The following is a 144,179-nucleotide window of genomic DNA, read 5'->3' as shown; positions in this document are numbered from 1 at the left end:
TGTGGACATCTACTTTAAGTCTTAGCTCTGTTACTGATCATGTCTATGTGTGTATTCAGATTTGCATTTCATAGCGAGCTCATGTTCTCCTTGTTTGTTGTTCTGTTGACACGAGTGAAGCAGGAGGATTGCAGTCCCACTTTTTTTCTGCACAGTACGGAGTGTGTCACCCTGGCACAGTATCTCATTAGCAAATGCTAATTAACTCCCTTCTGTGACTCTGCTGGAGCAAGTGAGAGGTTGAAGCCAGGGCAGGGGTACTGCTGGACTGCTGGGATCTCTCTCTCTCTCTCTCTCTCTCTCTCTCTCTCTCTCTCTCTCTCTCTCTCTCTCTCTCTCTGTCTCTCTCTCTCTCTTACCCTTTCTCAAGTTGATGCAGTACAGCAGAATCTAATTTACTATGCCACATTGACACACCTCACCATCACTAACTACTGTGCCAGGCCAAAGGCAGAACTCGATAGCAAGACTCATCCCCTGGAGAGAAGAAAAGAAAAAGGAGAGAGAGAGAGAGGAAATATTCTGGACTCATGCTAATCCTTTTACACTTTTCTCACATGGATCTCTTACTTTCTAAACGATTTTGGTTAAAATATCCAACTGACAACATGGTAGATGTGTGTCACATATTGGGTTTATTTTTAATGGGTTTATTCTCCATTTCTCTCCCCCCCCCGATGAGATCCTGGAGCATGTACCGCCTTCAGGTTACGTCCAACATGCCTTGAAAAATCCATGTCTAAATTTTAGTAGCTTAAACTATATTATGATTGTTATTGGTTTATTCAGCTTTTAGGTTTTATTATATATAACAATAAACAATTTTTGTTTTATAAAAATGTTTTATAACCCTGACTTCATTAAGGTGTAAAACCTTAATTTCTTCTCAGCCAGTACAAGCAAATCACCTCTCAGACAAGTTAATCCGGGCACTTCGACAATGGTGTATTCTTGATAGTGTAGTTACACCACATTGTAATGATGATAGAGTTGTTTTTACAGTCATGGATGTGATCGTTCATGGGAGTTTTTGTTCTAAAATGTTGAGTGGAATCCACATCCGGATTTTCCCTCCCATCCTATCCCATCTACCCCCCTCTCTTTATTGTCCAAGATTGTATGTGACACTTGAAGTCGTTGATTATTCAGCTCCACCTGGCCTGTGAGTGTGATGGGGGAATTCTCACCTCACAGTGTCCTTTTGTTAGCTCTTTACTAAAGTCAAATAGGTTATCAGTTTATTTGCAAATCTTTAGGTTAAAATTACACTTTTTTTAGAGAAGAGAAACATTGCAACGTGCACCCCAAGAGCAGGACGGGAATGTTGTGTAGATTCTGTTTCTCACCAACAGCCGCTGCATTGTCTTTTGTCTTTTATACCAGGTAATGTTTGTAGATATGGCCTACTAATTGGCAGTTAAGAGAATAATTGAATAAGTAAATGGCCCAGGAAGGAGCTCTTTAATTCTCCATTGCTTGATGTTTCTCACAAGTGTTTAACATACAAAGATAACCTTAAAAGTGTCAGAAAGCACGTCTCCCTGGTCTGACAGGCCACTTTTGCTGCCCAAATTAGCATTGTGATATTCAGTGCACTGTAGGAGGTTCTTCATATTAACAAGGCAGACCTTTAATTCTGGTTAATTAAACTCTAATGAACCCTAACTAATTTGATTTAATTTGTTTTAACCCAAATAGTCCTGTTAAAAGTGAAGTCATCTTGAAGAAAGGTGAGGAATTTTACATGCAGTGTAGTCTAGACAGCATCATGTGGTCTCCTTGCTCTAAACACCTCAGACACATCACTAGGCTGGAGCGTAATGTGTCTGGTAAGGCAAAGGCATTCAATATGCGATTGGTGAAATATTTCAGTCAGTCAAGCAGATGAAAGCCTGGATTTTAATAAATGATCATACATGATGAATGAATGATAACAAACGGCTTAAAATATATGAAAGATTTAGAAATTAGCCAGGAATTGAACTCATTAGTATTCTCAGTAGTCCAGGATTACTTTAGCTTTAGAGTGGTTTAGTTTATTGTCACGTCAAAACTGTTAAATAGTATCTCACAAAATGTAATGCATAAACTTTACCAAGCATTACTAGACCTGTATTTGGTATTGTGTGATGTGGTCAGATGATCCAAGATAAAACCTTCACATCAGCATGTTTAGTGACAAAAAAAAGAGACTACAAGAAAAACAAGAAAAAAGATTGTGTAAAATGGTGCTGGATGACTGATGCTTTGCAGTAGGCCTGTTTGTATCTGGGGATTTAGGAGCTCTTGTGAAGATAAATGGCAGTATGAATTCTCCTAAGAACCAAGATATAAGATGCTCAACACTGCTGCTCCAGGAGGTATAGATGTGCCCAAATGTACAGCATTCAGCAAGACAACGAGCCAGACATACTTACAAAAATATCAATAATTATTAAATAAACACAAGTTTCATATGTTCTGTCTGTATCCACGTGGGTTTCTTCCAGGTTCTCCAGAAAACTCCTGGATCGGTGACACAAAATTCCCCAAAAGTGTGTCTCGTGATGTCTCGACCTGGATTGGTGTCCCATCTAGTGTGTATTTCCACCTCATGCCCAGTGATGTTATCCACATCAGGACCTGCATCACCAAATGTTTATTTTATTATAATTCCAAAACCACTGTCTTGTCATGTAGAAAAAATATCACCGCCTGTAAAAACTTTTCCTAAATATACCACAATATTGTTCGTGCTACCCTTTTATACGTGTTATATGTTTATAAAGGGTAGCAATAATATTAGAGGGAACTATACCACTGTAATATATGTCAAAATATTAGACATAGCATAACTAACTACACTAAACAGTGTCGCCTTCTGCATGTGTACTACCTTCACATACTATCTAGTTGCACTAGTATGCGGTTTGGGACGTGGCCTCACTGTTACCGTGGTAACCGACGTGTTAAATTAACCTGTGCTTAAAAGTGAACCTCGTCACGTCAAAAACGGTCGAAATAAATAATAAGTAGTTTCTAAGTTTAAAATAACGTGCTGATGTTTGATAAAAGAGTCGTATTTTAATCGTTTTAGCGCCCTATTAAGCACGATATTGTGTTTCGGATGTCGCCACAGATTTTGGGGAACTGGAGCAAAGGCGAGACGCTTGAGCAGAAAATGGAGCAATCTCATTGGCTGTCGTTGCCAGTGCAGCATGCTGATTGGCAACGACAGCCAACGGGATTTACTAGAGCAGAAAATAAAGCGATAGCATTGGCTGTCGTTGAGAGTGCAGCATGCTGATTGGCTGTCGTGATTCCATATAAAAAACTCTGCAGCCGATCAATCAGTCGCATCAAACTGTGGAGCGGATCAGAGACGCGCAGCTCGGGTTCGAATCTCCCTGCAGACGTTTTCGTTCTTCTTTCTTTTTCTTTTAACAAACTCCATAAGCAGTAAAAATGAAGGAAAGGAGAAACACACAGCCGCTTGTGATTAGATGTAAACTCGTTCTGGTTGGTGACGTGCAATGCGGGAAAACAGCTATGCTGCAGGTCCTGGCAAAGGATTGCTATCCAGAGGTTAGTGATGTTGTGTGTCTGGTTGTCTTTAGTTTAATTAATGTAACATGTTATGAGCAATCACAGAGTTGTGACGCACAGACTGATTAATATCTAATTAATGATTTCAAGAATTAGTGTGCAAAAAAAAAAAAAAAAGACCAGCAGGAATGGGAAGGGTGTACTTATTTTTGCTCCTTTGGCGAAAAGTAGTATATTGTACATGCATGTGCAATATGAGCAATGGGCAGCACGTGCATGCACGTGCATGCACATGTATGTATGTCCATGCATGTGATGCCCATTCCTCAACCTGAAGCCTTTTTTGTTTGCATCATGATACAAGATGTAGCTTTAATCCAGTGGTATGTAAATGCATTGATTTCATCTTATTGTATGATGTTTTTATTTATTTTTTTCCTATTCAGTATTATCAGGTTGATAATAGACAGGGTTGTGTGAATTGTGTCCACAGACTTATGTTCCCACCGTGTTTGAGAACTACACAGCATGCCTGGAGCTTGAAGATCAGCGTGTGGAGTTGAGTTTGTGGGACACGTCGGGTAAGAGCTCACATATAGCCTGGTGTTTTTTTCTTTTCTTTTTTTTTTGGACAATAGGGAAATCAACAGTGGTGTTATGCTTTATCAGCTGATTATGCATGCAGGGGTGCATTACAGTGAAGCTGCATGATTGTCTTGCATGTGGTGGATGATCATTAACTCAGTGGTATCTGATCACAGCATGTGCATAGTCAATGGCTGGGGATGGACTGAATAAAATATCAGCATTATCACCCTGCTGAAATGTTAAGATCTACATGAAACTATTGTATTTTGTGAGGAAAGTAATACACACGTAAGACAGAGACATTCAGTGGATATTAATTATAAATCTCTGGCTTATATATATATATATATATATATATATATATATATATATATATATATATATATATATATATATATAAATCAGTGTTTATAAATCATAATTTATTTTTGAGACGTTGAGATCACAATATTTTAACAGACAATTTGATCGATTTACTCCTGTTTTGATTTTTTTTTATTGTAAAAGTCAGATTTTTTTAAAGATTTGCATATTTGTTTTGAAGATTTGTTTTCTTCAAACAAGCTTTTTCAAATGGAAAAAAAATATATTTTTCAAGTTTAATTTTTAAATGCAGCACTGCACATTGTATGTTGTTGAACTATCTTTATAAAAAATTATAAATAGTTGTGTTGTCACGTTGCACATCCGAAATACAATATAGTCCTTTTACCATAAAGGTCATGAAGTGACAAATGACTATTAGCCATAGGTCTAAGTTACGCGGTGTTGTGCCGAGTCAGTCGTATTTTAAGCGTCAGCTCACATAACAGTTAAAATGAGCAAGCATGTCATAACATTTTAACACATTTTACATAATATAAACAGTGACTCAGGCATGCTTTGCCATTCTTATTACTTATAAACATCTTTCGTTTTGTAGCACAGGTTTGACTATCAATCCTAACACTGTTATATATGCTAATCTTCGTTAGTGCCTGCTGGTGAGTGTTGGTTATACATGCAAGAGATGCCTTATTTTCCAATATATAATATTAGAAAAATCTATTTTGAAGGTTTTAAATTACATGGCATCAGATTCCATATTGTGACATATTTAATACAATACTTAGTTGATAATACTTACCAAAATCAAATAGACCCAAAATCATAGGAATAAATGCTGTGACGTATGCAGTCATGAAGCAAAATCACATGGCTTTTGAGTCAGTTCCCAAAGGTTTCCTGTCATAGCTTGTTGACCTGATTTACACCAGATTTAAGTGACTCAGTTGTGGGTTTTAACAGGTCATGTATCTGAACACTGTGTAGAACTGTATCCTTAGCACTGAGTGTTGTCTGCCAGCCTGCAGGCTGTGAAAAAGGTTTGAGAAACTTGTGTGTGAGTGTTTGTTTCTTTCTAATTTGGTGTTCATCTGCCAATATTGGAACGGCTGAAGGAAATTTGGCCCGTGGGGATCGTCCTCTATTTTATAATGGCAGGCGCTCTTTGATCTGTTGGGTGCGTTGGGAGACGTGCCAGCAGCGGGACAGAGTGTGCTTTAAGGGATGCACACGGGGTTGAGAGGACGCAGCAGGGATTCAGAAAACTCTTCCAGTCATTCATCCGGTCTATAGGGACAGAAATGGAGCAGGTTTCCTCGCTGGAGTTTTGTAATTCATCCAAAAGTTTTAGAACCTATAGCTTTTTAGAAGAGTTATATTTTCTATTTATTTTTTATGTCTGTGAAGGAATGGAGCAACAGGAACTGTCTGTGTTTTGACTGGATTTTTGGTTTTTGGTAAACATATGACTCTGACACAATAGTTCTCAAAGTGGCTTCCTTGAAGCATAGCCAGGGGACCATGCTGTTTTAATATACTCGCAGTGGTTAATATTGCAGCACAACTTTAACAAAATTAGATCTTTATCTAGCGTCGATTGGGTTTAATCTCATACTTAATAGCTCAAAAACAAGTACGACAATTAAAATTTACTAATGTGGACTTAATGTCAGTTAAAAGTTCAGGAAGCTGTGTGGGTCTAATGCATAAACAAAACTGATAACCACTAACTATTTAGAAACCTGAAGTATGAGTACATCAGATTTGCCAAATTGGCATTGAACTAATTGTCTTGGTCAAACATGATTTGGCTGCAGAATATTGTTTTAAGGTTAATCATAATGGATGTCTTGTATAATACTAGAATTCTCATGCAATTTGTGTTTCAAAAGCTGTGTAAACAGAAATTTACTTTTAGTGTAGCAGAATTTTAGGCATCCCAACACCAGAAATGTAGAATTTCCCAACACCGGAAATTTGCCATCTCCTGAAACAAAAAAGCTGGCAAGTTATTAATCACTGGCTCAATCCTTGCACACTGATATAAATTACTACCTTTCTGAATAGCAGATGTGGGGCAGGGGTAGGTAGGGCTGTGGTTTAGCGTTTGTAAGGTTGGGAATCTGAACTACAGTAGCACAAAGCTACTAATAGTGGGTTTTTACACAAGGTCTTTAACCTTCAGTTGTACCTTGCAAGCTTGCACTGTGTTCTGCATACTAGTGCTGGATTAAAACTCTGGCAAATTAAGGATAAATGTAAGAAGTCTATAACTATTTTATTATTCCAGCACAGTACTTACGGACTTAGCTACAGTGGGAAGACTGTGATCATGCTGTGTATCTGCTGGAGTTTCCCAGCACACTAATTATATCTACCCAGCAGCTTTGCTCTCCCATGTCTGCTGGGATTGTAAGAGCGGTGTTTCTTATTAAGCTTCTTCCCATTGATTGGACTGACCTCATCATCAGGCTTCCAAACAGCTCTCTCGGGTGCTCAGCTCGGAGTTACAAGCAAAAATCAATTCTCTCAATCATGGTGGCCAACAGACTCGCCACAGAAACATGGCAGAGGAAAGCGTAGTTCGCCGTACATCACTTGCAATGAGGTTTTGGCAGCAGGCAGGTGCCTAATATGTTAAGCGTAACACATCGCTGTGGAGCAAATCTTGGCAGATGCGGTAGACAATTATGTATGATGACCTGGCAGAGGTATAGCAGACTGTTAGCACGTTAGAGTGGCGAATAGATTAATGAGTGCTTTCCTAATGGATGTGTGGATGGGATGAGAGGTGGGAACTTAAGAGCAGCTCCCTGATGACCCCTGTGAATGGGGAAGGTCCAAAAGGTCATGGATAGCTGCTTCTCAGCAAGTGAGGCCATTCTTTGTTTAATTCCCAATGGGGACCCTGAGGGAATCTTGACCACGCTGTGCCTTGTTGAGGATGAGGAGTGTATGAGGGGGGGTGGGGAAGTTTTGTGGGGGAATGCGTCAGGACTCGTTCCCATCTATCTTTTTAACGGGAATGTGGGGGTGTGTGGGATATGCTTACCATTTTGTTCTTTTTTTGCCCCTGTACCAAGCTCCTTTGTAATCCTTGACCTTCCCAGCCCTCTCATCCTTACTTTGAGATCTGGAGTGCTGAATAATTCACAGATTTCAGTCTTTAAAGATATTTAGGTTTGGTTCTACATGTATACTCTTGACTCTTGGCAGAGTTTTGTTTTGTGAACAGTGTTAGTCGGCAGCCAAGGTTCTGGGATAATGATCAGAAGACTTTGTGAGTTAAAACCCTAGGATTACCAGATATCTGCTGTCCTGTAGATCAACTTTAAGTTAAACCCTCTTAACCCTCAACTTTTTTTTTTGCCTGTATATTTGTATTGGATCCTGTCTGATCCTATTATTATTTTTTTAAGTTTGTTTGTTAGAAGCCAGCAATGTTCGACATTCTGATCGTTCTCAACAGTGATGCTACGTTAAAATTTTGTGTATTGTTGGCCTTATAGTGTGGCAATGTGAACAAATCCAGAATCAGTAGTTTGGCATTTTTTTGTTTGCCTTACAATGCGTGCAATTTTGGTGTATTTTATTTCGATTGCATACTGCTCCATATTCAATCACAGAGCAAACATGTTCTTTAAATTAAATCACCAGTGTAGGAGTTTTGCTGTTCGAGATTAAAATGGAAATTGTCAGCAACACTACTGTTTGTTTTTTTTTTTTTTTTATATGTGCCACGTAACACCTGCGTACACATAAGGAAATGTATTTAATGTGTCTGAGCATCTTTGAAATTGAAAATTTCAACGCAGATGGTACAGGCATCACCTCCAGCAGTGTACAGTGCCAAACTCCCCATACCCCAGAACATCAATTTATGGCATAAGATATGGACCCAATTCAAATCTGATGATTGCTACTTGGGCCGTTGTATGAAATTCCATGCAGGCAACATTTTGCCAAAGATGTGCAAAGACAAAAGGAACAACAATGTGAAGGGCAAAATGAGTGCAAAAATACGACTGACTGAATTTTTTTCCCAAACGGAAACATGATACAAACTGACCCCTGGCCCAGAAAACGATCACCGAAGCAAACCGTGAAAGATCCCTAGCATAATGTTGACGTAACAAAGCAACCCGCTAGTAACTTACAGAACATTTAGTACTAAAGTTGCTTGAAGCTTGACATGGACTTTTTTTTACCAAATCTGACATCATTAGCTTGAAGAATGGCTGTGCTGAATGAAAGCGATGAGCAGATGGAGTGCACTATGATAAGCCTTGGTGTGTAGCACACAAAAGCAGAAAGCCTACTCCATCTCCATCTGTTCCTCACAAGGTTCTTTCTTTGATCTTGTCAAAAGATTCTGAATATAATCTTATTCTGTAAAAATAATAATATAATCCACTTCTTTAAAATCTCAAGGCCTGTTGTTCCTACCTGCTTTATTTTCCTGGCTGTGGTTTCTGATGGCTCACAAACCTTTTTATGGATGCCATAAAAGTACTGTCTTGTTTAGCTGAGAAACATAGCAGCAGGGTGGCAGTGGAGATGTCATTTGCCCTCCGTGTTCCAATGCTTACGGGTATGAGATAGCACCTCGTAGTCCGCAAACTGCAGGAGCAGGCGATTACTACCAATAGACCAATTCCTTCCTCAGTCGAACTATAATTTGCACTTCTTTCAGAATTCTATAGCAATTAAAGAGCCTATACTTTATTATCGTTGGCTTTGTAGGGTTCATATAATTGTTTTTGCAGCACAAGCAGGTCAGACATGTTCTCGGACCATCTCCAGCAACTTGGCTGTGTAATTTGTTAACTTTTAATTGAAAAACATCTCCTCCGCATCCCTGGTGTGCATGCTTATCGATTGCTGTATTAAGACCCGAGGCAATTGAATGCGTGCTCACACTCGGATGTGAACGTCCGTGACTTATCAGAGAGAAAGAGCAGGAGAGAGACGGTCAGTGGCGTGGTTTTCAGACACGCATTGTCTACATGGACCGTCTGAATCTGAAATGCCAGCAGATTGAGTGATTTTTTTTGAGCAGGTTCTCATTGATTTGCTACTGCAGTCTCAGGGGCAAGCTGCTGTGTAGTTTGGTTTGTCTATTTAAAATGAGAAAGAAAGATACGATTGAGAGTCTTTCCAACAAAGAATTTTGGGTCCATAATACAGGAAAGCATTACGGCATGTATGATAAATTCTATTTCTACAATACGAGATCTGTATGGTGATATCTAGGTTTGTTCACAAACTGCCAGCAGTTCAGGAGTTTTGCATTTAAAAAAAGTTTGACGGCACTTTATAAAATATCTACAAATGGATAAAAGTATAATAAAAAAAACTCTTTCTATTTAATTTTAACATGTATTTATTTAATTCTACATTTATTTTTAAATGTAACATTAACATATTTATTTGTTTGTTTGTTTGTTTATTTATTTATATTATACTAAATTTATTGTATTATAAAACATATGACAAAAAAAGCATACTGTAAAATAATATCACTATAATATTATTTCATCATATCACCCAACCCCAGTCTGTCGATATTAAAAAAAACAAAACAAAAAAACAATACTTTATGCTTCTAGTCATAAAGGCACCAGAATCTGTTCACCTGCATCACAAGACAACGCACTCACATGATGTACATTCTTAAGCTCCAATTGAAAACCTCATCAAACCAAAGCCGCCTTTCTAGTCGGGGCAACACGGATTTATAGAAAATCCATCGAGATATTCGGACCAGTAGCTCTTTGCCGAGTCGAGTGTAATCAGTATGATTGAACGAGTGTACTCAAAGATGACCCCTCACAGCCTCAACATTTTTTACCAAAGTCAAAGTAATTCCTAGATGACTTTGCTTTTCTCTTTTACGCCATATATATATACACATACACGTATATACATATACACAATTTTCCTAGATAAAAGGCTTGTGCGCAGCGAGGTACGTACACCGTGCAACCCAGGCATTTTATTCAGATAACTGGTGGGTGGGTGCGGCTCTGTGTCTAATGATTGGCAGTTGAGGGAAGCCTTTATGGAGGAGTGGGTGTAAGACGTTCTGCAGATGGTAGATTCCGAGGCTGTTGCTGTGGAAACAGGGGGAGCAGAGGTATTGCGTGTGTGATGCACACACACACAAATGGTGGTGGGTGGCTTACTTAAGGATTCTGAGAGAGAGTGGGAGCGCCTGCCTGGCCCCAAACTCGCTGTTCCTGTTGCATAATCTGTAGGGCAAAGAAAAAAGCTTGATGGATCGATTAAGCTTTAGGGCTTAATTGTCATTTTTATGTCCTTTAAAACGGTAGCGTGCTCGCTTTAGTGAGATGAGCCGAGCTACGTGTGGGCAGTGAGGACTAGCAGGGATAACCTCGCCTTCATGCTCGCCTCCAGTTCTCACTCTGTGTTCGTTAACGTCTTCTTGTTTTCGCACGTCTCCTTTCAGGTTCTCCTTACTATGACAACGTGAGGCCACTTTGTTACAGCGACTCTGATGCGGTGCTCCTTTGCTTCGATATCAGCCGTCCCGATACGGTCGAGAGCGGACTCAAGAAGGTAATGAGTTAACGCTCTGAAATTCCCATCGTCATGTGACTGTCCTCTAGCTTTCAGTTTCTTTATGATATCGAATAAAAGTGATTCCTTTCAAAAAAACACTTGTACTTGTAAGGTCTTAAATACACCTAAGTCTTCATCGTCAGGTGGGAGTACACACTCACAGGGCATAACACACACAAACACTCATTCACACACAGGTAATATGTAGCATAATAGGCACCTCCACCTACCATGAGGAAACTGGAAAATTAAGAGGAAGACTTTTGCTATCAGAAAATAGCAAGTATAATGACCTTTACTTATTAATGCTAGGTCAGTTCTGCTGGAGTAAACTTGTGTATTTCTGTTTGTCTTTCCGTAGTGGAAGGCCGAGATCATGGACTTCTGCCCCAACACACGGATTCTGCTTGTCGGCTGCAAAATTGACCTTCGCACGGATGTGTGTACACTGATGGAACTTTCCAATCAGAAGCAAACGCCAATTACCCAAGAGCAGGTGTGGTGTTTATTACAAGATTTGAGTGATTGTACTTACTAGATTTTATATAAGCTAAACTATGATAACTAGTTGATGCCAAAATGACGAGACAAAGATGTTTCATTAAAGATCGAAACGTTCTGGTGTAGCTGCAGGTCTTTGTTTCAGCCAAATAAGAGAATAAAGCTAATAGATGTTTTAAGATGCGGAGCTGATAAAACGAGACTGGTGCTTTCAACTCTGCTGCCACCCTCAAAATTCACCTACTTAAAGGTAGGGTCTCCGTTGTTTGAAAGCCAATGTTGACATTTGAAATCACCAAAACATACACGCGCCTAACCCAAATGGGTCCCACCCCTGTATTGATGGCTCCGCCCCACACATACATACGCAACCCAGGCAACTAATGGAAAGAAATGTGTCTTTATCATAGCTGAAGGGAAGAACAATACGATTGCAGAAGCAAAAATGACACACAAGCATAATCATGCAAAGGACGGCATATATTAGTTCTGTGAAACAAAGTAAAACCAACGTTACTCACCTATCGAGAAGGAAAAAAGCACCTTGGCGTCTTAAGTAAAGTTGGCCGCATATTCACAGATCGGAGTTTCCGAGTCAATAACTCCTGAGCTAAACGCTGTTGTAGCTGCCTCTCTACATTACTACGATAGAAAAGAGGTGTTATTTGTGTAGTAACAGCGTTTAGCCAAGGAGTTATTGACTCGGGAAACTCCAATCTGTGAATATGCGGCCAACTTCCCGCTCCTTCAGTTCTCTCCAGCGCTGGAAAGCTGATCCTATATTAACACGTCCTACTTCTTGCCTTATCGTAAGCATTTCTTCGCTTTCTTTCTTTGTTTTTATCCTCCATGTCAATGTTAAAACCGCTTTCTGCTAATGTCACACATGCGCACTGAACACACTCTCCGCCCATATTGACAAGACACGCCCCTTTCTGCTCATTGGCTACACGTTAGTTTTGTATTTTAGTTTTCGGGCCGACTCAGTTTTCTGAAGCATTTCTCAAACAACGGAGACCCCACCTTTAAGTTCAAGAACTGATCAAAAATACATAGCAACATATCTCTCCTCTGCTTCGTCCCAGGGTTCAGCCATGGCCAAGCAGCTGGGGGCTGAGGCGTACCTGGAGTGCTCAGCCTTCACATCAGAGAAGAGCATCCACAGTGTTTTCCGCACCGCGGCTCTGGCCTGCGTCAACAAGCTTCAACCCCTGGCCAAGTCCAGCCCCAACCGCCGCCTCTCCAAACGCCTCCTCCATCTGCCCAGCCGCTCCGAGTTGCTCTCGTCCACCTTCAAGAAGGAGAAGGCCAAGAGCTGCTCAGTCATGTGAGCAGTGGGTTAGCCCTCCTCACACCGCGAGCTTCTCCATCCCCGTGCTTTAGTCCGGGGAAGGGGGGTGGGTTAAACGATGTCCTCATCGCTGAAGGCTTCATCCGGGAATCCTTCCTCACCCCCCGACAACATGCATTTCAGAACAAGTGGACACTTTGCTGTCCGCTTTGTCCTGATCTCTACACCAGTGCATACCTGTCTTACACAGTACAGTATCTTGCTTTTCTCGATCGAGGTTTGATCATCAGCTGTCATCCCTTCATTCTTTGCCGTGTTAAGAGAATTTGTGGTCCAACTTAGAAATAAGGAACCAGTGTTAAGCATATGAGCTTCAGTAAAATGACATAAATGTGACAGTGACAATTGGCTATTGAGTGTCAAATACAATCTTTTAAAAAAATAATTTAAACATATAGAATATGTACAAAAGTGTGTCCGGTTAAGGAAGCTGTGTAAGGATCAGGTTATTATAGAGGTGTTAGAGAAAGAGGTTGTTGGCCACGAAGGCTTTATCTGGCATTATAATGCTGACTGAATTGGCTGCTGTGCAGACTGGATACTGTAATTCTGTTGGAATCTGACTAATGTTGGGCTTTCTTGTACAGCCGAACATTAAAATATGGTCGAACGTTGTATTTGATGAAGTAACGGAGGGGTCATGGGCTAACAAATTTGCAGCCAGCGATTTTCCGAAAGCAACCAAAGACAAGCTTACTATCCCCTCTGAGTAAATACCACATGATATAAATGTCTCTCCATTTGAAGAGACAATAAATAATTGCCCAAGTGAACAAGAGAAAAAGAGAGAGGTGTAACTGCTGGCCCATGGGTACATGAGTCTCCTACATCGTGATGATGGAGAGCCATGTATCTGTGAGCCTTGAGGGAACTCCAAATCATCCAATATCAAGCTGAATTGGGCTTCAGAAACAATTTAGTTTCTCAAGGATGATTTTATTTTCCCAGGCAGCCGTTGTAGCACCGTGTTGAAATGTACTCAGTTCAACAAGGCTTCGAAAATCAACCCGCAACGTATGCAGACGAGATTGTCTTTTGATCAGCTTTTTAGTAAATCTACATCTTCACATGTCATTTCTAATGGGTTTTATACACATTTCCTAAGATCCTTGATGTAGCACTCCATCTTCTCCTTCCTGTGTACAGGTTTTCCTTTGCCTTGTTGACCGACCTGGTCCTCAGAAGTCTGAAGACAGACTTTCGCTCCAGCTCGGTACATATCTAAATATGGCTCCTTCTAAATAAATTCTTAAGCTTGGACCGTTTTTGTGCAGTGCTGCTCTCGAAAAATCTGCTTTTAACCACAAAGCAATAACGATTGACGTGCTTGTGACGCAAAGTATTTAGAGTGGCAATAAGAAAAAACCCGCTTTGTGATTATAAACGTCATGCAACAGCTTTGTGGACGTGCGTGGCTGTGCCTCCATTACCGCTGTAAAAACAAGCCAGTCTTATCGTAATTCTGTTGTAGCAAGGGTTGTTTTGTGGAGTAAACCTGTGTCACAAAGTAATGTCGGATTTATGAACAACCCAATCATTCAAGTACAACACGTTAATGTAACATTTCTGGGCAGGAAGGTATATGGGCTTGGGATAGGTGACCGCTCTACGGATGTTGACAAGCAGTCGAGATGAGCATGAAGGGGCTTTCTTGGGTCTCTGAATTCAGGCAGTTTTAACGTATGAGAAAATCGGTAGCACTGTCTAGGAAGCCTGCTTTCATAAATGATGATAAATGTGCTTAGAATTCGATGTAATGATTCCTTGTAAGCATTTTTGTCAACTCTAATAAAATATTGTATAATCAGAGTGTTTATTATAAGAAACCATGTGGCATGCAACTGTCAATACTGTGATTAAAAAATTAATTGTATCTAGTAATGTCTGGTAATATATAGTAATAACACTTCCAATTTTGTCCTAGAATTGAAGACCAACATGAAGCACCTAGCTATTAACCTCTTTTCTACTGCTTTATCCCAGATAAATAATATAGCTAGCTAATGCAAGTAGCCAACATTAAAAGCATAAATGCATGAACATTGGCATACCCGATCTGAAAAAAAAAATGGTATTGAGTCATCCATATTTAGTGCTTGTTACGACAGGTATAGAGCATTAGACCAGAGTTATAGCTTTAGAGTGAAATTTATTCTAAAATGAGCTTCAGGCGCTGACCAGACGGAGCTAATAAACAAAAATCAAACTAAACCCTTCTACTTAACGAAAGTAAAAAAAAAAGAAATTTCTTATTTAAAGAAAATGCCAATTACATTCTCTATACATTTCACAGACAAAGGAAATTTCAACAAAGAAAACAAGTAAAATAGTCTCAGAACTATGCTAACACAAATAGTTATGTACGTAAAGTACATTAATCTAATATAACACACACTTACACACAAAATAGACATAGACAGCAGACCAACTGGGGTTGTAAAGTGCTTCATATGTATTTCCTTGACTTTTTTGTGCTCATTTTCTAGGTGAAATTAGAACCTGGACGATACGTAAAACACAATACAGTATGACGTTTTCAAAGCTCCGTGGCTTCGTTACAAGTGTTCATGAAAACTGGTTATTTTTCTTAGACGCTACAGGTCCTTGTAGATCCTGAGGGGCGGAGACTTGTAAAAATGGGCGGGATCACTCAAATGTTAAACCCAATATTATGAAGAAGAAAAGAAAAGATTTTACTTACCGGTTGCACCACTAAGTTTTATATATATATATATATATATATATATATATATATATATATATATATATATATATATATATATATATATATATATATATGTATATATATATTACGTTACAGAAAGAAAGTTAACAGTTACAACATATTTTCGAGGACTTTATAAATATGTTCTGGGACATTAGGGTGTATAAACTGCTTACAAGGAATGATTACAGAGCTTGACCTACAAAATACTGATAAACACAGTTAGAAAAAATTATGAATATGGGTTTCTGAGAAAGTCCTGCCTACTGATGATGGCTTAAAAGGATGAAAATGAAAGATTTGGGGGTTTTGGGATGAAATTTAACAGGCTGGTCCTGTTTAACAAGAAGATTGGTGAAATTATGAAGTAAATCTTTCTTTCTATGTCCATTATTTTGGTCACCCAGCATCAGTAAATCCTACATGGTCCCTCAGCGGTCATGTGTGCTTTCAGGAGGTGATTGTGTGAGCTATTATTCTTTGGTCACACACTGAATTATTCTGCATTGCCTAGCAACAATTCAAGTAAAGAAAGCGCAAATGCCTCTTTGAGTGACTTCACATGACTCGCCACACACACACACACACACACGATTTTATTGAATTTCCTGACGCGACACTCAAAAGGTTTTTTCATGATCAAATCTGTTTTTTTTTTCAGCTTTGGGTTGTTAAGAGATGCGCTCATCTAAAACCGTATCGTTTCCTGTTGTTCCACCGTGACGCTGACGTTGTGTACTAGTGGGCACAAATATATTTAAAGCATGTCTTCTAACAATGACCAGTTGTACATATCTTCTTTTATAATCTTTGTAAGACATCGAAAACAATGTCATGATCTAAATATTTGTTCTTGTTGTTGGTTGACAAATATGTGTTGTGATTGATGTAAAATAATTCAGTCCTATTTATTTGAATACGATATCGATTTTCTTTTGGGTTTTACATGTAACTTTTTTCTTCAGAGAGTTATTTTTGACATTATTTTTGTTCCTCATTTCTTACTCGTCTTTCCAGTAATAAAGCTTGCCTTGTATGGCATTCATGAAACATGTCTTTGCTGTCATCTTTACTGATTAGTTGAATTTTTTTTTTGGAGAATTTTGACGTGCACATTTATCACAGCTGGCATTCTTAATGACTACAAACAACATGTGTCCGTGAGGTGCATATGAAGCAGCTGCAATTAATGACCAGGCATATTTACCTGAGAGAGAGAGAGCGAGAGAGAGAGAGAGAGAGAGAGAGAGAGAGAGAGAGATCAATATAATGGACACTGAAAGAATTTGGAAGGAAATTTAGCTGTGCATGGAGGCACGTCCTTATCACGAAAATCTCCAACATGACCCTAAACAAAGCAGGACTTAAAGCAGGTGAAACCAAATGGAATGATGACACGACACATCCCAGAACATGAAGGAAGGATTTTTCTTTGCATAAATGAACCAAAATGACAATGAAAGGGCTCATTTGTTAATCAGATAAAGAAAGCCACACTCAGCTTGCACTTGACTATAGAGCACAATATGCCATCATCATCATCATCATCATTTATTTATTTATGAGTGTAATTCAGAGAAAAATGGAGAGAAAATTAAAGGGATAATTAGATGAGGGGCACGCTTTGAAACATCTCTAAAAACAACCGATAGACTGGACACGCTGGGAATCGACTATACTTAATTACATTTAAAATGGAAATGTATGACCTGTTTGGCTCTAAATTAAATTTCACTTGCTGATCAACTCATCCGTGGAAACGACATCCATTCAAAATCCATCGACCACACACACACACGTACACACACACACACGCACACGCACACATTACATTACTGTATTAGATTTTAGATCAAATGAACTTCATCACTTCCAAAAAATGAAAGCCTTCCAATGGGCCTATAATTTGCGAGTCATGATTTTAATTAAACCATCAGCAATTTTAAACTGCTCTTATCTTGATCTTAATTTTTGGCGTGCGTTCACTTGGAAAAAAGAAAGGGGAGAAATAGCAGGGGATGCATGTGATTGATTAAATCCCATGCTGTGTTTTAATGAAGATTTGTTCCATGGTCTAATACATTCCCAGTTCAGCACATTGTAAGGTATTTGCACTTTTTTCTGTTGTTGATGGTCACACATGAGCGTATAGTGATACGTCACCTAATACACTAAAAATGTACACTTCCCCAAAGTCTTATTTATTCAAATCTTCAGATTTGTTCAGATCAACGCTGCTTTTGACTAGTGCCATGGACTCTGAACACATACAATATGTTTAGAATTTAATGCACATGGAATAAACACATACTTCTCAGTCTATTCCTTTTTAAACACGCTATTTTCAACTAAATTTTGGTCCGTTCAAAATAAAAGAGTAAATAAAATGCTAAATCTGTGAAAACGTACTGCATCTCTAACCCAGTTGCTTCAGTAGTCTCTGGTCTGATGAGCTGCTTTCTGAGAAATAACTGACATAAATGCATATCTATAGATAAATCACTACAAAGGGTCAAACCAGAGTTAATGAAGTGCGGGAAATTTTTTAAATTCGCTGATTTGTTCGAGTATTTTTGCAGACACTCGGTTAGATTTATCATTTCATGATCCCTGGTCTATATAGTAAATAGTGAACGAATGAATGTAGTGATTTCAGATCCATTTGCACTCAGACCCACACACACTGTATACTGGTCTGTAGCATTTAATGTTACTGTCTTGTCGTGCATTGTATTGTTTGTTTGCACCGTCTATTGTCTTGCACTGTCTTTTATCTTGCACCATGTGGACTTGCTGTGAATAGGTCAATTTAAGCCCTTAGTTCCGTGTTGTCTTACGCAGCTCTGTGTCTTTATGAAGCACGAGGGTCGTGGAGAGACGATGTTTCATTTGTCTACGTACCGCATCAGATATATACGGTTGGAGCGCCAATAAAAGCTTCCTGACTTGACTCGACTTAAGCGATGCATCCATGCACTATGGATGATCACGACAGATGTGTTGGGGGATGGGAGTGGGGTGTTGTGGGGCGGGGAAAGAGCAGGGCAGGGTGACAGGCAACAGATAATATAGTAGCAGTGTTGCTGCAGGATGGTGAGCTCACAGAGACATGGTGCAGCTTCCAGAATGTCTGTGTACAACACGATGTGTGTATCCAACTGTCTTACACACATTTCTATGTCAAGATGGCAGCGAGCAGAGAAGCAACGGGCCTTTCGATGCTTTTTATGTGTTTTTGATTTTTTTTTTTGTGCGCTTATGCTATACTTATTATATCTAAAAGATGATTCATTCGCCATGTGATCACATATTATTCAAACCATGTTACAGGTTTATTTGAGGTCATAAACAATACACATCTATGTTTCACATGAAATGTAAAACGACATGTTTTTTGTCCATAAGGAAGCTATGAAGACATCCACAGAACGCCACATGAGGTCTTTCCTAGCAGTGGCCATCTATAAAACTCTATACCTCTTCTCCCATCAGTAGGGAACAGAACTGACACTATGAATACTGACAGTATCACTGGGCCATTATATGCACTATCACTATTTCACAGTCATTACATGTACATTACTATTGTACAATATCATAATATGAGCAGTATTTGTTATACGTTTGTATACGTTTTGTAAATATAGAATATTTCAGTTATATTTCATTTATATTTCATTATATTTATTCCTCTTGTAATCTGAAGCAGTCACTGGCACAAAGAATTTCCTTTTTAAGCAATTTGATTTATTACAAGACATTGAAATTAAGGTGCTAATTCAGGATATAAGCATCACATCACATATTCCCGTATTTATAAAGTTTTCAGATTGAAACGCCTGCACAGGTGGCCTTAAGATCCATGCGGTGTGTTGTTTTGGCACTCTGATCCATCCTATCAGCCAGTTGGAGTCTCAATTTCACACTCTCTCGGCCCTTTCAGACACGGTGGGACAAGAGCCACATCTGTCTGTCTCAAGACGTGGCATCTGGGGGGGTGTAGACGGCTGGAAGTGGCCAAGGCGGAAGCGCTGCCAGCAAACGTGTGTGAAAAGTGAAGACCTCATCTCTACCAGCCAGAAATGTCATGCTAAACCCACAGGGGAATTTTACAGATCAAAACTCTGTGTATGATATTCCCAGTTAAATCTGTTTCTGTGGACGTCAGGAGACTGAAATTTGGAGACTCGATTGTAAATAATCTCAGGCATATTAGTGTCTGATCCAGTGCATATCCAGTACAATAGCTTAATATACGTGATTGACAATTTGCTTTTAACATCAACATCATCAACGTCATCAGCAGCAGCATCTTTGCTGTATTAAGAGAACTGTTTGTTTGCCTCACTGTTTCTTTGCCTAATCCATTACACACCATGCTAAATGTAGCCGCCTGTCCTACACCAGTGGCGCTAGTCGGCCCTTGTCAAAATCCATTTGGCCAATTGTGCATGCTAAATTAAACTGAAGCAGAGAGAGAATTCCTGAAATAACTGTTCTGGCTAGTGAAAAAGAAACCTAAATAGGCAAAACAAGAAAATAAGGAAACACAAAAACTCAAATTTATGAAACTTTGCTTCATTTGCTCAACTATTTCATGCACAGTTAATGTCGCTAGCTCAACCTCTCTAATAAAACAATCATTTTAGCATGCTAAAAAAACACACATTTAAAGGCAGAGGCTAGCTTTCTAACAATACAATTCTAGACTGTACAAAAAAAAAATTATTTATTTGGGAAAAGAATTGCATTTTTGGAAGTGGAAATATCTTGAGCTAGTATGACCTATTTTAAGATTACAATAAACTAAATGTAAGATTTTTAACCTGGACATTATTTTTTACTAATTTCAAGCTGCAAATTGTCTTTTTTTTTCTTTTTTACAAGATCATTTCCACTGTCTAGATGTATCGCTGAATAGAACAAAACTATTTTAAGCTTGAAATAAAATCCTAAATTATCGAATATAATACAATTTTTGTATTTTTCAATATTTTACTATTTTAGTTTTTGTAAACTAGCATTTTTTGTTGTGAAATTCTTCTTCCGTCTGTGATTTTATTGTTGAGTTTTATTCAAATATTAGTATTGGAATCTTTTTTGAAGGGTTCATATGACTAGGAAAACACCCATGTGTTGGATTCTTTTTTGTTGTTGTTGATTGTTTTATTTTTTATTTAGCTTGCAAAATTCGAAGGATCGAAGGTTCTCCTCAACAAATTTGCCATAGAGAGAGTGAATGACTGTGTGCCTTTCACATTCGGCATCCTTTCATCTTCAGTGAATAGATGTTTATATAATTCACTGATAAATTTATTTGCATGTGGTTTTAGCACTACAGAAAGCAGAAAATGGTAAATAGCTAAACTGTGGATGTGGTAGATCTCTGCAAAGTGTAAGAATGCGTTCAGGTCCAAGACTTGCCAGAAGACATGTACAGATCAGTTGAACTCGAGTTTTATAATACTTAACAATATTTAACAATATTTGAAAGTGTTAACACCATGTAACGTGTTTCAGTGGACCTGCAGCTGACATGGTTGAGCTATCTAATCCTTTCTGATGCCATCCTTGAATACACACTTGCTAGAATTATTCATAAGGAAAGATTGCTTACAGAAATTTAAAACACAACATTAATTGATTGTGAAATAACTTCTGCATTGTTAGGATTGTTTTACACACTTACTTACTTTACTTTATTGTCCCCAAAGGGGAAATTCCTTTCCACAACACTGCATTTGTTCGACACACAACAGAAACATAAACAGTCATAATACACTACATGTCAAGAAACATTCAGAATAACACTCAGCGATGTCTGTTGTTAAGATACTTAATGACTGAGGGAATCAGGCTTCTTCCAGAGCGGGCCCTCCTGCACCTCAGAGGCCTGTACCTGCGCCCTGAGGACAGTGGGGCTAGATACTCATTTAGTGGATGTGTGGAATCCTGTTCTATTGAAATGGCAAAGCGTCCAATAGTTGTGTTATTGAGTTCTATAAGGTTAGGTGTTGGAAGACCTATAACTTTTGCAGCAATATTGGACACCTTTGTGAGTTCATCATATTTTTTGATGAGTTTGTCATATTTTTAACAGAAAGCATGCCGAAAAAAACAACACAGCTACAGTTACACAGCTATGGTCATGCACACACACACACACACACACACACACACACACACACACACACACACACACACACACACACACACACACACACACACACATAGACACAGGTGCTATGTGGGTCAAGGCTAGCTTAACAGTAAACATGAACAAGCTCAAGCTCACCTATTACTCACTCACAGGGTGAAGATAGAGGCAATGGAGCACATATGCCAGCAGTCACAGCAAATTAGGGCAACATCTGGATGGGCACAGGGAAAGGAAATGCTCACTCAGGCATGAGTGACACCTTCAGGGTGGGATTAAGGGGTACTAGTTGCCGCAGTCCAGTGGACAGCCAAGATAGGCTTTTGTTTATATTTTTTCTCTATAATTATTTAAAATGTTAATGTTTAATTACTTTTGGCTTACTGATATAAATTATATACCTTTATGGCGTTTGGGTCAAACTTGTTAACAGACACCAAAAGGTTCATTCTGAGTGTTTCTATCATCCACTTGTCTTTAAGTAGGTCAAGACCTTAGACTCTTTTTACACTCTACAAAAATTCAAACATGTCAAAGATGGAGCAAATATCTCGTGGTTGTTTGAAAAAGCTCAGAAAATCTATTTGAAATAAATATTCTATTTACTATTAAAATAAAAAAAGACGCAACTTGAAACGATCATATATGATTATCGAATTATTAGATAACCGCTTAACTAATAAACCTGTGTGCTAAGTCAGCTAGCTAGCTAACTTGGCTAACATTAATGGTTGACCTTAGTGTTTTGATTATACCATGAAGTTACTGAGAATGTGATCATGTTAAATAAACAATGCAAATTAGTTCACTACCAGTTAAAGAGCTGCATATATGTAAATCCTGGTGTAAAGGTAATGCTTGGTTTATTTTAGTTATTAGTTAACAATTATTATATTGTTCTACTGTACACTGGGGCAGAATGATAGCATCGCCGCCTCACAGTTGAATTCAGCTGAGTTCAGTTTATTGTCTATGTGGAGTTTTCTTCACATGGGATTCCTCCAGTTTCCTTTGAAATACACACCTGCAGTTGGATTCACTGTTAAATTGCATGTAGTTGTAAATGAATGTCGCCTGCATGGTGCTCTGTGAAAGACATTCAGTGTATTATAGCTTCACATCCAGTAGTCTCGAGATCCACCCCCTACTGGAGACGGATGATTTGAATTATTCCACACCTTCTATTTTATTGGCTCAAGATGATGTTTGCTTTAACAGACATCATTTGTGAACAAAAGGTTAGCACAGTCTAAATAGAAGTGAAGTAACATTTCTTGGCTCTAAGGACTCTACTGTGCAGACACGGTGGCATTATCGGTTCGAAAAAAGGTTCCCTGCTTCAAAGTAAACAGTCAGCATTCAACACAGCAAGTGCAGCTCTTTATGGCTTTATTGCATGAGCAGAAGAGCAGTGCACCTCAGTGTGTGCTGGATCAAAGCAGCAGGCAGCACACTCATGTCCAGATCTCTGTTCTGCTCTGAGTTTTACTTCTGTTGCTTTGTGTGTGTGAACATGTGTACATATGTGTGTGTGTGTGTGTGTGTGTACCACCTGTGGTGAAGAAGCAAGCATCGCTCTCTGATTACTGATGAGCTGTCTGCCTCTGCTGCATGCCCACAGACACACATATGCACACACACACGCACACTCTTTGTCTCACACACTCACACACATATCCACAGACACACTCTGGGTATGCCGCAGTGCAGCGCCCAGCCAGCACCTCCACAGCCATCCATTTCCCTCCAGGCCACTGTTTCTGTCTTCTTTTTTGGCATGTGATGGCAGAGCGATTTGCCTCAAATCAAATTTCACACATACACACACACACACACACACACACACACACACACACGCACATGCTCAATAGTTTGTGCAAATGTGTTTGGTGCTTTAAGATGTTAAAATGTGGTAAAACATATCTGAGGTCTTCATAAAGATTCTGTTTTTCTATTTTGTTTCACCTCAATAGTTTGATATGACATTTGTTATTGCACCCCCATTTGTGGTTGTGTGCGTGTGCTGCAGGCAGGCTAATGAGGCATATAGCGCTCTCTGCCTAACGCGTGCCCTCGTTTTACCCCGATAAATATGAATATTAATCAAATCTACAGAGCAACAATGAATCATTTCCAATAAAAAAATTTAATTCGGCACAACAATGAAGATGCTGCACCTCAGTGTAGAGCTGATAATCGCAAGGCGCATATTATTATTATTCAAGCAAGTTATTATCATAAAAAACTGAACAACAAAAATATTCTTCTTTTCTTTGAGCCTGAATCCTCATTGTGTTTCAAATCACGTCGCTGTTCTATTTACCACACAGTTGCCATCACAACACGCCGATGCCGAGCGGTAATTCACGTTATATAATTATCACACTACAGAGCTTCGGCATGTCTCTCCGGCTCTGAGTGTTGGTATTTAATTCAGCCACAAGTCTGCTGACCTTGGCCTTGATCCGCATGCTTGTGAGGGTTATTTAGTGCATTTGTTAACATTAACAAACCATGAATTTTGGCAGGAATACACAATAAATAATGTTCACAAAGTAATTAATACTGTAGTAATTGATATGCAAATGTTAACTAACTAGGCTCTCAGAATCTTATTTCATTCAGCCTCAATTATCAATTTCACTAAGAAGGCGTTAAGTAAGGAATGAAGCAGGATGAGATATGTGGTTAAAGAAAAATAATCAACATAGGTGTCATGTGACGCATGATCGTTTGCTACCCAGAATGATTATTTTCCGATAATCATGGTTCGATTAAATATATTTTAAATCCTTACACAATTTTCCCCTAACGAGCAAGACAGTGGCGATACGAGACAGAAACCATGAGAGAATCCATCATCATCTGTGTGACACCGGATAGTGTGATTATAAACAAAAAAAAACAGTAAATTCATTTTAGTCATAGCATGAAGTCTATTTTGTTGAAGTTATCAGCTGTTAACTGAAAGAGATTTGAGTGCAAACCTGAAAATCACAGAAAATGTGGAAATCACAGCCTGAAGCCATTTTCTTTGTTTCTCTTCTTTGTTTCCCTTCTTTTGTTTCCCTTAACCCTCTCTGCTTGCATCATGACTGACACTGCACTAGGACCCCAACTATCAAAGCTGTGATACAGTATGCGAAGAAAAAGACTTTTACGATGCTGTAATGTATATGTGAGAAAAACAAAACGATTTCGTTGAATATCCGCAGATCAAGTTAGTTCCTGTTTCTTGTTTTCTCTCCATTTCCAGGAGTAAATAAGAGAAAGGTTTCACCCAAAACCACAAAGCCTTCCATCCTGAAGATAAAACGTGCCATAAAACGTTACCTCTAACTGTTACAAAGTGCTGATACGGAAGACTTGCTTCAAAAAATGTTCAATAAACTGATTAATATTTTCACAGGAAGCTTATTAACCATATTAAACAGTTCACTGGCATTTCATTCTGCCGGTAGGACAGAAATCGATTTATCAGACATTTTCAATGGACATTTAACAGAATTTTAGTGGGTGAAGATTTATTTTAGATGCTGATGAACAAGCACTGCACCTCAGAAAGCAGAAATAGGTTTGATATCACCATTTACTTATATGATAAAAAAAAAAACCTAGCTTTTTTTGTTTTGTCCTGAAATGATTTATGCATATATTGTGCCTAGTATGCTAAGTAATAACTGAAATACAAAAATACTAATTATTAAAGCCCTGAGTGTGTTTTAATATGAGTCATTAACCAACACTGTGGAGTGTGACATGACAAAGACATTCTGTGCTAAATATGGACACAAATTCTGGTATATAGCCTCTGCACTTAATAATTACAGACAAATGTTTAAACTTCTGTCCAATCAGAATTGAGAATTCAATACTATGGTGTAAAATTTAAGCTGCTGACTTCATTTGTATTTTTGTTATCTTTCAATCACAAATAATACAAATGTTAATAACTATTTTAAAAATTCAGGTTGAACATCCCAGTTTGTTAATATTTGCCAATAGTGTAATTAATGCTAGCCAAGGAAACGCTAGTTAATGGAAAGTCTTACTTGTTCATTTAATGGTTCCTGGAACACAAAATCATTTCTGCGTTATGATGACACATCCAAACCTCTCGATCTGTGAGTCAAAAAACATGTTTGAATGAGTCCAACAGGTCTTTGCATTAAATCCTGACTTGGATGAGCAATTATATGACTTAAATGAATTATATAAATTAAATGACTTTTAGCACGCTAGTCATTTTCTTCTGAGTGTATTCATATGCGTAATTATGCATGTAAATCAAATTTTATTTGTCACATACACATACGTACAGAGTAAGACATGCAACGAAATGCTTTTTACGTCTGTCCGGTATTCAAGCATAAAAAGGAATGGAATTAAGGATAAAAATAAAACCAAAAGGAGGTAGATAAATAAAAAGTATAAACTATATAAAACTCAAAAATATATGTGAAAAAAATGTGTATACTTAAATGCATATGGTTTTTAGTGATTTTCCTTAAAGTGTCCATGTGCAGTATGGTGTGTATAAAGTGTCACTGTGCTGTGCAAGTCCAGAGTTAATGTGTCGTAGTGCAAAAAAAGGTTGTGCAGGAAAAAAAAATGAAGATGGAGGGAGAGGTCCAGTACTATATCCTGGGTGTTTCCTCGTTAAATGAAATTAAATGTTACAGACAATGATGACGGTATTCTTCTTTCCTGAAAATGTTGTGTAGACAACGGCATAAGCGTGAAAAAACATGTACATGTAGAAACACACACACCCACACACACACACACATTCTGACTGCACTCTCGTCATCACCAGGCAACAGGGCACACACAAAGGCAGCAGTGGTGATGGTGGTGGAGCTCAAAATGGGAGTGTGTGTGAGCAGGGCAGAGACCAGGAGAACTACAGATTCAAAACACACACGCACACGCACACACACACACACACACACACACACACACACACACACACACACACACACACACACACACACACACAGCTCTACACTCCTGGCCTCCCGCCACCACCATCTGCAGTATCAGTCAAACATCATGCAGAGAAGAGAGTTAGTGTGAGCTTAAAGGGGTTATGACAAAACATGGCCAACTTGTCCTGAGCTAGCAAGCATGTACAACACAGGCACCATTTGCTAGCTGTTTTTTTTTTATATTACTTTGAAGTCTTACAGTTACTAATCTCAAACTAGAACTTTCCATACCTAAGTTGAATGCTTTGGATTCACTTTCTGCTGCTGTCGATAGTCCAGCATATTGGATACCATAAAGATCTGCACCAGGCAAAAAGTGTTTACACCTGAGACTCACTCATTCATAATGACTGTCCTATGCTCATCCCAGGACTCACAGGAATTATTCACCATATAGTCAACCTGAACATCAGTCCAACACAGATTATAGTAGCTGTACTTTCCAGTAAACAGTTCAGTTGTAGATGAGTAATGATGTAGAATTCCGCTATCTGTTGCCACACAGATGAAGGGTTTCATCTTGAGTTTCAAGGTTTCTTTATGTCATCAGGGATCTAATTCTACATCCAGATTTCTTTTGAAAGCTGCTTTTTAACAACATTGTCTATTCTTGAAAGTGCTAACTGAATTAAAATTTTGCTGTGCATTTGAATGCATGTAAAGCAACATAGCACAAAATAACAGCTATGCTAGACCTCACACCACATACAGTAGTGTTATTGTAAATAACGTACACAGAACAGTGAACACAATCGGTAACATACAAATGACAGAACAGGGATGGATACAGGACTAAAACAGAAAAGGCAAATTGATGGGGTAAGAACAAAACAGAGAGGCAAAATATATGACAACTTTACTGTAATATAATATAATTGTTGTATAATTACATCCAGGGGTTAAAGTGAGACAGAAAGGTCCAGAACTTCACACACTCAGCAACTTGGAGAGGGATATAATGGATGTTTTCTGCTTGTACCTGTAGAGTGATGGACACCAGAAACCCAAACTGTGAGTTTCAAAATCACACTTTAACACCTGGTTACATCATTATCTTCTGTTTCACATGCAATTACAGACGCAGCCCCGGTGTTTTTGTCTGACTTGAGTGACGACTCATGCAACGATTCTGTAATGATTGCACTTGACTACCACACTGAAAATAAAACTCTTCCTTATGTCAGCTGGCCCAATGCTTTCAATTAACCATTTAAATCAATAGAAACCATTAAGAAAAGTGTAACCATTAGGCCAACTACAATTACTAATGGGCGCCTACTTACGGTAAGGCTTTTCAGTAGTCACTTGAGAAAGACAAAATGAGGAATCAGGGATTTATTATTGTATTACTGTCAACTTGTTTAAAAACCATTTGGATTTAAGTGATAGACGGATTAGATCTGTGTATCCTGTTTACGCCCTGTGTTGATCTGACTGCGATAAGACAGGACACCCTCTCTTTTTTATCTTCATCGAAACGGTGATTGATAAGTCAATACTAAGTAGTAAGCCACAGAAAAACATAACATACTGGTTGTTGGAGCTGGTTATTGACCTGATACATGCTACAGGGTAACAGCTATACCAGTCATCAGCCAGGGAGGAGGGATGAATGACAGGTGTCAAAACGCAAAAAAGACCTCTTTTGATATGTTTTTTTTTCTTTACTAATTTGGAACTTTTTATAACCAAGAATAAAAAAAACACATATGCGGTGTGAAATGGGATGTGATTCCTGCCCTGCAAGTCTAAGGATAACCTGCTGAATCTTTATTTTAGTTCTGTGTCAGCATACTTGTCTCGTAAATGGGCCAGATTTCCAGTAGCATGCTCAGCACATCTTGAAGCCAGTGATTAACCCATTTTACAAAATATAATGAGCTGGAGGGGGCACGGTGGCTTAGTGGTTAGCACGTTCGCCTCACACCTCCAGGGTCGGGGTTCGATTCCCGCCTCCACCTTGTGTGTGTGGAGTTTGCATGTTCTCCCCGTGCCTTGGGGGTTTCCTCCGGGTACTCCGGTTTCCTCCCCCGGTCCAAAGACATGCATGGTAGGTTGATTGGCATCTCTGGAAAAATTGTCCCTAGTGTGTGATTGCGTGAGTGAATGAGTGTGTGTGTGTGCCCTGCGATGGGTTGGCACTCCGTCCAGGGTGTATCCTGCCTTGATGCCCGATGACGCCTGAGATAGGCACAGGCTCCCCGTGACCCGAGGTAGTTCGGATAAGCGGTAGAAGATGAATGAATGAATAATGAGCTGGAATAGAGCAGATCTATGCTTTGCCGAGGTAGAGCAAAAGCTGCCGATTACCTGTTGTTCTGGTGTAATGCATTTTTGGAGGGAAAATAATGCTTTATTCTTAACCAGGTAGCTACTTTTTTGTAGCTAGATATAGATATAATAAGGAGAAGAAAAAAAGCATCTTGTCCTAGCAGAAAGGTAATAATAAGATGTTCCTCCATGAAGGAGGAGTCTTACAGAAAGACATTCGGCTTGTTTCTGCTTGCATGTGCTTCCAAGATTCAAGTTCATTGGGTTAAAGTTCACTGTGAACTGGCAATTTGACAGGAAGTGAATCATTACTGGAAGCCTAAACACATGCGTCTGTGGGCAGAAATGCAAGAACCGTAATTGTCTGTGCTCTCTGGGCGAGAGCGATGGCATCACTGTTTCCATCAGAGTGAAACTAGTCAATTGCAGAAGATCACAATTAGCAGTGTGCATGTCACCATTTTGCACATGTACATTTTTCTGATTCTGTTGTAAGGTTAAATCAGAGTGTGTTTAGCTGCGCTGTGATCTAGGACCTAGGATCTGTATTTCTTGGAGGAAGCCCGTACTACCGAGAGTTAGCTAGTAGGTGAGAATTAGCAGCAAAAAACATTTTAAAGTAACACTACTTCTTTAAAGCCTTCTTTCTACCAAAAGTACCAAGTAGAAAGTAATAAACAGTCATTGTTTAGCACCTTTATCATGCAAGAAAATAATACTTGTTTCTATTGATCTTGTATGGCCTTTTTTAAATATTTGACTTTTATGGATCAACTAAAGGGTATCTTGCATTGTATCACACAGTCTAGATCCTTCCATCTCATCATCAGTACACAGATTTAGAAATCTTTATATACATGTAGTTTTTGGTGCAAATTGGTTATATAGACAGAGTATACTTTACCTATGTAGTGTCTAACAAGCACTAACAACCTACACAATTAAGCTATCTAGCTATCTGACTGGCTTATGGCAGGTATTTATTGTAACATTGCTACAGCGTTTGTAAACTTTCTAGTATTTAACTTCTTCATGTAGTCCTAGTCCTGTGTCTTTGAGAAAACTTCATCTAATCTTTCATGTCCTTAGAGGAGGTACAAGATGTGAAGCATGACATGATGTTAATGTGGGTTATATAAGAAATGCACTGGAGACAGAAAATCTCTAGCAGACTAGACACTTTGTGTACAGAGGAAACATGACAGATTTCAGCAATGGTTGCTTACAGTTCAGAGCTTTCTGATGCAGCTGTGAATCAGAGTTGACTTGATGTGCAGGAAATGCATTGAGAGGAAATGTATTTGTTGTCTATCTCTCTCTCTCTTTCTCTCTCTCTTTCTCTGTATGTATATTATCTGTATGTATATTATCTCTGTATCTGTATTTATATATAATTACATTTTTCTTTGTATGTTATTCCCACATGAAGAAAAAAAAGCTGGATTCCTTTGCCTAGGAACAAATCAACTCTCCATCTTCCCTTCAGTATGCCTGTTGTCATGGGAACATGAGTGAAGGAATGATTCTTTCTCCGCATTTTTTTTTCTTTCTTCAAATGGCTTCACTGGATATAATATTAAATCACATCAGTTCAAACTGCAAATGCTTATGTATTTTGCTTTCATTGGAATTGAGGAATACTGAAAAAATAATTCATCTGATGGCAAATGAACATAGTTAAGCCTGGTATTGGCAGACTGTTGACAGTACAGAGCTCTGTAAGACCATCACATCTATATAAGCAAATCAGGTAATTTAGTAAAGCCAGCCTAATGTATCACAAATGTTCTGCTGCCTGTCTGTTGTGTCATTTTACAAAGCTCTCTGTTGCCATGCCCTGAAAACTAAAAGGAGGAGAAATGTATTACTGCCCTGTGTGCTCTTGCCCCTGCTCTTTATGAGGATGTGGTAGATTACTGGTGCAATTTGTATATTTGAAACAGCAATATGCACCAGTATTATACTCCTTAGCACTTAACATCCCTCATACCAAGTCAGATTGTCTGTCTTTCTTTACCTCTCTCATAACCTCAAACGCAAATAAATAGAAAAAATACTACTACTACTACTACTACTACTAACAACAACAACAATAATAGTAATAATAGTAATAATAATAATAATAATTCACATTTAGCATGGCCAGTCTTCCTACTAGCATCTTTTTATACAATGCCACACAAACAAATAGAGAACACTTGAAACTCCATCTCAATATCAATATTTAGCACATCCCTATTCCCAACAGACTATTTTAAGTGACTAAAGATATATACTGACCTGTTTCTTAGAATGTGATCACTACAACTCACAGGTCTAAAAAAAATCAACCTTAGAGAATGCTATGGCATTTTCATGGGACAATTTTAGGAGTCTTTTAATGATGAAATCTGATTTGCAGCCTTATGAACATAACTAATGTCTATATAGAATGACCCTCAATTTTACTAGCATTGGCTTGTAGTCCGCAACACAGTGTAAAGCATCCTTTAACTAACTGAATGGCTAGGCACACATGGTTAAGGTGTTTGACTACTGATTGGAAGGTCGTGAGTTTGAATCCCAGGGCCACCAACTGGGCTGCCACTCTTGGGCCCCTGAGCAAGGCCCTTAACCCTCAATTGCTCAGCTGTATTAAAAAGAAAAATGTAAGTCGTTCTGGATAAGAGCATCTGCCAAATAAGCATAGATCCCAATGAGATAATTTAGGTATCATCTCAATCTGAGAGATGCTCCAGTACACTCCTCCATGTATAAACTATTTGGGGAAGGGGGTTAAGCCAATGCTGAATTAGTACCCAGTTAACACCAACAAATTGAATTCACTCTTACATTGTTCATCTGTGCTAAGATGAATTAAAATTGAGAAGAACTGTAAATTTTTTTTTCTCATCCCTTTGCTTTTACAACATAATCCAACCATGGACCAACCACGATGATCTCTGATCTCACTGTAACCTTTAACAGCACTACAGTTAGATGACATTTCTGTGGCTGCTGGTCAGGACACAATGTATGGGTCATGGCATTTGAATAGCTGTTGGCTGCATTCGTGTCCCACATCCTGACCTCGTTTTTGTACACCTATCTGATCAGACTCAGCAGGTGTTGTATATCTGCATTAATTCCAGAAAGACTTACACGTCCTGAACCCTCCTGAACTGGAAAACAATGGAAGGCATTCAAAACAAGATTTGGCTCTGTAAAACGATCAAGAATTAAACATGCTTGTTTTCTAAACACAGATTACACTTAGCACTACATTAAAAAGGCTTATTCGCAGCAGAATACTCTCCGTCTACTTCAGTATTAATCCCAGTGTAAAAAACAGGCTCGTTAGGTTGCATTTTAGATTTATTTATATTTTATTTCATGCATTACAATAGATTAACAAGAGTGTTGATTGTTCACTATGGTCCAGTATACAGTGTATTTGCAGTTATCTATCTAGCTCCAAGGGTCACATCTCTCTTCCACTGCATCGCTCTTTAGTCCGAAGGCCTTTCTAATGGCAACGCGGTAATTGGAGCCATAAATAAGGTGGCCTCCGACGAGCCTCTATCACCACGGCACAAAAGGAATGCCACTGACCGATAAAAGAGACACGTTTAATCAACGGCACAGTCGGCCGGGATGATAAAACCCCTGTTACTATGCAACACCGAGATTGGGAGACAGTCATGCCTGTATGCTGAGCAGAGATTTATCACCTCGCACACTGAATCCCAATGGCAAAAGAAATGGGAGCCTGACTCATGGTTTTCTCTATTTAGCTCCTATAATTAATCCGCATACTCATACGATTAATGATTAACTATCAGTGTGATTCGATTAAGGTTTGTCTCTGTGGTATATATGTGGGAATTTGTGTGGGCACTGTATTTTGGAGCTGGACAAGAATCCTCCACAAGAGAATCCTAACAGCAGAGAGAAAAAGAAACTTATTTGAGAGTATTTTTTTTCCAGATGTGAGCAAAGCAACTGTAAAAAAACAAACAAACTGTGAGACAAGAGTGTGGCTATTGCGTCTAAGTAAATATTTTTCTGACCAACAACAAAAAAAAGTCTTTACACAACTTGGTTTTGTTTGAGGCTGTTTGAGCTGCAGTTGCAGATTTCTCTCTTCTAGAAAAATCATAAAAGCTACAGTTAATCCGTGCATGTTACCTCTGCAGAGATCCGTCTTTAGTCTGAAAGTGTCTACATTTAATATCTCCCGGACGTGTTGAGATTTTAGAGGCTAATCCCAGACACATGTGTCAGGAGACCTAACATGTCAGGTGCTCTACAAAAAACCAGGAACTTTTAAATTGTAGAAAAGTAGATCACATGTCCACAGAGAAATGCAGAGCTTAGATGATGGGAAATCTGGTCGGATTTGAAGGTGATATTCTGATCATTTTGATAGCTGCATTCTGTGTGTCAGTGTGACTGGAGATACCACCAAGCTGCCATTGCTGGGCCCCTGAGCAAGGCCCTTAACCCTTGATTGTATAAAATGTATGTCGCTATGGAAAAGAGCGTCTACCAAATGTCATAAATGTAACATGGAGTAAAAATACCATTTTGGAGAGATCTCAAACGTGCAGTTTTTGCAAGACAACCAAACAATTTACAGGAACTGGAGGCATTTTGCCAAAAAGAATGGGCATCTAGACCAACTTATAGAATTAAGGACCTAATAAACAATTATTACAAAAGTCTGCATGCCATCATTGATGCTAAAGGGGGCAATACACCATATTAAATATTAAATGTATGCAAACTTTTGAACATTTGATTCCTATAAGGAATAAAATTAATTTAATTTGCCTTCTCATTTCCACCATGCCATACCTGAGATCATGTTGTACAGTCTAATGACAAGTCTAATATGCATCTATCGATCTCAAACCCAAATTACTTCAATGTATGACAATCAGAATGTATGTAACCCAGTAGTGTTTCTCTTTCTTTCCTCCTATAATTATCTCATGTATCTATCTCACACTTCCTTTCTGGAATCAGTCATGCAGCACAGGCATCCTTGCCAGCTTGACACATGAACGGTATCCTTCCTCACTTTGAATAAAAGCATCTGTGAGATAAGTATATGTGCATGTAAATGTAAAAAAAAAAAAATCTTCTGAATGCCACCACATGCTGATATGCAAATAGAGGAAAGGAGGTAGAAGCACAAATGGTGCATCTTTGCTTGTCATCTTTTGCGAGAGGTGTTAAAAACATGGCTTTGATATAAAAAAAAATGGATTACTCATCCTCCTCCCATGTTTGCTTATGAAACAATGTTATTATTTACACTTGTATAACCACTTGCAGCTAATTAGACCCCTTGACAATAAGATGTATTAGATTTATTTGTCTTTGGCAGATTTCTGTCTTAAAAACATTAACAGTATCTTTTGGGGCAAATTGGAATCTCTTTTGCTGATGTAATGTTTTTTTTATTAACATCACTTCAGTCTATTTATTAAAGGATATTCCTGAGTTGTTTCCAATTAAAGTATGAAACGAATTCTTCCATTTAATTTAAGGTACAGTCAAGGCCAGGGTAAAAAAAGGTGTGTAGATGTGTAGTGAGCGCTGTTGTTGTTACTTGTGTTGTTGTATACGTGGTGGTTTTTTTGTTTCAGTAGGAAAGAGAGGTAGTTGTATACGTTAAGTTGTATACGTTATAGCTTAAACACATTAAAATAATGCACTAATCAGAATATCAAAATAAGCTCAATCATTTGTTATGCATTCTTAGTAAGTGATCCTACGTTAAACAATATTTTAAGCTGAAGAATCTGTATATGAATGGTTCTTGTAGAAAAACTCTCCATCTTGCGTACCTGTAGTTCAAAGCAAGTGTAAGCGAACCTTTAGCTAGCTGGACATCTTTAGGAAGACTGATTGCATTCACAGCAGTGTTTATTAAACACTCTTTATCCATTGTGTTCTTAGCAAACAGATGCCATTTTCATCATTTTAGGGTGTTTCGATTAGAGTTATATCTAATGGTTTTTCCTAACTGGGGCAGTAAAAAAGTATGAGGGCAGTAGCATGGCTCAGACACTAAAATATCACTTAGTTCTCTCTGAAATGACAATAAACTCTAACCCAATTTCCTCTGGGTACTCAGGTGTGTTGTGGGCCACATGTGTTGTAGGCTGTTTGGCATCTCTAAATTGTTTGTACTGTGTGAATGGGTGAGTGGGTTTGTACTGTGTGAGTGGGTGAGTGAGTTCATACTGTGTATATGGGTGAGTGGGTTTGTACTGCATAAATGGGTGAGCGGGTGAGTAGGTTTGTACTGTGTGAATGGGTGAGTGAGTTCGTACTGTGTATATGGGTGAGTGGGTTTGTACTGTGTGAATGGGTGAGTGAGTTCGTACTGTGTATATGGGTGAGTGGGTTTGTACTGTGTGAGTGGGTGAGTGAGTTCGTACTGTGTATATGGGTGAGTGGGTTTGTACTGTGTGAGTGGGTGAGTGAGTTCGTACTGTGTATATGGGTGAGTGGGTTTGTACTGTGTGAATGGGTGAGTGAGTTCGTACTGTGTATATGGGTGAGTGGATTTGTACTGTGTGAATGGGTTAGTGAGTTCGTACTGTGTATATGGGTGAGTGGGTTTGTACTGTGTGAGTGTTAGTGAGTTCGTACTGTGTATATGGGTGAGTGGGTTTGTACTGCATAAATGGGTGAGCGGGTGAGTAGGTTTGTACTGTGTGAATGGGTGAGTGAGTTCGTACTGTGTATATGGGTGAGTGGGTTTGTACTGTGTGAGTGGGTTAGTGGGTTCGTACTGTGTGAGTGGGTTTGTACTGTGTGAGTGGGTGAGTGAGTTCGTACTGTATATATGGGTGAGTGGGTTTGTACTGTGTGAGTGGGTTAGTGAGTTCGTACTGTGTGAATGGGTGAGTGGGTTTGTACTGTGTGAATGGGTGAGTGAGTTCGTACTGTGTATATGGGTGAGTGGGTTTGTACTGTGTGAGTGGGTGAGTGAGTTCGTACTGTGTATATGGGTGAGTGGGTTTGTACTGTGTGAATGGGTGAGTGAGTTCGTACTGTGTATATGGGTGAGTGGATTTGTACTGTGTGAATGGGTTAGTGAGTTCGTACTGTGTATATGGGTGAGTGGGTTTGTACTGTGTGAGTGGGTTAGTGGGTTCGTACTGTGTGAGTGGGTTTGTATTGTGTGAATGGGCGAGTGAGTTCGTACTGTGTATATGGGTGAGTGGGTTTGTACTGCATAAATGGGTGAGCGGGTGAGTAGGTTTGTACTGTGTGAATGGGTGAGTGAGTTCGTACTGTGTATATGGGTGAGTGGGTTTGTACTGTGTGAGTGGGTTAGTGAGTTCGTACTGTGTGAATGGGTGAGTGGGTTTGTACTGTGTGAATGGGTGAGTGAGTTCGTACTGTGTATATGGGTGAGTGGGTTTGTACTGTGTGAGTGGGTTAGTGGGTTCGTACTGTGTGAGTGGGTTTGTACTGTGTGAGTGGGTTAGTGAGTTCGTACTGTGTGAATGGGTGAGTGGGTTTGTACTGTGTGAGTGGGTTAGTGAGTTCGTACTGTGTATATGGGTGAGTGGGTTTGTACTGTGTGAGTGGGTTAGTGGGTTCGTACTGTGTGAGTGGGTTTGTACTGTGTGAGTGGGTGAGTGAGTTCGTACTGTGTATATGGGTGAGTGGGTTTGTACTGTGTGAGTGGGTTAGTGAGTTCGTACTGTGTGAATGGGTGAGTGGGTTTGTACTGTGTGAATGGGTGAGTGAGTTCGTACTGTGTATATGGGTGAGTGGGTTTGTACTGTGTGAGTGGGTTAGTGAGTTCGTACTGTGTATATGGGTGAGTGGGTTTGTACTGTGTGAGTGGGTTAGTGAGTTCGTACTGTGTGAATGGGTGAGTGGGTTTGTACTGTGTGAGTGGGTTAGTGAGTTCGTACTGTGTGAATGGGTGAGTGGGTTTGTACTGTGTGAGTGGGTGAGTGAGTTCGTACTGTGTATATGGGTGAGTGGGTTTGTACTGTGTGAATGGATTAGTGAGTTCATACTGTGTATATGGGTGAGTGGGTTTGTACTGTGTGAATGGGTTAGTGAGTTCGTACTGTGTATATGGGTGAGTGGGTTTGTACTGTGTGAATGGGTTAGTGAGTTCGTACTGTGTATATGGGTGAGTGGGTTTGTACTGTGTGAGTGGGTTAGTGGGTTTGTACTGTGTGAGTGGGTTTGTATTGTGTGAATGGGTGAGTGAGTTCGTACTCTGTATATGGGTGAGTGGGTGAGTGAGTTCGTACTGTGTATATGGGTTAGTGGGTTTGTACTGTGTGAGTGGGTTAGTGAGTTCGTACTGTGTATATGGGTGAGTGGGTTTGTACTATGTGAGTGGGTGAGTGGGTTCGTACTGTGTGAGTGGGTTTGTACTGTGTAAATGAGTGAGTGGGTGAATGGGTTCGTACCGTGTGAATGGGTGAGTGGGTTTGTACTGTGTGAGTGGGTGAATGGGTTTGTACTGTGTGAGTGGGTTAGTGAGTTCGTACTGTGTATATGGGTGAGTGGGTTTGTACTGTGTGAGTGGGTTAGTGAGTTCGTACTGTGTATATGGGTGAGTGGGTTTGTACTGTGTGAATGGGTGAGTGAGTTCGTACTGTGTATATGGGTGAGTGGATTTGTACTGTGTGAATGGGTTAGTGAGTTCGTACTGTGTATATGGGTGAGTGGGTTTGTACTGTGTGAGTGTTAGTGAGTTCGTACTGTGTATATGGGTGAGTGGGTTTGTACTGCATAAATGGGTGAGTGAGTTCGTACTGTGTATATGGGTGAGTGGATTTGTACTGTGTGAATGGGTTAGTGAGTTCGTACTGTGTATATGGGTGAGTGGGTTTGTACTGTGTGAGTGGGTTAGTGAGTTCGTACTGTGTATATGGGTGAGTGGGTTTGTACTGTGTGAGTGGGTTAGTGGGTTCGTAATGTGTGAGTGGGTTTGTATTGTGTGAATGGGTGAGTGAGTTCGTACTGTGTATATGGGTGAGTGGGTTTGTACTGCATAAATGGGTGAGCGGGTGAGTAGGTTTGTACTGTGTGAATGGGTGAGTGAGTTCGTACTGTGTATATGGGTGAGTGGGTTTGTACTGTGTGAGTGGGTTAGTGAGTTCGTACTGTGTGAATGGGTGAGTGGGTTTGTACTGTGTGAGTGGGTTAGTGAGTTCGTACTGTGTGAATGGGTGAGTGGGTTTGTACTGTGTGAGTGGGTGAGTGAGTTCGTACTGTGTATATGGGTGAGTGGGTTTGTACTGTGTGAGTGGGTGAGTGAGTTCGTACTGTGTATATGGGTGAGTGGGTTAGTAGTTGAGTGGTGTAGTGAGTTCGTACTGTGTATGGGTGAGTGGTTTGTACTGTGTGAATGGGTGAGGTTGTACTGTGTATATGGGTGAGTGGATTGTACTGTTGAATGGGTTAGTGAGTTCGTACTGTGATATGGGTGAGTGGGTTGTACTGTGTGAGTGGTAGTGAGTTCGTACTGTGTTATGGGTGAGTGGTTTGTTACTGGTGAGTGGGTTAGTGGGTTCGTAATGTGTGAGTGGGTTTGTATTGTGTGAATGGGTGAGTGAGTTCGTACTGTGTATATGGGTGAGTGGGTTTGTACTGCATAAATGGGTGAGCGGGTGAGTAGGTTTGTACTGTGTGAATGGGTGAGTGAGTTCGTACTGTGTATATGGGTGAGTGGGTTTGTACTGTGTGAGTGGGTTAGTGAGTTCGTACTGTGTGAATGGGTGAGTGGGTTTGTACTGTGTGAGTGGGTTAGTGAGTTCGTACTGTGTATATGGGTGAGTGGGTTTGTACTGTGTGAGTGGGTTAGTGAGTTCGTACTGTGTATATGGGTGAGTGGGTTTGTACTGTGTGAGTGGGTTAGTGAGTTCGTACTGTGTGAATGGGTGAGTGGGTTTGTACTGTGTGAGTGGGTTAGTGAGTTCGTACTGTGTGAATGGGTGAGTGGGTTTGTACTGTGTGAGTGGGTGAGTGAGTTCGTACTGTGTATATGGGTGAGTGGGTTTGTACTGTGTGAATGGATTAGTGAGTTCGTACTGTGTATATGGGTGAGTGGGTTTGTACTGTGTGAATGGGTTAGTGAGTTCGTACTGTGTATATGGGTGAGTGGGTTTGTACTGTGTGAATGGGTTAGTGAGTTCGTACTGTGTATATGGGTGAGTGGGTTTGTACTGTGTGAGTGGGTTAGTGGGTTTGTACTGTGTGAGTGGGTTTGTATTGTGTGAATGGGTGAGTGAGTTCGTACTCTGTATATGGGTGAGTGGGTGAGTGAGTTCGTACTGTGTATATGGGTTAGTGGGTTTGTACTGTGTGAGTGGGTTAGTGAGTTCGTACTGTGTATATGGGTGAGTGGGTTTGTACTATGTGAGTGGGTGAGTGGGTTCGTACTGTGTGAGTGGGTTTGTACTGTGTAAATGAGTGAGTGGGTGAATGGGTTCGTACCGTGTGAATGGGTGAGTGGGTTTGTACTGTGTGAGTGGGTGAATGGGTTTGTACTGTGTGAGTGGGTTTGTACTGTATAAATGAGTGAGTGGGTGAGTGGGTTCATACTGTGTGAATGGGTGAGTGGGTTTGTATTGTGTAAATGAGTGAGTGGGTTTGTACTGTGTGAATGGGTGAGTGGGTTTGTACTGTGTGAATGGGTGAGAATGTATGAGATCAGTGGCTGGATGGATGGATCTGGACATATTCCCTCAGTAATATGTAGTATAGCATAGTATACTTGGACATACCCCCTCTGTAATATGTTGTACAGCATAGTAAGCAAGTAATTGCATAGTATGACCTGGATTGCTGGGAGGATATATATGTTCATAAATATTCATAGATCCTTGCATTTTTTATGAGGATACAGGTGTACAGAGGCTCACAGGCCATTAAAATGTGCTGTATCTGGCATTAAAAAAACATCAAACAAAATTATTACTCAATATACCTTAGATTTTATGCTTAAACCGTTTAATGCTTATACATACAGGTGTTACATTTAATGATCTCATTAATATTATGACCTTAATAGGAATTATAGGAAATGTGTGTCCACGTGTGTGCGTATCCATCTTAAGGGATTCTTTTGCACATTATAACAAGCACTCCTTGCCAACAATAGCCTCCCACAATTATTTATTTATGTAAGAGTCATTTTAAGCAGTAATTACAGGTTACCATTTTATCCCAGTCTTCTCCTTTCTTAAGCACACACTTATTGAAATGAAGATACCATTTTGTGTTAGTGCTGTCTTAACACTGATGTGTGCATGTGTGTGTGCAAGTGTGTGTGTCTGTTTAAATCTTTTAGATGCCGAGGGTACATCAACTACGTCAGGGAGAGAAAAACAGTACACAGCTATGAATCAGAGGCCAGAGTGTCAGGGAATGAGCAGAAAAGCACAAGCATGCATGTGCAAGTCTGGACACGTGCACAGAAATACAGAACAAATAACTGAAGCAAACACAGAGGGAGACAGACGTTTGAATAAATACACACAAACACCCCCAACATGCTAGCAAAGGGACATGTGCAGAAAGAAACACCTTCTGTGGTGTTAAGTAAACTGCCTGAGTTTGTGTGTGTGTGTGTGTGTGTGTGTAGGAGAGTGGGATGAGAATATCTCATCAGTGTTGGGCTGTAGGATCCTTTATTAGCTTATCTCTGTCTAGGTGCAGGTTTCTAATATGCTATAATTTAGTATGTGCTTGAAAATATATCAGATAAAAGAATCACAGTTGGCTGGAAATGGCTGATAATAAGCAGCTTGCACAATCACTGTGCGCAGGGTTTGAAATTAACACCCGCCCACCCACCAAATGCGGGTAAAATTTGGCAACTGGTGGTTTGGATAATTTACCAGTCACTTTGGTGGATAACCTTATGGTGTTGCTCTTTTTTTCAGCCAGTTTGATTATTCTCCAGTCACAAAAGAGGTAAACAAAAATTGTGATTTTTATTCTATTTGGTCTATTTTAGCATTTTACCTCTGAAGACTTACAGTTGGTGTTAAAACATTTGGGAAAATGATGGTGCTACAAAGATCACACCAAAATTATGAGGACAATGAGAGAAAAATTAGGACAAGTAAAAAATAGAAATCATCCAGTAGTCACCAGTCTGTGAGGATGATAGCTAACACCTGCTAGCAAACTTGGTTTGGTTTGGTTTGGTTTGGTTCACACAATATACCATTTTCTATTTTTTCTGAAATATTCAATTCAATTATATTCAAGTTTATTTGTATAGTGCTTTTTTTTTTACAATTGACATTGTCTCAAAGCAGCTTTACAGAACATAAACATATAAACACAAATATGCTAATGAAAATAAGCTTGTTTAATTTCAAGGATATAATACAATACTTAACTGGCTAACATTAGTTAGCTTGTGAACTACCTTGTTGATATGATCACTCACTCACTCACTCATTTTCTACCGCTTATCCGAACTACCTCGGGTTACGGGGAGCCTGTGCCTATCTCAGGCCTCATCGGGCATCAAGGCAGGATACACCCTGGACGGAGTGCCAACCCATCGCAGGGCACACACACACACACACTCTCATTCACACACTACGGACAATTTTCCAGAGATGCCAATCAAACTACCATGCATGTCTTTGGACCGGGGGAGGAAACCGGAGTACCCGGAGGAACTCCACACACACAAGGCGGAGGCGGGAATCGAACCCCCAACCCTGGAGGTGTGAGACGAACGTGCTAACCACTAAGCCACCGTGCCCCTTGTTGATATGATTTATGTTAAAATTAGAATTATTTCAGAAATGTATATAAGTTGCTAAAAATCTCCTGATTACACAATTGCACTTGTCTATATACTGTTATAGAAAGTAAATGATTTATAATCGTAATAATCGGTGTCACCCAGATGAGGATGGCTAACTTTGTCATTTTTTATATTCCTGTAAACCTGCTTTGCAACCATTTCTATTGTTAAAAGTGCTATACAAATAAAATTTAATTGAGGTTAGTGAGCTTGGGTGTCTAGTAAATTCAAATTTCTACTGCTTGTCACGTCAAAATCGAACTTATATGTGAAGTGACTAATCACTTTACACAGAACAGGTAAGCACAATGAACAAAGGAAATGAAACACAACGAAAGAAGACTTTTAACTCAAACTTGCATTTTTGCCCTCTGGTGGTCTGGTAGGAAAATCTCCTAAATATCCATGAGAAGGCTGGATATAAGATATGTAGATACTGTAAGTTGCCCATCTGTGTTTGTGTGTCTAGCATGTTTAAAGACAGACAGGAAGTTCCATTTGTGATTTTATTTTTTTCAGTGTGCCTTTTTCATTCTTATTTATACCAATTGCCAAAAGGGATGTGGTAGCCTAGTGGATAAGGTGTTGGACTACTGACCGGAAGGTTGTGAGTCCGAATCCCATGTCTAACAAGCTGCCACTGCTGGGTGCCTGAGCAATGCCCTTAACCCTCAGTTGTATAAATTGTAAGTCACTGGATAATGGTGTCTGCTAAAATGTAAAGTAAAAGTTGTTACCTGTTTCATCTAAAACACATGATTGTTATTTCATACATCTATATTTTAGTTTGTCTCAAAGACAACGGCACTGTATTTTAAGATGCTTTGTTTGTGGTAACAAGAGTGGAATCTGATTTAGTCAGATGCTTTTGTTGTGTGTGATCTCAGGTAGTTTTGATGTGTGTGATCTCACGGGTAGTAGAAGTGACACCTGGTGTCTGCTTTTGCCTGTGGAAATTATTCAAATATGATTAAAGGTAACGCTTATAGAATTGAAGACTTTACTGACAGAAAAACATCTCATGTGATTTATAGGCTACGGTGGACGTTTCTATACCGGCACCAGTAAAGGAAGTTAAGGGAAATAGTGTCAGAACATAGATATGGGATACACAAGGGAAATCTAAAGTACCCCATGGCTAAGCATTATCCTAAAGCCAAACATACAGTAAGAGCCATTGTACTTTAGAGGTGTCAGGAATTGAGTGGGTTTAATGTGGCACCAGCGGCGAAGACAAACGTAAGCACCTTAAGCAAAGAGAGACTTATTGGATCCACATGCCATTATGCCATTAAGGCCATTATCTTTCCTGTAGCCACATTTGGAAGTTCTATTTGGGTTTATATGCATTAGTTTATGTATTTACTCTATATGTAGTGCATGTACCATGTACATATATGTGGTTCCTTGTAGCCTTTTAACTTTTTTGTCTGGCCTGAACCTGTATTGTCTGTCTGTATATGTATAATATGTTTTAAATGATCAATAGACACAGTGATTCAGGACCATTCACATCTTGTTATGTGCTTGTATGTGTATTCTAAGAGCATCTAGTGGCTACTAGATGGCTTTATAACAGCAAACAGTATGCAAGTATCAAAACTTTGCTCTTCCATCAGTAAGATGAACCAATTTTCCTTGATTTTGTTCTTAAGAGCGCTTATATGAGTTAAAATTGCCTTACTAAACGAGACATTTCCGCTTATAGAACCACTGCACACCATTTTTTTATTCTGTGTGAACTCTAGAGACTGTTGTGTATGACACACTCAGAGATCAGCAGGTTCTCAAAAAGTCAAACCAGCCTGTGATCATACATTTCCTCCAATCTCCAATATTGTTTAAAGCTCTTCACCTGTACAATTTTTGTGTTTAATGCATTTAGGAAATTTTTGAATTTATGACTGATCTACAGAGACTAGAATTACAATAAAGGAAAATGAAATATTCCTAAACAATTCTAAACAATGGAGCGCGAAAAGGGAACTGCCACAGTTTTCCCAGTTCTCTAACCTGGCTTGAAAAAGGAAGTATATGACATCTGTTAGAGTTGGGGCAGAAAAGGCAGGAAAAATGTAGAAGGGGTGAGTGTGCTACAGGAGGCTGGATATTACAATCACAAAGAGGACCCCCAAAACAGAATACAGAGAATACAAAAGTAAAGTAAGTCGAAACGTGTACGTAGACGTTATTAAAGAACAGTTACAGTTACGTTTATATCACATTCAGTAAGTGAAATACAAAATTTGGAAAAGCTATCATAACACTTTACTATGAAACTCCTTCACATTATTTGAACATTCTTTACTTGGGATACTAAAATAACATCTGAAACCTAGCCCATAAATAAATGTTGTTATAAATATAAATTGTTGGTGTAAATTAAAGTTAGCTACAGTGATTGATGGGGTACAAAGCTTATTTCAAATCCAGGATGTGTTTCAGATTCAGCAAACGGAGATGGATCAAGGGATCGTGGAGCGAGAAGAGGATCTACAAAGTAAGAGATAGAGAGATGGACGTAGGAGGCACTACGCCAGGGATGCTGGAGCTCAGATCATGTAATTAAATAGCACAATGGGGAGGGTGCACAAGGCAGCCCTACAGAAACCGGCATCTCTATGCAACAGCACACAAATGTCAATGTCACATTCATAAAACACTGTTGAAATCATCTACACAACTGGCTCAGAATGTGACAGAGACAGACAGCAGCAGGGACATGCCAAGGAAGGCATGGAACGAGCCAGCAGGTCTGTGATGGAGGATGTAAATCTAGTTTGGGCTAAAAATATACAATTTTCTAACCCAAGCCCTGATAAGAATGCCTTTAAATGAACAAGGTTAATGTAAGAAGGTGCAAGCAAATTCACCTCACTCTACAGATAATATACAATAGATTCTATTTTTTCTTTCTGTTCTACATAATCTGTCTGCTCGTTTAGATTTATACAAAATCTGCTGTTTAATTCCAAACACATGCACGGAGATGCTTAGAACAATCAAACCCATATTTGCATTCTGGCTGCATTTCAACAGCTCTCTGCTCCAGTCCTCTCGTATAGCCAGCTGGATAATGATATGAGGGAGGTTTCCTGGGGAAACATGCATGCCAAGCAACGGCTGAATCAAAAGCTGTGCACTTCTTTTATACACACACACACACACACACACACACACACAAACACACACACATTTTGCATCAATGATTTGGGATGTTTCCTTTTTGAAGCATTTAATGATGACAGTTGATAGTCCATTGTGTTTGTATTGTGTATAGATTTCTTCAACAGCTAGAGCTTCAATAAAACATTCAGCCACATTGTTTAGCATCACTGGTGAGCTGTGGCATATGCAGGTTTTTAGACACAGGATGGCATCTAATTATATAAGACGAATGTGAATTTGCTGAATGTTTTATTCGTTCTTGGGGCAAAATGAACGCTAACACGCTGATATTCAGATCTATCTAGCACTAATGATGACTGGAACATATTTTCTTTCTTCATAAACCACAGTTCCTTTCCCACATTGGGAGAGAGGAAGAGAGAGAAAGAGAGAGAGTGAGAGAGAGAGAGGGTGAGCACAGTCAGGAGAGATGCCCAGATGGGCCAGGATGCACAATGATAAAACAGCAGATGTCCAGAAAAGCTTTCGCACTCTGCTATTGCCCTTGAGTCCAGCTCATTTTTTCAGAGATCCTGAGTGACAGCATGGTCCATCCTGAGACTTCTAACATCTGAACCATGTCTGGACAACCACACACACACACACACACACACACACACACACACACACACATTGCCTTTAGTGTTATGGACCACTGCTGCATTCATCTGGTCAGCTCCCAGTGTGAGTTTCAGTCATCTTGGCCTGTGTTCTGCATTTGCATCTACATGGGTTTGGGACGTCGTGCTAATTCCAATAAATGCATGCCAAAAGTGGGATAAAACTCGTGATGCAGATGGTAAATAGCAGCTATTACTCCACACACCCCCGTGATTCATCTCCCAGACTAATGCTGGCGTTTCTAATAGATCCGCTAATGCTCCAAACATATGGGGAGAGGAGAGGCGTTGTTGGCAACGGCATTGCACTTTTTTATCATGCACAGTGCCAACCACTCTCTTCCACACTCTAGTGGCCATACCAAATGCAGCAATGTGTTCATGAGAAATGCATTTTAACACAGCAAAGGAATATCATTCACTGAAGGGCTTCATTTAAAAAATAGTTTTCTTTTTTCCTGTTTGTGTAATGTCTTAATTTAGATCGGAACAGCAATAGTGTCCACTAACCCTAACCCTTATGAACTTATTAATGAAGCCTGAATATTAAGAAATTTCACTTCTCAGCTGAATAATTAGTAAGAACTTTCATAACGCTCAGTAACAAGCATTCACAGAAACTGTGGTATGTTACGCTTATTCATTTTCAAGCCATTCATATAATTCTTGATATTTACAGCTTTATGTAACTTTATAAATAAATTGTGTGAGCCTTACTTTCACATTAAATAAAATTTCCTGAGCAGAGCCTATGTGTAATTTATTACGCATCATCCTTTTCAGTTATATATGGTGAAAGATGTTGTTTTCCCATGACTGTCTTGATTAATGAGAGCAGGGAATGACATTGTAAGAGTTGTCAGGAATATGTGAGGTACTGGGAGATAAAAAAGTATATATACATATCAGCTGAAAGGATTTAAAAAGCTGACGTGAAGATATCACAGGGAGTTATATTTGCAAAGGCTGAGACAAGCAAGCTTTTACATTTACAGCATTTGGTATACAAATCCAGAGGAGCTTACAATTTTATCTTTTTTTTTTTTTTTTTTTTTTTTTTTTTTGTGTCTGTACTTTTGAAAGTCACCAACAACTGGAACCAAATTCCTTGTGTGTGTCAATACACTTGGCCAATAAACCTCATTCTGATTCTGATACTGAACTGAGCAATTGAGGGTTAGGGGCCTTGCTCAGGGGCCCATTAGTGGCAGCTTGGTGGACCTGGGATTTAGTTGATTCTGTAAGGAGACATACTGTCATTTTCCACTGTGGGAAAGTCATCACTTTGCAGTTTCTCAGTATTTTGACTGGGCTGATTATTTTATTGCATTAACTTTAAGAGAAAAAAGTGATGACGAGGGGATGAATATTTATATTTATAGCTGCTGTAACATAACTGATAATGTACTAACTGGTTCTGTTGGACATTTAATAGCATTCGACGTAATTCTAAGACTTTGCAAGGCTGGGGTTTGTTTGTGAAATGCAAGAACATCTGTGAAACCTAACCGTGTTACATCTCTACACATTTTTTTGGTTATGTCCTTAGGGCTAGAGAACTTTTGTACTCTAGTCTACCATATAGTCCATCTGTTGCTTTGCACCACGTGTAGCTCATCCATCAGTAGAAAGAGATCACTACTGATATTATTTAGGTGATGCACTATTTTCAACACAGGACCAATATTTTTCCAATATGTATCCTCTAGCACTTCATCAATATCGGGGTATGACCGTAGAATCAGCCACCAAAATCAAATCTTGGTATATTCCTATGGGGGATTTCTTCTGTTGATAAATGGGATAGAAGGGAGATGACAAATTGTGTAGTCAGTGACTGTATACCTCTAAAGTGCACATGCTATATGGTGGAGGTACAACTGAGAGCAAAGGTTTGCATACCCTACAGCTGAATTGAAATAAATCGAATTGAAAAAAAGGAAAATGTCCCTGTACAGATGGGCAATAAAAGGAAAAACCAACATATGGTTGAATGTTCATGCTGACAGTCTGATCTTCATCCTACACTGACTGCCAGCTGTTACTCTTTTGTTGTTCTGTACATTTCTCTGGACATATCGCACTAATGCCCAGAGATGGACAAAGTACTGAGAAATTCTAATATAGAAAATCTCACTCGATTAACAGTAGAATATTCCGCTGAAAAATGCACTCAATAGAAAATTTAAAAAGTAGCTACTTTAAAAATCCATTTCAGAATTAAAAATCTAAAAATTTTTTCTGATGTTATGAAGTTAATGCTAGGTCTTGTATCAATTATCTATAATGTTTTATTTGCTCTAAAAGTTTTGTCTTAAAAGTATATGACTAACTACAGTATGATGCCTGAAAATGTCCTTCAATATGTTTGCAAAATTCATCATTATAGCTAGCTTTTGTCTTAGCTAATTTAACAAATAAGTTAACTAAAGCCCTATTCGGACGGGATTAGTTTTACGTGGGGACGTGGGGGTAAAGTAATTATTACCAGAGCTTCTCGGTGATTTTAGTCCCATCCGAATGTGCCATCTCAGTAATCATTACGGACAATGTCAGTAAAGATTACGGCGACTTTTACCTTCTGTAAAAAGGTCCGGAAAAATGACCTCAGGTAATACTAATCCCGTCCGAATAGACGTGTACGTGTAAATATGTACAGTAAAATTCCGGCGCATTTTTTTTGGCACGTTTTGCAAGCAAATTTTGGCGCGTTTTGCAAGCATGGAGGCGCTTGAAGAAGCATTCGGTTGCGTTGTAGGTGGTGGGCCAACTCTGTGGCAAACCTCCAGTGTTTTCCGCATACCATTTAAAGCAAAAAGAAGATCGAAAGCCATACGTCATACGTCATACGCACATGACGACAAGGAGGTTACTGTGGTGCGTAAAGCGAGTTACCCCTTCCCACTTCTGCTGGTTTTACTGAGATGTCTTGTCCCGTGCAAATTGGCCAAATATTACAGACATCCTGAGGTAAAATTGCATTACTCCACGTCCCCACGTAAAACTAATCCCGTCCGAATAGGGCTTAATACAGCAAGCTATCTTGGTTAAATATAGTCAGCGTTTAAAGAGGTAGGGCCAGGGCGCTCATCCTCAACTTCCACAATGCAGCTTGGTGGTTTATCTGTCTTCAAACACACATGGATAGATATAGCGCTAACATCAGTGTGTAACTTGAAATGGTCATGACTGGTGATAGGTTGTCACCAGTTTTTTTTACATTAATGACACTGACTTGATGCTAAACTGAGCCCAGCTGATTGATGTATAGAAGAAGTGAGGTAATCTTTGGGATTTGTATCATGATGATATGGGGATGTTGCAGCATAGAGGTTAAGGTGTTGGACTACCAATTGGAAGGTTGTGAGTTCAAATCCCAGCCTCTGCTGGGCCTCTGAGCAAGGCCCTTAACCCTCCTGTGTACAGTTGTATAAAATGTAAGTTGCTTTGGTTAAGGGTGTCTGCGAAATGCTGTAAATGGAACGAGTAGTATCTTTTCTTTTTATGTGAAATTTTCAATTTCACTATTATACAGTTATATACTGTACAAATACCCCACAATTATGTTGAGTATAGTAAACAAAGTACAAAGTAGAGTTACTCAAGTTTTGTCCACAAACCTGCTCAAACATGTTCAAGCTTCAGTCACTGAATGTACATGATTTCCTCCTGTATTCACGGACATCGTTCTAATAGATCTGATCTACTATATGTCATTTTATTGTCAGATAAATCATTGCTCATGTTGAAACACAGCCAGAAAGCTTGTGTCATCCCACTCAAGTAATGAACCTTCTTTAAAAGTCATGTCGATCTTTTCCTGTTGCTGTCTTGATTCAAGTCCAAGGTCAACTGAGCACAAGCATGGATGGAATTTGATTAAATGTATCATGCAGTACATTTGTCGGAAAGCATCTTTGTTTTTCTACACTTTTTTTTCGGGTTCGAATTTTTAGGATACACCTGTCTGTATTTGGCTTATTTATGAATAAAATGCAAGATGTTAAAATGAGATGTGAGTGTATTCTTTGACAAAGGACAACATTCTGATATGAGATTTTGCCCTGACCCACATTAACTACAATCCAAAGAAAAGGTTCTCTATTTCTACCCATCCAGAAGCATCCAGAGATTGTACCAGCTCCGATTGTCTTCCGTGTCATGAAGAATTTGGACCTTCACTGAGATGAGGCCAACCATGTGAGCATCCTGAGGCATCTGAGACTGAGACTGAGTCGTGGCCTAATGGTTAGAGAGTCTGACTCCTAACCCTAAGGTTGTGGGTTCGAGTCTCGGGCCGGGCACGACTGAGGTGCCCTTGAGCAAACCGAACTGCTCAACTGCTCCCTGTGTGCTGCAGAATAAATGGCTGCCCACTGCTCCGGGTGTGTGTTCACTGCTGTGTGTGTGCACTTTGGATGGGTTAAACGCAGAGAACAAATTCTGAGTATGGGTCACCGTACTTAGCCGTATGCTGTATATTTATAATCACACCCTCCAGAGTCACCCAAATGAGGATGAGATTCCCTTTTGAGTCTGGCTCCTCTCGAGGTTTCTTCCTTTACCATCCAAGGGAGTTTTTCCTCACCACAGTCGCCTCAGACTTGCTCATTGGGGATAAACACAAACACGTTTAAATATATCTAATCTTTATATTAACTTTTTGTTTTATTTTTATGTTCTGTAAAGTTGCTTCTCAGTGAAGGACCATCTCAATAAAGGTCCGAAATCATGACACGAAACACAACTGGAGCTGGTACAATCTCTGGATGCCTTGGGATCTGTAGAAAAAGAGAAGCAGTGAAGAGAAATTAACGTAACAGCTGTTTATAATATTAGCAAGATGATAATGTGCAATCGATCAGATGTACTGAAGCACGAGATTATGGGATGTATTATGAGTGCACCTGACTAAAGATATATGTCTTTAATCAACATTTAAACTGGGAAAGTGTGTCTGAGCCCCGAATAGTATCAGGAAGACTATTCCAAAGTTTGGGAGCTAAATACGAAAACGCTCTACCGCCTTTAGTAGACTTAGATATTCTGAAGTCCTAGGTTTTGTGATCTCAAAGAGCGTGAAGGATTGTATCGCATTGCACGTTCGCCTCACACCTCCAGGGTCAGGGTTCGATTCCCGCCTCCGGAATGTGTGTGTGGAGTTTGCATGTTCTCCCCGTGCCTCGGGTTTCCTCCGGGTACTCCGGTTTCCTCCCCTGGTCCAAAGACATGCATGGTAGGTTGATTGGCATCTCTGTCCCTAGTGTGTGATTGCGTGAGTGAATGAGTGTGTGTGTGCCCTGCGATGGGTTGGCACTCCGTCCAGGGTGTATCCTGCCTTGATGCCCGATGACGCCTGAGATAGGCACAGGCTCCCGTGACCCGTAAGCGGTAGAAGATGAATGAATGAATGTAAATAGCTGCATTTTGTAATCACTTCTAAACTTAACATACGAGTATGAGACATATGAGTATTTATCATTTCATCAGTGTAAACGGCTGCATGTGAATTGCTTCTTGTCCTGAATATTATTCATATTTATTTAAATAACCACTAATTTATGCACTATTCTTTCTAACTGTCTGGCTTGAGGTCTTAGTGACTTCACAAGAGAGAGCAGACCTGCGAATCAACCAATTATGCAGCGAGAGCCTTCACTTCCTGTCAGAATTTTATGAAACAGTGTTTGTGCAAAGACTCCATAAGGGAATAATAAAAACTCTCAGGCTGCATAGCAACTGAACAGAACTCTTTATTCAAGTATGAAAACATAAAGCACATATTGTAGCAGACAGGTGTTTCGTGTACAAATCAACACAGTCGTAAAGGCAAATCATGAACTCTGAATAACAATCGATTGATTATCTTTAAGAGGTTTACTTCTTCCTCCACTAAAATGAACTGCATAGAATTTTGCATGATTGGTTTTACTGTGTCATCCAAAAGGATCTTTGTGTTGGTCCCTTAAAACAAAATGAGGAGGAAGATTTAAAAACAAAAAAAAAAAAAACATTTCAGACAGCTTGAGATATCGTCAGTGTTTCTTCTTTCTATTTCACGATAATATAGTTAAGTCATTTTAGAGCCAGATTTGTTGTCATTAATCATATCGCATAACGTTCACAACTCATCAGCAGAACGTGCTTCAGGTTCCTGGCTTGTAACTGGTGAAATCTTACTACAGAAATTTTTTTTTTCCAATCATCAGAAGATGCTGCAACAAATCACATGGCTATAGAATCACACCAAGTGTGTGTTAGTAAAAATGAAGAAAGCCTGCTGACATGAAATAAATTCAGCACTTGACACTTGCTGGATCTGAGGCTTAAATATGATTCTGATTCCGATTGTGCCTTTCATTTGATTTGGGAGCCTACAGGTCTTTTTTTAATGACATCATATAGACGTTTACACATTCAAGTCAATAACAGACATGCAAAAAAAACATCCAAACAGTTTTGTTTGTTTGTTTGCTTGTTGTTGTTTTCAAAGCTGATCTTATTACAGCAGCAATTTTTCACTGGAGTTTTCCAACCATTAACCATGAATTAATAATAATTTTTTTTAAAAGTGTTTCTTTTTCTTTTTTTGATTATTATCTTCAAACATTAGATTAGTTCTAGCTGAGAAAATTTTTTTAAAAAAAAGCAAAAATAAATCTATATAAGGATTGACATCAGCTTGTAGCCACTAAACTTATCTCTACATCCGCAAAATGCTGCGCATCTGGAAACACACCAGAAATTACTTCCAAATTATTACAGTTAACAAACATATATAACTGCAAAGTGCCTTGTAGTGCTGATTATGAAAAACTAACAAAAATAACGGCCCGTTATCGGTGTAGCTAGGGTTTGGTCCAGACGATAGCAAAACATGAGCAAGTCACAGAAAACCTGCTGGATGGAAGAAAACAGAAAGAAAAACAGGAGAAAGCCATTTGCCTAGAACATGAAAACAGTTTACTTCCCTACTACCTCAGCAGAAAGAAGTTAGTCACTGCTTCATTTAAAAGTCATCTCAGCAAACCACAGAGCTTTTGAATTTCAAAGTGCCGTCTCTGAATCCAATAAAATGGTGGAATGCACTGCACTCAATTATAACGTGTCACTTATTGCAAGAAAGCAATCACTTTTAGTTCAAGCAAAAAGAAACAAATCATCACAATCTCAGAGTTTGGAAAAGCCATCTGACCATCGCGGTACCGTACAATGGCTGTGATTTACATTAACACAGTGAATCACTGAATAGTCTGTGGTCATTCTGGTCCACTTGCCAGATCACTAGATGTCCCGAAGTGCTGAGTTCCAAACGATCAGTCAGCCGTTATTCCCTTTTCCCGTAACTCCTCGGTCACACGCACGAGGTATGTAGGATCTGGGTAACCAAAGCTACAAAAGAAAAAAAACACATCCATAATCTTGATTAAAGCGTGATGGTTACACTACTTTAACTTTGGCTAATTGACTTTTCCACCAGCTAAATTTAATTTACGGTGTCAATAAAGCTATGGCTTTCAGGCAAGAGGTCAGGGTTCATAAATGTTAAGGCTAAATCATAGGCACCTCTGAAACAAGCCGTCATAAGTTGTTAAGCCATTCTGACTTAGTATGATGTTTAAAATGCCAATCGAAACAAACGATATAAACCACAAAGATGTATTTTTAAGGTGCCAAATCAAGGTGAAGCAAGACCAAACAAAAAAAACAAAAACAAAAGTAGACCAATGTCCTTTTATTGGACAACTTTAATTCTGACTGTCTCTCAAAGAACACTTCTTATTTTCTTAGGTGGTCATCAAGGTACTGAATCTTGCCTGACTTCTCTGCCATGGCTCACTTAAGATTACATATAACTACACTATAATTCTACAGCTTTAAGACAGTTATTGATATATAATAATAATAATTCTCTGTGTTCATTTTTTATCCTGGTTTAGTCTCAACATGTTTACAATGAACTAATACCTATTACACTCCTAAGCAGGGACGGTAAAGTCAGTACTAGTCATAAATAATATTCATTAAGCCTACCCCTGCTTCTCATCAAGTAATGTACACCTGATGAACCTCATTATGCTTAAAGGAGAATAATACATCTATGTCTCTCTGACATGACATGAAAAATGATTTCCAAAGCAAATCTATACATTTGTATGAGACGGCATACCATCGTGGTCCACCCCATATAGAGGTTTTGTGGTGGATATCGTTCCACGTGATGACATTATGCATGCCTGTGGTCATTGAGGTTCCTATAGTGAAAATGAGCCGTTGTTCAAAAGCCCGTCGCAACAGTCGCAATACACGGTTTCCCTCTGGGCTGTCTGGTAGGTAAGCCACACGGTCTGTGCCTGGATATCGCACCCCAGGGTTCGGGTGCTCTTGCTGGAAAAATAAAACAATATACACAAACTAAAGGTCGACCGTGTGGTGATGATTGCTATTTAGTTCAGTTGAATGGCAAAATGAGAGAGCAAATCACATGCAACAAGTCGACATACTTACTGATTGGAACCCTGGAGGGAAGCTATAGATAATGTATAAGCAGCCATAGCCCTCATGCCCAGGCAACTCCAGGTCTGGATCTCTTTCCACCATCATGCTACCGTTTGCTGGCTGATTCCCAATGAGCTGGCCATAAACGAGCCTGCACACAGGACAAGCCTTCTTCACCTGGAATGCCTGTTCCAGGCAAGAGCGGCAGAACGAGTGGCCGCACTTCTCCAAAGTAGTCTTCTCCAGCATCTCTCCCATGCATATAGAGCACGTGGCACTGTCGTCTTCGCTTGACCTGCCTGCTCCTGAATCACAGTCTGTCTTTGCTGAGGCTTCGTGCAACATAGGCAGAATGGAACAGGAGTCCATCTCAGTGCTTTTTCTGCACCTTTGCTGCTGCCTCTGTGATCGACGCGGCTGCGGAGGAGGAGGAGAAAGCAGAGTGCCCTCAGTGTCCGTTTCCACCGCTCCAAGACAGGGTAACAGAGAGCGCTTTCTCTTTGGAGCAGCTTCCTGTTTGGTCATCTCCTTGCGGGCACAGCGGCACAGGTCTATAAAGGCTTTGCGTGTGGCAGGTGACACTGGGCTTTCCATCACCCTGGGCCTGCCCTCCACTGGTGAGAGTCTTACAGCACAGCAGCCTCCGCGCTCTCCACGGCGCACGATTCCAGCGCTCAGTCCTTGTTTATCCTCAAAGTCAAGCAGCCATGGCCTCCCAGCTGCTGCCAAGTAATCCCACACAGCCTGAGACACCAGTACTTCATCGCTGCCCTGGCCTGTGCGCACACTCATCTCATCAGATGAAACTAGGCATAGAAATCAAAAATGTGAGATGACACACACAAAAAAAATACAGCATGGGTAATTTACATCTCTTCACATTATATGTAATACTACTAAATAAACATGGCAGACAAGCTAATTCTATAAATGTGAAATTATTTCCTGTTTTGAGCAGACATTCCGCAGAACTACATGCACAAATTGCATCAGCAATAATTCAGCCTAATTCTAAACTAATGTGAACTAGATTCATATTCATGCAAGTTGGTAGACTACTTTTATACACTTCAAGCTGTAGTTGGAGCAAAAAAATCTATACTGCACTCAAGAAATTAATGTTGTAGGAGGTTTGTGCAACAAGTTAGTTCCTGTTCTCTCTCTTTTCAAGTTAAATAATTAAAAGAGCTGGACAGCACTAAAGCCCCAGAACAAAACATGAAACAAGGATGCTTATTCCATCAACAAAAGTAAGTTCTAAAGTAAACTCTTTATCCTACCTGACGCACAATACTGTTATTTGCACTACCGTGCACTATCACACTTTATGTACAACACTGATCTGTCATATTCTGTATTCCTAGTGTGTATAGAGTGTTTTGTCTGTTTTTGTCTTGTCTTGTCTAGCCCAAGCTATTTATGTCTGTACTTTTGAGAGTCACCAACAGCTGGAACAAAATTCCTTGTGTGTGTCAACACACTTGACCAATAAACATGATTCTGATCATGGTGATATTGTACATTTCTCTGAAGTACATGCATGAATTACATCAGCAAAAACTGGGCCTAAATGTGAACTAATATGACCTAAGACATACTCATAACTCATCCAACTTGGTAGCTAATATATATATATATATATATATATATATATATATATATATATATATATATATATATATATATATATATATATATATTAAAAGTAGCGCGCGACGTTACCTTTGTTCTCCAGTAACACACCACAGATAACGAGTTATTCTTTCACGGAATATTCTAGACTTGAGAAGTCTAGAATATTCCGTGAAAGAATAACTCGTTATCTGTGGTGTGTGTGTGTGTGTGTGTGTGTGTGTGCGCGTGTGTTTGTATGTGTGTGTTTGTATGTGTGTGTGCGCGCGCGCGCGTGTGTGTGTTTGTGTGAGTGTGTGTGAGTGTGTTTGTATGTGTGTGTTTGTTTGTGTGAGTGTGTGAGTGTGTTTGTATGTGTGTATGTGGAGGTTACACGGGGAGTTGATCGCATCAGCAGACGTTAAATATCAACAGGCACCGTCGCCGCGGCGCAGAATCGAATCAGCTGTTCCAAAACAGCGGATAAACAAAGAGCTTGCGCTTCTCTCCCCGCCTCCAACACCTTCACATTTATTATTATCATTATTATGATTACAGTCAGTGAGTTACAGGGGAAACACTTTTACCTTGTGATCCCATAAATTCTCCCTTAACGGCAGGTTTGGATACAACCCTGTTACAGAAAAGATGTAAATATAAACAAAATTACTTTTATTGTCACATCACACGGGATATGAAGGAACAAAGCAAAATAAGAGAGAGGTGGTGCAAGTCTATATCGTTCATATCGCTGTTTTTAAACAAATGCATTAGAAGAAAAAAGGAGAAGAAATGCATTGTGTATCATCTCACCTCCTGTGCTGCCGGAAGAGCTCAGTGCTATATGGTCGGTAATCTACAGCACCCTTAAAGCGGTTCAGCTCCGATGGAAGCATAAAGACAAGCGTTGCATTGGGTTTACCTTTATAACAAAGGGATTACACCTGATCTTGACCGTATAAACCGATGCATTTCGGTTCAAACCGAGTAACATCCACAGTTCACGTTAACGCACGAGCGCTGTTTTGGTCCTCATTTTTCTCTCCGGTTCCTTCGTCCCGTTCTCCCACACCGAGGAAACGAAAAAACATTTCCGAGTTTATCACGGTCTGTCAGGATAACCGTGGTTTATTATTATTATTATTATTCCTTTACTATAAGTAGCCGGTCACGTGAAGTGGGTGTCATGTTTCCCTGATCTAGTTTCCAGGACCCGTGATGACGGAAGCAGGAAGTTCGTCACTCGGATCGCAGGGGGATTAAAGTCCAGTCTGGACGCTGCACGGCGCCATTTTAGAATGGCAGCTTTTCAATAAGTGTATCGGATTAGTTTTAGGTCTTGGGTTGATTGCAGTGTTCGATTATTTACAAACTTAATAATAAAGATGTTTGCTTCAGTCTCTAACGTTTTAAAATATATTTTTATATACAAGACATTTGCCTTTTGAGGTTGGTTCATCTCAAGGCTTCTTCCTCTTCGTTTCAGGGTGTTTTTCCTTTCCATGTCACCTCTCAAGTCAAGACAAGAAGCTTTTATTGACATTTTAACCATATATAGCTGTTGCATTACACAGTGATATGAGATGTTTCTCCAGGGTCGTGGTGTTACATAGCACTAAGACAGAGCTATAAGGACTTAGTAAGTTAGTCCTAGATACATAAAGTGCAACTGTGTGACCTGGTGCAAGACAAAAAGACAGAAAGACAGTGCAAGACAAAAGACAGTGCAGGACAAAAGACAATTGCAAACAAAAAATACAGGACATTACACAAAAGACATTAAACAAAAACAGCACCGACTGGTGTAAATACTGTATGTTCAATCAGTATTGCATGTGCAGAAATACTGGAATGAACAGATTAGTATTATAGCAGCAGTTACATGAGGTAATGTAAAGTATTGTGCAAAACAGCAATCAACTGAAATGTGAGACAGCATGTGCAAAGAGCAAAAAAACAGTGTGCAAAACAGCATGTAATCAGTTTGATGGATGTATATGGCAGAGATGGGGGACTCGAGTCATATGACTTGACTAGAGTCAGCCTTAAGTCGCAAATTTGAGACTTGAGACTCGCTTGACAAATATTAAAAAAAGACTCGACTTTGACTTGACATTCATGACTTCAGACTTACTTGTGACTTGCACATGTGTGACTTACTCCAACCTCTGGTATATGGTGTAGGTCTGTGCAGTCCATACAGTTGATGTGCGTGTGTGTGTTGTGCTCAGTACAGTTCCATTCAGTAATAACCTCTGGCTTGCTCATTCGGGATAAATGTATACCTTTAATAATCATATCCTTATTGTATATATATTTATTTAAAACTGCTTTGAACATATCTAACTTATAGTGAATGTTTTTTTTTTTACTTGCATTCTGTGGCTCAACTAAACCAAAAACAATTAATTCACTCAGATTTTTGAATTAATTATTATTTTTTTTATATATAAAATACTGACTCCTCTGGATGCCTTCTGATTAAGTCAAGTCAAGAAGCTTTTATTGTCATTTCAACCATATATAGCTGTTGCAGTACACAGTGAGATGAGACAATGTTTCTCCAGGATCAGAGCTATAAGGACTTAAGTAAGTTAGTCCTAGATACATAAAGTGCATCTGTGCAACCTGGTGCAAACAGTGCAAGACAAGACATAACAAGACAGACAGACAGTGCAGAACAAAAGACAGTGCAAACAAAAAATACAAGACAATACACAAAAGACAATAAACAGAAACAGCGTGTAAAAACAGAGAGAGTGAAAATACTGTATATTCAAACTGTATTAAACTGATGTGGGACAAATTTATCACGTTAGCATGTTAAGCAACATGATTATACTATGATAACGATACACACCTTGACTAACTCTAGTCTTGATAAGTGTCAATATTTTAACATTACTCACTGTAAGATGTAAATTGTTTAAAGAATAAAACCTATTGGACCACAGCAATTTCCCAACAGTGCTGTATTTTTTTTTCTCTTTTTTTAATCCTTTTAAAGTTGTGTAGTGGAAATTCTGTAAAAACAAACAAATTTCTGTTATCACTTAACTTAAGCAGCTATAAACAGATGTGTCCTAACTGGCCTTGATTTTGCTCTGTTTTGCAGTTTAAGTGAAACACACACACCAAGGGTGTCGATTTGGGTAGGGACGGTAGGGACATGTCCCTACCAATATCCAGGGAACACTCAATTGTCCCTAGCAATAATTCGACCAAGCCTATATACATAACCACTGATGTCCGTCTGTGTCTTGTGCTTTTTTACTTATTTCATTTAACATTTATCCAGGAATCATTAAATACGATAAAAAATATTTTACATCGGTGTTCTGTAAAAAAATAGCGCAACTTGTGGCCCTGCAATGAATCCCGCCTCTGTAACTCACCTGTCTAAAAGGATTGACCTTTGTCTTTTTTGAGTCCTGCCTCTCTAACCCACGTCGCTGTTTGATTGGCTTTGTCTTTCTCGCTAATGTGTTGAGGTAGGAGGCTGCAGCTATATTCCATTGTATGAAGCAATATGCAAATAAATTATGCAAATTAAACGCCAAATAAATTATGTCCCCACCAACGTCAAATAAATTATGTCCCCACCAACGTCAAATAAATTATGTCCCCACCAACGTCAAATAAATTATGTCCCCACCGATGTCAAAATCAAACTTACGCCCTTGACACACACACACACACACACACACACACACACACACACACAGAAAGAGACAGAGACAGAGAGATTATGTTACCGAGAAACTTGAACATGCAAAGCCTTCTGTTCTGAAGACACAAGAGTCTCCTCTCAAGTCCAGTTTATGATGTTAAATCAAAATGTCTGCACACACACTATGAGGAATGTTAAGTGCTCTTGCTCTGCTTTAAAATTACTTTATAGAGGTATATTGGCTTTAGAGTAAATAATATCCAGGTTCATTACTTGGTTAAACCTATAACACTGACCTTTTGAAATAAGGTAACCATCAACTTTAGAGTTATGACTAATATAATGATGTTAGCTGACTAGCTTGTGGCCATCTCTTGTCCTCGATTATTGCTATTATTGCTTCATTTGTAGTCGGAAATGTATGAATTTTTGAAGTTCACCACTTGAGCTGTTAAAGCAGCTTTTTTATGAGCTTTCCGTGCCCTGACAGAGCAAACAAAAGACTTTTTTTGTAACGCATATACACCTACTAGCACATCCTTAGTACCAAAGGATGCATGCACGCGCCGCGTCATTGTGTGCGCGCACACACACTTCCTGAACGCGCCGTAGAAGACGCCAGAAAGTGCGAGCTGCGTCATCGTGCGCGCGCACCCGGAGTACGGCGGAGACACGCGAGGAGTCAGCAGGAGCTGTTGTGCTTGTTGCTAGCTGGTTCTTTTTGTGTTTCGCGAGTGTTTATTAAGCACGAAGCAGATCCGTCATCCGTCAACGACGCCGTCGCTTAAAAAAAAACAAAACAAAAACTGTTTCCAAATATTGCAGAAAGCTCAAAGTTGATCCCGACATGTAAGTAAATTTAATTCCGAGATGTGCTAACATATTAGCTCTGTAGCTAGCAGTTAGTTAGCCAGCTAGCGGAGAAATTACGGCGAGATCGGTTTAAAACGGCGTTTATAGACACCAGCGTTTATTTATATAAAACACCACGACTTGTTAAAACAACAATATGTATTTAAATCGGTATTGTAAGGCCGTTAGGGCGGTTTGTTGTCAGCAATGCTAGCCTGCTAACATGAGGTAATTCAGCAGGCTAACTATGCTAACTGGAGCTGGCCTCTACTTAGCGCTCGAGCTCGTTGGCGAGAAAGCTAACCGTACTAACACCCGCGTGGCATTTAGTATTTAGTTTACTAATAATAGTACATCGTTATGGATTGCTGGTCTCTGATACTTATGGAAAATGGAAATAATTATTTCACGATGCCTGCTAACGCCCACTATACCATACTGGATTAGCATTACTAGCTTTTTTGCTTTTCCCGCTTTAAAAATCCTCTCTCTGAAATCTGCTTCCTGTTCCTATGGTTTCTAAAGTTTCCTCCAGACTCCTGGTAATCGTGGGGTTATTCGTTCAGCTGCGTGCATTTGTTTTATTGTTGTCGGTTTTGTAGTAAAAAGCGTGATGTTGCACCGTCGGATCCGCGCTAGATGACGCTAGCTCGTCTCAAAGCGGCTTAATGAGAGAGATCCGTTTATTTAAACAAGCGACCTTGAGGTGACGTGCGGCGTCAGACGTGACGTTATCAGCGAAGGTGAATGATGATTCGTGTTCTCCCGTTATTAGGACCTCAGTTTTGTAGCTGCACATGTTGCACTAGAGTTGCCAAGGTAACGTCCGCTATCCTCTGACCATCAGGGTCACGCGACATCTGCGTACAAGCTGTCAGAGAGAGCTGCTATATATCTGGTGTTAACAGGATGAAACCAGGGGTGGATGAAGTCTTCAGGTTATTCTAGGTCACAGGCCCAGGCCGGTTTAGGAGTACACTATGTCCTGTACGTTTTAACGGTTTCCCAGCTAATTGAAATAATGAGTTAATTACCAGCCCTTGTTTACTTCAAGTAAGTGCACCGTTCTACAGAACCCAGCAACAATACAATCAGCAGTCTTACTGATAACTGATGCTCAGTACTGGCTGAATCGGTATCAAAACACTGATGCGTTAAAGTGAAGGTGATGTTGACTGACCCAGCACAGGTCGTCTCGCATGTGGCCATGGTACAGCTGATACTGAATCGGAACAGAATTTATGCTCTTGTTTGTTTGTTGATTTGTTGTTTGGTTTCAATATGATGAATAATTTACTTAGCTAAGAATGGATGAGGCTTATAAAACACTTAAAGTACCAGTTAACCAGCTTTTGTTCACTGGGAGCAATACAACAATGGAAAGAGTAAATAGCCCTTTGCCTGTGGCACCCTAGGAATAACAATCACCCTACCTTTACATGCACAGAGTTGGCACTGAATTAATGATTAGATAATGTAAGTAAAAACAGTTCTGTATCACATCCCGATACATATTTTCTCCTTATGTAAGTTTAATATAATCAAATGGCATTTAGTACATTTTCTGTAGTTGGTCTAAAGCAGAATTGAATCACTTCCTTAATGTGAATGAACAGCGTTTTTGTTCACTTTAACCCCATGGATCGAGACGACTCTTCTTCTGGCCTGTTTTTACACTGCATCGAGTGCCCAAATAATGAAAAACTACAGTGGGGTTTGATCAGACTGACTAATAGCTTTAGATTTAGATTCTGCATGTGAAGTTTAGTCCCAATACAGAGTTTTGCAGAGTTGTGCAAGTGTTTTTTTTTTCTTTTTCTTTTGTACGTTCCGTTTCATTTGTATAATTGTAGATTTGTTTATTCCACAGGCAGCCATCAACCGCTAAGTGGTACGACAGACGGGACTCTGTATTTATTGAATTTTGTGTAGAAGATAGCAAAGATGTTGATGTGAAATTTGACATATCAACACTTACATTCAGGTATGTTATTAAATGCCAACATGTTGAATGTAAATGAAATGGACTGCTTGTTTCTGTAGATGCATGTGTCCTTTCACATTGTTTAATTTTATGTTTTCTGTTCAGTTGTGTAGGTGGAATTGATGGCATCAAATATCATAATGAAGTAGAACTATTTGAGGCCATTGACCCAAATGTAAGTATATTAGAACGTGACTAACTATGAGTGACTCTGCTGTCTAGTATAATAAGCAAGTTCTTTTTTTTTTTTTTTAGGAGTCAAAACACAAACGGACAGACAGGTCGGTGTACTGCTGTCTACGAAAAGCAGAATCCGGCAAGTCGTGGCCGAGGTTAACAAAAGACAAAGCAAAGGTGAGATTTTGTTTCTTTATTGCTTGAGTGAAATAAAATGAAATTGATTTGTTGGTCAAGAATCTTATTTTTCGTTCTCTTATTTTTTGTTAAGTTTAATTGGCTCAGCGTTGACTTCAATAACTGGAAAGACTGGGAAGACGATTCAGATGAAGAGTTGTCCAGCTACGATCGATTCTCGGAGGTAAGTGTCATTTCTATTGATAAAGTGCTATGAAATGTTTTACTGAAATGATTGCCACGTAATGTTTTTACTGTTTGTTTTTACAGATGATGAACAACATGGGAGGGGAAGATGATCTGCCTGACATGGATGGTGCAGATGATGTAAGAATTTTTTTGTAACAAGAATGCTTCTCTTTGTAGTCATATTAACACAGCTGCACTAAACTGAAAAAATCCTGTCCAAAAATTTGATGCGCAGGCCTTAAAAACCATACACAAAGTTCTTCCTGACCTTATTTATTTATTTATTTATTTATTTATTTGTTTGATAATGAAGATAAAGCTGTTTTCATAGAACAAGTAAGCACTCATTTTATATAAAAGGATGCATTTGCAATATAGCGCATGGAGTGCTGGGAAATCAGATTTTTACATTCATTTTAGCAGTCTTGCAATCTTGCTTTAGAAAAGTGATCAGGACCATGAAGGCAGTGCCTACTTCATTAAAGTTTAATTACTTTATGGTATGATTTCTTTATTTGACCATAATGAATAAATAGCAATGGGAATGTAAAAATAAAGCAAATAAAGTGTTAGTAGGGTTAATAACATTATAAAACAGAAACTAATGGTCTTTGAAAATCACTATAAAAAAATTCCAGTAATTACTTGGTGTGCTACTTCTGTTTTTCAGTCTTGCAAGCATCTCCCAAAATAAATGAGAAACCTCAACATCATCTTTGATAAATATGACTTTGTTTTAAATTGCAGGAAGAATCTGCAGATAGCGACGATGAAAGTAAGCACTTTTTTCTACTCTACTAATGACATAAAACCATGTGTGCACATTGTGTGGATATTGTGTGTGCGCTGGTCTGTGTAAGGTGATATAATTAACCATAATGTCTCTAAATTATTTACAGAGATGCCAGATCTTGAGTGAAGCTGCAAAAGAAATGCTGTGGCAGAAAACAAGGAACATTGCTTAACTGTTATTTGGAGAAAATAAATTAAAACAAGGTAGATTTGGGGGCAAACATTTAATTAAATATACAGATCAACAATCACACAACAAAATTCCTAAATTGAAGCTGTTTTCCAGGCTCTGAGTGGTCCACTAGAGCATACCATTGTGTTAATGGCTGTCAAGTCATCAACACTGCGTTCTTTACCTTTTTATTCTGCATGGACAATTAAAGTTTTCCATGATGTTTTGTGAATTCTAGTTATTGTTCATTTACTCAACAGTGGCTGTGGGAGAGGATGGTGCAGAGTTTGTTTGCCTTTCCCTCAGTGTCAGCGAGGAATCATTATATATCATATGCACATTGTAATTCCCAGTGACTAGAAAACTTTTCCCCCAATTTACTTTAGACTCTATTACACAATTCCTGGTTGACAGAAAATCAGCTTTTTTTCAACTATTATGTTAATTCAAGTCTCAGTTTGTGAGTGTGTGGAAGTGAAGCAAACATTTTTCAGAAATGTGTACAAATACTAGCCAAAACATTTACTGGATTTAACTACAGCGACATTTAAAGGTGAAGTTACCCGTTCTGCTTCACTGGGAAACATGTTTTGTTAATTTTTTTTTCCATGAAATAGATTGACGTGTAAATCAAATATGTTCAAAGTTCATAGTCCTGTCTGTACACATGGCTTTCCCAAATGATTTCAAGTTAGTAATCCTTTATCGTCACACTTGAACGTGTAGCAAGCATTTGAGCACTGATATCTTCCATTTATGTGAAGTGATATATAATGTAAGCTTCACCGCTGTACAGAACAAAAGGGTAACTTACCAATAGCTGACCAAATTGTGATTGCACTCCTAATATCAATGCAAGTGTGACTAAAAATGTCGAGGAACTTAAGTTTGTTAAACGCAGTGGGGTTTTGTCTACATATTTCTAATAAACTCTGTCTAAACAATTTTCACATGTGTTGAGTAACCCATGTAAGTCAGTCTCTTGTTCACTTTTATTGCCTTTTTGATCCAGTGCAGCTTAAAGGTGAGGATTAATCTCACTATCTGGCAGCTGTCAATTAAAGGAAAGATCTACCCTAAATGACTTGCATATTTATCTTTATGATCTTCTAATTCAGATTTTATCCCCCAAATGTTTTCTTTGAACTGTTGGCATTAACAGTTTCCTACATTACCCATGATGCAGTTTGACTGCCCTGATAGTTAAGGCAGAAGGAATGGACTACTTGCACTCGGAGATATGATGCATTAATATGAAAAGGCAAGAATCTCATGTTTCCTGTAGCACAGTTTACATTCAGTATAGTGAGACAGCAACATCCATCCATACAGTAGTGTTGGGATAATGCTAGCTTGTGTGTTTAGGAGATGACGAGCGAACATTATTAATCCCCATTATGGCAAATTCAAGTGGCAAGTTTTTAGTATTAGTTATTTTCATACTAGGTTAAGTTAATGTATGACTAAGCGCACCATCTGACACATTTTTCCAGCTTAACAAAAGAAGCTTTTTTGTTTATATGATAAACTTCGTTGGTGGTTGTTTTTGGGAGCTCTTGCAGGCGTCGGCGTTAAATAGCCCCATCGCCATTAAAGTGGATAATTGGCTCAGGAGCAGATTGGCTTTTGGGTTATAATGCAGAATTGTTTACACTTATCACAGAAGTTAAAGTTGGATTTGTACAATGTTCTGTGTGTCCAAGCTACACACGCTCATATTTTCTTAGGTGCTAGCCAGCTAACTGATGTCTTTAAAGAAGTGTGATGTATGTTGACTTTTTCATAACAACATATTTAACATGTCCACGTGTTGATTGGTTCAACGCAAAGTTACAGTGTACGTATTGAACAGCCATATTGATTTAATGTCACTTGCTGAACTCAGTGTTGAGGACACTGAGCTGAGTTATCTATTATTATATAGTAACTATATGCCAAATTCAGTGGAAGTTTTTCCTTCAAGTAGCTCGGGTTGTTTACCGTAGCGAAGTGCTTTAATCTGTCCAGCTCTGTCACCACCTCAGTACCCCTGGCTCAGGTTCAAAAGCTTTAACTTTAACCCTAATGCTGCAGTCAACATCATCATGCTTGTCATTTAATAGATTTTTAGATTTAAATATGACCTTGGGTGTCAATGAAAAATGGCGAGTAAGAAAAGTAGTTATTGTCCCTCATGCATCATCCACTGTAGTTTTACAGGAATAAGGACCATATCTGCTAAGAAGGAGGAAAAAACCCTTAAGTTTGTGTAGACTGTCGTTTGTAAGTGGGAAAGATAAATATGGTGGCTCTTCTTATACTTATCTTAAAGCTAATATCCATCAAAGTGGTGACACAAATCCAATTCAAACATTTAATTAAGCAGCCGAGTGTGAACATTGTTTATAAATCCAAAAGTGACTTTGAATCATGGTGCACACATGCCTAGCATGTGATTATAGAGGATTCCAATTAGGTGACGCTAAAGATACTTTTAACGATTCCCAGTACTGTTAATAGAAAGGCTGTGTATGTTAACCACCATAAGCCTTAAATGAAATGCCTTGCCAAATAAAACTCCAGTATGCAATGTCTTTCTGGCTTTCAAAGAGCAAATGAATTGCTGACAGGTCTTAAATTTAATCTGGTTACATTTCAACATGGCTAGATGAAACATGTTTCAATGTTGACACAAGTAAATTTCTGCACCAACAAACTATTGCAATATAAGTGCAGCTAAACCTCATGAAACCAGACATGGGTCGAAATTGTTTAACTTTTCTCCTGTTCACCCCTTGTGAACAGGAGAAGTGAGGGATCTAATTAGTCCAGAAAAACCAACAGACTACATTTACATGATCTAAAGCAGGGGTCCTCAAACCCTTCTTTGTAGCCAGGGATCTATTTAACAGTGAAATAAATTTCAATAGCTGTTAGTACAATCTTCATTTCATGAACAGTGTTTGTTATTGATTTTTAGCCCTGAAATTGTACATATTTTATCCAGGTTAACATAGTTAAACCTAGTTTGTTTTTGAGTTATTCAGGTAGCATTGAAATGTATGTTATATAATATAGAAGCCCACTCATCGATTTGACACATACTGTGAGGAGTTTTCTGCAGCTTTGGAGGACAAACCAGATAGCCCCATTGTTTTCATGTAAACGCAAATGCACATGGGAGAAAGAGCAAAGGAATGATTGCACTGTAAGACGGCAGCATTGACTGCAAAGTAATGCATCGTACGACTTTCTACGTAACTGTGACTGTAGATTCCAGTCTGCCTGCACATGAGCATCCAGATGGCCTTGATAATTATGATGAGTGGAATATAATTGCAAGGTACATTTTAGCATATTTGATGGTTTTATACATAATAGCATCATGTGAATTTAGCAAAATATATATTTAAATACATAATAATTTCATAGATTTACCTTCAACATAATTGTTTAGTATCTAATGTTTACATTTTTAGTTTTGTGCTAGTTATGAACTAAATAAAGTATGTAACCAGTATAAATACAGGATTCATTATAAACAGTTGGAAGAACATTACAAATAAATATGCTGACAGGATAAGAGGAATACTTTACTAGTATATAGATAGCTTGGTAGAATCTTTAAGGTGCAAGCAAACAGATAGATATAAATCTCACAGGAAAAAAAACTTGACACGCAAACTGCAAGGACACCTTTAGTAACTGCCTGGTCAGGCTAGTCTGTTTTTACTTTGCAAAATATCAAATAAATTTGTTATAAAATATCACACACATATATAAATAAAAATAAATATTTTAGGAGCAGAGTGAAAAAAAAAAAGTCACAACGATCACTACTTTTTTACAGACCAGTTATTAGCTTAATGTAGCTGTGGTTGAGGTCACACAGGTCAATGTAGCTGTGGTCACACAGGCTGCTCAGGTACTTGTTCAGTCTCTTGTCATTTCTAGACTGGATTACTGCAATGCACTGCTGGCAGGTCTACCTATGAACGCAATCCGTCCTCTGCAAATGATCCAAAATGCAGCTGCACGGCTTGTTTTCAACCTGCCAAAGTTCTCGCATACCACCCCGCTGCTGCGATCCCTCCACTGGCTTCCGGTAGCTGCATGCATCAGATTCAAAACACTGATGCTGGCCTACAAAGCCAAAAATGGACCAGCTCCCTCTTACCTCAAAGCCCTCATCATTCCTCGCACTGCACCCCGCACCCTCCGATCTACCAGCGCTGCTCGACTGGTTCCACCATCTCTCAGGGTAAGAGGCAAGCATACTACAAGACTCTTCTCTGTTCTGGCACCAAGGTGGTGGAATGAACTTCCCCTAGAGGTCCGGACAGCTGAGTCTCTGGCTATTTTCAAGCGGCGGTTGAAGACCTACTTATTCAGGAAACACTTCAACTAGCACTTCTTTCCTTATCTTTTGCATTTAAAACAAAAAACAAAACAAAAAAACTGACACTTTTTTCATTGTAACGTTGAACAAATGTTTTAAACTCATGGTATCTTAAGTATGTAACTTAGTGAGCCAGCATTAATGCATTCAATGCTAGAGATTTAAGCACTTATGTATGTCGCTCTGGATAAGGGCGTCTGCCGAATGCTGTAAATGTAAATGTTGAGGAACTGTCAAAGCCAGTTTTGACCTTTTCTTAGTGTTACTGATTTTTTTGTTGATAAAAAAAAAAAAATGTAGTTTTAAATCCGAATACAACTTCCAATGCAGATATTTTGAGTACTTTGGTTGCATTGTATCAACCAGTGTGAGTGAATGATTACAGAAAGTCATGCCATGTTCAAGACATTGTCTTATTTGATAAGAGACTGCCATTTAGATATAATCGTAAACTGAACACTCGATTTTCCACTTTAGCTCTTCTCAAGAACAACCACCACAGAATTTCCCACTTCCCACAAAATAAGAAGACATAAAGAGTGACTTTACAGTGCAGAAGAACAGAAGCAGTCACTTTTACAGCATACTCGAACACAATGAGCCAAGGCAGCTGAGGATGAGAATAGAGAAAAATAAGTATTTCTTATCTTTGAATCCATCAAGACAAACTAGAGCTCCTTGGGTTTCCTTCACATTTTGAAGTGTTTTATTTATTAAATAATACAGGAGAAACTGAGGAGATCCAAACGTTCACAAGCGATTAATTGTGATATGTCTGTGCAAACCAGTAAACCTTTTATACAAGAAGAGGAACAAGAACAAGAAGAGAACAAGGAGCTGGGGAGCTCCTCATCACTGGAGCTCCCCAGGGTTGTGTTCTGAGCCCCCTGCTGTACCCACTGTACACATATGACTGTGTGGCCACTTCCAACTCCACCACCATCGTTTGCTGACGACATTGTTGTGGTGGGCCTGATCTCCAACAACGACAAGATGGCCTACCTACAGGAGACTAAAAACCTGGAGAGATGGTGCCAGGAGAACAATCTTCTCCTGAACGTCAGCAAGACTAAGAAGTTGATAGTGGACTTCAGCACAAAGCAGGAGCGGTCATACCAACCGCTAAACATTACGGGATTCCAGTGGAGGGAGTGGACAGTTTCCGATACCTGGGTGTTCACATCACATAGGATCTGTCTTGGTCCTGTCACATCAACACCCTGGTGAAGAAGGCCCGGCAACATCTGTACCATCTGAGACGCTTAAGGTACTTCAAACTACCCTCTCAGGTGCTAAACACTTTGTACACCTGCCCTCCAGAGGGTGGTGCGGTCAGCTGAACGTACCATCCACACCGAGCTCCCTGACCTGCAGGACATCTATAGCACGTGGTGCCGGACCAGGGCCAGGAAGATTGTAAAGGATCTCAGCCATCCCAACAATGGACTCTTTTCTTTGTTGCGTTCAGGGAAACGCTTCGGCTCCTTGAAAGCAAACACAAAGAGAACGAGGAGAAGCTTCTTCCCGCAGGCCATTCGGAGTTTAAACCAGGAAACACCCAGGATCTGGATTTAGATCTGGATCTAGTACTGAACCTCTCCCCTTCACTGTTTTTCTGCACACCTTTTTTGCACTGACACTTTAACTCTGGACTGTCACTTTAACTCTGGACTGTCACTTTAACTCTGGACTTGCACAGCACAGTACCACTTTATACACCCCATACCACACATGGACACTTTAAGGACAATAATTAAAAACCATACACATTTATATATTTATGTATATGTATATACATTATTTTTCACTTATTTTTCACTTATATTTTTATATTTTATGTAGTTTCTTTTTATATAGTTTATACCTTTTTTATTTATATACCTCCTTTTGGTTATACTTTTTATCCCAAATTGCATTCCTTATGTTTGAATAACAGACAGATGCAAAAAGCATTTCACTGCATGTCGTACTCTGTATGTATGTGTATGTGACAAATAGAATTTGATTTGATTTGATTTGATTTGAACAAGATGAAGAAGAACAAGAAGAAGAACAAAAAGAACAAGAAGAAGAAGAAGAAGAAGAAGAGGCTTTTTCTAGGACTGAACAGACAGAACAACCACCAGAGGGAGTCCAATTGTTGTTTTCTCACCCAGCAGACAGAGGTGAGGTAGTCATTTCCTGTATGAGCCATCCACTGAAAAGAGCCTTTCTGTGATGAAGGCAGAAGCATGTGAAAGGTACTTTAACACGTTTAAACCATTAAACCCATCACTTCAGCTTATTATTGGCATATAATTTAGTAACTAAAGTGGAACTATACTGCACTTTAACAAGAACATTACAGTCACTACACTTTACTCTTGTAGAAGTGTCACTTTACTCACTACACTTTACTCTTGTAGAAGTGTCACTTTACTCACTATACTTTACTCTTGTAGAAGTGTCACTTTACTCACTACACTTTACTCTTGTAGAAGTGTCACTTTACTCACTACACTTTACTCTTGTAGAAGTGTCACTTTACTCACTATACTTTACTCTTGTAGAAGTGTCACTTTACTCACTACACTTTACTCTTGTAGAAGTGTCACTTTACTCACTACACTTTTTTCTCTTGTAGAAGTGTCACTTTACTCACTACACTTTACTCTTGTAGAAGTGTCACTTTACTCACTACACTTTACTCTTGTAGAAGTGTCACTTTACTCACTACACTTTACTCTTGTAGAAGTGTCACTTTACTCACTACACTTTACTCTTGTAGAAGTGTCACTTTACTCACTACACTTTACTCTTGTAGAAGTGTCACTTTACTCACTACACTTTACTCTTGTAGAAGTGTCACTTTACTCACTACACTTTACTCTTGTAGAAGTGTCACTTTACTCACTACACTTTACTCTTGTAGAAGTGTCACTTTACTCACTACACTTTACTCTTGTAGAAGTGTCACTTTACTCACTACGCTTTACTCTTGTAGAAGTGTCACTTTACTCACTACACTTTACTCTTGTAGAAGTGTCACTTTACTCACTACACTTTACTCTTGTAGAAGTGTCACTTTACTCACTACGCTTTACTCTTGTAGAAGTGTCACTTTACTCACTACACTTTACTCTTGTAGAAGTGTCACTTTACTCACTACGCTTTACTCTTGTAGAAGTGTCACTTTACTCACTACACTTTACTCTTGTAGAAGTGTCACTTTACTCACTACACTTTACTCTTGTAGAAGTGTCACTTTACTCACTACACTTTACTCTTGTAGAAGTGTCACTTTACTCACTACACTTTACTCTTGTAGAAGTGTCACTTTACTCACTACACTTTACTCTTGTAGAAGTGTCACTTTACTCACTACACTTTACTCTTGTAGAAGTGTCACTTTACTCACTACACTTTACTCTTGTAGAAGTGTCACTTTACTCACTACACTTTACTCTTGTAGAAGTGTCACTTTACTCACTACACTTTACTCTTGTAGAAGTGTCACTTTACTCACTACACTTTACTCTTGTAGAAGTGTCACTTTACTCACTACGCTTTACTCTTGTAGAAGTGTCACTTTACTCACTACACTTTACTCTTGTAGAAGTGTCACTTTACTCACTACACTTTACTCTTGTAGAAGTGTCACTTTACTCACTACGCTTTACTCTTGTAGAAGTGTCACTTTACTCACTACACTTTACTCTTGTAGAAGTGTCACTTTACTCACTACGCTTTACTCTTGTAGAAGTGTCACTTTACTCACTACACTTTACTCTTGTAGAAGTGTCACTTTACTCACTACACTTTACTCTTGTAGAAGTGTCACTTTACTCACTACACTTTACTCTTGTAGAAGTGTCACTTTACTCACTACGCTTTACTCTTGTAGAAGTGTCACTTTACTCACTACACTTTACTCTTGTAGAAGTGTCACTTTACTCACTACACTTTACTCTTGTAGAAGTGTCACTTTACTCACTACACTTTACTCTTGTAGAAGTGTCACTTTACTCACTACACTTTACTCTTGTAGAAGTGTCACTTTACTCACTACACTTTACTCTTGTAGAAGTGTCACTTTACTCACTACACTTTACTCTTGTAGAAGTGTCACTTTACTCACTACACTTTACTCTTGTAGAAGTGTCACTTTACTCACTACACTTTACTCTTGTAGAAGTGTCACTTTACTCACTACACTTTACTCTTGTAGAAGTGTCACTTTACTCACTACACTTTACTCTTGTAGAAGTGTCACTTTACTCACTACGCTTTACTCTTGTAGAAGTGTCACTTTACTCACTACACTTTACTCTTGTAGAAGTGTCACTTTACTCACTACACTTTACTCTTGTAGAAGTGTCACTTTACTCACTACACTTTACTCTTGTAGAAGTGTCACTTTACTCACTACGCTTTACTCTTGTAGAAGTGTCACTTTACTCACTACACTTTACTCTTGTAGAAGTGTCACTTTACTCACTACACTTTACTCTTGTAGAAAAGCAGGGCTCAGCCTTGTGTCTAGAAAGCTACTATATACTATTACATTCTAAACGTGGATTTGACAGTCCTTGCCATTGGGTAGATATAAAAATGATATTCAAATTTCCTAGAGGTGATAATGGATTTTTGTTATTATTATTAATCACAGTGAGCAAGTATTTTTTATATGTTTTATATGCATCCCTCCGTCTAGGGTGATATTGGCCACCACTTTAGCTATGCTCATGCAATCAGATCTCAAAGAAAACATGGTTTACACAGATAAGCGTCAGTAAAGGCAGTATTTAGTCAGTTAGGCCAATAGCAAGCAGTTATTGGCAAAAGCGCATGTCAAATGTTTAGGCTGGGATTTTTAAGTTCTAAATAACATTTCTAAATTGGTTGAAATGTAAACATGGTTGTGTTCTGGCAGCTAGATTTCAGTATGTGTTCTGAGATATGTAGCAATATGTGGACCAGATGAAGTGATCAACGTGTTATTTACCTTTACTCATTGCCTTTGAGAGCATCTGGACTTGCCAATAAGCTCTGGAAGTTTTAGTGGTTTAACTGCTGTCATAGACTTAACCACAGCAAAATGGTCTAGCAAAAAATATTTAATACAACTGATAATTGAGGAGTCAAATAAAATCGTTTTTTTTTTGTTTTGTTTGTTTGTTTGTTTGTTTGTTTGTTTGTTTTTGCCACTTGGATATTACCACATTTCCACACTGTGAGAGAAGTGTCACTCGCTAAGTATTGTGATATCTAAATTGGTAGTTAATTGAAGATTTCCCAATGGCACTGTGAGGTTTGGGGGTTTAATGTCATGGTTGCTGCATAACATGCTGGGTTTATGTCAGCATTCTGTGGGAGGGTTAATAACAAAGTCCCCACGCAAGCAGGTTTTTACAAGCCTGACCCATACTCTGGATGCTCCATCCACAAAAGGTGGCTTACTGACACATGAGCAATTTAAATCCACGGCACAATAGAAATGTACAAAGTGATTGCCTCTGCAAAACCATTACCACTTCGTCCTACAAAAAGATTTATTTACATAAGTAATGCACTTATGGTGACGTTTGGTACTTTTAACCACCTCTGTTCAGTCCAGAATGAAGGTCTGAGGTGAATATTAAAATTCATTGCGAATTCAATTGTTTTGAATCGCTTTTAAAAACACTTCTTTCACAATTACACTATATACTATTCAAAGCTCTAGACATGTGGTATAAATACAGATGCCTAATACTTCATGCCATGTGAACCAATATGTCATATACTGTACATTTGCAACCAGTTGCACAGTTTGCATAATAAATAAATAGCTTTAGTTAGTAGATTGTGCTTCAGGGGACATTCTGATAAACTAGTTTTTCTTATTTTGTACATCACTTGCTTTTCTTATTCTGGTTTCACACTCACTGGGAAAAGACTAGGTGCTTTCCTGCATTTTGGGTTTTCTTGAATTAAAATGATTGTGTACAAAGCCTATGCTGGTCATTTTTGAGCCGTTTTTAATTCTGAAATAAAATCTCCAATATGACTTCTTACACTCACTGGGAAAAGGCTAGGTGATTTTTTTTTTGTGTCCATTTTGGCTGTTCTTGGCTGACAGGAGTGTTGCAACCCATCCATCCTTCGAGGCTCAATCTTTTGTGTATGCTGAGATTTTGGCTCACCATGGTTGTCAAGAGTAATTACTTTTGAGTTATTATTATTACTGAGTTGAGATTTCTTCCCTGGCAGCGTGAACCAATTTTACAATTTTCCTCTGATCTTTCTCATCAACAAGCCACGTCCACCCACAAAACTATTGATGACTCAATATACTTGATACTTTGTACTGAAAACTGGAGATTCAACTCTGGCGACTTTTAAGTCAGGAGATCGGCAGTTTCCGAAATACTCAAACTAGCCCTTCTATTATTAACAAACAGTACTAAAATGTCACAGAGATCAAAATCTTAATTTTGATGTTTGATGGGAACATTACCTGAAGCTGATGACCTGTATCTTGATGTTGTTATGCATTGTGCTGCTGCCGCATGATTAATTATATGAAAGTAGAGTTGTATATGTGTTCCTAATAAAGTGACTGGTGAGTGTGTTCTAAGTGTCACTTTGTGTCACTTATCTAAATGACTCAAATTGTCCGATTCATTTATACTCTATACATGCCCTGTATCCTTTCAATACATTCAGTACTATTTGGCTTTTTTCTCCTACAGCTGTATACAGTAATGACTTATAATTCCATTATCCAGTGTAGTACCTCTTAGGAATATTACCATCTTTTCCTTCCAATCTTCACATCTGGCTTGTTCATAAAAGCTGCCTTGTGACAATATCTGTTGTTAAAATTTATGTAACTTACGCAACACTTATGTAAGCCTCTCGGGATAATGCTGAGGTCTGCCAAATGGCATAAATGTAAAACCTTTGTACGATTGAAATTCAGTGGAATTGTGTTTGAATTCTGGACATTATATTTTGTCATTTTTTTCGTGTGTGTGTGTGTTGTGAAAAGCATAATTCAAAGTGACTTGGGGACAGCAATATGGCACATTGGGTAGTACCGCCACCTTAGAGCTCCAGGGATCGTTCCCAGGTTCAGTTTACTGTCTGTGGTGTTGAGTTTCACAGGTTTTTGTCATGTTTACATGGATTGCCTCCACCTCCCTTAGTTAACTCCCACTGAAAAACACCTTGCATATAAGGAGATTGATTACACTAAATTGGCCACAGGTATGAGAAAGTGTGTGACTGGTGTCCCATCCGAGGTGAATTCTCCTGCTTTGCATCCAGTCTTGCCAGGCATAGGCTAACAAATCCTGTGAAAACAAATGTCTTGTAAATGAGGCAGGATTCAGTCCTAGGTTTTGGCTGAATAGTTGAGTATAATGGTAATTGGTAGTCTTGGGGTTTGAACTTCCATCCTTACCAGCCACTGGAGAAGAACTTAACCACTGTACCACAACACTATCAACCACTTTAGAAGGACATGTGAAAAGAAACTGCACAGTGTAGGAGAGAAAGAGTCATTAGTGTATGACTCTTCATATGACTCTTGACTCTTCATTAATGTCTTGGAAAAATCAAAGGGAAGCGTAGCTGTCGAAAACTCTTCACACCTTCCTCTATGATTGCTTGTGCAGCAGTGTAAGTTCAATTAATTCTGTATATAGTGTCATAGCGTACCCTTCATTTATACTGGAGCAGTTTTTACCCTATGACAGCAGTTATTTCTCTGATAAATATGCTCTCTAACAAGAGCGACACAAATCAGTGAAGGAAACTGCCAGCACTTTGTTAGCCTTGTGATTAAAAGGCAAATGGATGAGGGCAGCATTATTCTTTCAGTGTTGTCCAGCTCTGGATGATAGAGGCTCCGGTCCAGCTCATCCTGCCCCCAACTGTTCCTCACAAACATGGATTTTCCAGAGCTTTATTGCATAGCAGCAGTCAGCAAACACAATGTAAAACTCTGCATAATCAATTCTACTCCAAACAAACTGGCACAGTCTCGACCCAGCAGACTGTGTCGCAAATAGACTTTACAACAGGGTTTGTTTTTTTTTTTAAATAATTGTAGAAAAAAAAAAATCCAGACCCTTCAATGCATTAAATTTTAGAAACTTTTCAAATATTTACCATTTTATTTCAGTTTTTTACAATATTTTAGCTTTTTTGGTACCTTAGAGTTCACCGTCAGTTTTTCAGTCACAGAATGCGTAAACAATTGGCATTAGATTTAAGTTCATTTTAAAATATGCTATTTAAATTACTGATCAGAAATACAATGATTGAGTTTGGTTCAATCAGTCCTTCATTCCTCTTTATTAAGGACTTTATCCTGGTCAGGAAAGCAGTCGATTCGGAACCTCGCAATCTCAGTAAATCTAAACATGGGCTGGAAATACACTCTGGATTAAAAATTAAGCCAGAACCTTTATTTTAATTATTTTTCTTTAATTCATTTTTTTTTAAAGAAAAGCCTTAAATATACCTATAAACATTATTGGAAGTGGGTTATTAATTGTTCTGCCCAGATTTCCTAAAATTTGAAACACTGGATAAAGAAATGTATTATTATAAGTTTATATTTCAGTGTAAGTTGTATTAAAAAAATGTTAACTGTTCTAAGTATTTTAGACTTCCTATAGTTACTGTTCCCATAGTTCCCATAGAGCTGTGTATATCCAGGTCCTCCTGCTTAACTAGACAGATTGCACACTTCTTTCACTTCCTTGTCAGCACGTACAGTAATCCTCACTATGAGTACACTAGAGCTTTCAGAAGCCAAGGGTTTAAAGTATAGTCTTGGGGAAATTTACCCCTAGACCATTTCCTTTACTATTTTGCTTTCCTCTTCACAGTGTCTTGGATCATTTGCGGCCTCTACTCGAGGCTATGCCTGATTCTGAAAATAATAACAAAAGAGTCGTCAGATATTTTCCATTTAATTTGCATGTCTATTTAAAAAAGATCTGATACAAATACAAGAGCAAAGACAAGTTTGTGTTGCAAGCATATTACCAGACCCCAGTAGGGTTGAACTGAGGACAGAGACTGTGAATTGAAGAAGTGTTTAGCTATAAACCTGAACTGAAAGTAAATTAGTGGCATTGCAGCTGCCCATGAGCCACAGGTTAGAAAGCATAAGTTGGAAAAGAGTTAAGTATTTCTCTTTTGACTTGTATTGTTCACACACCCCTCCCATGGGCTTGCAGGGGCTGATGGCGTCACTCTGGCCCAAGGGTATTATAAATACCCCCTGCATCACTGGCCCCAACATCAGGGCTGAATGTCTGCAGGACATGCTCACCCTTTGTCTGTCTATCTTTATTAGCACTACCCTGCATTCAGACAGATGCAGACACCAACAGCCGTCAGATCCAGACACAAATCTTTATGACAAAAATTGATGATTCCGCAGTAAAGTCAGGTGTTAGAGAAGCGTCTGTGCTTTATTAGTTACCAACCTTTGTTTTTAGTATCCTTCCACCAAAATATATTAGGCTCCTGCAGGTAAATTTAGAAGTGATCTTTGTTATTCAGACATACATATCGTTCTTAGTTTACACCCCTCCAGTGTTTTGGACTCACCTCTACTGCAGCCATGTGGGAGTTCAGGTCCATGGCTTTCTGGCGGGCCGTTTTTGCAGAGTTCTATGGCACAATGTTCTTTGTCTTCTTTGGTCTTGGTGCTGCTTTGCGCTGGACCAGTGGCGCTTACAATGTGCTCCACGTGTCCTTCTGCTTTGGGATGGCGGCTGCGACGTTCATCCAGTCCATCGGTCACATCAGCGGTGGCCACATCAACCCGGCCGTCACCTTCGCCTACGTGGTCAGCTCCCAGATGTCCCTGTTCCGTGCTTTCTTCTACATCTGCGCTCAGTGTTTGGGGGCGCTTTCTGGTGCTGCTGTTCTGTACGGAGTGACGCCAAGTAACATGAGGGGCAACCTGGCTCTCAACACAGTAAGTAAACTGTGCCTTGCTTCAGTTTTCAAGTTTCATATTTAAAAAGTGTGGATTGCATTGGGCTTTTGGGTTTTCCTGAACTAAAATGATTGTGTTCAAAGCCTATGCTGGTCATTTTTAGCCGTGTGATTGAATCCAAACAGTAACTGTATGTATAATAAGTGCATTCATTTTAAAATTTGTTCAGTAAACTGAAGAGTGTAACAGAAAGTGATCATTGCTGTGGGTGTTGTCACAGTGTTAATTAAAACAGAAATGCTGAATGCTGACTCTCTGACCTCTATGACTTTTTGTGCCTAGCTGCAGCCTGGCGTTAGCCTCGGGATGGCCACAACCATAGAAGTGTTCCTGACTATGCAGCTGGTGGTGTGCGTCTTTGCTGTAACCGATGATAGGCGAAATGGCCGTATGGGCTCTGCTGCTCTAGCCATTGGCCTCTCTGTGCTCATGGGCCATCTGCTTGGGGTAAAAAGGCAGCCTGGAGAGGCGTTCTTATTAACATTGTTTTCTTTCTTTTTTTATTAACTCAAGCTCTAAATGTATAATTGGCCTTTACATAGCCAAAGCGTGCTGTGTTTGACCATAAGACGTGTTATTGATTTGTGCCTAAATCTTTTAGATATACTACACTGGTGCTGGAATGAATCCTGCCAGGTCCTTTGCACCTGCTGTTCTTTTCAGGAACTTCATCAACCACTGGGTGAGTATGGATTTGGCAGATGGTTTAAACTAAAGTGACTTACAAGTAAAAGAGAATATTAGGAAAGAGAATCTGAGCATAGAACTGATTGCAATAGCCCATAATCTGCTTAGAGGGATATTCAATCACAACCTAAAAGTCATGCACACACAACTTTAGAAGAGCAGTTTATATCTCAAACCAACTAGTGCCTGCAAGGTGAGTTGCACTTGCAATGAAAACACTGAAAAAAGTTTTGCTTCTTGTTGCCTCTAAGGCCTTGTTCACACCTGCTATTAGCATTGCTATATATATCCTTGGTGATCAGATCTTGTGTAAAATGGGGAGAGCTTAGTACGTGTGTGAATAGGATTCAGTGTGTCCTGGGGTTGCACTGTGATCCAATCACTCAAGGCACCTTTGTGGGTAGTTTGAGACACACATCACCACATAACATTTGTAATGTGAACGTAAAAGCCTCCCAATGACCCGAGACAAAAAAGGTCCAACTAATTCAATACGTGATTGCCCTAGCTGGAAAATATTTAACCAAAATAGGACTTTTTTAAAATCATGCCATTTAGAAGTTTTGTTAGTAGACCACATGTTTGAGACCCACATCACCACATAACATTTGTAATGTGAACGTAAAAGCCTCCCAATGACCCCAGACAAAAAAGGTCCAACTAATTGAATACGTGATTGCCCTAGCTGGAAAATATTTAACCAAAATAGGACTTTTTTAAAATCATGCCAAGTTTTGTTAGTAGACCACATGACTGAAATGCTTGAAACGGGTACAAGAGATATGACATGAGATAGGGCTCGCAAGACATTCTTAGCTGAAAACAAATGTAAATGTAAACTGTGATAAATGTGTGTAGCACCCTTCTTCTAGAGGAAATGATGTATGAAATTTGAATACAAGCGGTCAGTAGAGGCATTTGTGATCAGATCAGTTGAATCAGATGTTAATACCAAGTGTGAACAGGACCTAATATCCCATTTTGGAGATCAAATCCTAAACATCTATTTTTTAATCATCTCTCACAGGTATACTGGGTTGGCCCTTTTATTGGCGGTGCTATGGGTGCTCTGCTCTACGACTTCATTCTGTTCCCACGTATGCGTGGCTTCTCTGAAAGACTCAACATGCTTAAAGGCAATCAACCTGCTGAAGCTGAGGGCCAGCAGGACCCACGGGGCGTGCCCATCGAGCTCAAAACACAAGCTTTATAAACAGTCAGGAAAGGCTATCGTTCTCACCCCTTTCTCACCTCAACTCACCGAACGCATACACGATTCACTGTGCCCACACTTATACCCTTTCAATCCTCCTTGATCTGCACCCAGAGCCAGGGGGTGTTGAAACATCTCCCACATCACCTTCACCTCAACTCTTCAGACTGCACAAACTAGAACGAGGCTTAGTAGAAGACTTTGGTATGTAGGGAAGCGCTCTGTGGCTACATCTGCTCAGGACAGGGGCGTCTCTTTGAGTTGTAGTGCACTTCAGTAGTGGACTGCATGCTTTCCGGGTTTCACAGTGTTCTTGAGTGTTCGCTATTGTTTTTGAAAGTTTTCAGTTTTGTTTTGTTTTTAACTCTTACTATATTATAGAAATTTAAAGCAATTTCAAGGCAACGGAGACATACTTCTAGTTGTGTGTGTGTGTGTGTGTGTGTGTGTGTGTGTGTGTGTTTTACTGGCGTTTTTATTTTGGCTTTTTATTCCCATTATACCCTGTTTGTATTTTGTTTTTCTAAGTGAAAGACACCCCCACTTTATCCATCGGTACATTTTAGTGTCTTGATGAAGCAATGTGTTATGAGCGAGCATGCCTTACAGTGATGTCATGCATAAGGAAGTTCTTAGGCACGATAAGGTCAATGTAGAGGACACTTTCGAGAAGCTCATTGCTTTTATAAAATGGAGACAAAAACATGATAAAATCCATGTAACCAACTACTGAATGTTGGAAGCCCTGCTCAAGGTGTGGCACAGTGTGGCATAACACACTCAGTAGAAAGAGCATTCTGTACTCTTCCTCATACTTGAGCTCACAGATGCCTATGACTGCTTATTCACTCTGATCATGTGACTGTGGCTGCATTGAATTTCCAACAAAATGTAATTTATTACTACTCATATTTACTAAAATACCACTATGCAGTGTAGTCTAACAGTAAGCTTTGGTTGCCTAGCAATATAACAGACAATGTTTAGGACTTTCTGTGGGCAGAAACGATCCCTTTTATAATTCAAATTTTTATCAGTTTCCATTAGTTTAAGCTCATTATTCCCCGTCTGTGTGTGAGAGTGTGTGAGAGTGTGTGAGAGAGTGTAAGAGTGTGTGAGAGAGTGTAAGAGTGTGTGTGTGAGTGTGTGTCTGTGTGTGTGTGTGTGTGTGTGTGTGTGTGTGTGTGATTGTGTGCGAGTGAGTGTGTGTCAGTGTGTGTGTGTGAGCGTGTGTGTGAGTGTGTGTGTGTGAGCGTGTGTGTGAGTGTGTGTGTGTGAGCGTGTGTGTGTGTCAGTGTGTGTATGAGTGTGTGAGTGTGAGTGTGTGTGAGTGTGTGAGTGTGTGTGTGTGTGTGTGTGTGTGTGAGCGTGTTTGTGAGTGTTTGTGTGAGTGTGTGTGTGAGCGTGTTTGTGAGTGTGTGTGTCAGTGTGTGTGTATGAGTGTGTGTGTGAGCGTGTGTAAGTGTGTGAGTGTGTGTGCGCTTTTCTATGGGCTGGAGCTCTGATTGCTAAGCAACATAGTAGACAAACATTTGGGCTTTTTAATATTTAAGTTATTCAATAAGCTGTAACTGTATTGAGGATATTAAAAAGCATTTAAAGCACGGCTCAGCCAATCGGAGGTTACCGAGCTGAACCCATCGCTTTTAGAATTTCCATGTCTTTTTTTTTTCATTTTGCACTTATATTAGTGTACATATCAAATTGGCTCAAGAAACATATACATTTTTTTAAACATAAACATATAAGTGGGAAGAATGTAGGAGCATTTTAAGACGACTGCAGTGTGCATCGTGACAGAAAGCTCACCTCATTGTATATTTATTTGCAGTTCATTTTAGAATTTCCATTTTTATCAGTTTCCATCAGTTTAATCTCGTTGTACAGAATCTTTAACTGGTCATTTAAGTGTCTAGTCTCAGTTATTTCTCTTAACCACAACCTCAGACAAGGAACTCCCTTCTTAATACACATGAGAGTTTCTGTACTATATTAAACTCATGTGAACTGACACTGTTTGTGTTCCTCCAGGGTTTTGGATTGTTGATTGTATTCAGCTTGCTGTTTTTTTTTGGCATGCATTTCCTTCTGATTCAAAAAACATCTGTCACTATAAGACTCAGCATGTGTAGGTTTCTTGTTTCTTTTAACTGGTTTGGTTACTTCTTTTGTGTTGAGTAGAAGTTAAATAGATCAGACCTGATTTGTTGTTGACCTCAGCTTATTTGTGTACTTTTGGTGAAAATGCATGAATAGAGTTAAGTTGAGCAAATGTTGTTTTGAATGAAAATCGAGTGCATGAAAGTGCAGTGATTTATATATATATAGTGTATGTATACACACACACGTGTATATATATATATATATTTATTTTTTCTCCTCTGACTGTTTATTTATATGGTTAACAGATTTGAACGCCTGAGCGTTTATGTTTTGCATCAACAGCACCCGCATTTCCTGTGCAAAGAGGTGATGCTGGTAGCATAATGATTTTTCTCCAAGCTTCACTTCTACTCGTGTTAAACGTTAATCCTCGGCTTCACCTCCCTTCACCTCCGTGTCCTGCTGTTCTGTTCCCTGAGCAGTGAATTCAAAGAAATGTACACGCTCTGTTTGAGTGCTTATATGCTGCTTTTTATCACTCTAACCTGAACATTTAATTCAGTGGACATTTGTCAGATTCTTTCATGTTTCCATTAATAGAAATCACTTGTGCTCGAGATAGATAGGTAAAGATTTCCATTTCTTTTCTTTTTCACATTTTAAAACTATCCAAATATACATTAATGATCATTTCATGTCATCGACTGTCACTTATTTATTATAATAATACCAGAGTGAGGACCGTGTGTGTTATTCACATCCGTTTACAACACTGTGCTGGAGCCTATATAACTTTTTGTTAAGAATACGGAAAAAAAGCATGCACTTGCGTTAGTGTACGTATTAAATTGGCTCGAGAAACATTATATAATTTTTTTTAAACGTAATCATATAAATGGGAAGATCGTAGAAGCATTTTCAGACGACCGCAGTGTACATCATGACAGAAGGCTTGCCTCGTTGTATATTTATTTGCAGTTCATTTTGCCTCCATGCTTTTCCTCTTTACAACTCACTCATGGCACAAAAGAACATTATACAAAAATAAAACAAACAAAAAAGCAGTATTATTACAAGGCAATATCACATTTCATAGCAGAAAAGACCTGATTATTTCAGATTTGTTAATAATGACTGAAAAAAAAAATAGACAAACTAAAGTCTACCTGTAAAAACACTGCGTTATGATCAAAGGTCCCCTTAATGTGAAACACGTGTATGTGTGTAAGACAGAACATGCACCTTAAAGAGTTTGGTTATAAAGAGTCTAACCTATGAATGAACAAGTCCAAGCTTATTAACATTTCTTGCATAAATCCCTTTATAAAGACAGGAATGATATAAATACAGATACGTTGTATAGTACTACTGCATAGATAACATATCTGCTCGTATACTGTGACTTTATAATTATGAGTGAACATTTAGGTTTGTGAACACTGAATATTACACAAGTCCTGAAGAGGAATGAAATTAAGGGATCAAAACAACAACTGAAAGACGACAGGGTGCAGGAGCCGTTTTACACTGCTATCTGGAATTAAAGCCGTGTTTATGAGATGACTAAACAAAGGTGATGAATTAAAAACAGTGAAGTTACAGAACTGCCTACAATATATTAAACTTCAGAATGACAGTGTGTGTGTGTGGAGGTCTGGGAAAACCCTTCGCATATTGGACCACATTTAGTTCTGTGCACTAGTAGAGCTCAAGGACTGAAATAGTTTAGAAAACAGGACAAATATAATTAAAAAAATGTAGTTCGTTATTAATAATATTCGATATAAACGCTCCTCTATGGGCTGGATCTCTGATTGCTAAGCAACATAACAGACAAACATTTGGGCTTTCTGTGGGCAGAAGTTATTCAATAAGCTGTAACTGTATTGAGGATATTAAAAATCGGAGCTTACCGAGCCGAACCCATCCCTTTTAGAATTCCCATTTTTTATGCATGAAAGTGCAGTGATATATATATATATATATACACACACATATATTCCTCTGACTGTTTATTTATACTGTATGGTTAACAGATTTGAGCGTCTGAGCGTTTACGTTTTGTTTAATCAGCACCCGCATTTCCTGCACAAAGAAGTGATGCTGGTAGGATAATGATCTTTCTCCAAGCTTCACTTCTACTCATGTTAAACGTTAATCCTCGGCTTCACCTCCCTGCACGTGTCCTGCTGTTCCCTGAGCAGTGAATACGATCGTGTCGTTCTAGAAATCTGTCTGACACATTATAAAGAATAAGAAGTTTACAACGGGACACTAGACATGTTATTATCCACATCAGGCTCTGCCTCATCACCTGAGATATAAATCTCAACACGAACCTCAGCTCTCCATTCGACTGATTTCTGTTCACGCAAACGATGGGAGTGTCGCAGACATTTTCACAGCCTGAATCTGATTTCAAAACGAACTGCTCACGCTTATGTCTGATTCATTTTATGTTGTGAAGCTACTGTATATAACAACTGTGTGAAGAAATGACACATAGCTAGCAGGCTTTTAGACACGTTTACCAGACTGACTGCATTTACAACTGTCTCCTTACCGATCCTGAACGATCTTGTCAAGCAGACACTAAGACAAGAATGAAATAAACATGTCCACATTGTTTTCTTGGTAAAAAAAAAATATATATATACTTGTTGCTTTCACGTCAAAGTACATTATCGGCAGAAATATTAATCGATTTATAATTTTCAGACATCTGAAGGGTTTTCCCAGACCATCAGATAAACAATGGCATCACTGGCTTTAAAACCATTCCAGAAGCACCAACATCACAATATGTCTGACTTCCAAATCTATGAAGTTTAGTGCATCTGAGCACCATTTAGGATCAAGCTGCTTAGCTGCTCTTTCAATGTGAAACCCGATAAAAGCCCTTTTACTATGACATGGCACATCCATGCCAAAGAGGAACAGACATGAAGTGGAGTGAAAAGAAATGAATGAATGCTTGCTTAAAGCCACAGCCAGGAATTTTAAATTAGTCAAGTGGAAGACAAACACTGATTTTTCTGATGGTCATAAACAGAAATGGTACGTTTTCCCGAGTTACTTTGTATGGTATTTTTTGTACTTTTATTTTATTGTTAGTTTAATGAGTTTTACGATTGTACTTTTTATTGTCTTATATAATGTTTTTTACCATGTAAAGTACTTTGGTCCATTGTTACCGTGTTGAAAGTGCTATACAAATACATTTTGATTGATTGATTGATTGAGAAATGTTTTGAATTTATGTACTGGCAATTTATTATTATTATTATTAAATTACAACTGATTTAATAAAAAAAATAAAAGGAAATTATATATAAGTTCTTATTTATATATAAATTATATAAAGTATAGCTAGTTCTCTAACGTTTACTTTAAACGACCGTGATAAAAAGCTTTAAAATCCTGACAGTTATTATTACTACATTATTTTACATCATTACTACATAAGCCTAATTGACTGATCGAAACAAAACCATAAAAAGTCAACAAATGTAGCAGGTTTATTTCAAACAGGTGAAAATGCGATTTTAGATATTTTCCGATTTGGGTTTAATTAAGGGAAAGTTAATTTATAGAAACCATATAAGTATGAGGATACACGATTACCTCGTGTGCCATAAATATCAGTATATTAAGAATCGTTAACAATAAATTCGCGTTCATTACATATTCATTAAGACGTGTAAAACGTGTAAAACTGGCAACACTTGATATTCTGCTCACATGAACAGCACAATTCCCAGTAAACCCTGTTAATACTTTGCAATTATTTTTAGAGTCTTATCAAGTTTGAATGCACACAACCCTTCGGTACTAATCGTATTTATTTTCCTAATCACTCCAGATCAGTCCGTAACCAGCATTAGTCTCTGTCTGAGATGTGGTTTAGACTAGGTGGAAAACCGGACGCCAGTGAAATACAAATTCTGATTTAGCCCTTTTTTTTGTAAACAATATGAAAGATGACTCCATTCCTCACTGTGGCTTTAAGGGATTTAAGCATGAGTCAGAAACGGTGCAAGCTGAGCTGAGTACGTGTAATTTCTTTCCTGTTAGGCAAAAAAATAAAAAATATGAAGCATAAAAAGACTGTCTTTGTGTTTTTACCATCACACCATTTACAGGCTTAAAGGTACTCTTAAGTAATATTCTGAGTTTTCATGTAGAAGTCACACCGCTGGCCATTAAGTCTCATTATACACTTCCACGTCGACTACTGCTAAGACAAATTTATTTATCATATCATGTAATATATTTATTCAGGGTTTTAAGGAAAATTTCATCTTCACCGTGCCTTTAAGCCTGCAAGTATAACCCGATCTTAAATATCACAGCTGTGATATAAAGTTCAGGCTAAAGTGTGCACTGTTCTGTACATCCTTAGTGTATCAAGCCACTGGATACCTTAATACAAACAAAGACGTGCCAAGTTCCGTCCCCAGGGAGCTCATTAATTCATCCTATGCCCCAAAGCATGTTAGCCTGTGTTTTTGCATGCAATGCTCTGCTTCTGGATCTGTGCAGGGCTTCTGTTGCAGGCTGCAGTCTTTCGTATCATAACTGAGTGTTAAAATCAGACAGAATTTCCTCCAGCTCCATGTTACTTGATGCTTCTGGTGTCCTGATAACAAAAAGGGGTTCCAACTTACCAAATCTGACATTTACAGATGTTTTTTTTTTTTTTTATTGTTGGTAAATAAAATTCCTGAATGAGACGAGACACAATATTAAGATAACTTGCAAAGTGAAAAGAAAAAGCAAGCTTATGGTTTGGGATGGAAGTGTGTGTGAATACGTGCAGTGCGTGATGACTTACATGTTATTGCTGTAGAGGAGAGTAGGGTACATTTCTCCTTGGCTGGACATGGGGGTATCCGGATACGGAGAAGCAAACGTAGTCGTTGGGAGAGAGACGGGACTGCACAAAAAAGTGTCACCAGGTTTAAACATTACAGCTAGAAGGTTGGATCGTTATACAAAGTTTTAAAGATATTGTTTGGTGTAAAAAAAACAACAACAACATAACACAATTTTCTCTTTTACCCTAAATGTAGTCAATCACTTATAATATTTGCCCTGAAGGCTAATGCTGTCTTCATTACAAGAGACAACCTGCGATGTAATTTCATAGTTTGACTTGAAGTAGGGGGAAAAAAAACACGGACATCTTTAAAAAAAATGAGCCTTCTGTTAATATCAGTCTCAAAACAAAACAAAAAAAAGCAATCAGTATAGTCAGTGTTAAATATTTCCCCAAGTACCGTGTCTGTATTACGTTACAACTGATCTAAAGCCGATACCGCTCTTTATATTTAATAAACACTTATAAAAGTAGAGAAGGGGAACTTTAAACTGTTGGTCATTGTAAATGAGTTGACGTCATTTTGTAAACAGGGAAGGAACCGGTAGTAGAGAAGACAACCTGAAGTATGAGATGAGGATGTGAGTTTGCTGGCTTTTACCTGGTCACACACTAAGCATTACAAGTCGCAACTTCACCTCAACCATAATCTAGAATATAGAAGGACATTAAAGAAGCATGTCACCTGAAATCTTACTCGAAATGACAAATTCTCATTTGTAAACGTTTTGCAAAGCAGCATGTTAAACGTCGAACTATAGGGAACTGAAATATTAACTGTATAACTTCCATCTTTCTGCTAAACTTCCACTTTAGGCGTAGACTTTGGCCGGTTAAACGTTGCCAAAGGTTATCTGCTTGTTTTAACATGAACATGTTTTTTTTTCTACATGGTAAAGTGTGAACACTGATGATGTTACTGAAAGTACAGATACTCCCCGAGTTACGATAGTTTGTCTCACGAATTGTCAATCTTACGACGTTCGATAGCGATACGACGGATTTGTAGAAGTATTTTTAAATTTCACGCTGCAGGCAACCGTAGCAGCGTATGTGGTACGATACGCTGTATTCCCGCCTCAGTCACGCTACTACCCCAACTACCCCAACTACCCCGTACTGATCACCATTCTTTTTTAAGACTCCTGAGTCTAGCTGTATTTTACTTTACTACAACAGCTTTATAACTTCATTACAAACCTGACAAATAAAACACAAAATGGAAAATTCAGTTCAATTACTTTTGGCTAATTGACAACTCCTGAGAAAAAGGATTTTTGTTTTTCTTCTCCAAACTATTCCTTTCCATGGCATATAGAGGTGGATTACATGTCACTATTACGTCCTAACCTAAAATCACAGGTTAAATCGTGTATCATGTCAGTGTGTATGTCTATGATCTTACACAAACTAATTAAATAATACACATTTTAATTTTTTTTTTTTTATTCAATAATTCTATTCTGTAAAGCTGCTTTGAGACAATGTCCATTGTTCAAAGCGCTACACAAATAAAAATGAACTGAAATTAAATTGATTTTATCATTATATATTTTTTTCACTTTATACAATAAGATCCTAAAACAGCTAAAACTAAATAAAAATAATACTTTGCCTTGGTAATAATATAATATCGCCACTATATTGATGAATATCACTGTATATCATAGAGATGATGATGAGCACATGCTTGTCATTCATTCATTCATTCATTTTCTACCGCTTATCCGAACTACCTTGGGTTACGGGGAGCCTGTGCCTATCTCAGACGTCATCGGGCATCAAGGCAGGATACACCCTGGACGGAGTGCCAACTCATCGCAGGGCACAAACACACACACACTCATTCACTCACGCAATCACACCCCTAGGGACAATTTTCCGAGATGCCAATCAACCTACCATGCATGTCTTTGGACCGGGGGAGGAAACCGGAGTACCCGGAGGAAACCCCCAAGGCATGGGGAGAACATGCAAACTTCACACACAAAGCAGAGGCGAGAATCGAACCCCGACCCTGGAGGTGTGAGGCGAACGTGCTAACCACTAAACCACTGTGTGTCATCATGTTTAGCTCTCAGTAGCAGCATTATGAAGGTATAACAGTATGAACAGTTGTATGAAGACTCATACTCACTTTTGCATAATAAACATTTCCGGTGTCCTAAAGAAGCAGGAGCATTGATTAAAACATGATCACCAACAGATTAAAAAAAAATGTCATTGTGTTTATCTGCCATTGAGTTTCACTTGTGTGACTCATTCTAGCATAGCAGTGTGATTAAGATAGTAAGTATTTTGTCTTTAAACACTAACACTGATAAACATCTTGCAGTTTGAGGAACGTTCATCAGGCCAGGTCTCTTAGGGCCGACCGAGTGTGTGAGTAAAAGTGTGTGTTTAAATATTTACATGCAGAATTGGTCCTGCATTGGTTCAGCCTGAGGTATCGTGACAGTTCCGGGTTCCCTGGACACCAAACACGCACACACATAAATCCAAGCATAAATACAACATAATACAACATGCTGGATAAAGTCCAGCATAAATACAACAAATTCTTTCACTCATTTCATATCTTTCGATCCCCGCCTAAGCGCATCTTCATTTCAAATCAAAATAAATCCATGAAACTATTTGTGAATGCTATTTTTATTTATTTATTTGGTTTAGGAGCCCTGAAGTGCTACAAAATCATCATGTTTTCATACCATCCAGGAATCTAGAGAGAGATTGTGCTTTTTTAAATGAAAGCGATTTGCCTACAGGAAAGAAAGGTTTTGTCTGATTTCTGTTGTTGTTTGAATGTAAAATCTAAACAATGCTTCACTGTGTATTGCGCTTGAAATATGTCAAGTCATTTGAAAGTCGACTAGTAACTCCAGTTTTGTTTTACAGCAGAGGCTATAGAGACAATAAAGAGGCTACTGATGTTGTGTTACTTACTCATCCACCACTGTGGTGAGCTTGAACGGCAGGTATCCGTCCGGGTGAGGTGCAGATGGAACTGTGGGAAAAGAAAGGAGCTTTGATTATGGATCACTTGGTCTAGAACAACACTGATGCAAACGCGTACAGAAAAAGTTGAAGGTTAGAAACTTTTCCGGTGAAAACCTTTTTATTTGTTGTGGTTTTTGATTTCTAAAACCCATTTAGTGATGATATTGATATATTGGGCTTCACAGCAGACAAATCAGCAGCTCAGCTTTACTATTTACATCTCAATGTATCTTTCGAAGTTTTTTTATTACCTTTGTTCTATCTTCTTTGACCTTTCACTATTTATTTATTTATTTAATTTTATTGTCCTCTTCTCACTTCTTTACTTTTTCCTCCCTCTTTCAATGCGAACGCATCCGGACAGCGTTTACGGAATCCTTTTAGAAACCATGTGATAATCTGAATGCTGTTATTTAGGATTATCTCAAATACTTTATTTTAATCCTTCTACAACATTTTCAACAACATAGTTTCATGGAGTAAACAATCCATCAACCTACGAATATGAAAACGTTTAACTCAGGGGTTCTGACCGAATCACCCGGACGAATCACTTGCTCGGTAATAAATGAGACGATTTAAACCATTATCATCTAAAACTAAACAGCACAATGATACAGGCACGTGTTAGAGCGTTGGATGAGGAGGACTGAAAAAAGCATGTAGAGCAAACTAAACAATAAAAACGCCAATGATTTGACAACAGAAGACGGAGGATCGTCTCCAGCTGGAGACATGCTGAAACTCTCACTCAACTAACGACGCTAAAAGTAACAAAGCTGGATCTCTAGAGGCAGCATGGGACACTCCCACAATCTGTTCACAAACATTACAAAATAAAACTTGTAGGAATCCCATGAGCAGCTGTTCCGTATTACAGGAAGACAAAAGAAACAAAACAGATTAGCGTAGTGGATAAACTCTGCCTGAGTTAGAGACAGGCTGTCAGGGATGTGAAAGCAGGAACAGGGTTAGACGCACCTCAGATTTGCATCCTGTGAAAAACTGACGATGCTTTCATAAGATAAGCAGCTGAGACAAAATGCACACAAATACATTTTTCATGTGCTAACTAAATGCCGAAACAAAATAGTGAAGTGCTATGAAACTGCACCGTCATGTGCAAGAACAGTTCCTCATTTGACTAGTTCCTAGCAACAGTATGGATGGAAACCGGTGCGGCTGCAGGTTATTAAATGGATTTCTTTCTCACTCACTGTCTCTCCTCCTTCCATGCTTCTACATGTGATCCAATAAAATCTTCAAAAAGGAGTTATGGCCATTGGGTTTCAGTCACGGTGTATGAGACGTGGTTTCTGCACTCATCAGGAGGAGGCATGACTGAAGCTGAGCTGTTCATATTATACTGACAGACTTGATGGCATCATGTTAAACGTCAAGCTACCTTAAATGTACCTCGAATGGATATCAGATCATCAGCCAATCACAATTGTCATGTGTTTCAGGAAGATTCTATGATCACCCAACAGTTAACAAGTTGAACCTATCTCTGTAGCTATCTCTATCTCTAACATAAAGAAGTGATGGGTATCATATTATGCATATTATGTGTACTTGCCGGTGTAATATTTCTTAAATGCTTCATTTTTTGGTGTTAGTCGTTGAGATTGTCCCGGTCCGTGTGAATATACTTGTGAGATCAGACTGATGTCCCGAATACGATCGCCAAGGCCGACGGAGTCCAGGTCTTTTTTGGTGAATGGTTGGATGTTCTGGATTTTCCTGCATCCAGCTGGAGCTACACAAGTGTGTGTGTTTGAACGAGAGAGAGAGAGAGAGAGAGAGAGAGAGAGAGGGATGACAACACAAATGGATAAATCAGTCTCTAAACAAAAGGGGGCCAAAATTAAGGCCATTTAACAAAAATGTTACACTGAAATATTTCCTCAAGCAAATATGAATCTGTCTATCCTTTTAGCATACATACAATCACTGAGGCCAACATAGGCGATGGTGATGCCTCCGATTTCAGAGTCACTGAAGCGCAGCAGAAACGTGCCGCTGGGTTGGTTCTGCAAAATGACATGAAGGTGTTGCTTCCCAATAAAGCCCAGGATGAGTCTGCAGTGGACAACAGCAAGGATTATTGAAAAATGATGTTTTGTTACGTTTACTGCTCAATCTGAGAACACTGAGGCTTCTCATACCCATCACTCCAGTAGGCCTTTAGGCATTTTTTGGTCAGATCAATCACGCCCTCAAACCACTGCCAGAAGGTGAAGTTTCGCCCAGGCAGAACTTCCTGTATCAGAAATCGTGAAATATTAAATCTTTGGCTTTGTGACGAAGCCAAATGACAGATAGGTCAAGCTTTTACTTTATCTAGGCTTTATTCACGCATTGTGTCAATAATAGGTCTGTGTTGAGCCTTAGGCATGCAAAAGTAAAGAAAACATAAACAGTATTTTCACATTTCAGTTGAGAGCAAGACCATATTTACCAAGACCACAGTCCAAAATCAAGGCCAGTTACAATGGCTGATAAGTCTGAGACGAGTCCAAGTCATTACAGAAAATGTGGGGTTGTGGTAGCTTAGTGATTAAGGAGTTGGTCTACTAATTGAATGGGTGTTCAAATGAGTTCAGATGAATGAGTTCAAATCCCAGGTCCTCCAAGCTACCACCGCTGGGCCCCTGAGCAAGGCCCTTAAAGGTGGGGTCTCCGTTGTTTGAGAAATGCTTCAGAAAACTGCGTTAGGCCGCAAACAAAACAAAACTAACATGTAGTCAATGAGCAGAAAGGGGCGTGTCTTGTCAATATGGGCGGAGAGAGTGTTCAGTGCGCATGTGTGACATTAGCAGAAAGCGGTTTTAACATTGACATGGAGGATAAAAACAAAGAAAGAAAGTGAAGAAAGCTTACGATAAGGCAAGAAGTAGAACCCGTGTTAATATAGGATCAGCTTTCCAGCACCGGAGAGAACTGAACGTCTTCCATGTGAAACGGAGCTAAACCTTTCACGGTACAACACACAGTACTACAAAAACACATTTGTATTACTATAGTATTACTCATTGAGTTCATTTATTGATAAAAATATACCCACGGTCAGCTGCCCCAACAGGTTCCACCATAATACTTGTCTGGGTTATACTTGGGTTATACTTGTCTGGTGTATGTGTGGGGCGGAGCTATCAAAACAGGGGTGGGACCCATTTGGGTTAGGGGCGTGTTTGTTTTGGTGATTTCAAATGTCAACATTGGCTTTCAAACAACGGAGACCCCACCTTTAACCCTCAATTTCTCAGTTGTATAGAAAAAGTGAGTATATACATTTATTTACATATAGTAAAAATGTAAGTCACTCTGGTTAGGGGCATCATGTATAAATGCTGTAAATGTCTACAGTTAAAGTTTTACTAGAAGGATACGTATTATGATTATAATTAAATATAAGCGATTAAACCAAAAAGACCAAGAAAAAAAATACATCGATTGACTAAAATTCTGAATGACTATTTACCAACAGATTAAATGAAAAAAAAACATTCATAGACTTTTGCACACGGTCGCTTTATAAATAATAAAAATAATACCTTGTTGAACTGAGCCCAGGAAACCGGTGCAGTGCTGAAGTCCTCTGAATTATCGGGCTTGTCGAAGATCTTTTGAGCGAGGCAGTGCAAGTTGACTCTGTCTAATGCGTGTGTGGTCTGAACCTCAGACATGAACTTACAGCTCAGAGCCTCAGACATCTGACTCCAGGACACTCGATCAGGCACCACGAACGGGATCCTGTTCTGTGGAGACGATGACAGAAAAACACTGTTTTAATCTCACATCTTCAGCACTGTTTAATTATTCAGGACTCACAACTACTTCGAGTGAGGAAAAAAAGAGCGAGTGACTTCTTACAGCTGTTATAATGATTGTAATAAGAGGAACTTGTTTTGTTGATTAAACTGTAACTATAAATGGATAAAAGCATAATTTGTCATATTTTTAAAAAAAAATAGAACTAATCAGCATTGGCAAGTTTCTACGGCATACGTGTACAATTTGTGACACACTGTTATGATAAATGTTTCAACTTCAGTGACGGCGTTCGACGGCGGGGCCGCGTTACGCCGACGAGTCGTCGATTATTTCCGTATTGTAGCGTACACGTGTGTTTTCTCCTTCCTTAAAAATGAAAGAAAAATCCTAGTCTGTGTTACTCACAGGTTCAGAGAACGCACAGTCCCAAATGATGGTGGCCATAGCATTGTTCTCCTGACTGCCGTGTACGATTACAACAACAGGAAGCGAGATCACCTACAAGAGGAAAAGAAACACCAATCAGACGCTCAACAACAGGCCCGGGACACAGTTCTGTAAAATCTGTTTCTAAATAAATAAAGAACAAATAAAGGAAATAAATAGAATTTGAGAAAATGATGTCATTTTTCGAAATCTTGACCGATTCATGTAGACCAATGGTGTTAAACTCAAATCCTGCCTTGAGCAGCCAATATCTCAGCTATTAACCTTTTATCATATTATCTAGTCTCTGATTAACACGAACAACCCAGAAAGCAGAATAGGACATTTCTAGAAAAAAAAAAAAAGAACTAACAAAAACTATTCAAATTTATATATCGATTTTCTTAACATCAAAACTTTTAGTAAGAAATCACACAAGCTTATCTCTGCAACAAACATACAAGTTCATGGTCGTCCATCTCATCTTTTCTCTTTTCAACACACGGTACGTCTTTGTACGTCTACGAACTTGTACGTCTCATCAATGTGTGATACATTTTGCGATTCTGAGTTCCTGGGTGGTACTAAAGGATAAGACGTATACAAGTCTGCGTTTAAGACACGGGCATGTGGTAGCCTAGTGGTTAAGGTGCTGGTCTACCAATCAGAAGGTTGTGAGCTTGAGTCCCAGGTGTGCCACAGTACCACTGCTGGGCCTCTGAACAAGGCCCTTAATTACTCAGTTGTATAAAATGAGTGAAAGTGAAAGTGATGTGACATACAGTGAATTAGAATCCTCAGAATTTGTTCTCTGCATTTAACCCATCCAAAGTGCGCACACACAGCAGTGAACACACACACACCTGTAGCAGTGGGCAGCCATTTACGCTGCGGCGCCCGGGGAACAGTTGGGGGGTTCGGTGCCTTGCTCAAGGGCACCTCAGTCGTGGCATTGCCGGCCCGAGACTCGAACCTACAACCTTAGGGTTAGGAGTCAGTCTCTCTAACCATTAGGCCACAACTTCCCATGAGAATGAGATAGAAATGTAAGCTAAGATGTGTGGGACATTTCTACATTTTAATTCTAGATAGACAAAAATATCTAGATAGAATAGTAGACATTACAGGCAGTTATGATATACTGATTTGTAAGTTTAGGCAGGAGGAGTGTAACGAGCCAGTAGTCCATGTATTGGTCCTGAGTGCAAGTGGTTAAAGTTCTGGGTTGTTGAGCGGAGGATCAACAAGGTTCAAGCCCAAGCATTGGTGCTGTTGGGCCATTGAGCAAGGCCCTTAACACTCTCTGCTCCAGGTTCACTGTATCATGTCTGTATCACCCTGTGTTCTGACCCCAACCTCCAAAGAAGATAGAATTGCTCTGTTTATGTTTATGTGAAAAAATAAAGGCTTCTATTCTTAGATTGTGTTAACAGGCATACATACGGTAAAGTCTGAGTAACTGAAAAGCCAAAGAACACAACTCAACAAAACATAATAAAACCTACCTGGACACTGTAAGGACTGTCGCAGCCTGTGATGGTTATCTCTGTAGTGAAAAGCAAAGCAAACTTCTCCTCCGTTACTGACTCCGAGCCCTTCCTGTCTGCCCGCTTGATCTTCCTGATGGACTGTGAAAGAGAAACGGCGACTGCTTACAACATTTACCTCAGAATTCTGAGCATATAAGTATCCATTCTGCTTGCTAAATCTAATACAATACTGAGAGCAGATGGCTAATATTTACTACATGCTTGTTTATAAATGAATGTTTACTGTAAAAAAAAAAAGGAACTCATGTTGTACAAACCATATTCCTGAAAGTTGCACATGTGCTCTTGCTAGTTGTGTTGTGTTCTAAGATGGCGGTGCTGTTAATCAGGTCTCCTACGTTCTCGCTGGAAACGAAAAATCATTGGGAAAGGAAATTAGCTCCTGTTCATGAATCACAATAATTACAAACAAGCTCCCCTACCCCCAAATAAACATGGAAATTAAGCCGATTGATATAAATCTGGAATGATTGACGAACGCATCCCCTAGAAGCCCCGCCCCTTTCCCTAATAATGTTTGCCTTGTGATCTCTTAATTTAACTTATTTGCCTTCATGAATGTGAAATTAAATCTCTTTATTGTATAATGCACTAAAATCAGACACGTATGCATGTGTTCACGTATTAATTCGGTTAATTTTAGAATTCATTAATCCTATTAATTCTATTCTATATCTCAAACTAAATATAGAAATATAGAGATATAGAATAAAATGACAGAGTTTAGAATTAAATGTGTATTTATCCCTAAAGAGTAAGTCTGAGGCAACAAAGAAACTGAGAAAAAAATTAAAAACTCCCTGAGATGATATGAAGAAGAAACCTTCAGAGGAACCAGACTCATTCTCATCCTCCATTTTAGTGACACCAGAGAGCGTGATTATAAATATTGTCCGTTCCAAAGCTGTATATTGTGTAACCAAGAGCTCCTGAGCAACTTACTCTCTTCATTACAGACTTAACATTAATTCCTTCCTGCCGAAGTCTTCATGTGTACCTATGAAGACCTGAGCGGTTCAAGGATGGCGCTGCGTTCTCCAAGTGGTTCTATACATGTATATATTCCAAACCAATTATATTTCCCTTTTCTACTTTAGTTATTTCTGTTTAGTTCAATTCTATTTGTCTTGTAATTCTCTTCTTAGTCTATTTTGATTACATAGTCAAAAATGCAAAATAGTAAAGTTGATAGGCACATGCAAAGAAATGCTGTAAAGCAACGTTGCCTTCTAAAATAACGCAATTAACCCTTTTGACAAAGAGATGGTTTAGCTGCTATGTGATCTACATTTACCGGACACCCTTATCAAGAGCGACTTCTATCTCATTTTTTATACAACTGAGCAATTGAGAGTTAAGGGACTTGCTCATGGGCCCAGCAGTGGCAGCTTTCTGGACGTAGGAATCGAACTCACAACCTTCCGATTGGTAGCCCAACACCTTACCCACTAGGCTTCCACATCCCACATCCATGTTTTGCTAAGCATATTGTAGAGGTCTTATGGAGACTCTGACTACTTCCTGACAGTCAGCTTTCATTATTGGTCCAAAATCTGGTCTATTATTTAATATGTTACCTTCTGTACTGACATACAAGGATTTGTTTTCTGAAATGTTTTAACAAGTGAAAAAGAACACAGCAAACTGAAGAACATTTGCACACACACACACACACACACACACACACACACACACACACACACACACACAAACAATACGAATATATATACAAAATACTGGGCAAATTTTCTTCCTATAAACTTGATAGTTTTTTTTACTTTTTAGATTGATATTTTTATATCGATACCATCTGAGAAAAAAATGAGAAATGAGGCAGAAATAAGAGATTAAGACAGAAAATGAAAAAAATTCAACAGGTGTACACCAAATTGTCAAATTAATGAATTTACTGAGTTAACTTTTAGAGATACGGAAAGTGATTAAAAAGCTGTTTGCGCTCCTGCGCCGTCAGCACACATGCAGTCTTACGGTGTTGTGAAGCCTGCGGCAGTAGCAAAGTCTTTAGGGTAACCAATATCCTTTTGGGGCAAGAAAGCCACATGCTTATCTGTTTTAGTTAAACTGTCATTACAAAATGCTGCTATTTACATACAAGGCTCCAAATGGTTTAGCTGCCATGTGTCTAACCAGTCTTCTAACAGGCTACAATCCAAATGAGGTTCCTTTTTGAGTCTGGTTCCTTTCAAGGTTTCTTCCTTTTCCATCTAAGGGAGTTTTTCTTTGCCACAGTCGCCTCAGTCACCTCAGGCTTGTTTATTGGGGATTAATACAATCACGTTTAAATATATAATCTTAATCTTGAATTTTTGCATAATATTAAATCTTTTGTATTATGTTTTTTGTAAAGCTGCTTGAATTGAATTGAATTTTCTTCGGTTGGTTCAACTAAACCGACTGTATAAGACGTAGACCGTCTCAAAACACACGGCAGGCGACGTGGCCCGTAAAGCTCGTGAAAGCGTCATATTCACAAAATGCTTTGCTGATCTGATATGTTTATCTAGGTGTTTGTTTCTACAGGAGGAGTTCTGTAAAAATCTACCACTTTAAGAATCTAACACTTTATCTGTGGGTCAATGCAATAAACTGTATTATTTTTTTTTTTGTAGGATAAATGTGTCTCTAGTTTCACAGATATTGCAGGTGCAATCAGCTGCGGAAATATTACCTCTATCTGCATTTCTCTTAAATCTGAGAACATTCACAGCAGCTCACTTCCTCCATATGGCCTATGTGGTAACAATTTGTACACAGTGTCAGCTTTTGTGGCCAGCATCAGAAAATAAGGCGAAGACAAAAAGGGCATGTAAACTTGTTAAGATTGGTCTAGTAGAAGACGCAAAAAAAACCCCCCAAAAAAAACACTAGCTATAGTGTTTCATTTAAAAAAGTTTTACTCCTGTTTCCAGACTTTCAATGTTTATGAGTGTGAGTGCATATTGTGTGTGTGTGTATTTTGTGATGTGTAGTGTTGAAAGGTCAAATGCAATACACTGGAAATCATGTAAATGTTTAAACTCCAACACGTGTGCATGCAGGCTAGCGAGGGCATCTGTCTCTCGTGCGTTGTATCAGATGTGTCGTAATGAGGTATTACTACATTGTGCTGTGGGTGGTTACAAAACTGTGCCTGGTTATTGCCACATATAATGTGTGTACTGGATCGACTCATGTTAAGCTAAGCAGGATGAAGCCCTTTGGGTTTGCAAGTTCTTAAAGTGGGTGCATACGAGTGTGTCGAGGGCACTAAGGCAGTACTGGAATTTGTGTGTGTGTTTGTGCGTTTGTGTGTGCGGGTGGGTGGGTGAGTGTGCATACAGTATGGGGTGAATGAGCTGGAAATAGGAAACTGCACACATGCATCACACTGGATTTTGTAAAGCCTCTTTTGTTTTGTGCCTCTTCATTGCGAACACTCCTTTACTGTGAAATATCTAAAAAAAATTGTATTTCAGGAACAACTGATATCTAAGAGGGTTAGAAAACGTTGTTGGGGAAAAAAATAAAAATAAATTTAAATTCATGCAAAGAATTTGTTTGTTGTCTGCTCTGGGAAATTTTTCTTACTTGCAGATGGTGAAGACTTAATACTAGTGAGTTTTAAATGACATGAATCACCCAGAGCAATAAATAAAACAGAAGTGCAAACAAATCATAAGGAAAGTGGTAAAGAAATTGTAAAAAAAAAAAAAAAAAAGAAAGAAAGAAAGAAAGAAAAATAAATAAATAAATGAATGAATAAACAAAAATGAATAAAATCACACTCTCACTCATATTCTACCGCTTATCTGAACTACCTCGGGTCACGGGGAGCCTGTGCCTATCTCAGGCGTCATCGGGCATCAAGACAGGATACACCCTGGACGGAGTGCCAACCCATCACAGGGCACACACGCTCTCATTCACTCACGCAATCACACGCCACAGACAACTTTCCAGAGATGCCAATCAACCTACCATGCATGTCTTTGGACCGGGGGAGGAAACCGGAGTACCCGGAGGAAACCCCCGAGGCACGGGGAGAACATGCAAACTCCACACACACACAAGGTGGAGGCGGGAATCGAACCCCCAACCCTGGAGGTGTGAGGCGAACGTGCTAACCACTAAGCCACCGAATAAAATCACATTTCTCAATTCTTTTCTGGAATTTTTTTTTTTTTTTTTTGAAAAAGTCCACACTTCCAAAGAAACACCTTGTAAGCGGTAGATTTGTGATATTTATAAAGACAAACAGAATATTTGTGATAAACTATAACTATAATTAGAATTCTACAGAGCAAGCAGTATGTTTATTTCTTACATTTCCTCATGATCATTAATTCAATTCCAGGTTACACAACAACCTCATTCCATCTTATCTGACCAGCCAGTGAAGCTCCTGAGTTCATTACTGGCTACGCTGCTAATATCTCCAGGCACTCCCTGGTACTCAATTGGAACATGTCATATTATTTATTACCTTTTTCTGCATGTGCCTGTTCTCTTCTTAACTTCAAATCTCTTCATTGGAATTTCATTTTAATCTACAATTCCATTTGAAAAAAAAATATACATTTTTTCCAGAACGACTTACAACTGAGCAGTTGGTGGTTAAGGGCCTTGCTCAGGAGCCCAGCAGTGGCAGCTTGGTGGATCTGAGATAAAAGCTCACGACCTTCCGATCATTAGTCCATTAAGCTACCACATCCCACTACGCCATGCATATGATCAGCAGTCCACATGCTGTCTGGGTTGGCAGGATGGCGTTACAATCTCCCCTGACAATCAGCACAACACCAGCCAAGCTTTAGAGAGCTATGATGTAGCATGAGAAGCATTTCAAAAAGTGGCTTCCTTTACATATCTTGGAGGAAGCAGGTAGCTTTCATATTCCTCATTTGTTAGCTATTTTGTGGTGGGAATTAAGAAATGACCAAACTACAGGAATATGGGGTGCATATCAACGTGCTCTATAGTCCTCCGGGTCTTGAATCGCCACTCCAGGCTTGCTCAGAATTTTCGCTCAGCACCAACAGCACCATCACCACAGTCATATCAGATCCTTCGACCTGAACCACTTACAACCAACACAAAAAGGACCAACATCCTCAATGCTGTGTTCAAAGAGAGCTCATTAAATCTATCGCATTGAATCTCTTCATCATGTACAAGACTAATACTCCAGTGTCCAGTGATTTTCAAGCCCTTAAGGTCCCTCTGCTTGTTCTGTTACTTTAATAAATTACATCTTGTCTTTATTCTCATCTACAGTGCTCTTATTCCTACAAACACATACTGTCTTTCAGATCTCTTGCTTTCTGGTGACCAAACATCTAAAACTACCAAACGTAGTCCATCAGGCACACACAGCTATGAAACTTGGTGTGATTTCAGAAGATGGAAGCAACTTTGCTGCAATCCTTTGAGTAAAATGTTTAATGTTAAATGTTTAATATGTATCTCACCAGCCAGTACTGATACTAATATACAATTATGTCCAAGATAAAAAGCAACACAAACACCTACACATGCACACACACGCACGCACACACACACACACACACAGTTTTCCGCATTGCAGAGTTCAGAAATCTACTCTGTTCCAACAGGCGCGACTCCGATCAGGCCAACAACCCCACAAAAAACAGACACACACACACACTCACACACACTCAAACACACTCAAACACACACACACTTGTGCTTCAAGTTATATTATATTATATTCTTGCAGATGCACAAGAAGCTTTTTGTAACTGATGTCACTAAATGTTTTTAAATATTACACTACCTAAACGTTTATGGTGTGTGTGTGTGTGTGTGTGTCCAGCTGTTGATCTGATCTGAGTCCCTCCTATTAAACAGAATACCTTTGTAAACACAACAGTGTGGAAAAAATCCATTAAATGTTTGGTTTTCTTCCCATAACTTGTTCTCTCACAAGCTGTATTGCTTTCATTATTTGCGGCAAAAATAACAGCTTACCAGGAGCGCGGAATAATGAATCAAAGCTGGAATGTTTGTGTTCCTAATCTCCCAGTGGTATAGAAATTCTCCAGCTGCTCACATTGCTAGGCTCTGTAGCAATGAAGTGATTAATACGACCCTTAATGCTCCCTCACTTACTGAAAAAATAAAAACAGCATGTTTTGCTGAAATATTAAATCTAAAGTATATTTGCTTACTCGCTGTTACAGACCACAGGCTCTGGTTTAAAAAAGACTTATTTAGGAGCTTACTGTAAATGTCCAGAGCAAGAGAATTACCATCAGCCTTGATAGACGGAAAAACAAACATACAATAATCTCCACGCACGGCGTTTTACACTTTTACATTAATTATACCTCAAGGCAAAAGTGTAAAACAGTATTAACTTCCCTATTAATCTTATTATAGGAACTTAGACCTACTAGGTGACAGTCGAAAAATAAAACTACGACTTAAAACAAACAAAAACATGACTATATGTGTACTGTGTGTAGGAGAAGGGTTTGCCTACGTCGGTATAAGGCCTTGTCCAATGTTTCTGGCTTGTGACTCGGTGATGGTCTGTGCCTTCAGGAGCACCGGCTTCCCAGGAGCCACTTTCTCCCCCAGAAGATAGCGCACAGTGCTGGAGAACTTGGACTGGGTCTTAATCACTTGAGGGGGCTGTTTCTCCACCACCAAGGAGCTGGGGAAGCATAAAATAAAATGATTTTAATTCACTGGGAAGTATACTGATTTTACTGAAACGTTCATTTAATCAAAACTCCATCTGCAACTGCACTAAACACTTAAATACCTTTGTGTTTTATTTATTTACATATGCATTCATGGCATCTGGCAGGTTCACTGCTGCAGGGAATAAGTGTACTACAAAACCCCTGTTGGGAATTTAAACCCAGTCCAAAGGCTGAAGAAGGCTACAGAAATCTAAACTAAAAGTATCTCAGTGCGCATTTCACCTTTGGATGAGAGTCTGCAGAAGATGGTTCAGGCTTTCCTCCAGCTTGTGAATGTGTTCACCACTTCCGTGCTCCCTTTTGACCAACATCAGCTCCTGTCTCAAATTTCCATTGACACCAAGCAGCTGTTCACACCTAAAGAGAAAGCAAGAGAGAATCAGAAAGGGAGAAAACAAGAGTGGGGACAAAAGAAAAAAAAAGCAATGAAAAAGGAGACAGAAGGTAAGAGATAAATAAAGAGGTTTATAAAAGCTGAGAGCGTAAGTTCATTTGGTATTTGATTTGTATTCACAATGTACATGACTAAACAAGCCAGAAGCACAGAGAGAGAGAGAGAGAGGGAGGGAGAGAGAGAGAGAGGGAGAGAGAGAGAGAGAGAGAGAGAGAGAGAGAGAGAGAGAGAGAGAGAGAGGGAGAGAGAGAGAAAGAGAGAGGGAGAGAGAGAGTGTGAAAGCGAGAGAGAGAAAAAGAGAGAAAGAGAGAGAGCGAGAAACAGAGAGCGAAACAGAGAGAGTGAGAGAGAGAGAGTGAGAGAGAGAGAGAGTGAGAGAGAGCAGGCTTAATGCTACATTTCTCACTTGTATTACAACATAACAACACAGTTCACCAGGGTCATTGTCATCCTAAATACTAAATCACATCCCGTTTTCTTCACACACACGACGACGCTGGTGCATTTCTAACATACTTTTTGTCCACTAACTGGATGGCCAAAACCCAATCATATCAAATGTCTCTGAGTCATACAGTGTGTATGAGCAGCCGTTAATAACTCATTTATTAGCACTGTGTTCAAAACTCATTGTGTAAATTCATCGGAATCTGATGGACATTTATTAACCAAACTTCCTTAATACCAAGCGCATTTATTTCCTGCTTTATTATTATTGCTTTACTTCCAAAATCACAAGCACATGCACGGTAGTTGTGCCACATAAGTCTAACAATAAACTGGTTTTAAAAATTGTGATTAGAAACAAAGTTTGTTTAGTATAAACAACGCAATCGTGTTTCGTTAAGAAACGTAACAAAATGGTCCTTTTTTCAGTGAATTATTTAAATAATAAAAAAAAGTTGATACTGAAATGGTGTTGTGACACAGTCCCATGCAAAGCACATTGCACAAACCTATTTATGCACATAACACATTCCTAGGGGTAGGTAGGTGCAACCTGGAGGCAAATTAGCAGGTTCTGGAAGCTCACCATGTCTGTAAAGGGAGGAGATTTTCATCGAAGTTGCGTCCAATGGTGGAGCGGAGCTGCTCCCAGCGCCATGACTTTATACGGTGGATGAGACGAGTTTGACATTGCTCCAGATTACACACTGCCTCCTGCAGCAGTTGTAGACGTGACTGTACACACACACACACACACACACACACACAAGGCTCCATTCACAAACCAGAACTAGCTGCTGCTGTTCATGTCATGTCTGTTACCAGTCCAAGGTACACCTTAGGAAAAAAGTGATAAAGTGCTCAGTGAAAGGTTTTCTGTGTCACACGTTTACCTTCGTTAAGTTTTTATATTTCCACTCCAGCTGTGCTATGCGCTTCTGTTTGTTGACCTGATCGAGCTGTTTGACCTCCATCTCATTCGGACCTGTGCAGAAATAAATACAGATTTATAGTCTATGTTTGTAAAAACCATCGGGACAAGGAACTACTGTATGACGAAACATACTGGGCATACGACAAGAGTGCCAAAGGGATATTGTGGGGCACAAATCAACAAACTGGCATCGGTGGAGAGTAAACAGGGGCAGAAAACATATGTGGTACAAAGAGCATCATTCATGTGTGTAATACTTTCCAGTCTTTAATTATATTACTGGATTTTTCTAGACATTACTAACAGTTGTTGCTGAATGAATATTTACATTCGAAACCTTGCCAATGTCTGATTTGTCAACTGCAAATTCACAAGAACTCCCTCTGTAAGTTTCAGCTTGTACTAATGGTTTCATACATTGTTTAAAAAAAATTGTATTCGATCCAATTAAATCCACTTTTTTTTGCTTTATACATCAACAATAGACCTCAGAATCAATTACGGTACAAACAAATTCTAGATCATCCTATATGGATACATTCTGAAAGTATACCACAGTTTTGATGCATAAAAACATGGGAGACGTTGTAGTGCAAGTCCTAGGCCATCCTTAAACATATTCTTGTTAGCCGTAACCCGACCGACCCTGTCAATTTAGGACCGACTCAAATTTTTGTATTTTTTTTTGCTTTAAGTCCGACCGACTTGCCGGTTGTAAATTTGCGTTAGGACCGACCTTTTTTTTTTTACTCTTCAAACAACTAATACAAAAGCAATAAAATAATATTAACAGGTTCGGCCACCATAATACATCTAAAATATTCATTAAAACAGCTCGACACCGCTTTAACTTGGCACGAAGTTCTGGAAAAACTGTGCCCAGCATCAAAATAAGGTTTGCAATGATGTGCCCGAAGGCACGGGTTGAAGACCCAGCCAGTGACGTCACGATATGCTAATTTGTTTAAAGTCATATTTACGTAATCACCGTCACCAAAATTGTACTTTTTTTTTTTTTTTTTGAGCTTACCGACCCTTTTTTTTTTTCTGTTACTGCAAACCAAAATATTTTTAAGGATGGCCTTACAATATTTTTGTGTATCACATGCTGCAGTGTTGCTACTATACGTGTCAAAGAATTTACATAAGTATATTTACATCTTATTCTGTGATATTAATTATATGGACAAAATCAAAAATCAGTGCAAAACCGGTGCCTTTGCTGGAGAGGTTTACATTCCTGGAGAGTTACACTATAAAAAAAAAAAACTGAAGAAACCATTACATAACATATTACTCATATTCAAGTCAATGGCCCTTAGTTAAGTCAAGAAGCCTTTACTGTCATTTCAAATCATATACAGCGAATACAGTTTTTTTTCTCTTAGGCTGCTCCCTGTTCGGGGTCACAACAGCGGATCACGCATATTAGATTTGACACAGGTTTTACACCAGATGCCCTTCCTGATGCAACCGTCCCGCGACCAGCACCGAGAGTCAACTCTTCAGTGGCTGGGTTAGCGCCCTGCCTGGGAATCGAACCTGGCCATGAAAGCACGAGATCCTACTGCTGGACCACATATGGACACAATTAGCTGATAGTGATAGCAGTACATAGTGAAATTTTCCAAGGTCCATAGCGCTACATAAAAATGTCATAAAGCTACATAGAACGTGTTGTTCTATGTAGCTTTATGACATTTTTATGTAGCGCTATGGACCTTGGAAAATTTCAGCTAATGACTTCATTGGTTAATATCAACCACATCAACATTAATTAATCTGGTTAGTCACACAATTAATAATCCAATCTGGTAACACAGTTAATAAACCTCATGCATTTCACTACGACACACAGAGCTCACAAAATATATTTTAAAAATGTCAGGATTCTCCGGATTAATCGTCACCGTCAAGGGTTAATTTTCCATAACAGAAAACTATATTTCCTTCCTAAAAATGTTAGCAGTGGTGATTTAGATTACCGTAACCCTCCCTGTGAGCTCACACCAGCGTGGACATTCCCCTCAGACCTCTCTGACCAGAAGCGTTTTTCCACCCACACGATGACCTTTTGAACTCACTGGATGTTTTCAGTTTTTCACATCACTCTAATGCGTTCTGAGGTTTGAACTGGATGTGATCTGAAGCAGTTGACGTGCATCAGGTTTTATGCTCTGTGCTGTGCCGTGCTGCGACGTGATTGGACGACTGCATGAAGGTGAAGGCGTAAAGGTGTCCGTTATGCAGGTGAGTGTGAGTGTGTATAGCCTAATGTGCAAACTCTTTCCAGAGAAACAGGACACTTTGTATAAATGTACATAAGCTGTGCAAGCAAGGTGTTTAAGCAGGTTCAGCAAAACATCTTATTTCCCTGGAAAGGTAATGTGTGTTAATCTTAACTGATTCAGCTGAACTAAATCTGCTACTACATGTACTGAAGTACGCTCCAGTTCATTCATGGATACTTTCGCTACATAAATATTACTCGTATTACACGTTTAATACAAAACATTCTCAAAACTAATAATTTGTGTAATTAAAGGTCTGTCTTTATAATTACATTGCTAATTAAATTATTTTATCTGCCATCCCATTTTACATTCTTCATTATTTACTTTTATTTACTTTCCCTTAACTTTCCTTTTCCGTGTGTCTTTTAATACGCCGATTTATTTATTCAGCTCAGTTGTTATGGTTCTGGACTACTGATCGGAAGGTCATGAGTTCAAATCCCCAGGCCACCAAACTGCCACTCCTGGGCCCCTGAGAAAGGCCCTTAACCCTCAGTTGCTCAGCTGTATAAATGAGATAAATGTAAGTCTCTCTGGATAAGGGCGTCTGCCATATGCTGTAAATGTAAATGTACTTCTACCTCTAACTTCTACCTCTGAGTCTGGTGGCACAGTCTTTAGTGTATTTAACATTTGAAATACTAAACCCTGTGTTAAAGGAATTCTGGGTAATCTTGTTTCACCTATCATAAGTAACTCCACTGGTGGACCAGCGACAGAATCCCATGCTCTTATTCACTCTTCCCGGGTTTGTTTCCTGAGCTAACTCAGCCACTGAAGTGTTAACTCTCAGTGCTAGTCCCAAGCCTGGATAAAATGAGAGGGTTGCATCAGGAATGGTACCTGCATAAACAAACCTCATCCGGCAGAAACCTGCACCAAACCGGAATATGCGGACCAGATGATCCTGCCCCCGAACAGGGAGCAGCCGAGAGAACATTTCGTTTCACCTATCGTACTGTTGATACCGTACTCTCTATTCATAATCTGGCGTTTCACACGGTACATTAGTCAACCCTGCCTTAAACTTCTTATTTGCATAATTTTGTGGTGTAAACCATGACTGAATAATTACAGTGTGCGACTGCTTTACATAACGGCTTGACTCGCGAATTTCGCATTGATGAGGAAAATGGACCAGTGCCTGAGTCACATATTCCCCCTCGCTACAGCAAACACTTCTGTGATGATTAATGTTTTGCCATCTGACACTACCAAGCCATATTTGAAGTATTTTACATACATATATATATATATATATATATATATATATATATATATATATATATATATATATATATATATATATATATATTTCTATAATATTTATATTAGGCACTCACTTTTCCATTTCGGATTGCTAATCAGCTATAACATCCTAAACACCACAACATTTTTCACTGTAGAAGTTTGGCACCACGGTGGGAGTTTAATTCAATTCAATTCAGTTTATTTGTCTAACAATTCACATTGTCTCAAAACAGCTTTACAGAAGCTTTACAGACACTGGACAGGAAATAATGTCAATGTAAATAATGTCCTTTCTACAACAGTTTGTAGTCGAGTGGAATTAAGCAACCAAGACCTTCTTCCGACCATACAGCTGGCTGACGAAACAGTGGCTCAAAGAAGGCGTGACAGTCTCCGGGCAGCCCCATCCACAGCAACGCCATGAGTCTCTGGTTCAAGCAATTACAAGCTTGAACCCAAGGCTCATGAAATAGAAGAGGGAGAAGATGGATGATGGAGGAAGTGGAGAAAGAGAAACAATCTAAGCCATAAAAATATAGAGGACGAAGAAGCTGAGAAGAGATATTTGGTGGATGCGAACAGACAGAATTCAAGATGTGCTGCTGATAAACACCTTCCAGATAAGAAGAAGATGTTGGTCATGTTCTTGCGAAAAAGCAATGTTATTTGTTATTTTAGCAGTAATAAGAAGACTTCATGATTCATGTAAACTGCTGCTAACGTTAAAAAAAACTTTCCTTGAAAATGCTCTTAACCAGGTTTATGGTTTTCTAAAGCAGCATGAAGCGAAACAGAATGTTCCAAACACCTCCATACTGTAATGCGAGACCACCTTTTTCTGGCTGCGCTGATCCAAATGATGTGTCTTAACATGCTGAGCCACTGGTGTTTCTCACTGTGTCCATGCATGTATGGACACATCACAGTCATTTTTAAATGGCAGGAACATTCTTACATATCAAGAATCAAACGGCTGAAGCTTCAAGCAAGTATCACTCTTTTCCCCTTCTGGCTCTGCACATGCTCAAGCTACCGACGAGTTAGAAAACACTCAACAGTCTGTTTGCTGCAAATGACAGTTGGCTAAGAGCCCATCGTACCATGTTGGTTCTGCGGTTTAGAGGCACCAACAGTGCAAACAATGAAATCCAAGTAGGAAAACAAGACTTAAGCAGCACATTGCAGAAACGTTCTGAGTTTTAAGCTAAACATGCAAACTGATCAACCATAACATTAAAAGCACTGACAAGTGAAGAGGATAAGATTGATAATATTTTTACTATGGCACCTATCAGGAGGTGGGACGTATTAAACATCATGTGAGCAATCGGATGTCAAACAGGAAAAATGGGTGAGTGTAAGATTTTGAGTGATTTGGATAAGAGAGCCAAATTGTGATGGCTAGATGACTGGGTCAGAGCATCTCCAGAACAGCAGGGCTTGTGGGGTGCTCCTTAAATGCGGTGGTTACTATCTACCAAAAGTGGCAGACGGAAGTAGAACTGATGGACTGTGTGGAGAGCAAAGGCTCGTCTGTCTGGTCCAATCCCACAGAAGAGCTTCTGAAGAGGGGCATTGATTGTAAAGTGTCTGAACACACACACAGCTGCAGACTAGTCATGCTGACCCATGTCCACCACTAAAAGCATCTACAATGTGCATGTAAGCACCAGAAATAACCATGGAGCAATGATAGAAATCGGGCTTATCTGTTATTACAAAATTGAACATGCGCAACTCCAACTTGTGTACAAGAAAATATTAAACGGTGACGGCACATTTTATCCTGAATAGTAAAGCAAAAAATGTTCATGGATTTAGAATTCAAATTTAACCTGGTTAGGGTTAAATGTCTCAGGTTCTTCATAGACTTCTAAATGAGAAAAAAAAATACTTTCCTCCATATCACCATATAACAAAAACGACAAACATTTTCTAGTTGGTTACCTGCTGGCACCACTGAGACTTGCCTCACTGTTTGTACAAGAGAACCAGGTCATTATGTTAAGCTTATAAAGCTCTAAACACTTAGCCATGAAGACAAACCGGTCTGTGATGTATGAATAAAAATGTGAATCCTGACAGCTGCAAACCGCATGACATACCCTGCATGGGATCTGTCTCTTGCTTCTCCCAGTTCAGCTCTTCCTGAAGTTGGTGGATTTGCTGACGGCAGCTCTGAATCTCCAATACCTTCATCACCAGGTTGTCCACGTCATTGCTGCTGGCTTGTCTGGAGTGCTGTGGGGTACCATTTACAGGCGGTGCAGGCATTTGTTGAAAGAGCTGAACAGGCTGAAAAGAGGAAGATGTCTGGTGTGAAATGTCTCTAGCCTGACATCTAACAAAAGCACATCTGAGTTTGACCAAGAAAGAGGATTGGCCTACCTGTCGAAGCAAGAGTCTCTCTTTCCTCAGAATATTTCTCACTGTCTTCACCAGTTCCAAAGGCTGTGACTGGAACATGCCCTGAAATGTGGTTCAGCAGGTTAGATGACGGTTTCACTGTAATGACATTTAATAATACAGCAGTTATCAGTGCACCAGATTTACTCAAAACCTCACGTCCTCGGAAGGAAAAAAACGAGTGAAAAAAATATGTTTAACTGAAATGTGTTCAGAATCATGATTGCATGATGTGTTCAGAAACAGCTTTTGAAAAACAGACAAAGAATATCATGGGTACATTACATTTTTTTTCCATAATCAAACTACATTTTAGAATACAGCTTATGAAAAAAGTCCTTCTGAATTGAACACAATATATGAGTTCATATTGTTGGAATAATTCAGCATTCAGTAAGCTGATGCTTTAGTTGCGATGTGGTAGCCTAGTGGTTAAGGTGTTGAGCTATCAATCGGAAAGGTTGTGAGTTGAGTTCAATTCCTACGTCCACCAAGCTGCCACTGCTGGGCCCCTGAGCAAGGCCCTTAATGCTCAGTTGTAATAAAAAATGAGATAAAATATAAGTTACTCTGGATAAGGGCATCTGCTACTGTAAATGCTGTAAATGTAGTTAGATATGCCTTATTTTGGTTTTCTGTTTTAGTTAACTGTCTAGACTATCTGTTCTATGTTAGTCCTTGATTAGTTTGTTCATGTATGTTCATTCCCTGTTTTGTCAATGTATCATGTCACACAGTTACACAATTACTTTAAATGTGAGCCTTATGCTTCCTGGGTTTGAGGTTAGTGCCAGTTTTGGCATAGTGCATGGATTATCCTTAATCCGTGTGAAAATTGTCTAATGTTGACTGCCTATGTTTGGGCCCCTGTTATGGACAGTGGATATGATTTGCTTATAAAATAAAAGCTCATATAAAAATTTACACACTTTGTCCTGCCTCACACATTTGTTGCTTATGCTTTGTGAACATAAAAGGTAACCGTTAACAAAAATGGATTAGCTTTCATTAACTATATCAGGTGAAAGTTTAAACCTTCTAGAAGATTCTAAATATGAATGATTCTAATTAACTACCCGTCACGATTAGGAGGCTCTTGATAACAAGAAGTCTTCTTCCTACTTAAGAGCAATTTCCAAAGGACTGACGGTACCATGAGCATCAGTACAAACAATTTTTATTGTATCATACAGAAGCTACATCGTTCAGCAGTGAGGGATGTAGGGATGTCTGGATTGAAAGGTTCAACTGAACCCCAAGACAACAACAAAGGAACTGGTGAAGGAGATGGAGACATCAGGTACCGAAGGCTATATTACCATCATTTAGAAAGTCCTACACTGTCATGGTCTGAAAGCCTGGAAAAGGATGTTATTTTTAGACTAGAAATTAAGGTATTCACACTTAGGGGCAACCAATCAAACTCCCAGACAACGTGAGACTTTTTCTAGACATTAACCTGAGTTCAGATTCGATCCCTGGAGCTGTACGACAACAAATTTACCAGCTGCACCACCACCCCACCCATATCAGTTTCATTTCAAATGCTATTCAAATCTGGTTTTTTTTATACCTCTTTCTACATAATATAAATTTGTAAACCTGAATACCAAATAAACATTGTTTTTCTACTTTGTAAAAATCACATTTTTTAAAACTTCATCTGAAAGGTCAGTGGGACAAGTACCATGTTCCTGCTGATGTGCTGGAGCTTGACCCTCTCCACCACATTGGGGTTTTGGAACGCCACTTCCTGCAACAGCTCCAGCATTCGCTCCAGCAGCTGGAGAGCTTGTGGTTCCTGCTCTCGGTTGTCCACATCGAAGTCCTCCCTAAGACCAAACACACGCACACACACACACACACACACACACACACAGCACAGCACATGCTAGATAATCGTTCTGTAATTCGCACCTTTTTCATGGATGTAATGCATAAGAGAATAGAGCTGTACCATCTCTGCTCCTCGATCCAGCTGGCCAGGTAGTGTCTGACATCTATGGGGAAAGTATTTGATGGGTAGAGCTCCACCAGGGTCTCATTGGGAAAATAAGGGAGCTTCTGGGAAATCTGCATCCACAGCGCCATAACGAGGCAAAGCTGCAGCTGTCAGAGGAAAATACAACCGTGTTAGTGTTAAACAACTGCACGGGGAGGTCATTAGTCTGTTTTAATCTCATTCCCAATGCTATGATACTCAGAAACATCTTCTTCTTGGAGACCTTTCCTTCTTGGTAAGAATCAGAATTGTGATCTGTGCTTTGGAAGGAAAAAACAGACTGAGAGATCCCACTAGTTTTAAAGTTAAACACCCCGATGGTCTTCAATTAAGGTGTAAAAACATATTTACACAAGAAATCTTTCATCTTACTGAGTCACTGTAGTTTATGTAATGCATTTGGGTCAGAATCTGAATTATTCATTATTTAAAAAAAAAACATACATAAAACAATACATCTTAATTAATATACTTAATTCATTTATACGTAGATATACTGTATATTATGATCAATATTATATCGTAAATTTAAACTGTATATACACTCACTGTCTACTTTATTAGGAACACCCGTGCAACTCATTTATGAGGTTACTTAATCATGTCTTTTCCAATCCAGTTGGGGGATTTTTAAAATTAATGAATGAATTAATGCATTTTGTATATTTACATATTTACAATGATTTAGAAATAAAAACACAAATATATAAAATGCCATTTCCCTGTTTTCCTGTTTCCATTTTGAAAAGAAAATCGTAAGAACGCAACGATCCAGTTACCCTAGTTTATTGTTCTGTTCTTCTATGCAGCTGCTGCCATCAGTTCAGGAGCGGTGTTGCTCATGCTGTATTTCTGAACAGAGAAACACAACACCAGCAAGTAGTGCCTGAGTAAAGTAAAAATTTTAAGAAAATCACCTGCCAACTTCTACCTCAACAAAACCTAATAAAAACCTGTAGTATCTGTTATCCAACTGCAAGAGAATAATCTCCGATTATGGCCATTGCAAACATTCATTCACTCTCACTCATTTTCTACCGCTTATCCGAACTACCTCGGGTCACGGGAAGCCTGTGCCTATCTCAGGCGTCATCGAGCATCAAGGCAGGATACACCCTGGACGGAGTGCCAACCCACACACACACACTCTCATTCACTCACGCAATCACACACTACAGACAATTTTCCAGAGATGCCAATCAACCTACCATGCATGTCTTTGGACCGGGGGAGGAAACCGGAGTACCCGGAGGAAACCCCTCGAGGCACGGGGAGAACATGCAAACTCCACATACACAAGGTGGAGGCGGGAATCGAACCGCCAACCCTGGAGGTGTGAGGCGAACGTGCTAACCACTAAGCCACCATGCCCCCTGCCATTGCAAACAATATATATATATAATTTTTTTAAAAATGTATTCAAATTTATAAATACTTCTACACATGGCACGTTTGTTGTGCTTGTCTTCGACTTTTAAATCTCGCCATATTTAATCTTTACATTATCGGAATGCTGTTTGCTGCCTAAAATATAATGCGCCGTCCTCTGTGTATGAACATAACCTTAAAAGATATGATGATGAATTTATTTGTTTTCTGGGAAACTGCTTGTTATTAATGTTCAGCAGATATTTAGAGTAGCAGATATTTCTCCCAAGAGGTTTTTTTATTCTCATAGGAGAACATTAATAACACACAAACTGGTTCATATTCTTCGAGGTCATAGGTCCATTATTTGTCATGTGAAAGTCTGAGCATGTGATATTTGAATCTGTGCAATGTTCAGGACCTCAATATGTTGCCTCATGTATATGAAATGGTTTTGGTGCATAATTTGAAGAGGTTTCATTTTATACTGAAATCACGTTTGGAGGGTATTCGGGGAAGTGTTAGCTCAGTGATTAAGATGTTGGAGTTCTGATCAGAAGCTTTCTCAGTTCTCAGTTCACATCACAAGACTACCAAGCTGCCACTGCTGGGCTCTTGAGCAAGGCCTATAAATGAAATAAATGTAAGTGGCTCTGCATGAGAATATCTGCCAAGTGCTGTAAAGCTGAATCAATCGTGTCTATCATGGAATTTAGGAAAACGTAAATTAATCAAATTAGGTCATTTAGAAGTTTAAGGACTTTTTGTCTGCAACATTTTACAGATCAGCTCTTAATATTCAGCTATGACATCTTGTATATGTTCTATATTATATTATGTTATATTATATTATATTATATTATATTATATTATATTATATTATATTATATTATATTATATTATTCGTTCATTCATTCATTTTCTATTCTTATCCGAACTTCTCGGGTCATGGGGATCTCAGGTGTCATCGGGCATCAAGGCAGGATACACCCTGGACGGAGTGCCAACCCATCGCAGGGCACACACACACACTCATTCACTCACGCAATCACACACTCTGGACAATTTTCCAGATATGCCAATCAACCTACCATGCATGTCTTTGGACCGGGGGAGGAAAGCGTAGAACCCGGAGGAAACCCCCGAGGCACGGGGAGAACATGCAAACTCCACACACACAAGGTGGAGGCGGGAATCGAACCCCCAACCCTGGAGGTGTGAGGCAAACATGCTAACCACTAAACCACCGTGCCCCCATATTATATTATATTATATTATATTATATTATATTATATTATATTATATTATATTATATTATATTATATTATATTATATTATATTATATTATATAGAACACCTTATTTATTAATGAAAACCTTTCGATATGACTCAAAGTGGTTAAGATGTGGGTATACTGATTGAAAGGTGATGAGTTCAAATCCCACCACTGCCAAGCTGCCACTGGTGTGGCCTTTGAATGAGGCCTTTACCTTGTAAATATAATCTTTTATGTAAGTGTAACAACTCACTATCTTATAGGAACATGCTCTCTAATGCCGTGTACAAAACATCTAAATAAAATATCAGAACTATCAATCGTTTAGTGCATAGGTCACTAACAGGCGGACCGCGGTCCGGGTCCGGACCCGTAAGCTGTCCAATCCGGACCCGGACCTACGGCCAAAACAAAAGGTTACTATTTAAAACTTGACGAAGCGATTCTATTTTAGCCGGCGCAGCTTTTACAATCTTTACGGTAAAGGTAGTGGAAACGCACAGACCAATTGCATGCGAGTTAAACCATCCCACGTGATACCACTCAGCCACTCTGTGTGTTCCTGAAGTAAACACTGCGACTCAACAGTGCAAGACAGATGAGAGAGTATTAAAGTAAAGTTACACGTGAAAGAAAGATAAAGATACATGTAGAAAACAAAGGGAGAGAAACAGATGAGTGAGACGGAGAAAGGTAGAGAAACAGTCGAGTGAGACGGAGAAAGGGAGAGAAACAGTCGAGTGAGACGGAGAAAGGGAGAGAAACAGACGAGTGAAACGGAGAAAGGGAGAGAAACAGACGAGTGAGACGGAGAAAGGGAGAGAAACAGACGAGTGAAACGGAGAAAGGGAGAGAAACAGATGAGTGAGACGAAGAAAGGGAGAGAAACAGACGAGTGAAACGGAGAAAGGGCGAGAAACAGTCGAGTGAGACGGAGAAAGGTAGAGAAACAGACGAGTGAGACGGAGAAAGGTAGAGAAACAGTCGAGTGAGATGGAGAAAGGGAGAGAAACAGACGAGTGAGACGACGGAGAAAGGGAGAGAAACAGACGAGTGAGACAGAGAAAGGGAGAAACAGACGAGTGAGACGGAGAAAGAGAGAAACAGACGAGTGAGACGGAGAAAGAGAGAAACAGACGAGTGAGACGGAGAAAGGGAGAGAAACAGACGAGTGAGACGGAGAAAGAGAGAAACAGATGAGTGAGACGGAGAAAGAGAGGGAAACAGACGAGACGGAGAAAGAGAGAGAAACAGACGAGTGAGACGGAGAAAGAGAGGGAAACAGACAAGACGGAGAAAGAGAGAGAAACAGACGAGTGAGACGGAGAAAGGGAGAGAAACAGACGAGTGAGACGGAGAAAGGGAGAAACAGACGAGTGAGACGGAGAAAGGGAGAGAAACAGACAAGACAGAGAAAGAGAGAGAAACAGACGAGTGAGACGGAGAAAGGGAGAGAAACAGACGAGTGAGACGGAGAAAGGGAGAAACAGACGAGTGAGACGGAGAAAGGGAGAAACAGACGAGTGAGACGGAGAAAGGGAGAAACAGACGAGTGAGACGGAGAAAGGGAGAAACAGACGAGTGAGACGGAGAAAGGGAGAATAAAGAACAAATGGTGCTCTCCAAAAGAAGAAAAGTGGACATCAAAAATAGAGCATTTAATCCAGAATGGACAGATTCATTTCTGTTCACACTTCACACTTCCCACTAAACCAGTGTGTGTCATATGTTCAGAAACCGTGGCACTTATGAGACAAAACATACAGGTTTTGAACAAACATATCCACTCAAATCTGAAGACAGCGTCCTTGAGACAGCGACTTCTGAGGGAAGTAGCCCTATACATCCTGACCATGTTTGGCTCTACATACAACTGCGAGGCAGCTTTCTCTACAATGAACAGAATCAAAACTAAATACTGTTCCAGGGTCACTAATGAGCACCTCCACATGTGTATGAGAACGGCCCTGACTCCATTCAAGCCCAGGTTTAATATCCTGCCAATCTAGAGCTCAGTTCTCTCACTGAGATATAAAAGGGAAAGTTAAGCACTTTATTTAAACATACACAATTTTCACATTTTATTTATGTTCTCTTATTTTGAAATGTAGCCTTACTTTTATTTATTTAATGAGAGAACGTTATACATGTCTACAATCATACATGTGTTCAGTTCTACGTTACGTGACAATAAATATTGTCAAAAGGGTTTTGAATTGTACTGAATTTATTTTATTTGACAGTCAGGTTTTGATTGCTTACAGATGTTGATACAACTACTAGGCTACTTAAATATATATCACATTAACTAGTTAGACATTATGATCTTCCGGACCTTTGCTTCAAGAAGTTTTCTCATACTGGACCTCTTTAAATTTTAGTTGAATACCTCTGGTTTAGGGATTCGGCTTGGTATTCTCCGAATTGTTTGACTACTTTTATCCTGAGAGCTGGTATTTTGAAAAATTGTAAGGATGTGAACATGTCTTTAAAACTGAGCTTTAAAATAAACACCAGTCTACCACACCAAAGAGGTTTTGCTTCTTTTCTGAATGGCAGGTTTAAAAAGATCAGCATGAAAGGCTTAGTTAACAGCATGTGGTCTGCATTTGTATTTTACAAATAGGAACAAGACTCATCCTGACTTTTATTTGTGCTCAAATAGGGAGCACATCCTGTCTGCTTTATCTCGGGTTAACATCGAGAGGCCAACCGTGTCATATACAACAGCCTTTTAAAAAAGCTGTTTGCCTTTTAACGCTTTAGATGTAGCTATGGTTTGGAGACACTGAGCCACCGTTTTAAATAGAAATATCTCTATATCACATTCTCTAGTTAATCTTACAAAAGTTTAGAACTGAGTCATACGTATGTTACGTCCTTTTCTATTTGTCTTCTGTTTTGGGGAGGTGTTTGTTTCTGTGCAGGATAAACCCTGATTGGTTCCTGAGGCTTACCTGGTGCCACACCCTGCTGGTCAGCTGACTCCCTGTGGCCTATAAAAGCCTCCACCACCACTTCCTGTTTAGCTTTTTGGCTCATTTGCTGTGATTATTTGTTAGCTGTTAACTAGTTTTGTGAATTGGTCGTTACATTTGTATGTTTGGCATTTCCTGTTATTACTGACTCCTGCCTGTTCTTCTGACTTTGATTCTGGATTGCCCTTGTTTGGACTTGGTCTGCTTATCTGTATATAGTTGTACATAGTATTCTTGGGGAGGTAGGGAGACCGATGCCATTTTGTTTGTACCTTTTTCTGACTGTGTTTTTGTTCAGGGAGTTAGGGAAGTGATTTGTATTTTCTTTATTGTTTAGTAGGGAAGTTAAATATAGTTAAAAAAATAATTAGCTATTTCGTTTGTTATTTTGGCCTTGTCGGCTCCTGAAGACACACCCCCACCTGTACACTGGGTTCTCATTAAACTATTGTTCTTTCAGTTACCCCTGGTTTCTCATTCCCTTTCATGTTTCGCCTTCACCCCTAGACGGGGCGTAACACATATATTTTGTGTTATTTGGTTAAGCCGTTCGTGCGAGTGTTGAGCGTGCAAATTGGTGTATCTAAAACCATTTGTTTGATTTGGGTGTGGTTACTGCAATGACCCTGTCACAATGAAACGAACCTTAGAAAACTTTTGCCTTCCGAAAACCTTCTCAGATTTCCCTTTTAGCTGTAATGAGAGCTTACGTAGGAGCAGGAATTAGAAAAGTTTCAGGGAACAGAAAATGACAACCGAAACTCATGCTGATGAATTTATTCACTACGTATAATCGAAAACGTGAACATCTCTAAAATGTTCCAGAGTGAAAATTTTCTTCTGAAAAGGCTTAAACAACTTTCCCGTCCCTGTATGATTTCAAGATCCTTTAATTTACCTATAGGTGAACATTCCTGTTCAGAATTAGTCACTTCTTATTTTCTATTACTGTCAGGACTCTGCCTGGACTTTGGCCATGTGCCTTTTGTTTATGTTTCGTGTTCATGTGTCTGCCCCGCCCCACTTCCTGTCCGCAGGGGGTGTTGCAGGCCCGTGTTTTACCCCCTGGATTTTTTTTCTGTTCTGTGGAGGGTTTTGTTTTTTTTCTCCGCCCTCCCTCCCCCCCTTCCTGGTTCTGAGTGTTGGGTTTGACTGTGGTGCGTCGGGGGTTGTGCTCGGCCCTCCTGTTCGGCTGTGGGCGTCGCTCGGCCCTCCTGTTCGGCTGTGGGCGTCGCTCGGCCCTCCTGTTCGGCTGTGGGCGTCGCTCGGCCACTCTGGCTGTGCCGCCGTGTGCCTTGCTCCCCCCACCTGCCTCGCCGTGTGCCTTGCTCCCCCCACCTGCCTCGCCGTGTGCCTTGCTCCCCCCACCTGCCTCGCCGTGTGCCTTGCTCCCCCCACCTGCCTCGCCGTGTGCCTTGCTCCCCCCACCTGCCTCGCCGTGTGCCTTGCTCCCCCCACCTGCCTCGCCGTGTGCCTTGCTCCCCCCCACCTGCCTCGCCGTGTGCCTTGCTCCCCCCCACCTGCCTCGCCGTGTGCCTTGCTCCCCCCCACCTGCCTCGCCGTGTGCCTTGCTCCCCCCCACCTGCCTCGCCGTGTGCCTTGCTCCCCCCTCCCGGACCCGTCGGGACTGTCAGGACGGATTGGCGCGTCGGGAGCCGTGCCTCGAGGGGGGTACTGTCAGGACTCTGCCTGGACTTTGGCCATGTGCCTTTTGTTTATGTTTCGTGTTCACGTGTCTGCCCCGCCCTTGTCTTTTCCGCCCCGCCTCTGCACACCTGTCCCTCATGTGTCATGATTATTTGTATTATTTAGTTGAGCCACGTTGCCTTGTGCAGCGCGGAATCCTGTTGTCTTTGTCTCTTGTTGTCTTTGTCCTGTTTCCTTTTTTTTTGTTAATAAATCCTGTTTTTTTGTTAAGCTGTCCTGCATTTGGGTCCGTTTTTACTCCCGCGTCAGTGACAATTACCACATGAAGATATCTTGAAGTTAAATAAAAAAACTACTACACGTTAAAATTTTGCAACTGACACCTCATAATACGGCAGGGTTGCGTTTTTTTTCCCCTCAGCAGCTTTCACCACAGCTTTTATACAGATTACTGTACACAGGGACTCTTTTTTTTTGTTAGCATTTAGGGGACTTAGCATTAAGGAGTCTCCACTACCAGTGCTTTGTAGCAGTTTAACATAAAGCCGTAACAATAACAATTATGCAAAATTGAAAAATAAAGCAAATCTGCATGACATGTTGCTATTGACACCTTTCTCTACAACTGAAACTTAACCGTTCATGCGAGCGTGCATGTGTGAAACAGAAAGAATAATCCTTCATCTTCTAAAAGATTCTAGACTCCTTTGTCATGTCATGCATGCCAAGAAAAAAAAACAAGCAGTCATTTTGGCGTCATGTTTATAAGTGATTAGGCAACCATTTGACATTTGGCACACAAAGCACAAAGAGAGCATTCGCTGATACAGACCACACTGACTGCTATATTAAAAAATACAGTAGTTACAGATCCAAACCTCAAAGTCTACACATCCTTACACAACACTGCAGTTTTTTATTATGTAAATATTTTTTCCTCACTGACACCACCAAAAATGGAAATCCCTCCAAAACAAACTTCCAGCCACATTAAAGACATAGGAATAGCTGGCAAGTACTGATTTCTCCCTGCATATGACAACAAGCTATTTTATTCTTCTATCTGGGTTAAGTGGGAGCTTGGATAGAAAAAAATAAATATGATTGAATGAGTGAATGTTGGAATCTGTTGTAATGTAGAGGAGAAACGGTTAGCGTAGGAATCGTCCGGTGACCGAACTGAGGTAAAATAACGCAAAGGAAAACAAATCCTGATTGGGTGTTTACATGGTAGCTGAACTGAACATACCTGAAGTAAATACCTGTCATAATACAGTGAATTCTAGCTTTAAAAAAAAAAAAAAAAATCTTTACTAGACTTTATATCGCTTTCCATTGTTCCTCTGACTTGGCAGTAACGCTAGCAGCACAGCAAAACCAAAACACACGGAAGCATAGCTAGAATGAGTCATAAAGTGAGGCTTTTAATGAGGGGAGTCTATGAGAGATGTGATGGGTGCAGCATTAGAGCGCTGCTTTGTCATTAGCTGCAATCGGAGCTTGACAAAAAGATGACATAGCAGTAATATTCGTGTTATAATTGTCACAATACAAATTTCTGATATACCTTCTAATACATATTGATACGTTTTATTTTATTATTACATTCTTGATATTATTACAAACTTACTATAGCTATATATCACAGAAATGTCTTCCAGTATGATTTTTTTGTCATTCTATCAGCCATTACTAATTCCAATGCAAAATATATGTTGTAATAAAACAGAATGATGTTGCCATATTTTGTATAATGCATCATACAAAAAGCAGAAATGATAACCAATGGATGCAAATCCCAAGGGCCACAACTCACATGACTGCCTTACACACACAACTTTGCATGCTTAAAAATATATATATATATTTCAATGTAAGCATCTGCGTTAGTGTCTAAAAATCATTCGAATAAAACGGGTTCAATAAAAACAACCCTAAAATGAATTCATAATATGTATTCTCGTAGAAAAAGGAGCAGTATGGGACCTGCATTATGGGAAAATATTCCACAATCATTTACATTTCTGCATTACAGGTTGCATTTGTTAATGTGGGATGTGACAGTGTGAAGGTTCGTGTGATGTGAACTGTGATGCTGTATGAACAACGATGATGTCACACAATTCTTAGTCAAACCAAGCTTTTAAAAACACGCTCAGGGATTTTTGATGAATAAATACCTGACAAAAAGGAAGAAGAGGGAAACATTGCATTGCTTCTTATAAAAAGGCCAAAAAAAGACAAGAGCGTGTCTGATTTAATCCGTATTCCAGTTCACAAAGCAGTGGATAAAATGTTAGAACTGTGTATACATTTTATACACAATTTAACGTACACAGATATCGGCTCACGGCCAAAACACTGTTATTACAAACAACAAGCTGGGAGCAAATCAGATTATAAATATTCTATCATTTTCCCAAACCAGTGACTGCCCTCTAAGTGCTACATGACATTTTATGTCCAGAGATATATTTATAAGTGCACGGTTCCGGATAATAACACATTATAACACACTTTTTTTTTGGAGTTTTCAATTCTTGGTCAGTCGCTGGCATTAAAGGTGCTTTCCATTAACCACGAATACTAAAATACACAAAAAAAAAAGTGACCTCAAGACAAGCACAAGTAACACGCTCAGGCCTTGTGGCTTTATGATTCTAGTCTAATAACATAGAAATGATCCCCCATGAATAAATGCAGCGTTCAACATTCAAAACATTACTGTTATTTTCTATGTTCAAAACATCCTGAATGAGTATTGTTTTATGTAACAGATATAAAGCAGGTCCTGTATAAAAGGATGGGCCTCATAAAGAAACACAGGAAAACTATAACACTTAGTCGAGAGGGAACAGAAAGTAAGCAAGCAGGCTGTCAGTTTCTCTAAAAAAGAAAAAGGATTTATTTCATGTTTATAAGCAGTCACAAATAATAGTATTTGTACTAATAGTATGAGTGCTTACTGAACATTGGTCAAAGCTCCAGTTTACTAAATAACAAGAGATATGGTGTTATTTATAAAGGCCTGTTTCTTCTAGGCCTGTCCTTAAAACAGCGTCATGTCAACAGCTTGGAAAGTCTTAATAGAAACAGTGCGAATTGAAATCACTAGATAACTCTATAATAGAGTTTAATAAATAGAATTTATCCGGTTTGTCGCTCTTGTCATGGCACTTAGAAAACAACCCGAGCTTTAATACGAGCTCAGAGTGTCGGTAACGACGTGTTTTTATTATCACTAGCTTTTTTTTTTCTCTAGAGTCTGTTTTTAATGTACAAGGAGACAAGAAAATGATAAAAACCCGAGAAAAAGAAGCGAAAACGGTGTTTTTCTTAAACTTACCTTTCTTTGTCTCCAGCTCTTAAAAGCATGTAAGAGAAATAAGAAGTGTGTGTGCTTCTTCCGTGTATGCGGTGTGTGTGTGTGTGTGTGTGTGTGTGTGTGTGTGTGTTAGTGTAGTGTAGTGTTGTTGTTTCCCTTCCCAACTAGGCTCTACTTTCACTTTCCTGTCAGTGGCAGATACAAGAGCTCATCCTGCCGCCCAGAGGACACACACACTTAAGCACACACACATATATTCACGGACGCACGCGCGCACACACACACACACACACGCACACTTAAGCACACACACAAATATTCACGGACGCACGCGCGCATGTACACACACATATGCACTTAAGCACACACACAAATATCAAATATTCACGGACGCACACACACACATATATATTCATGGACGCACGCGCACACACACACACACGCACTTAAGCACTCACAGACCCACGCACACACACACACACACACACCTTTTTATTATAAATATAGATATATTTTTTTTTTACCTTTTTTAAATTGAAATATTAATATGTTTAAAGCGCTTATAACCAAATAAAGTGCATTACTCAGACAGATAAAATAATTCAGTTTTTAAGGCCCTGTACACATGTTTATGTTGCTGACATTGTGTGCTATTGTGAGCTGACACAGAGGGACAGGAGCTACAGTCACATTACCGTAATGTGTGTAATATTACAGTATACTGTACAGTACGGTGGGGGGGTGACGTCACGGTGTGGGCGGGGCGAGAAGCCGTCATTTCTCCTCGCTGTCTGAAGCATTTCCAGTAAGAGGTTTGTTTCGAAACATTTCCGGGTGTTTTTTCACTCTTTTTCCCTTTCTGTCGGAAATGCCCACTTCCGACGAAATGGCAGCCTTAAAGAGAATTCTATTCTTCTTTTATAATAAAAGATGTTTTCTATAAATAATAATAATAATAATAATAATAATAATAATAATAATAATAATAATAATCATTTTTTATGTAATATGTTTTGAGGTTATACGTTTGTAGGTTATACTCTGAGAATTTCACCTTTGCAGTCCAACATAATCAAGCGTGTGGAAATTGTACAACCTGAAACCTGCAGCTAAATAAAGACAATAAAAATCAATGTGTGATTCAAGTGCAACAACGTGTCATGTCCAATAGAGGGCAGCAGCTCACCACGTGTTACCCCTACTGTGTCTCTCTCTCTCTCTCTCTCTCTCTCTCTCTCTTTCTCTCTCTCTAACACACACACACACACACACACACACACTTATTCTGTCAACAGTGGAAGGAAACCAGTGAAGTTGGAGAAAACCAACATACCAACATGTGTGCACGGAGAACATACATAACTTGTATATACATAATTATATACTAATAATCCTTTGAGCCCTAATTGAAGGGGAAAAGAGAGCAGTCACTGAAGGGCCATGAAACCAGCTAACGACTGTTTCTTTCCAAAATAAAGATAAAAAATAAAATACGTTATTGAGATGAGGATTTATTTTTGCGATCACTTTTTTATGTTTTATGTTTTGCCCCCACATCAGTATTTTTGGGGTGTATAGATTAATCTAAAGTTTAATATTATATGTGTTATTGGTCACTAAACGTATTGCGTTTTAGGGTGATGTTTGAATCTTGCCACATGTTATATTGTAGTGATGTTTATAAGCCTATTTGGCTAACAACCAAAATTTTAAGGAACGTTTTTAAAAATTGTTTATTTTCTTATTTAAAGCTCAATAAACAGGACATTTACTTAATTACAACCTGAATCTAGCTCATTGTCTTTAATTAGGGAAAGACATACATGATTTGGGAAAAAATGGTTTGAATGGTTGACTGGATCTATTTACCTAAAAAAGGTGTGTGCTAAATGATCTTTAAAGTTTGGGAGTAATTTATCAGATGATGAGAAACTGGATGAATCATGCACCTCCTACATCTGGTGCACAGAGCATTCATTTAGGTCGCCTGTAAAAACTGTGGGAAAGTCCAAGAAATCCAATCCTCTGAAACTGGCTAAAAACAGTCACACGGCTCACAAAGATGTTTTAAAGAACCAGAAATTAAATAGGTTTAACAGTGCATGTAAATCCAAGAAATATGCTTATACAGTTTTTATAAAAATGTTTGTGAGTAAAAGAGTGTGTGTGTGTGTGTGTGTGTGTGTGTGTGTGTGTGTGTGTGTGTGTGTGTATTTTCGTGGGGGTGTAAGGTTGAAGAGGTCCGTTTGAGGACATTCCTCATATCACTGCTCATTTCCTGATAGCACCGTGATGACTTTGGCCTGCGTGTTGTGATAGGTCAGCAGAACCGAATGCAAACTTCTTGAGATTGTTTTCCGTGTCCCACACAAACTTAAACAAAACCAGTGGTTAACCTGATCAATCTCTCACTGATGGACTGTGACAGGATCCCACGTCAGGTTACACAGTTGGTAAACATTAGATTTTATCAAGAAGTGTAACTACATACTTTAATAAGCACGCAATTAAATTTTAACGACTTGTAAATATACTGGATGGACATCGCGTTATAAAAATCTCCAAATCCTAATCGTTTCGAAATCCTTTACTGTGCTATGCACATAAATAATCAATAATGTGACAAATGATTTTCACAAACATAAAAAATTTGCAGAAAGATATTTTAGTCAGCCATAAAGCATGCGTTAGGGTTAATTGATCATTTGGGGTCTTTACTACATTAATGAAGTGGGCAGAAGTAGGCTTATTTATGTTAAAGCTGGCTCTGCTACATTCTTTGGCCCCTTCATCAGTGCTTGTGAAGCTGTGATTATTTCAGGGTCCTGTTAGGTAAAGTCGCTTTACAGAGGGGTTAGCACATCTGGAATCAATAGCGTTAGGCTGAGTAACTAAAGGTTTTGGGGGGAGAAGGGTCTACAGGTTAGGCTAGTTACAGCTTTGGCCCTGGGGGTCCGTATGTCCCTGACTTCAAAATAGACTTGATTGCTCCCAGCTGGCAGCCCTAACTCACCCAGTGTCAGAGCTCTCCTCTGATGTCAACCTTGTCAGTATCAAGGCTAGACAGGACAATGTAAAGCCAGAGACAAAGCAGCAATACGAAGACATATAGGCAGAGATTTGTTTTCTGACTGCGTTATATTATTGGTGGTGAAACCACGAAGTTGGACCTCGTATCAGTTCCCTTCCTTTGGTGAAAATGATTGAGTTTAAAATAAAAACAGCTCGTCTGAATCTACGACTACATATCATGCGTGTACATACACGATAAGCAATGAAAAGCAAAGATGCATAAAATGCTTTCAATAATCTTAAAATTCCCCAGATATAAGTATTTATACTAATTGTTGAGGAGAATTCTCTAACTCTTTCTATGAAGCCCATACGTATTGTATATGGCATATAATGACCTATGAATACATTTATAACGAGCTACAATGGATCAATAAGGAATTAATTATATACTATGCATTTTTATCATTATTTATGAAAAGGCATTACTGTTTATAGTAATGTTTATACTTCGTTTATAAATTGCTAACAGAATGCATTATAAGCTGTGTTCATAACATGTTATATCACCAAGACTAAATCAGTTCTGCCCCAGTTTTTTAGTTTGTTATTTTTAGTCATAGACACACTAACAGGTTCTGGGTAAAGGGTAAAATAACTGACTTCTTTCTTTTATAGTGGTTTTATAAAATGTTATGACTAGAATTATTTTATAATACATAATAAAGACAGCAATAAAGTCTAATGCAGTTTGTAAATTATGATAATAATGCTTTATGAATGCATTGTGACATGATATGAATTCAATATGAACCAATTAATTTGCTTTATTATCCAAAAAAGCAGAAACTATTGACTTTGTTATTATATAATTGTTATATATCAGGTATAAGATCAATCTGAGAAGCTCATAAAAATCTCGTAAAAAAAAAAAAAAAAAAAACTGCATTTTTTATAGAGAAAATAACATGATTCATTTATGACTCCCATTGTTTTTCTTTTCCTTTTCCACTCTTGCATTATTCTTTTAAATGCTGATTTAATTCCTTCCTTCCACTTCAGTCGATTGTGGTTTCAGCTGAAAAACGCTGAGTGCATAGTCATATAAATCAGCTCAGAGGTCCAAAAGGTTGAGTTCCTGCTGAACGGGTCGGATATCCATCATAATACACTGGCACAAATGGTTACCACGGCGACCGGGGGTTACCAAACACAACGTTTTCATGCTTATTCAATAAATTTTTTAAAATTTAGATTCATGTGATAGTACTGGTTCAAGCTTTGGAAATACAAAAGAAGGAAACAGATGTATGTGCTAAACTTATCCTAGGTGAAAAACAGAGTCATTGTGTTCTCCTATATTGTTTTAATGTCATTACATACAGGCACGGAATATAAATGCAAAGAATTAAATATCCTGAATTTTCTTTCCTCTTGCTAACTAACATCTCATAAACCTGTTTCTATATGACACAAATCAATCTCAGAGGCTCTTCCTAATCCATGATGGATGTTTCAAGTACAGGTTTAAATCTTAGCTACTGTGTGATATTTTATATTTTGAAAATATGCTAATAAAATGCCAGCATCAATATCAATCTCAATGTGTCTTTCTGTTTGTATCCAGAGACGATTTAACTATAAAATAAATTACAATAAACTTATAAAATATTATTTTGTCCAATTAAGGTCGTTAGTCCTGATCTTTCCTTCAACAGAACATAGTAGGTTTGACTTTAAATTATTTGTAGCTGACTATTCGCGTTAAATAATAAATGCCGTACTTTGATGACGTAATTTACTGTAAGTAAATAGATAAAAATAAACAAACAACACACCTACTGGGTGTCCTCAGACCCCACTTTGAGAGCCATTGTTCTAAATCTTTCAGAACTTACCTAGATCTCGCACGTCTTCGAAATACTTCCGAAAACTCAAAACGCAGAGAAATTGCTGAGAAAGTCGCAGAAACTGGCTGATTTTCTTCAGTGGGGCTGTTTTCTATTGAATTGTGTTCCAGTGTTTGTCGAGCTCTTCACATATAGATTTGGCCCTAAGCAACCTGCAGTCATTCTGAAAAATGCCAGTGTGTTGTCTGGACATGAAGCAGAAAAGGCAAACACAGAGCCAGAGGCTAACAACTCATCCTGTTTTATGCTAATTTTCATGCGCAACATATTCACATTATATAACAAGATGCTGATATCGGTCGATGCAGCTCATATTTTGATTATTTTATTTATATATTATCAGATAGAAAACCATTCTGAAAATGGCTAAAGCCTTCAGAGTACTTTATGATTTTTTTTTGCAGCAACAACTGACTTATCCTTTTGACTTTACCCCATCCGATAATTTAACATTTAACAGTTTTACACATTTATTTCCAGTATGTATTAAATATATCAAGTCATTTGAGCACATTGAAGCATTTCACTGTGCCCCTTTCAGTGAAAGCAAAGAAAGCTAGATATAAAAACTGGATAAATAATGTTTAATAAGCAATACAGTTGTATTTTATATACAGAGATGTGACATCTCCAACTAATATAGGTTTATATATATATATATATATATATATATATATATATATATATATATATATATATATATATATATACTGTATAATATACTGTTTCTTCAGTTCGAACCCAATCGAATGGCTGAGTCTCCTAAAACATATCGAAGTTTTCTGCAAATCTTATGTTAATAAATCTAGATGTTTTTCTTTCACCCCTATACCGAGGTCAGTTGAGGACAGGAGTTTGGTCACCCAAGGTCAGGCCTTCTATCTTGGTAGCCTGCCAACTGCAGTCATGTAAACTCCTCAAGCACACACAGCGTGAGAAATAAACCTGGGTCAGAAGGTTGACATATTCTCTTTAATAATGTATGATATTTTCTCTTAAAATACAGCCTTTTTTGAGGTAGACCAATACAGTTCAAGAACATATCGTTTTCAAAACAGACATCAAAAAAGACATGAAATAAATACTTTCATGTACAATAGGTTGCAAAAAAAAAATGAGGTAGAAATGGTTACAGAAAATGTACAAGAACAAGAACCTAGATCAAAGTTACTGTACTAATAGATTCAAAACAGCTAATAAATGCCAGTTTTGTTGAACAAACTGCTATAACATGCTTGTATATACCTTTGGAAATTGGGATGCTCATATTTAGTGGGATAAAAATCTCATGAGTCTTATATAAAACATAGTCTCTTAGATTATGCGACTAATAGAGGGCAGTGCTCTGTATTGCGTCTACACTATAACACGTGTAGTCAGAGTGCAAGAACGCTGGGTTTTGTACTTTAATGTCAGTCTGGATCAACGTGTATGCAGAAGATCATCACAATTGACCCGCATTCTGTGTCGTGTCAGAAGCCACCAGCAAAGCTTGAACGGTGCTGTAGGGTTCAAGGAGAATGGTGACCAAATAGAAAAACAAAAAAAACAACAAGAGGATGAGAAAGAAGTAATGAACTCAAAGGTCTATCCATCCCTTACAATACAATCACTTGTAAATATATGTATGATTATTATGTTTGGATATGATTTGTGTAACTTTTGCAGAACAATGGCATCGGTGCACTCTGGAGAATTTGGAGTGAAAGCCAAAATCGTTAACATTGGTAGAAGCTTCTGGATTGTCTACATGTAGTGTGTATCAGCAGTGTGTGTGTACCGGAAACCGCATGACACAACCGATTATTAAACATGATTAGCTGCCAGTTGCAAACAAATCTGCTCTGATTAATCTTTGGGCTGGTTTCTGTAATCTGAAGAATTATAATGCGTTATGTCTAATGCCTATTTTAAAATCTCTAAAACACCATTAAAACCAAATTCAGCATGATTTATGAAAAAATGATCAAAACAGTTTGTCCAACAAAATCGAGCATCTGACCTGCCACCTACAAGAACGTTTCATGAAGACAATCATCACTCCATCAAAATCTACATCCAAAATAAATGGAAAGGATGAAGGAAATATGTATATATATATAGAATTACAAAAATTGTGGATTTTTATGGCATCAGATATCCCCTGAAATACCTGAATTACATTCAACGTTAGTCTTTGTAGCATTTTCAAGTTTTCTCCTATGAGGTAATATCACAGCTGAAGCGTGTGTATAGATCTGTGACCTCTTTCTCTCTCTCTCTCTCTCTCTCTCTCTCTCTCTCTCTCTCTCTCTTTCTCTCACACACACAAACACAACTCTGAACCACCTCAATATTCACTACTAAGACCCTAAGGTTACATACATTCGTTATCATTTCTGAGGTAAAGAAATTCTTCCTGAGTATTTCAAACAAGACTACATATTCTAAGAAAAAAAATAGTAAGCAGAAGAGAATATTAGACTTTTTTTTGCTCTTGCATTTCCAGGGTCCAAAGAGACTGTCATCAGACTGAATCAGAAATCTGGGTAAGGAATGTGAGACGGACGCAGGAACTCATAGTTAGGGGTTATGGGTTAACGCCCTAGGACATTGTGGATATTCCATGTTTGTCTAGTTTGTACAGTGTACAGATTGTGCAGACTGTAAGGGCCAGTCTCACGCTTTCTCTCTTACTTCCTATGTCTTAATACTATTTGGGTAGAGATGCATACACTTTTCATGAAAAGACCGTGCTTTGACAAAGTGCAAACAACATGACCATGGTCTAACAATTTTGCACAATATTGTTGGTTTTAAGCGGGTTGCATAACGGTGGTTCCCTTTTGGTAAAATGCTGTCAATAGGGCAGGTATCATTTAAAACGACATGGTGCTCTTCTATCATTTTTGGTCAAAAACGCTTTATTTGCTCCAATACATCCCAAGCCGTTTTAACACCAAAATATCAATTTGGACTAAATCAAAATAATAAAAAATATAATGCCATTGGAGCAGACAGGCAATAAATAGGATCCTGAGAATTGCAGTTAATGTTGGGCATTATTAATATAATCCAGGTTCATTCCAGGATCAAGGCTCATCAGAATTCTAGTGAAATTCCAGAAAACGTTTCAGGTTTTCTATTAGCAAACAACTAGCAATTGCCCCCTCTGATAAATGCCTAATATTTAATTTCTTTGGGGAAGAAAAATAAAGTATATGTTTATTTATAGAAAAACAGCACACCATGGCATGTTTCCAAGACAAGAAAGTGTTCATTCTAAAATGCCTTTTCACCGTAAAATGTAATCTCCCCAAATAACCCCCCTTTTTGGCTGCAATGTATGTAGCTACAAAAAGAAAACAAATAAGAAAAGGAAAAAGGTATCCATGAGGCTTTCTACCTCTGCACAAAGATAAGCAGTCCCGATTCCAGTGGCTGAACTGTCCCTTAGTGGCTGTACACCTTGCTCCATTCCATACAAGTGTCCAGTTCTTTGGGAGCCCCATGCGGTCGCACCTTACAGAAAGCACTCTCAAAGTCTTTGAAGGCTGGCGAGGAGAGGGGCACACCAAGGCTGTGCATCTGACCAGTGCCTGAAGCTGATGCTGAAGCAAGGGCCTGCTGACTGAGCTGCAGCAGCTCACGTGCAGAGAATCCATCGCAGCGCTGCAGGACAGCAGCCAACTCCTGTTCACTCAGACTGCAGCCATGAGGCCCAAGAGCTTGCAGGAGCAGCTGCCTGCGCCCACTTCCGTCTGGTAGGCTGACATGGTAGCGCTTGGCCATGCAGTGCAGCAGTGGCTCTTTCAGAAGCTCTGGATGGCGCGTGGAACACACCACCATCACCATGCCACGCTGTACCTTCTCCAACTGTGCCTGCAGCTGCTGTCTGAGACCCTTGTCATCCTCGAAGGCCTCTAACTCACTCAGCAGCACCACTGCTGGCTGGCGCGCTGCAGCCACTGAGAACAGCATGCCCAGAAGCTGCTCAGCCTCAGCTTTCCACTTGGTTAGCAAAGTGGTGCCACTCAGCCTGAAGAAAGTGGCCCCAAGCTGTGTGGCCATGGAGTGCACCAGTGTGGTTTTGCCCCCCCCTCGTGGACCAAACAGTAGCACAGTTCGGGGAGGCCGAACAGAACTGTCTGAACGCAGTGCTGGCCACAGCAGCTCCTCTTCTAGAACTGCTTTTATACGAGCATGACCAACTAGATCTGACCACAGTGGAGGCAGTGTGCAGTCCTGTAGCTCATTGTTTACTACCTCCAGCAGGCGCTGCTCTGTACTCTTAAGTGGCTCAGGGTGTTTGAGTGAGCGCTGTTGCTGTGGAAAGCCATGCTCAGCTCCTCCGTTCTCTCCTGTCATGGCTGTTGGGGGGCTGTATTCACCAGCTGTTCCATATGCTGGCGAAAGCAGGGGTTTCAGGCCACTGTATTTGCCCACCTCATCACCTGCAATGCCTGGCTGTGATCCAGGTTTGCTGGGCTTGAATACCTGTGGGTCCGCATTGGTAGTTACAAAACCATTTCCTCTGCATTCTGCTTTGTCACCTACACTATATGGTGAGTCCCCACCAGACTTTAAGGCTTCATAGCTATATTTCCTATAGCGTGATCTCCCATCCTCCTCTTCCTCTTCAGGAGTCATTTCAAATGCCTTCCTCTTCAGTGAACCTGCAGTCTCTGAGCTGCCCAGGCTACTGTTCTGGTAACTGTAGCTGCCTCCTAACACTGTTGGCCGTGAAGTGATGGGAGTTGGAGCAGCGATACCAGAGGGAAGGTAAGGGGGAGTCGGGTGGCTGTAAGTGGGTGCAAGGCTGGTCTGGTGAGGGTAGGAGGCAGGAGGATAGTTATAGACTGGAGTAGAGGGTGTGTAGCTGGGCAAGAGGGTGGGGCCAGACTGCAGGGCATGAAGTGGTGCTGGGGGAAGTGCTGAGCTGCCTTGTGGACAGTATCCTGATGAGAGGTAGGTACCATTGTAGCTAGGTGGGTAGTCACTGGAATGAGGACCACTGCATGAACTGCTCCCACTGTAGCCTGAGTCTGACAGATTGCTGCTGCCTGCAGAGACACTGCCTGATCCAGGTGGCATTGTGGGTGCTGGTGTCACTTTCAGACCATCGTGGGTAGATGCAGGAACCAAAGGATAAGTTGAATCAGTGCTGTGAGAGAGGGACCAGGGCTCCAGTTCACTCTTCTGGCTGCCATTGAGAGCTCCAAAGGCGCCAGGCTCAGGGTAGGCACCCACAGCAGGGCGCTCATAGGCTGATTCCAGCACACCCGAGTATTTTTCAGCATAGCGCTTCAGCAGGTTGGAGGCAGTGAGGGCTGAGATGTCATCATTGGCCCAGGCGTAGCTGTAGGAGCCACGGCCTCGTGCTGAATACAGCTCTGGTTTGTGGGCGGGTGAGGAGGTGGTGGAAGATACATCCAAATGCTGCTCGGGCCACTGGCTCAGGGGCTGGGCATGCTCCGGGTTCCAGTGCATCTTCAACAGACCTGTTAGATACAAACAAACCCAAAAACAATGAGAAGGACAATATTACATGAAACATATTTACCTATTTTTTCGTAATACATTTCATAATTCAGCAACTACCCTTAGATTTCTATTATTATTGTTTTGCACTTATAGTTTTTAATTCTTTTGTCTGTATTTGAAAATATTTGGTATGCGGTCTGTGGACATTGCTCGTAATATAGTGGTCGAAGATTCAGTGGATAGACAGTAAAAAATGGAGTATTCCTTTACATTTGAGATGTTTAATCTATTACAAACTATACATTTATGATTGTACTATATACTGTGTTTATATATATTAGGCACTAGAATTTTCCCAGCTCTTGTGAGACTAAACTACCCCAAACACACAGAGAAAGAAAAAAGGAAAGAACATCTTTGTATTCCCCTGAGTGTAAAAGGGGTGGACTTGTTCTTTCCCCACTTAGAACACATAGCTGCCATGTGCTAGCATCTGCAGCCCTCCCTGAGGAGCCATTGTTATCACCCAGTGTATGTTTGACTGAACGCCTGCTGTCCATCCCCTGCACCACATCGGCTTGTCCACAAAGCAATTCTCTAAAAACCCTGTGCAGCCAGGACAGAGCAGGAGAGAGAATGGGGAGGGAGACAGTGGGGTAAAGAAAAAAAGGAGGGGGGATGGGCAAGCGGCACCGAATAGTTGTGCTATTCATCGGCTGCTTCCCATGAAACACTGGGAGCGTGGAATGTCTTTTCCTCTGGCTATCTGCGGCTCTGGACCCAGTGATTCATTATGCTGCCTTAATGTTGGAGGGATGAAAGAGAGACAAATTGAGTAATGACTGGGGAGAAAAACAAAACAGAAATTTTAAAACTCCAAATTCTGTTCTTGGATCCATTTTTATTACAACCCATTGATGGAGCAGTAAAATAAGTGTGATCCTGGCGTTTATGCAATTTCAGCAGTTTGAAAGAAATCACATTGAAGCCTGTATTGGAAGGTAATTTGCTTCTCTTTGCAGAGGTATTAGCCTGAAATTCCTTACCTAGCTCGGCATTATTGAACTGTCACAAACCGGCCCAGGGTGAGACCTATAGCGGAAAAATATAGAGGTGAAAGTATAAAGTCGGCGAGCCTTTATTACAGATGGGATTTTTTTTATTTCAAATTTTTTTATTTAGAAAGTTATGATTCATTATTCATACTTCTGCAAATGTGTGTTGGGTGCCCCCTGCTTTATTGCCATTTAAATCAAACCTCAGGCTAATATACTGTGTTCTCCTTCAGGCTTTCTCCTAAACTTTGCCCTCCCCCTTTCCCTCCCCCCGACTCCTCTCCAGATGGCTACTGCATTACCTTTGCTTCATATTTATTAACCAAGGGCTTCAACTTTCTTTCAAAAGTCCTGCATTTAAATAAATGTCCAACAATTAGAAAACGAAACAAGAGCATGAAACGGGTTTGGGACATGGAGTTGGAGTTTATTGTCCAGCCTTCAGAAACACTAGAGTGTCCTGCAGGACATTCCCATCTGCAGGCTGGTAGGAGCAGAGCTGTGCAGAGCCCAATAATGGGGCCAGTGTGTGACAGAGATGGATGGCAGCCCAGGGGAGCTCATAAAACCTGCAGCAGGGAGGGGAGGGGAGAGAGTGGACAGCAGACGCACTGGCCAGTGTGTATTTGTGCGCATATGTGCATGTGTGTGTGTGTGCGTGTGTGTGTGTGTGTGTGTACGTGCACATGTGTGTGGACAAGGCTTGACATTAAGGAACTCAGCCGAGCAGCCAAACTGCTGTCCACTCCATCAATATACACAAGGTTGTGCACCCAGTCTCCCATATGCATGCACACTCATATACAGACGCGCTTCCTGGCCAGAGCGCCTGCTGTCCACTCACCCCACCCCCCACCCCTCCTTTCTCCAGACAATCTCACGGATGAGCCATTTGGGATGGAAGGATATATTCCTGCTCCCATGAAGCGTAGGATAAAGACCAGGTGCTGACCTTCATCCCCAGTACATCTACAGCTCTGTTTTGTCCTCTAACCTCACTGAACACTATTCCATCTAGTATTAAATGAACCGGACACGAGCTGCAGTTTGCAATTACACCTCGGCGGGTGCTCAAATCCTGCTGTATCTGACTGAGCTTTAATACACGTTCGCGATTCAGTCGTAGCTGTACATTCTAACCATGGAGAACAAACAGGGAATATAATATGATGGATTATAAAAAATGAAATCCAAGGCAAGAACTGTTAATGTGATTAACGTAAATTAAATGTCAGTTTAATTTAAAATTTATGCAAGTCCTGTAGTGCAGTCTTCAGAAAGGCAAAATGGTGCATTTAAAAATCTCCAGCAAACCTCAGGGACGCTCAGAATTTCACTTAACAAAGACAGAAAAACTTCAGAAAAAGAAAAAGCTCGCTCTGTGTATGTCATTCCAAACACAGCGATATCCATATGACCAGCTCTGGGTTACATGTCACCCTCTGTGGCTGTAATCAACATGGGAAGCTGGTAAGTAAACAGAGGCATAGCAGTTGGATTAAGAAAAGAAGGCTTCATCTCGCCACCAGGCCCTATTGTCCACATGGACCCTTGCTGCCTCTGCTTTGTGGGAGGTGGACACCGAGGGCCTGATGCAGCCTCTCTACACAAGACTTCAGGCCTGGCAGAGAGACAGATGTTTCTACCGACCGCCTTACTGTCTCTGTGTCCATTGTTGCAATGGCCAGTCCAGCAGACGTCCACATAGCTTGACAATTCTGTTGGTTCTGAGACAAAGGAGAGGGATCCTATTGTCAAAGGCCTGCCTAATTATGGAAATCTTATTAATCTATTCAACCGAGGTCCACCGACAGCTTTTGTGGTGCTCTGGGATTTATTGAGGGAGTTTCGTGTGTGTGTGCACTTCGTATTGCATCTCATTTTTCTGGGAGGAGTGCGTAATGAAGATAGTGCACAAGCACTGTTTCGGGGTTCACAGCATTAGAGTTCAGCGTGGAGTGTGTCGGGGAGGTGTGAAGCACGACCCCACAGTCAAACCACCTGCTATCCAATTTTAGATAGAAATTTGACCAATCAAACCAAATGTCTTTCTTTTTTTTTGTTTCAGAAATCTGTGAATAGTAAATAGCAATGAATGTGGCCTGTTCCTATACTTTCTTCTAAAAAAATCTATTTGAAAAGTTTTTGTCTACACAAAAGCTACAACGGATCCAATTTGAAACGAGTAAAAAGTCAAAAAATTCGATTTCTGTAATAATCGGATTTGCCCTGCGCTGTGGAAAAAACGACTTAGTCACATCTCCAAACGGCTCAGTGCTGGGATTGGATTCCACCTCAGTCAGATAAATAACATAAACGCAAACAATTTGCACTATGATAAAATAAACCCTTGGATTATTTTAACCTGTAACAATGCTAAACTCTTGAAGCAGAGCGTGTGAGTACAAGCAAGGGCAGTATACGTAACGTGAGAAGAGCGGGACAGAAGCAGTTTCACAGCGCCAATGATATCCACAGCCCGTCTCTCTCTCTCTCTCTCTCTCTCTCTCTCTCTCTCTCTCTCTCTCTCTCTCACTATCTCTCTTTCTTTCTGCTTTTGTTTTCCTGTCTCAAAGAACAAAACCTACTCTCATGCTACATGCCTTCTGGGATAGGCGACCATTAAAGTTGTCAGTGTGGAAAGAGCTGTTATGAGCACGAGCAGGAAGAATCAATCCAATCAAGCAGGATTGCTCACACACTCTTGCCTCCACATGTCCTAATAAACCAAACCAGGAGATAAGAGACCCAATATCTCACACTGATTTTTTTTTTTTTAACCAGTCTGTCAGTTAACAATATGAAATTATATTTAACCTCAGCAGACCCCAAGAGATCAGTATCTCAGTGAAAATGTTAAGACACAGTTAAAACAGATTTTTTTTTTAACATGTCTGGAAAGCTCCTTGTGGAATATATCTCACAAATGCCAAAGAAAAAGCCTTTTGCTGTAAATTACAAAGTGCAGAGTGCACAAAGGGCACAGAAAGAGGGATTAGAAACATTTGCAAATAGTAAAAGAGAAAAAGAAGGGAACAGAGGGAGGCTGGGTTGTTTACATGAATTAATCATCGCAGGGCTCGAAAGATAAGACAAGAGCCTGAGTTCTAATCATTAGCTGATTTGTATTCAGTTCAGATACTGAAGAATCGATGATTCAGGCAGAAAAGACTCTATAGGACTTTTAAGTATGAAGTGAAAGTGTGGAATGAAAGTAAAAATCTTCTTTAAATTAGGCATCAAATTGACTTTGATAAGGAACTGATGATAAGATATGTTTTAAATTTATCAATATTGTAATTCTATCCGATAAAAGGATAAAGTTGGTATTGGATGTTCTGATATATCCAATAAGACCATTTTGCTTTTTTCTTTATGGTTGATAGACATGGCATAGAGTCACAACTAGAACCTATTATAATGCCTGTAGGCCCTACAGTGTAGGGTGCAAAATGGAGGATTAGGCAACAGCTACATTGAAACCAACAACTGCAAACTCAGGACTATTTCTCCAACTCATATAATGAGACTAGAGTTAGGAGCAAGGTTAGAATTTATTCCGTAACCACATAAAGCTTCAGTTCACACAAACATTTTAATGAAGTCAGGTTTGAGTGAGTAAATATCTGGTGGATGTCGGGTTTTGACCAAAAAGTGATTCTTCTGAAATATTCTGACACAATCACAATGTATTCTAACAAAACTATTTAGAAATATTGTTTTAAATAACTTATATGTGTATGACTGCAAAATCACACTAGGAAAGCTGAAGATCAAAAAATAGTAACTGATTTTAGACAGGAAGGGTTTTGACATCGTTCAGTGGCATTGGAAAAAATGTCAAATTTAAATTGAATAGGTTTTCAGTTTAGGGTAAATTAGATTAAAAAATACTAAAACATGTGAATGAGATGTTTAGAAGAAAACCATACAGTATTTCAATTCAGAAAAAGCTCAAATTTCCCCAAAAATCTATACAAATTTCATGTAACATTCAGAATGTATTTCCGTCATAAATCCAGCAGCTTCTAAAGCAGGTTGTTAAATAATAATAATAATCCCAAAGTCCGAGTAAAAGCTCCTCATACAATCCCCTGTCGTTACTTATAGGCCATGTCTAATTGAGCATTGCTGAGAAAATTATTATAAATCTATGAGTTAGTCACAGTGATGTGATCAATCAAAGGAAACCCAATCCCTGGGCAGCATTCACGCTTTCTCTCTGGAGCTCATCTGCTCTTTCTTTTCATGGCCCTAAAAAGATGTAATAACAGAAGAGTTGGAGGGCTCTTACGAGTTTTCACACCTGCTGCCCAGCGCCCTCCCAAACGAGCACACATCTATTCACACAGCCCAGCAAGATCCCTAGAGAAGGGAGCCTATCTACTGAAGTGGCAGTGAAGGAGCTTCTCTATCCTCACTCTCAACATACCCACCCCTCCCATCTCTCTCTCTCTTTCTCTCTCTCTCTCTCTCTCTCTCTCTCTCTCTCTCTCAGCTGTCTGTAATCGTAGAGCTTTTGAATTGAAGGCATTATCACTCCGTGTGTCACACTGTAAGTGCATGCAGGCGTGTTAGATCATTCCTGATTAGCTACTTGAACCACAAAACCATGACATAAGCTATTTGCATGGAGATGAATACTGAACGAAGAACGTTGCTCACCTCAAACAGTTAAAAAAGAAAAATGGTGCCTTATGATCACAGCTCAAGTGCATTTTCAGGATGACCATAATCACATTGAAAATATTTAAACAAAAGGCAATTATTTTTTTATTAAAGCTGTTATTATTATTATTATTATTATTATTATTATTATTATTATTATTATTAAAATTAGGCTTTTTTTAAATTTTTTTATTAGGCTAGTTTTATTCGTTACATTTCTTTCTTTCTTTACTCCAAAAATATTCCTGACTATTTTAGACGAACTTAGTTATAGTTAATACCACAATAACTTTCTGACAAATAAATAGATAGATAGATAGATAGATAGATAGATAGATAGATAGATAGATAGATAGATAGATAGATAGATAGATAAATAAATAAATTAATAAATGCAATTACAGCCTTAGATATACACATTAAAGTACCATCCGTAGAACAAACTGAGAATTTTCATTTGGATAATTCATCATCATCGCTTTATCTTTTTTTGTTGTACATTCTTTAATGCTGGTGATGATAATAAAGGTAGTGGTCAGCCGGACGAAACAGCTAGATGCATTGCTAGAAGCTCATCATTTCAGAAACAACACCCCCACCTCCCCAGTCCGCTAATTTGTGTCCACAAATGGCCAAAAGCCAGGCAACCCCTCCCCTTTAAGAAAAACAGGGTCCCTATTTTGTGTGGCTTCAGGCTGGGTTTAGGTCATTGTGTCCACTAATATATCAAAGAACAGCTGTCCTAAGGCTCGGTGATGACCAGTCACCCCCTCCATCTGTCTCTCTACCACCAAATCTCTCCTCCATCTCCCCCTATTTTCCTTCATCCCCTTTTCTGAATCTTTCTCCATGCTGTTCTTCGTTGCAGCCCTGAACACCCCCCCCCCACGTCCCAATCCCACCCTGCCTGTTTCGTTCCCATTCCGCTAAATCCTTTGCCCTCTCTCTTTGTTTATTTATTGACTCTACAACTGAGTGGGGATTTTCTGCGCGGCAACAAAACGAAATGTGAGACGCCCTAAAACCAGATCCCTGAGGCACTATGTGAAAGAAGTAGATTCGGTGCCATGTCTATTTTTTGCTTTAATTAGGAGCTCGATGTATGAGGGTGAAACTGCGGCTCTGAGTTCACCAGTTCGGCTACGGAGATCAGGCGGGCAGGCAGGCCACCCAAATGAGCTTGAGCACAGCCTTAATTAGGAGCATAATTGCAACAGCGCTGGGTCTTAATGAGCTCTCCTTCATGACGGTGAGTTGATGAGAGAAAATGGGAAGAAAAACAGCAGAAAGCTTTCCTTTCTCCGTCACCCCGTTAGCTCGCCGTCCCACATAGCGCGCAACCTCCGCAAGGGCTAATTAAACCCCATTCACACCCGCTGCTAATGACCTCAGTGCTCATTCACATAGACACTTCAGTGTGCCGCCTGTTTACTCAAGGGCCCCTCCAAAGCCGTATTCAGCCCTCAGTCGCTCTCATTAGTGTTGTTGGAGGCCTGTGAGATGCGCCACTCATCGAGAAGTGCCCAGTGTGCACCCTTTCCTTAGAGTTTCAGAGCTTTAATGACTTAACAGATGTAATCAGAGCGCTTCAACAGGCCTGACATTTTTTTTTTGCAAGGCAGGAACGAAATGAGGTCATTGTGAAGAAGAGATGCTGGCTGTATTTGTTTCGTGTTTCAAAAGCAAAAAGGATCCTCTGGACAACGGGCCTCTGAGCAACAAGAGTTAGGGCACTCGTGGGCTGCTAGCCTGGGACTGATTTAGGAGCGTGTTTGAAGTGCAGATTACAGATTCTTTGCACCAAATCCCTACAGGAGTATCCATGGCCCCAGGAATCTCTCTCAGATTTCCTTCAGGTTTGTCTGTTTAAAGTGTAAGAAGAGGTAACACACGTGGGTGGTGTAAGGAGACAATAAGGAGAAAAGGGTGCAGAAACTGAATGTGTGTGATGTGTGTATGTGCGTCCATGCATGTAAGAGCGTGTATGTGGAAACCACTAATGCCTGTGTGTAGTGTGGTCAGAATCAGATCCTGATGATGGGAATGTTCAACTGTTCCACAAAGAAAATTCCAGCAAGGATGTGACACTATTCACATGTATACCAAACTGGGCTGGACTTTATCATGTGCAGTTTACCGGTGAATTTGGCACTACGCAATATTTAAAGAAATACTCCAGTGTTTTCTTTTACAATTTGATCACCAAAGGAATAGCAAGGGCAAGAATTCTCTGTATGGAAGTTTTCAGAAGTTATTAATTATGCAAGGGTAGTTAGAGTGAAGATATTTTTTAAAGAAATTTAAACTACATCACGCATAATTCGAATGAATTACATTTCACAGTACTCATATCTGACCCACAAAACTCTTTGTAACACATATTGTAAACAAATTATACAGATTTGCTTCATTTTCAAATATCTTTCATTGAAAAATTCATGATTGTGCTTTACAAAATTTACACAAAAGTTTATTTATTGCCACAACAACTGCCGTTTCATACTAAGTGAGTTTCTGATTTTCAGGTTTTCAGGACATGTGTAGAAATGTGTAGAAATTCTGTCGTAGTTAAACATAAATGAACGCAGATGAAAAGGAAAAATACAACAAGAAACAAATAGTGATTTAACTATACAATCAGCTATAATAATCTCCCCTTAAAACTATATGTAAAGTATTGGGAGATCTATATCGTGTCCTCACTTTGCCTTGATCAGGTCTAATGAAATATAAATGTCCTTTTATTCTTAGACTAATATCTGGAGGAAGGAATCTGTGGGTGTTTAAGTGGTTAAAGTGTAAACATGAGGGCTATCTAACACCCGCCTGTGCAGTACTAACATTCACACTACATGCTCAAGAACACACACACACACACACACACTCAGAAGAACAGCCTGTTCTCATCAGCCCACGCCAACAAAGAGCAGTAACGCAGGACAAGCAGGCTATGGCCAAATCCACCGGTTACTTCAGAACTGGCTCAAATGCACAAATATGATGCGTCTCTGAGGAATGTAAAATATTCCACCAAGTCTTTGTGACATTCTCGAAAATCGATCCCCAAACTAAGAGGGCTTTTGAAGTAGAAAGCGAAAGTTTATTGAGTAAATACATAACATGCTGTGTTCACTGCATTATAATGAGGAAAAAAATAACAAAAAACAGAAAGATTCCAGTGCAATTATGTCATTCTGGGTAAGACAAAAATGTGGCTTGTCAAGAACTGTTCAGTAAGGATCCGTCCATCAGAACGACGAAATTGACAAGTCTGGGCTTAAGCCGTTAAGTGAATTCCTGCACAAAAGATGCTCTGAGCAACTACAGCCTAGCTAACTTTAAGAACAAAAGCGAGATCGCCAGCACTGATAATTGCAGCACACACCTCGCCTAGCGCCGTGCTTCTTTTAATACATAACACGAATCGGATTGTATCTTTCAACACTAAGCTAATAGGTGTAAAAGTATTCAAACAACACAACGTGAGCATGATGAACAGCCATTTGCCCGATCCAGCTCACCTCCCAGCCACACAGAAAAAAAGGCCTCCCTTCATTATTATGTAATTACATCTCCAATTGATCACAAGTGGCGTGCGGTTTGATTTCTCTCCCTCTTTTCTTGTAGCTGTCATGCCGATAAAACGGAGAGGAGGTGAGCCGAAGAGTCGGGTTAAAGCGGCTCCTCGGGCCACTCGCTGAGAAAAAGAAAGCACCATGCTGGCAAACAAACAATGCTGTTTTGGTGAGGTACTGCGAGGAGCTCAAATGAAGAGCGGTGGAGGGAAAGGAGAAAGGGGGAGGAGATGAAGAACTGAGACTAAAACCGGACAGTTATTAGGTCGACCGAGTGGAGAGAGCAGGGAAAACTGGGAGGGTGAGTGGGATTTGTGAGATGACACTGTCAGAACTGCAGGGATTCTACTGCTAAAGCCATCAACTAACCCCCCTCCTTGCCACTCTCTATCTCTCTATCTCACACACACACACAGACACACACCATGCTCTTTCCTCCTCCAATATTCAATAAATCAAAGGTGTGCAAAAATAAGTCCTATACAGAATATTTACAGAATTTGTACTATATATTAGTATATAAGAATTTCCACCTGGAGCGTAGCAGCAGTACTTTAGCGTGTTAATTGTCACTACGAGGAACATATGGAAATGGTGTTAAATACAAAGCATGCATGAACTTACTATATGGAACAATAGGACTCAGCATTCTGCGGACGTGGTCTGGTTTACGGTGACACTTCTGCAGGGAAAGTCAGGTTAGCGTCTGTGCGTCTGTAATCCATCACAGTGTAGGACACTATACATCCAGATCCACATCCTGAGAAGGGACAAGATTTTGTTTAGCGACAAAAGAAATCCAATGCACTCAAAAGTACTAACCATGTAAAATGGGCAAAAGTTTAATAAACAAATCTGATTACAAACGGAATCTGATAGTCATGGAGACTTTGCGCTGGGACTCGCTCTCTCTGTGGGCTGGACACACACACAGGGGGTATTCATTAAGGGCCTGCACGTAGGCATTAAGCTGATTGTATGGCTGTGTCCAGCCTCTAAAGAGGCCTTTCTAAATCTGCCTCACAAAAAGCCTCATGCATACCACAGTGCAGCAACCGCAATAAAGAGAGCACTATCACAAGACTGTGCATATTTCAAACCAGTCTGTTCACACAGCTTAGTGCTCTCCTTACAGCCCACATTTTTACTCTAACACACATACGTTTTCCATTAAAACCTCAAATTTCTTATTTCCCAAAAATGTCTAATAAACAAAAACACACTGAATAAATCAAAACATTTACATGCAACAACATAAATGAATATGAATTAATAAAAGTTCTGATCACAACAATCCAATTGAATTGAACTGCCGCATTTAATAAAATACAAATTTCGAACTCAAAATAAACAGAATATCGAGAAAACTGAAGCTCTAGTTAAAGTTTACTAAAGTTTATTAAAAACACAAATAATAAATAAACACAGATAATTAGTAAAAAGAAATAACTTTAATGAAATAGACAGAAGAATGTTATTATTGTGATATTATAATCATGAAGGTTTTGATGAAGCTATAAACAGAAATTTGTATATAGAAAATATCAGAATTTTGGATATTTATTACATTTATACATTCTGATTAATAAGCAAACAAAAACTGATTGTGGTTTATAACACTGAGTTTTGAAAGACTGAGAATTAGACTCATAAGACTAGGATCTTGTTCACTTACTGATAAGAAAAGAAATTTATTTTAAAAACACAACATATATACTGT

The 144,179-nt window shown here is 39.3% G+C and overlaps 6 protein-coding genes across 12 annotated transcripts in view; 3 read left to right on the top strand and 3 right to left on the bottom strand.

The window, feature by feature from the left end:
- The first annotated feature begins 3,321 nt into the window (after positions 1-3,321).
- On the top strand, positions 3,322-14,744 carry rnd1b (Rho family GTPase 1b). Its single transcript, XM_060894786.1, has 5 exons — positions 3,322-3,564; positions 4,019-4,106; positions 10,907-11,016; positions 11,381-11,515; positions 12,606-14,744. The coding sequence occupies exons 1-5, from the start codon at positions 3,445-3,447 to the stop codon at positions 12,849-12,851; spliced, it is 699 nt and encodes a 232-aa protein (XP_060750769.1). The 5' UTR covers positions 3,322-3,444; the 3' UTR covers positions 12,852-14,744.
- Positions 14,745-51,340: 36,596 nt separating this feature from the next.
- On the bottom strand, positions 51,341-56,967 carry dtx3 (deltex E3 ubiquitin ligase 3). 2 transcript variants are annotated; one of them, XM_060894328.1, is made up of 5 exons: positions 56,529-56,967; positions 56,303-56,349; positions 54,114-54,910; positions 53,776-53,993; positions 51,341-52,997 (listed from the first exon to the last, which is right to left on the bottom strand). In XM_060894328.1, the coding sequence occupies exons 1-5, from the start codon at positions 56,609-56,611 to the stop codon at positions 52,922-52,924; spliced, it is 1,221 nt and encodes a 406-aa protein (XP_060750311.1). In that variant the 5' UTR covers positions 56,612-56,967; the 3' UTR covers positions 51,341-52,921. The 2 variants fall into 2 exon arrangements, with proteins under 2 accessions (XP_060750311.1, XP_060750312.1); XM_060894329.1 differs by lacking the exons at positions 56,303-56,349; positions 56,529-56,967 and adding an exon at positions 55,827-55,889.
- Positions 56,968-60,017: 3,050 nt separating this feature from the next.
- On the top strand, positions 60,018-64,672 carry ptges3a (prostaglandin E synthase 3a (cytosolic)). Of its 2 annotated transcripts, none has more exons than XM_060893909.1 (8): positions 60,018-60,234; positions 62,108-62,221; positions 62,327-62,396; positions 62,477-62,575; positions 62,670-62,759; positions 62,846-62,902; positions 63,512-63,539; positions 63,664-64,672. In XM_060893909.1, coding segments are annotated over exons 1-8 (480 nt in total). In that variant the 5' UTR covers positions 60,018-60,232; the 3' UTR covers positions 63,684-64,672. The 2 variants fall into 2 exon arrangements, with proteins under 2 accessions (XP_060749892.1, XP_060749893.1); XM_060893910.1 differs by lacking the exon at positions 60,018-60,234 and adding an exon at positions 61,696-61,713.
- A 13,002-nt stretch (positions 64,673-77,674) lies between these two features.
- On the top strand, positions 77,675-80,269 carry mipa (major intrinsic protein of lens fiber a). The gene is made up of 4 exons (XM_060894783.1): positions 77,675-78,070; positions 78,374-78,538; positions 78,693-78,773; positions 79,806-80,269. The coding sequence occupies exons 1-4, from the start codon at positions 77,711-77,713 to the stop codon at positions 79,989-79,991; spliced, it is 792 nt and encodes a 263-aa protein (XP_060750766.1). The 5' UTR covers positions 77,675-77,710; the 3' UTR covers positions 79,992-80,269.
- A 2,777-nt stretch (positions 80,270-83,046) lies between these two features.
- On the bottom strand, positions 83,047-122,956 carry stat6 (signal transducer and activator of transcription 6, interleukin-4 induced). Of its 4 annotated transcripts, XM_060895113.1 has the most exons (22): positions 122,798-122,941; positions 112,962-113,034; positions 112,138-112,289; positions 111,868-112,012; positions 110,163-110,243; positions 109,880-110,069; positions 104,189-104,280; positions 103,882-104,030; positions 102,677-102,811; positions 102,229-102,402; positions 95,984-96,071; positions 95,682-95,804; positions 94,156-94,248; positions 93,531-93,734; positions 92,142-92,236; positions 91,922-92,055; positions 91,553-91,732; positions 89,920-89,980; positions 89,386-89,442; positions 89,111-89,137; positions 86,929-87,030; positions 83,047-86,733 (listed from the first exon to the last, which is right to left on the bottom strand). In XM_060895113.1, the coding sequence occupies exons 3-22, from the start codon at positions 112,269-112,271 to the stop codon at positions 86,667-86,669; spliced, it is 2,331 nt and encodes a 776-aa protein (XP_060751096.1). In that variant the 5' UTR covers positions 112,272-112,289; positions 112,962-113,034; positions 122,798-122,941; the 3' UTR covers positions 83,047-86,666. The 4 variants fall into 4 exon arrangements, with proteins under 4 accessions (XP_060751096.1, XP_060751095.1, XP_060751097.1 ...); XM_060895112.1 differs by lacking the exon at positions 112,962-113,034 and having other exon boundaries at positions 122,798-122,956; XM_060895114.1 differs by lacking the exon at positions 112,962-113,034 and having other exon boundaries at positions 91,553-91,726; positions 122,798-122,956.
- A 5,847-nt stretch (positions 122,957-128,803) lies between these two features.
- fignl2 (fidgetin like 2) overlaps positions 128,804-144,179 on the bottom strand; it is a 43,665-nt gene continuing 28,289 nt past the window's right edge. For both annotated transcript variants that reach the window (XM_060894886.1, XM_060894885.1), the window contains exons 2-3: positions 143,084-143,219; positions 128,804-133,178 (exon numbers count right to left, since the gene is read on the bottom strand). In XM_060894886.1, coding sequence (XP_060750869.1) covers positions 131,131-133,178; positions 143,084-143,108 — 2,073 coding nt within the window. In that variant the 5' untranslated portion in view covers positions 143,109-143,219 and the 3' untranslated portion in view covers positions 128,804-131,130. The remainder of the gene's footprint in view (positions 133,179-143,083; positions 143,220-144,179) is intronic.

The sequence above is a fragment of the Tachysurus vachellii genome, chromosome 19, assembly GCF_030014155.1.
Source record: "Tachysurus vachellii isolate PV-2020 chromosome 19, HZAU_Pvac_v1, whole genome shotgun sequence".
Lineage (NCBI taxonomy): Eukaryota > Metazoa > Chordata > Actinopteri > Siluriformes > Bagridae > Tachysurus > Tachysurus vachellii.
This window is presented reverse-complemented; position numbering and strand designations above follow the sequence as displayed.

What these genes read in the sequence shown, in the direction of transcription:
- rnd1b (XM_060894786.1), top strand. Translation starts at nt 3,445, where the DNA reads ATGAAGGAAAGGAGAAACACACAGCCGCTTGTGATTAGATGTAAACTC. An exon ending in CAAAGGATTGCTATCCAGAG is followed by an intron (nt 3,565 to 4,018) that starts GTTAGTGATGTT and finishes TTGTGTCCACAG; the next exon opens with ACTTATGTTCCCACCGTGTT. An exon ending in TCGAGAGCGGACTCAAGAAG is followed by an intron (nt 11,017 to 11,380) that starts GTAATGAGTTAA and finishes GTCTTTCCGTAG; the next exon opens with TGGAAGGCCGAGATCATGGA.
- dtx3 (XM_060894328.1), bottom strand. Translation starts at nt 56,611, where the DNA reads ATGCTTCCATCGGAGCTGAACCGCTTTAAGGGTGCTGTAGATTACCGA. An exon ending in AGAATTTATGGGATCACAAG is followed by an intron (nt 54,911 to 56,302) that starts GTAAAAGTGTTT and finishes TTCTATGCCTAG; the next exon opens with TTTCATCTGATGAGATGAGT. An exon ending in TCCCTCCAGGGTTCCAATCA is followed by an intron (nt 53,994 to 54,113) that starts GTAAGTATGTCG and finishes TTATTTTTCCAG; the next exon opens with CAAGAGCACCCGAACCCTGG.
- ptges3a (XM_060893909.1), top strand. An exon ending in ATATCAACACTTACATTCAG is followed by an intron (nt 62,222 to 62,326) that starts GTATGTTATTAA and finishes TTTTCTGTTCAG; the next exon opens with TTGTGTAGGTGGAATTGATG. An exon ending in TTGAGGCCATTGACCCAAAT is followed by an intron (nt 62,397 to 62,476) that starts GTAAGTATATTA and finishes TTTTTTTTTTAG; the next exon opens with GAGTCAAAACACAAACGGAC.
- mipa (XM_060894783.1), top strand. Translation starts at nt 77,711, where the DNA reads ATGTGGGAGTTCAGGTCCATGGCTTTCTGGCGGGCCGTTTTTGCAGAG. An exon ending in GCAACCTGGCTCTCAACACA is followed by an intron (nt 78,071 to 78,373) that starts GTAAGTAAACTG and finishes TTTTGTGCCTAG; the next exon opens with CTGCAGCCTGGCGTTAGCCT. An exon ending in TCATGGGCCATCTGCTTGGG is followed by an intron (nt 78,539 to 78,692) that starts GTAAAAAGGCAG and finishes TAAATCTTTTAG; the next exon opens with ATATACTACACTGGTGCTGG.
- stat6 (XM_060895112.1), bottom strand. Translation starts at nt 112,271, where the DNA reads ATGGCGCTGTGGATGCAGATTTCCCAGAAGCTCCCTTATTTTCCCAAT. An exon ending in CTCCTCCCTTTACAGACATG is followed by an intron (nt 102,812 to 103,881) that starts GTGAGCTTCCAG and finishes CTTTCTCTTTAG; the next exon opens with GTGTGAACAGCTGCTTGGTG. An exon ending in AAGGCCTACTGGAGTGATGG is followed by an intron (nt 92,056 to 92,141) that starts GTATGAGAAGCC and finishes TGTCCACTGCAG; the next exon opens with ACTCATCCTGGGCTTTATTG.